This window comes from Myotis daubentonii, chromosome 11 (genome assembly GCF_963259705.1).
Source record: "Myotis daubentonii chromosome 11, mMyoDau2.1, whole genome shotgun sequence".
Lineage (NCBI taxonomy): Eukaryota > Metazoa > Chordata > Mammalia > Chiroptera > Vespertilionidae > Myotis > Myotis daubentonii.
The window spans coordinates 39,835,752-39,957,647 of NC_081850.1; the positions used below are offsets into that span (position 1 = coordinate 39,835,752).

General features: G+C 41.1%; 1 protein-coding gene across 8 annotated transcripts; it reads right to left on the reverse strand.

Moving 5' to 3' along the window:
• Window positions 1-45,478: 45,478 nt before the first annotated feature.
• CEMIP2 (cell migration inducing hyaluronidase 2) lies at window positions 45,479-121,579 on the reverse strand. Of its 8 annotated transcripts, XM_059656894.1 has the most exons (25): window positions 116,150-116,199; window positions 114,202-114,304; window positions 104,011-104,353; window positions 101,026-101,166; window positions 99,891-100,452; window positions 95,551-95,720; window positions 91,451-91,639; window positions 89,763-89,932; window positions 88,488-88,700; window positions 87,951-88,156; window positions 87,742-87,811; window positions 83,059-83,187; window positions 80,542-80,630; window positions 74,903-75,034; window positions 73,599-73,634; window positions 72,901-73,056; window positions 70,541-70,718; window positions 68,926-69,141; window positions 62,543-62,751; window positions 58,710-58,892; window positions 56,191-56,410; window positions 54,544-54,642; window positions 50,952-51,106; window positions 47,865-47,968; window positions 45,479-47,531 (listed from the first exon to the last, which is right to left on the reverse strand). In XM_059656894.1, the coding sequence occupies exons 3-25, from the start codon at window positions 104,339-104,341 to the stop codon at window positions 47,335-47,337; spliced, it is 4,155 nt and encodes a 1,384-aa protein (XP_059512877.1). In that variant the 5' UTR covers window positions 104,342-104,353; window positions 114,202-114,304; window positions 116,150-116,199; the 3' UTR covers window positions 45,479-47,334. The 8 variants fall into 8 exon arrangements, 7 of the variants coding, with proteins under 7 accessions (XP_059512877.1, XP_059512879.1, XP_059512876.1 ...); XM_059656896.1 differs by lacking the exons at window positions 114,202-114,304; window positions 116,150-116,199 and adding an exon at window positions 121,478-121,579; XM_059656893.1 differs by lacking the exons at window positions 114,202-114,304; window positions 116,150-116,199 and adding an exon at window positions 120,382-120,523.
• Between the last annotated feature and the right edge of the window lie 317 nt (window positions 121,580-121,896).

Sequence of the window (121,896 nt, forward strand, 5' to 3'; positions counted from 1 at the left end):
AACAAAACGTTAAATGACTGATGTCATACAGAGAACAATCTCTGGCCATAGTTGAATTAAACATTAAATCAACATCCAAAGTTAGCAAGAAAACGCTAAGTGTTTAGAAATTAAACAATATATTTCTAAATAACCTATGGGTCAGAGAGGAAATCACAATGGAAATTAGATATATTTTAACTGAATAATAAAAATATAACACACCAAAACTTGTGATCTGCTGCTGAAACAGTTCATATAGAGAATTGTAGCAACTTAAGTGCATAACTTAGAATAGAAGGCTAAAAATCGATGACCTAAAAATACATCTCTACAAGTTAGAAAAAAGAAGAGCAAATTACACCAAAGAGAAAAGAATTAAGAAAATGACAAAGTTACAAAAAATAATGAAGAGGATAATAAATTATTCAGCAGAAAAAAATTAACAAAGCTAAAATAAGCTTAAACTACAGATTTTTAAAAAGGTTTTTAGTTAAAGATTCAATTTTTAAAATAGACATAGGACTATAAGAAATCTGAATAGTCCTATGTCTATTTTAAAAATTGAACCTTTAACTAAAAACCTTTTTTAAAAATCTGTAGTTTAAGCTGGTTTCATTAGTGACCCTACAAATATTTAAGGAATAAATAACATTGTTTAATATTCTTTATTTCCAGAGAATAAAAATCAAAGCATTCTTCTACCTCATTTGATAAAGCCAGTATAATTTTATCCCAAAATCTGACAAGTATGTTATAAGAAAGAAAATTATAGGCTAAAGTTTCTTATAAAGAGATCCACATCATTTTAAAATTTCAGAAAATCAAGTCCATAATACATAAAGCTTAATCAAACAGTGTTTATTTCAGGAATGCGGAGATGATTCAACATTCTAAAATCAGACCAAGAAATTATATTAACAAGGGGGAAATCATTAAAATCTCAATATAAAATATCATTTAATAACATTAAAAACTCATTTATGATTTAAAACAAAAAGCTGTTAGCAAAATGGAAGCTTCCTTAAGCTTATAAAAAGTATTGACAGCCTGGCCAGCGTGGCTCAGTGGTTGAGAGTCAACCTCTAAATCAGGAGATCACAGTTCCATTCCTGGTCAGTGCACATGCCTGGGTTGCAGACTCGATCCCCAGTGTAGGGCATGCATGAGGCAGCCAATCAATGATTCTCTGTCATCGTCGATGTTTCTATCTCTCTCTCCCTCTCCCTTCCTCTCTGAAATCAATAAAAATATATTTTTAAAGGTATTGACATAAAAGCTACAAAGCAAACATTTAAAGGATCAGTCTAAAATGTCAATATCTGAATACTAGGAGTCCTAAGGAAGAAATTAGCAAAGGAATAATAAATGTGCAGTCAACAAAGAGAAACTACTTTAAAAATTTCAAACAGATAGGTCTCTTCTGTCCACTGATTGGAAGAAAAATTTACCTTGAAGAAAAGACTATCTGAAATCTTCTAGCTCACATCTGCAGGGAGCAGGGAGTCTAGAACAGAAACTTAAAAGAAATGTCATTTGCAATAAATAAAATTTCCATTTCACATTAATCCTTGATCTCCAAGGAAATGGAAGCAAACACCTCAGCTTTCAGATATTAAAGTGAGTTTTTGCAGCCATGCCCACCTACTTACCCCTTTTTATAAGAACCCCCATTAGGAACAGAACAAAGTCTTTAATCACTGACACAATAAAACCATAACCACACATTATCTCAGGAGGCACTCCTTAACCATAAATAATGAGGTTAGTAATACGAAGAAAAAAAAACACTTTATGAAACTGACAAAAATACAGAGAAATTATCACAAAAGTAAAATATATTAACTTCCCCCGCCTAACACACACACACACACACACACACACACACCCCTCATATTAAGAGATGGATGTGTTTGGCCTGAACAGTATTTTTATGAAATTTTATGATTTTCTCTTGATAGCATTGGGTTTTTCTTGAAACATTTGAAAATCTAGCAATATTTGCCTGCATTTTTACAAGGCAACAATTGTCTGGTGGTGAGAAGCAGTTGCCCCTTTAAAACATTCACTTCCTAATTTGCCACAGCTGCAACCCCTCCCTGCTGTCTGACACAGGCTCACAGTAGGACTTGGCTGGCACCTCTGGGCATATGCCTGTGACCTATGTCCTGTATCAATGCCTACGAAAATGTAGGCCACAGACCAGCAGAACCTGTATGGAATAAATGCAAATTCTCAGGCCCTCCTACAGACCACTGAATCAGAACCTCTGAGGGTGGAGCCCAGGAATATGGGTCGTATGCACGTTTATGTCCCATATGAAAGCCTATGTTAACAATTCCTTGTAGAATTTACTATTAGGAAGAGCTGTTTCCCATGAAGAATTAGTATATTGTTTTTACCAAAATATTGGAGACCTTTCCTAGGGTTACTGTGTGGTCCATGCATCTGTGTTCTATTCCCCCTTACAACTGCCCCCTTGGGTTTTATCTCCTATTGAAATTAATATGAAACAAGTGCATCAATAGACAAACAATGGTTTTGAAGTCTGAGTGCCTTGGTTTAAATCTTTTTTTTTTAATTAAATCTTTATTGTTCAGATTATTACATTTGTTCCTCTTTTTTCCCCCCCCCATAACTCCCCTCCTCCCAGCTCCCGCCCCACCCTCCGCCCTCACTCCCCACCCACTGTCCTCATCCATAGGTGCACGATTTTTGTCCAGTCTCTTTCCGCATCTCCCACACCCCTTTCCCCCCCAAGAATAGTCAGTCCATTCCCTTTCTATGTCCCTGATTCTATTATGATCACCAGATTATTTATTCACTTCTTAGATTCACTTGTTGATAGATGCATATTTGTTGTTCATAATTTGTATCTTTACCTTTTTTTTCTTCTTCCTCTTCTTAAAGGATACCTTTCAGCATTTCATATAATCCTGGTTTGGTGGTGATGAACTCCTTTAGCTTTTCCTTATCTGTGAAGCTCTTTATCTGACCTTCAATTCTGAATGATAGCTTTGCTGGATAAAGTAATCTTGGTTGTAGGTTCTTGGTATTCATCACTTTGAATATTTCTTGCCATTCCCTTCTGGCCTGCAAAGTTTCTGTTGAGAAATCAGCTGACAGTCGTATGGGTATTCCCTTGTAGGTAACTGGGTTTCTTTCTCTTGCTGCTTTTAAGAGTCTCTCTTTGTCTTTTGCTCTTGGCGTTTTAATTATGATGTGTCTTGGTGTGGTCCTCTTTGGATTCCTTTTGTTTGGGGTTCTCTGCGCTTCCTGGACCTGTAGGTCTATTTCTTTCACCAGGTGGGGGAAGTTTTCTGTCATTATTTCTTTAAATAGGTTTTCAATATCTTGCTCTCTCTCATCTTCTGGCACCCCTATAATTCTGATGTTGGTGCGCTTGAAGCTGTCCCAGAGGCTCCTTACACTATCTTCGTATTTTCGGATTCTTTTTTCATTTTGCTTTTCCAGTTGGGTGTTTTTTGCTTCTTCGCATTTCGAATCTTTGACTTGATTCTTGCGCTCCTCTGGTCTGCTGTTGGGTGTCTGTATAATATTCTTTATTTCAGTCAGTGTATGCTTAATTTCTAGTTGGTTCTTTATCACAACATCAAGGGTCTCATTAGATTTCTTGAGGATCTCACTACATTTATCGGCGGTCTCACCAGTCTTTTCAAGGGCCTTACTAAGTTTATCAGCAGCTTCTAGACAGTTCTTAAGAGACCTTAAAAGTGTGGTTCTGAACTCAATATCCTCCATTGACAGTTTTGTCCTGTTTCTTTGTCTCCGCATTTTTTATGCTTTCTTGGTACACCCCCTAGTGGTCTTTGTGTGCAGTCTTGTTGCCTTTAAGCCTTGATTGATGTCGGCAATACATAGCCGGGCTAACTGGCTATGAGAGTCCGCTGTGTCTGCAGTGGGAGAGCTTCTGTGCTGGATCTCTAGGACAGTGCTAATCTAGCGTTTGCCTGAGGCTATCCGGCAAATGGCTCTGCGAAGGGCTTGGGCGGGGCGGGTCCCCGGGGACCTACAGGGCGGGCGGAGCGAGCAGTTATGGCTGCTCTCAGTTCCGTCCTTAGGGGCTCTACCTCTCAGAGTCCCAGCAATGGCTGCAAACTTCAGAGAGAAAGCTGCCTTCGAGTTCCGACCGAAGCCAGACAGTCCCGCTTCTCCCGTTTGAGTCTTGGTCCCCAGAGACTCGCCTGGATCTGGAGCTCAGAGTCTGAAACTCCCTCCCGATTGAAAACAACAACCGCGCCCTCCGCCGCCAGCCTGCTCCAGGCCCGCACTCCACACCTGAGTATTTCACTTCAGTACTGCGCCTCCTCTGAGTCTGGGTATGATATTCTCTTTCCTCCTAGTTGTAGAATTTCCACTCAGCCAGCCTTCCTGTGGTTCTGGATGATGTCCGTTCTGTCCTTTAGTTATATCTCTGAAGTGGTTGTTCGAGGGCAGCAATCTCCGGCGTTAACCTATGCCGCCATCTTGGTTTCTCCCCCTTGGTTTAAATCTTTGCTCTTCCACGTGTTGGCTATGTGACCATACACAAGTCACTTAATGATTCTGAGCTTTCCTAATCTTTTACATAACCACTGGCTATAAAATTTGTACTTCATAAGATAGGAATGTTGTGAAGGTTAAATCAGAGAATTCGTGGAAAACAAAGAGCATGCTGCCAGCAAATAGAAAGGACCATCAGTTAGGGATTCATTTCAGCTGCATACAACAGAAACTCTACTTCGGGAATTACCAAATAAGAAGTTATTATTTCTCAAAACTCTTCATGTCCAAGGCAGAACTGCACAGTGTCATTGGTCGGCCCAACTTCCTTCCTTCTCTCTTCTCTGTCAGTCTCATGAGTGGCCTTCTCATGGTCTCCTTGTGTCCTAAAAGGGGAACTCCATCCTCATCTCAACTTTCCAATCAAAAAGGACAGGGAAGAGACGAGAAGGAAGAGGAGGTAGCACTGTTAGGAATGGAATTTTTTCCAGAAATCATACACAGACTTCTGCTGTCTTTTCCTTTGTCAGAACAGCATCACATAACCCCTTGTAGCTGCAAGGATGCTAGTGTTTTGTTTTTATAATCGTGGCACATTAGAGCTTTCTTAGGAAAATGAGAAAAGAGATATTATACAACCAGCATAATCTGTCATATAAAGATTCAATATATGCTAATTATTTTTATTTATAAACAAACAAAACTAAGAGATCAGTTAAAGATACCTGAAAAAAGTTTATATATTTTTACTATTTTACACATTTATATATAAATATTTTGTCCTAAAGCTCGCTTGTTCAATGTTCCCTGCAATCTTACATTGTTCAGGATGCTTATAAAATCAGTAGCAATATTAATAACCACTGGCTATATCCAGGTACTAAAATATTTTATATATTATTACATTTAATCCTCACAATATTCCTATAGACAGCTATTAATAATTATACCCATTATACTGATGTGGAAAGTTATATTTCAAAGACATAATAACTTGCCCAAAGTTACATACATAGTAAGTTGAATAGTTAGAATTTGGATTGAAGTATGACCCACTGCAAAAACCTGTTGTAAAATTCCTCTGAAAAACCATTGCTTTCTTTTTCAAAAAGAACACATTTACTATTTCTTAACAAAGTAAGCCAGACCATCTTTACTGCCTTAGCAGTTTTTTGCCTAAATATTTCTCTCTCAGGCAGAATACATTTCTCATTAAAGAAGATTTCTCATTTCTCCTCAGTGTCTGAACAAGGTTCCTGAGTGGATGTTCTTTTCTCTACAAAAAAAAATTTTAAAAATAAATAAAGTCTGTCAGGCATCAAAACATCCAGTTTCCCCTTAGCTCTTGCTCCTGTCCAAAGGCACACTGCTCCTATTAAAGAGTTCTCAGAGATGCACTTTAATAGTATTGTTGTAGAAATATTGTAGATCTGTTTTCAACACTCAGGCCTAAGAATGTGAGAAAATGCATGTGGGAGAGTGAGAGTCCCTGTAGTTTATTACTTGAGAAGACAAATTGCTTTTTCATAGATGAAAGATTACCAGAAAAAAAGCATTCATTGCTAAACACAGTTCATTGTTTGGATGGTAAAAAGGAAGTGGCATGCCATTGGAAAAATAAAATCCAGGAGGACCACAGAGGGAGACAGTGGGCTATAATCTGTCAACCTCCTCCTTGTGAAAGCAACAACAAAGCCCTGAACTATGCAGCTAGATCTTGGAGGACTGAGGAATGTACACAGGCTGAACTCAAATGGGAAGTAATGCCTGAACAAGAAAAAACAGCGGGGGGGGGGGGGGGGGGGGGTTTCAACCTAGTTTTTCTCCCCCATGACTAGTTTTCCCTAAAGCATCCTTACGAAGAATGGCTTATCCTTTCAGTCAGGAAATGAGGCATCCAGTTCCAATAACAGTTCTAATGGGCAGCTCATTAAAATAGAAGGATGATATTTGCTTGTGTCTCCCATAGACTGGAGTTAGAATAATGGGTTGTTTCTCAACAGAGACCCAATTAATATCTATGGACTATATTCCTAAAACGGTGGGTCTTTTTGAATATTAAAACTAGATAACAAGCCCTAACTGGTTTAGCTTGGTGGATAGAGCATTGACCTGTGGACTGAAGGGTCCCAGGTTCGATTCCAGTCAAGGGCATGTACCTTGGTTGCCAGCACCTCCCCAGTGGGAGATGTGTAGGAGGCAGTTGATCAATGATGTTTCTCTCCCATCGATGTTTCTAACTCTCTATCCTTCTCCCTTCCTCTCTGTAAAAAAAAATCAATAAAATATATTTTTAAAAATTTTTTTAAAAAAACTAGATAACAAAAGACCAGACTGCCAATCCTCTGTATTTATTAGTATGTCCTCAAAATTATATTTCTCATTAGACTCCATGGAAGTTACAATAAATACTACAGATTGGTTCAATCAACAAGTTCGGACTCTTTGTAGTATCTGCCTTCATATACTAAAAAGTCAGTATCTACCTTACCCATATTCTCTTGTAGAAATACCCTTTAGAGCAGTGGTTCTCAACCTTCCTAATGCCGCGACCCTTTATTAGCACCACGCTCTAACCAACTGAGCTAACCGGCCGCCCTTCGCCTCGACCCTTTAATACAGTTCCTCATGTTGTGGTGACCCCCAACCATAAAATTATTTTCGTTGCTACTTCATAACTGTAATTTTGCTACTGTTATGAATCGTAATATAAATATCTGATATGCAGGATGTATTTTTATTGTTACAAATTGAACATAATTAAAGCATAGTGATTAATCACAAAAACAATCCGTAATTATATATGTGTTTTCCGATGGTCTTAGGCGAGCCCTGTGAAAGGGTCGTTCGACCCCCAAAGGGGTCACGACCCACAGGTTGAGAACCGCTGCTTTAGAGAGTTGTAATGCGTAACCAAACAATGGGCAGTGGCAGCCACAAAGATAGATCAGAACTTCTGGCGAGGAGAAGAGTCATTTGGATCTCCTGGGGCAAGTGTGATTGAGGTTCAACGCTCAGCCCACTAATATCACAGATGCCAAGTAGCATGCAGCAGCAACAGGAACGTTTCCATTAAAAAACATGTCAAAGTAGTTTAGAGTTTCTCTCCACTATGTTGTTCCTGATTGTATAATATCCAAACTTAGTTCCCTGGCCATCCCAGAATTATGGAATGCTACTTAATGCTCTGAAATCAATCACTTTTGTTTAGACTACCTAGAGTAGATCCTGTGGTCTGCAACTAAAAATACTGGCTCACGTAGAAATTTGCACCAGAAACACTTGCCAAAAATGAGCCCTTTAAGAAATGGAAATTTAATGTTGGTTACTGGATTAGTCTGTTCAGACTGCCATAATAAAATAACAAAGGCTGGGTGTTTAAACAACAGAAATTTATTTTCTCGTCGTTATAGAAGGTTCAAGATCTAGGTGCCTGCCCATTTGGTTCCTTGAAGAGGGTCCTTTTCATGACTTACATATGGTTTCCTTCTCACTGTCCGCACATGGCATAAAAAAAAGAAACAGTGAGAGAGAAAGGGAGAGAGGGAGGGAGGGAGGGAGGGAGGGAGGGAGGGAGGGAGGGAGGGAGGGAGAGAAAGAGAGAGAGAGAGAGAGAGAGGAGAGAGAACTGGTCTCTCTTTCTTATAAGGACAGCTAATCCCATCATAGGGGCACCACGCTCATGACCTCATCTAAACCTAATTATGTCCCAAAAGACTCCACTTCCAAATACATTCATGTTGGGTTAGTGTTTCAACATACATTTAGTCCATAATACCTATCTCTTCTGATTAGGTGTGAAGTTGGTCAGTGCTGGTTAGTATTTTTTTAAAATATATTTTATTGATTCTTTACAGAGAGGAAGGGAGAGGGATAGAGAGTTAGAAACATCAGTGAGAGAGAAACATCGATCAGCTGCCTCCTGCACACCCGCAACTGAGGATGTTCCTGCAACCAAAGTACATGCCCTTGACCGGAATCGAACCTGGGACCTTTCAGTCCTCAGGTCAATGCTCTATCCACTGAGCCAAACCACAGTGCTGGTTAGTATTACAGGTTGGGAAACCAGTTGGCTAATGGGTTTCTATGGAATTCAATGTCAAATTGTCACTGTGATCACCTTGAATGAAAGAGCTACTAGAGGGCTTTGGTTGGACAAAGTTAACACTATGAAAATCTATTTTGAAGAACATGAGGCATACAATGGTAATGGTGGAAGTGGGCTAGATATTTATAACTGTGCTGCAGAGTTTTAATAAAGAAATGACATTCTTCGGTTTTTTAATTCTTGGGCAAAGGCACAGTCAGAGAACTGCAACTTATAGTGGACACTAGAGGTCGGGCGCACAAAATTCTGCATCAGGGGGAGGGGGGTCCCTCAGCCGGCCTGTGCCCTCTTGCAATCCCGACCCCTCAGGTAGGGTCCCTAGGCCTGGCCAGCAATCAGGGCCTATCAGGGCTTTCCTTTCCCAGCTTGCCATCTGTGCAGTGCTGTCCCCCTACCCCCACCACCGGTCACCTCCCTCTGTAGGCAACTGTCATAGGGTGCGATCACTTGGCTGACCTGGGCCACCCTCTGAGGGACGATAGCTGGCATGCCCCACACTCCCATCACAGCATCACTGGCTGGTGGCCTGGGCTTCCCTCTATGAAGCGATCGTGGATTCCCTCTCCCTCCCCGCCTTCGATGGCCTGCCAGCCAGTGGCCTGGGCCTCCCTCTGCGGAGTGATGGTGGGGCGATGGCAGGGCCCCCCCGACCAATCACATCGCACCCACCTTGGCTGTCCTGGTGCCAGTGCGTGTCATAGCTTGGTCATCCGGAAGGTGGTCCAGATGGTTGTTCTGCTGTCCGATCTTTCGGTTGATTTGCATATTATACTTTTATTATTATAGATTATTGTAATCAATAGTGATCCTAAAGGATAGCAGGAGGAAAATCTTTAGGGAAGAAATTACTGGAGACTCAAATCTACAATAATTCACAGAAGGCAGTAGCTAGTGCTTTCTCTAGATGGTCATTGACTTGGATTTATGAAAGGTATCAGGAAAGAAGTATATGTATAATCTTTCAGAATGAACCTACTATGAATACATTTGTAAACCAATAGTCATCTAAAGACCCCTCCTGATTGTGTTTAACAATAATCATGTAGATAAGACTGGCATCTTACCCAGATAGTTCTCAATGGGTTCATCTATCAAGTAAAAACAGTGGCAGGAATGGAGGTGATGCACTCATATAATGGCAACAAGGTTCATTTGGCTAATAGCATTAATGATTGCACAAACTTCCAACCACAGAAACCAACTGCCAGCATCACACCTCTGAGAGATCAGTCAGCACCCGATGGAGTGGAAAAAGTAATTTGTCTTCTCTGGAACAGACATTTATCTTGGACATGAATGTGCCTTCCCTGCCAGCCATGCTTATGCCAACATCACAACCCTTGAACTCTCTATTAAAGTAGATCACAAAACATTGCTTCTGACTAATCAATTCAATCTTATAGCGAAAGAACTAAAGCAATGGGTACCATTCACAGGAGTCACTGATCTTATGATGTTCTCCACTGACTTTATTGAAAGTGAAATTAACTAACTGAAGAATCATAACATTAGCTGGGAATTTGGGTTGCTCGTCTAAAGTTTGTTCTAAACAACTGAATAATATATGGCATTTTTTTCTCTCATATCCATCATATATGGGCCCAGAACTGTGTTTGCTTGCTTGGGCTGCCATCATGAAGTACCACAGACTTCATGGCTTAAAAAAACAAAAAATTATTTTCTCACAGTTCTGGAGGCTAAAAGTCTGAGGATCCTGGTGTCAGCAAGGTTGGTTCCTTCTGAGGGCCATGAGAAGAGGATCTGTTCTAGGCTTCTCTCATTGGCTTGTAGATGGACATCTTTCCCTCTGTCTTCATATTGGGGTTTTTTTCCTATTTGTGTCTGTGTCCAACTTTCCTCTTCTTAGGTCCCACCTTAATGACTTCCTTTTAACTTGATTTCCTTTTTAAATATCCTATTTCCAAATATGGCCATGTTCTGAGGTACCAGGGGTTAAGACTTGAACAGATACATTTTTGAGGGGGACACAAATCAGCTTATAACAAGACCAATTTATAAGGCAGGAAGAACACCTTTAGCTGACAAAATAATAAATCCATTGATCTAGAACAATGATTTTCAACTGGTGAGCCACAAAAATTTTAAAACATGCAATACTGACTATTTAGTCAGGGACACTGGCCTCTTTTCCTTTCGAGTGTCGAATTAAAAAAAAAAAGATGACAACCACCAACATAACAATAGCCATCCAGTGTGAATGAATCAAACTTATACCTATTTTTTATCAGATATATTTTTTTTGGTGTGCTGCAGAATTTTGGTAATTAGTTTATGTGTGCCATGAGATGAAAAAGGTTGAAAATTGCTTATCTAAAAGGTAAGAATGCCACCTAATCATTTTGAGCTCCTCAACCCCTGAAAGTGTTAGGGGAATACTTCATTGGTTGAAGCTACAGATCCTAATAATCAAAAGGAAAGAAAGGTTGCTACTCCGTAATGTAAGCAGAGAAGCACATGTCTAGAAGCCAATGACTTCTCTGAATTTTCTCCTGTGTTTAATGGTATTAGTCAATGGACAACAATAGCAACCATGTAAAGATAAGACCACCAGGCTCAGACCTGCAGAAATAAACCTGGGGTTATCCTGCCATGGGTATTACAACTTCACTGCGGGTACAAGAAACAGAATGGAGAGTGAGGAAAGGAAATTGCTAATATGTTGTAGAAATGATGATCATAGTATATACTCATATTTTCTTCCTTGCTCAAATACATTAATATTTTCTAAAAATATTTTTCTTTTCCCCTATTATTTCATATATGGTGCATTTGTGGTGATTATCTTAACAATTTAGTTATGGGTTCTCAAGACAGGATTATAATTATCTATAATAGGGGACAGCAAACTTTTTCTATAAAGGGTCTAATAGTAAATATTTTAGGCTTTGCAAGTCATACTGTGCGTGCAGCAATTACTCAACTCTGCCATCGGAGCACAAAATCATCCATAGACAATACACACACACATACACACACAAAATGATCATGGCTGGGTTCCAATAAAACTTTATTTACAAAAAGAATATTAGTGGTGGACTGGATTTAACTTGAAAGCTATTGTTTGCCAAATCCTAAACTAAAGGATAAGTGCGCATCAGGATATTTAGAGTAACTAGTGAGGCTTTGATTCTCCCCCTCTGAGGAGATGGTATGCAATAGTTTCATTGTGTTTTATGGGAAAAGATTTTTGTTGCCATTGTCATTTTGATGTTTGATTATAGATCTTTGTGGACCCAGCTATAGAGGTGAACTGCGGAAGGAATAAACTTGCTTACTCAATTCCTAATCCCCAACCCTTTCTATCATGCTTTTCAGTACAAGAGAGAGTGAAAGCCAACACTTCATTTCTAAGAATCCCCTTCAGCTGGGGCTTTTCATGTGACCTGAGTGCCACCAAGAAAAGACATTCATTCAATGTAACACCTGAGAGCCGGAAAGAGTAAAGGAAGTACAGCACCGGAAGGAGATCAGGTATTCAGAGAAGCAAGGTCTGACTCCCTTAGTGCTGATATGGTGAAGTTTTTCAAATGAAGAAACTGAAAAGTGGAAGTTAACATTATTTATGCTTTTCTGCACCCTGCTTTTCCGCTTCACCTTCTCATGGAAATCCTTTCAAGTTGACTGGGATTGCTCTAATTCATCATTTTAAAATAACTACGTAGAATTCCATGATCCACATGTATTGTGCAATTTATTCAGCCCTGCTCCTCTGGATAGGAAATGTTTTTTCCCTATGGGCCACTAGAGAGCACCCTTGGAGCAGAGTCAGGGTCAGCAGAGTCTAGTTTGGGGTGAAGATTTCAAGACATCTTTGTTATTAAATTTGCCTCTTCATCTTCACTGTCCTGATCAAGGTTTTGTTGACTCTCAGCTAATGGAGAAAACTCAGAATTCTCTAGCTTTCTTAAGCATAATCTTACCATTCCAGCCCCTGTGGGATGATAACAGACTCGCCACAATTCACATTCCAGAAGGAAAAGACTCTGCAGAAATATTGTCATTGGCATAACTAACAAGAACAGCCACTCTCACTGCTGTCACTGTGATTACTGCAACTGATGGACAACTAAGTCTAACTGATCACGCTAAGACCTTGACATGTGTTATCTCACTCTATAGTCACCACAATCCTATAAGTAAGCACGACTATTATCCCACTGTACAGATCAAGTGTGTGGTACAGAGATAACGCACACACAGATTCAGGCCCTTCGGCGATCCCAGGGATTTTCCCTTGTCTGTGTATTAAGTCTGTCACTGGGTGGCCCCTCCCGGATCTCTATCTTCAACTCCTGGCACCACCTGTCTCCATCCAAATCCGATCCAAATTCCCTGCAGTTTACCAAAGACTGCAGAGTTCCTATCACTGGGTATTTGCTATTGGTGCTTTCCATACAGCCTTCCTCCACTTCCCGGGAGCCTTACCCTGACCCCAGTCAACCTTTTATCTGCGAGACAAACTCCTCCTTCTTCAAGGAGTCAGGTTGCATTTTGCCCTGACTGTGGAACTTCCCCGAGTAAACTTAAATACTCTTTATATATCAAAATAATGGAAGAAGTTACTTATCTAATTTCCCTATTTAAAAGACAGTTCTAAAGTCAAGTCTTAATGTTCATTGTATCCCTGTACCTGGCACAGTGCTTTGGCACATAGCAGGTGTTATATATACATATACACATTATACATATACATATGCATATACATATGTTCATAAATAAGTAAATAATTGAATGAATAAACTGTAGGGCTCTCTCAAAAAATTAGAGTTGAACCCAATTCTTAGCAGCATAAAGTAAATAATAGAAGCCAATAGACTTGGGTAACTTCCTTTCAGAGAGGATTTCTGTGACCAAGCCCATCAGTAGCCAATCAAGAGCCCCTGGTTTTTGTTCTACAGCTGACCCCGCAGTGCAAACTTTGCCTGTGGATCTGGACAGCTAAAATGGAAGAAAGAGAGAGTGTGTTGGGCTATTCATATCTGCCTAGGGTCTGCTGTCGGTTGCTGCTGAGAGGTAAGGTGAAATTTTTATTAGAGCCAAAGTACTTCAGGCTCCAGAAGTACAAAGCCGTTGTGGAGGGGGAAAAGAGAAAGAAAATTCACCTTTCATCAGAAAAAAATTATGGTAAAAGTGGATTTTACTTTTCTCTGTAAGAAAATATGAAAAAAACTGTTTGGCTTGCTTGGTCTTACTTATTATTTCCTCCTGCAAAAGGCTTATCAGTCCTCTTTGGAAAAGAAAGGAAGGCCCAGCAACATGAAAGTCGCTAGGGCCACAATTAGCAATGTTCTTTTTCATGTGGTGTTTTCTTTTCTGTAAACTCCCAATGCTACTAATGAGAACGGCCAGTTATTACATCTATTAACCAAGAGCAGTGCTCTTTGCTGCCCAATTATACAACATTTTCTGGCAGTTCATTCTAATGAGAAACTGGGTTATTGCAAGACTCTCTGCCCAGGAATACAGTTGAGAACTTACAGTTTAAGTTGCATTTGCAGCCACAAATGCATATATTCAGGGGCACTGTGAGAAGATCTCGGAAGATTTTTTTCCCTCTACTTTTTTGCATGTTTCAAGTCTAATCAATTAGAAATACATGTATTTTTTCTCCTCGTGCCCCCAAAGTTTAAGTGCATTTTCAAGATCACAGAATCAGAGATTTGGATGGGATCTCTACCTGTTACCTGCCCCACACAAGACAGGAATCTACCTAACTAATCCCTGAAAGCAAACCACCCACCCTTTTCTCAGAAATATCTCGAAGGGACATCCTACGCCAGCGCATCCTGCTATCTCTTGGCACAATTTGCTTCCTTGAGGCTTAAACACCATTGTCTTCATTTCCTGTACTGCTCAGGCAGGAGTTCAGCTTTTCCATTGCTTTCATTTCCTCTGCTGCCCAAGTAGGAGCTTAGTTTTTTCCATTGTCTCCAGAGGCACTGTGGGCTTTCAGACTGTGAAGAGATCCGTCTGTAGACAGTTCCCGGCATGCTTTGTGCTCTTTTGTGCCTCCGTGTCTTTGCACATCCTGTGCCCTCTGCCTGGGGATCTTCTCTTTACCTATGATTCACCCTCTCCCCCATTAGGAATTCCTGTTGAATCTCCAACACCGAGTGCTTTGGGAAGAGCCTCCTCATCTCCACGTCCTGTCACTTCTCAACCTTGCATATTTATTGCTAGTGTCTCGGTGCTACCAGCAGGCATTCGAAACTGTGCTATTGAAAATGCAGTCCTTAGACCAGCAACAGCATCAGTTGGGAAATTATTCAAACTGAGCATTCGTGTATCTGGGAGTGGGGCCTGGGAATCCGGATCTTAACAAGCTTGCTTAATTTTAAGAAGCACTATTCTACAATAATTTAATTTCAGATAATCTTTGGCAACTGTGGATTTAACAATTCTCTTGAAAAAGAGAAGGTTCATGACTTGGAGTTATCATTTCACTGAGCAAACTTGGAGCAGATTCCTGTGGAGGTCATTTACTGAAGAAGAATATATAACAGACTCTACAGCTCACGGAAATTGCTGCTCTCCACTCTTGATTACAGATATATTTGGAGGGAGGAATTACATGGCAAATTTGGGAAGCCACAGATACCTTTCTGGAGAATACCAAGGGTCAACATTTTTGCCCTTTTAACATTACCTTGAACTTATTCCTTTGCATGTTGGTCTCATATTAGCCATAAAGTCTAGATCCATCTCTTTCATTTAGGAATGGATGAGCACAGGCCCTGACACATACTGAGCATTTAAGCTATGTGGAGGTGGGCAAAGGGGGTGGGGAGGATGGCACATCTGTAATAGTGCCAACAATAAAAATAAAGTTCAAAAAATAAGACTAAACATTAGTCTTGGGTTTTTTTTTTACAAGATAAAAAAAGATATTAACTGAAACAATGAATGAATGAATGAATGAATGAATGTCCATACAGAGCATTTCTTTCTGAAAGCTTACTGCCTATTTTAGATAGTACAGCCACCAAATTTAGCTGAGGTTTGGTCTCTGCAAATAGTTTCGGCTTATTCTGTTGTTTTTCAAACTGTGGTCCCTAGACAGACCAACTGCATTAGCATTATCTGGAATGTATATGCTGTACAGATTCCTAGACCCATCAAAATGTTGTATTTGAATCTCCAGTGTGTGATATCCAAAATTCCAGGTGATTTTTATGCAGACAAAGTTAGAGAACTTTGTGGTTTATGTGGTTACCCCAATTTGCAGCACTCTAAAATTGGTCATTAACCATAGACTAGGGGGAGGGGAAATCCCTAACCAGGAAGCTCATTATTTAAATTCAGTGTAGGAGGAGTCTTGATGAGGTAGGAAAGAATGAAAGAAGCCCATGGAGAAATGTCATGCAAAGATCCAGAGAGTCCCATGAGCTGCACTGCATGTTTGGATTGAAGTCCGTACCTTCGGCAATAGTTGCCTTGGGAAGTGGGAAGAGTTTGAGTTTCTTTTGCTGAAGCCACCCCTTATGTAAGAGACCGGCGGGGTATACTCCCAGGAATTCAAATCAACGAAAGGAAAACAAAAAGAGAAAGCAAGGGGATTGTTTTTTTAAAAAAAGGAAAAGAGCCAAACATAGAGTAATATATTCTTCCCAAACTTCTTCTCTCAAAAGAGAGATACAAAGGCCCAGCAGATACCAATTGACAGAGTCCCTAGAGATGGGTCCTGCTCCACAATTTGAGACAATACCTAAAATATGAATACCCTGAGGAAAAAGAACACATTGGCTTAAATTCAAAATACAATATGGGAACATAGTAGCAAGACTGTGTACGGTAGTTTTTTAAATCTTTCTAAGTCACCCCATAAAGACAGACAGAGCCAAACCAAAAGGCCACAGACAATAACTATAACATTAGTAAGTTATTCTCATGAACCTCAGAATAGCAGTAAGTAGGGACAAGTCACCAAGACCCATGTAGCATCAGCATCTATACGGGAAGAAGCCAAGGAAAGTAAGGGGTCATCCAACAGATCTGAGAACAAGATAACTCCAAAACTGCCAACATATATTGACTGGCAAAAAAAAAATGGGCAGCCTATTTGAGGACTGCAACTGAATTTGAAGGGTTATTTGCAAGTGATTACAATGGCATGGCACCAAGGTTTTAAAAGGCTGGATTAATCTGGGATTTACAAACTGTGGAAACTAATTTGCCCAAGTGCTCTCCCAGGACAAAGCTCCACACCGAGGAGAAACTGCTGGGAATAGAGCCTAAATGGAACAAGAGAAGGGGAAAAAGAGAAGGTCCAAAGAAAGTGGGGATGGAGAACAAAACCAGGAGATCTCTAAAACCATACTTTTGAACAAAAACAATAAAACAGAAAGACAAAATTCCACAGCAATGGAGCTAGAAAAATTTTTTAAAGCCACAGAAACCATTTTCTGAAACAAAAACGAAAAGAAAGACAAATCTGTACAGCAATCTGATCCATCCCTTTCTTTTTAAAGTTTAAAAAAATAATCTCATGTAAAAATGGGTAACAAAAGAATCATAGTTGAATTCTATACAACATTTTTATAACAAAATAGAAAATTAGGCACAGGGCAACATTTTTATAGATAATGAAAGCACTCCAGAAAAATGGCCAAAGAACAGATAAAAACTAATATTTTGCAAATGAACTAATGGAAATTTTTAAATGATAAATTATATGAAAGAACAACATAAATCAGAATTAGAAAAACTCAGAAGTGAGGTGAAAGGACTAAGGACAAAATAATAAATTTTTTTCAATTATTTCAAAATATGAAAATCCGAATCACATCACAAAAGAAGACATCCAAATGGCCAATAATACTGTGAACAAATGCCCAGTGTCACTAGTAATCAGAAATTCATATTTAAACCACAACAAGATATTAAACACCCATTAGAATGGCTAAAATTGAAAAGACTGATAACACCAAGTGCTTGCAAGGATGTGGAACTACCGCAATTCTTATACACTGCTGGTGGAAATATAAAATTGTACAGCTGTTTTAGAAACTGTCAGCTTTTAATACAGGTAAAAATACATCTGTGCTACTAGCCAACATTTTGGTTCCTAGATATTTCCCAAGACCAATAAATACATATGTCCTGACAAAGATTTATAAACAAATATTCATCACAGCTATAATTCATAATAGCCACAAGTCTAAAATCAACACGAATGTCCATCAACCAAAGAAAGAATAAAATGTGGTATTTACATAAACTACTGATATACAATATAATGGATATTATATTGGTATTTGGGATATAGTGGGTATTGTATCAGATACCTTTTTATGAATCTCAAAAAACATTATATTGACTGAAAGAAGTCAGACACAAGAGTACATACTGTTATAATTCCATTGATTTGAAATTCAAGAACAGGCAAAAACAATCTATGGCAATAAAAGTCAGAATAATGACTACCTATTTTTAGAAGTGAGGGTTTTTACTGGAAAGAAGCATGAGGGAACTTTCTGGAATGATGGAAATGTTCGATATCTTGATCTGTTTGATAGTTACACAGATATATCCATATGTGAGCCAGGAGACCACAAGACCACTTCCAAATTCAATGAGAAGGACACACAGAACTCAGCATATGGTCATACTATAATTTATTACATTAAAAACTATGCAAAGTAAAATCAGCAAAGAGAAAAGGCAAAGTTTAGAGTAACCAGGAGCAAGCTTCCAAGAGACAAGTCCCAGTGAAGTCGCATAAGACAATTCCTGCAGCAACAAATTGTGACATGTGTGAAGTGTTGTCTCCCAGAAAAACCCATTAGAGACCCAGTGCCAGGAGTTTTATTGGCAGCAGTCACATAGGGAGCTTCTGCCCAGCATGTATGAAATTTCAGACTCTCAGAAGGAAAGCATGTGTTTAGCATAAATCACAGTGTCTTCATAAACACATAATGAGCCATTCTTACCAGAAAAACAACACAAACCTTCCTGAAATTCAAGTTTCTAGATGCCAGCAAAGGGCCAACCTTACCAGTAGGTTTTTTTAAAAGACAGTAATAAAGCCTAGTGTGTTAATTCTTCTCTATAAAATATATTAAAAAACAAAACAAAACAAAAAAACAATAACTTCGCCAAGTGTGCATTTAAGATTTTGCTGTTTAGCATGAATGGACCAAGAGAGCATTATGCTAAATGAAATAAGCCAGGCAGAGCAAGATAATAAGTATCATATGATTCCACTCATATGTGGAATCTAATGAACAAAATAAACTAACAAACAAAATTAAAACAGACTCATAGATACAGAGAAGAGACTGACAGCTGTCAGAGGGGAGGGGTTGGAGAGCTGGGTGTAAAAGGTGAATGAATTAAGCAAAAAACAAAAAATTAATAGACACAGAAAACAGCATGGTGATTACCAGAGGGGAAGCGGGGCTGGGGGCGCGGGGGGCAGGGGGCGATGTGTGGGGATAAATGGTGATGGAAGGAGACTTGACTTGGGGTGGTGAACACACAATACCATATACATATGATCTGTTATAGAATTGTACCTGAAACCTATATAATTTTATTAACCAATGTCACCTCGATGCTTTCAATAAAAAAAAACATAAAGCAAACAATAAATAAAAAATATTTTATTGCATGTAAATTATATATCCATTTTTGAAATTTAAAAATATAGATAATATGAGTGACAGGTCCACAGATTCTCTTCTGTGAGCAGGTTGTCATCAAACAAGAAAACCATAATGAGTTTCAAGGCCTATAAACAGGGCAAAGTGAAGGGGCTCTACCTCCCCTAATTTGCTAAGGATCAACACTCCGAGGAGCCTATTGGAATATGACATAATACAAAGAACATGGACTTTGGCATTAGGCCAAACTGGCTTTAAAATCTGACTCCATCATTTGCTAGCTGGGCGAGAACAGTCAAGAGGTTTCATTTATCTTAGCTTCAGTCTCTTCACCAGCAAGATGAGGATATACTATCTACAACTGAAAAGTTGTAAGGATTAAATGAAATAACATATGCAGTGGACACACAATAAATATCAAGTTCATTACTAAAGGAGCAAAAACTCTAGCAGAAAAGACAAATATACATATGAAAAATCATAAGACAGGGAGAGAACTTAGTAAGTGCCATGAGGCTTGTTCAGAGGTTGGACTTGTAGGAGGCCAGACGGAGGGGTTCTTGGGGCCTGGAACAGAATCTGATGAAAGAAGTAGCAGTTGAGGTGGTGATTGAATGTTTCATAGGATTTTGAGATTCAGAGATGAAGAGGGGGCGTATTTTAGGACCAGGGAAGGGTATATGCAAATTAGCAACCTGGATTTGTGTTGGGCTTTTGCCAGCCCAAATTTCGCTGAGAGTACGAGCAGTTATTGACCTACATGATTTGCCATATCAGGCCTTTATGGGCATCAAACATAAAGTCATGCGAATGGAGTGACACAGCGGACTCTTCCAGTCTGGATCGAAGGCAGATGCCATTTTTGCCTTTTGACATACAGCAACATGGAGCACGGCATGATCTCAACCAGCAACACTATTGAATCCACAGGGCAAAGTGGTGGCTTCTGGAGAAACGTCAAATACATGCACAGTCTTGCCTTTGTATGTTAGTCTGGTCAGACTCTGCCTCTTTTTTCCCCCCATTTGTTAAATAGATATTTATTGAGTGGGTAGTCTGTGCCAGGCATTGTGCTACACCCCGGGGATGAAATATATGAGCTCACAGGCTCATCAGAAAGTCTACATGTAAATGCATGGATTACACAGAGAACAGTAGGGGCTTTAGCGCGGAGAACAACGAAGGACTTCCGCATCACACAGGTCAGGGTGCATCTGGTTTCTACTTTGACGTATGCTCACTACTGATTGTTAAACTGAAGGATGGATGTGATAAGCTAGCTACTTCCCAAAACTGGTCAAATGAAAAAACACTGGGCTCTCGGTAAGGTCGGAGTGCCCTCTACTGAAATAAGAAGCTGGAATTCGAAGACAAATTAGAAAGACAAGTACCATATGATTTCACTCATATGTGGAATCTAGTGAACAAAATAAAATAACAAACAAAATAGAAGCAGGCTCATAGATAGAAAACAGACAGAATAGCTGTCAGAGGGGAGCGGGCTTGCAGGGCTGGATGAAAAAGGTGAAGGGAGTCAGCTAAATAAATAAATAAATAAATAAATAAACAAACAAATAAAACAACTCATAGACACAGACAGCAGTATGGTGATTACCAGAGGGAAAGGGGAGTGGGAGGAGGTAGTTGAGGGTAAAGGGGGAATAAATGGTGATGGAAGGAGACTTGATTTGGGATGATGAACACACAATACAATATACAGATAATGTATTATAAAATTGTACACCTGAAACCTATATAATTTTATTAACCAATGCCACCCCAGTAAGTTTAATTTAAAAAAGAAGGAACTGCCGAAACCGGTTTGGCTCAGTGGATGGAGCGTCAGCCTGCGGACTCAAGGGCCCCAGGTTCGATTCTGGTCAAGGGCATGTACCTGGGTTATGGGCACATCCCCAGTAGGAGATGTGCAGGAGGCAGCTGATCAATGTTTCTCTCTCATCGATGTTTCTAACTCTCTATCACTCTCCCTTCCTCTCTGTAAAAAATCAATAAAGTATATTAAAAAAAAAAAAAAGGAAGTAACAGCGATCAGACTATCAATCCCCAGAGGGAAAGTAGGGGAGGGTTGGGGTGAGGGGAAGAGATCAACCAAAGGACTTGTATGCATGCATATAAGCCAAACCAATGGACATGGACAACAGGGGGATGAGAACAGGAGTGGGGGGGTAGGGGGTTGGGGGTTAATGGGGATGAGGACACATTTGTAATACCTTAACCAATAAAGAAATTTGTAAAAAAAGAAAAAAAGAAACAATGACTGACAGTGGCTCAAGTGATGTTACTCATCATGATCAAAATCAAATATGATGACACAGGAAACATAAAACATGTAAAGACATTACTCTGCTCCCATTAAACCTGATGTCATGGTCTTGATTTCAGCAACAAATGGTCAGTCACATTAGTTTGATGTTGCTAATTTGGATTTTATTGGTTTTGTGGTTATGTTTGTATTAGAAGATGTGTTTTGGTATTATGGTTGGTTTATAGAGCTGTGACAGGACTTCATGCTTAATTTTAGGTTTATATCTATTTCAGTAACAATAAAATAAAAATAATTTAAGTCAAAAAAAAGAAGGAAGCAATTCTTTTTATCCAAATAAAAACACACTCTACATCCTTTTATTTGTAGACATTAATAAAGACTCTTCTTTTCCTAATAATACTCGATTTTTGAATTCTTATGTTCATTGGCAGGCAATAGGAGCACCAAAGAACATCAATCAAATAGATATGAACATCCTAACGGCAAAAGAGACTTAGGCTAGCAAGAATATAAAAGCTTACCAGGTTGACTGGTGGGCCATCAAAATCCAAGGTGTATTATTAGCCTGGACCTTTTCATAGGATGACAATAACATTGGAGTCCCAACTTCTAACAATCTACCATGTATTTTTATTCTCCTCAACCCAATGTGGATAAAAAAAAAAATCTTTACATGGATAAAAAAGAAGTTCAGCCAAGAAAGATATAGAGGAAACTTTACTTATTAAATTTAAAAAGCCAATCTGAGAAGGCTACATACTGTATGATTCCAACTGGATGTCATTTTTAAAAAGGTAAAAGCACAGAGACAGTAAAAGACCAGTGGTCGCCAGGGGTTGAATAGAACTCAGAGATTTTTTAGGCCAGTGAAACTACTCTACATGATACTATCATGGTGGGTACATGTCATTATACATTTTTCCAAGCCCATAGAATGTACACTACCAGGATCTGACCCTAATGTACATTGTAGACGTTGTGTGATAACAGTCTGTCAATGTAGGTGCATCGATTGTTAACAAATGTACCAGGGGGTGTTGATAGTCAGAGAGGAGGTTGCCTGGTGCGGGGGCAGGGAATATATATGGGAACTCTGTACATTCTGCTCAATTTTGTAGTGAGCCTAATACTGGTCTCAAAAATAAAGTGTATTTAATAAGGAAAAAGTTAATTCAAGCTAAATTTATCATAAGGGCAGGTCTCAGAAGACAAAAGCTCATTAAAAGGTCATTTGTCCTAACATCTACAAAGGCTATAGATAGGAAGAGAAGATGTGTGGGTGATGGGCCATGTGATAGTGTGAGCTTCAAAGGAAGCCACCTTATTTCTTTCCTCTTTTCTAATCTCCCTACCAACCAGCAACCCTTAGAGACAGTGACCATCATTACATGTGGTTTAAATTCTGATTAGTAGAAATGGAAGCATTCACTCCAAAGTAGCAACGATTATAGTCTTAACTCTTATTTTTAATATACATCCTGAACTGTGGAACTCAAAAGGACATTCAGACTAAATTATGACACCAAAAGGAGAAGTGACTTACTTAAGGACCCGCCTCCAATGTCCTGGGAGCACCTGGCCTGGGAGCGCCTGGCCCCGATGATTGGCAACGTGCTAAGGACATGATGTTTATCTCCACGAAATAGACAAGACAGAAGCAATTGTGTGGCTTGTAAAAGTGGAAGATCTACAATAAGTGACTCTTCAGCAAATGTGTTACCTTATAGCAGACATCAAGGCTGCTAAATGTCAATAACTTTCCTTTGGGTTGAATTATTTGATCTGAAGCTCTTCCACCCTAAATTAGCTTCCCAAAATGAATCCCCTCTTTTGAAACAGTGTGATAAAGAAGTCTTCAAAAACTGTCCCAGGAGGAACAATAGTCATTTACTTAACTGGCATTTAGAGTAACATAATTAATACTTTTAGAAAATTTTCTAGCCTCTTTAATTATGGAGTGAAGCTAAATATTTGATCACCCCTCCACGATTAACCTGCTAGTACACATGAAAGGTAAGGGGGAGGTCTCTCTGGACAGGTGCTGAGTAACATCCCCAGCCACCACAAGTTGGGACATCTGGTAGAGATTTTTAGCAACGAACATCTGGGATTTAAATTGGTTCATGTAGTAGATACTCCTTTCATTTAAAAAAAAAATCTATCTTCTTTATTCAAAGTAATTTGCAGTCTGTCATAATCTACCCCTCACTCAGCCCCTTGGAAAAAAATCGTCGCAATGCCTATTGTGAGGACCCTTGGAATTTCTTGGCTTTGCAAAATGGTAACTTAATGCCAATCAAGCAAGGTTATTTCCGTTTCTTCTTTCTCTGTTCAATCCATTGGTGATCTCGGGCTTTATAATTAAAGTAACCCCTCTGGGTACTTCAGCTTAATTAGTCAATGCTGTCATCTATTCCATGGCTTGTGGATTGAACAGTATGTGTGAAGGGGTAGTATGGGGTCAGGAAGAAGAGGCAGCAGGAGGTTCACTTGTGTTCATTTTCCTGTGGAAATGGGTTTTTGTGACTGTTCTTTTCAGAGTTCAGTAGATTGCTTGTTCCCACTGCAAATAGCTGCTATCAATAAACACTCTTAGGCTCATTTGTGAGACCCAACCATCATTTCCTGGAGATAAAGATGGCTTAGATTTCAGCACAATGTAAAAAATATTCCAAGACATTTCTTGAATGGAGAGTCAGCATATTTAAAGAAAACCCAACAGGCAGACCTTAGATAAGATGGCTTTTGCTCTTATATATTTTGCCATCCTCAAATTCAGGTTCCACGGACCTCCAGAAATCAAGAAGAAGCCATTAGATAATGTCAGCCCCTTTTTCAGGGTCAAGGGTGGCAGGTTGCTCCTCAAAATGTAAGGCTAGAAGCTGACATTTAGATCCTGAGTGTCTTTCCCAATCCTTTCTAAACTTGGCCTATGGGCCGTTTCTTGTGCAATCTAAGCCAAGAAGTACTTCTCAGAATGATTTCCTCTTCCATTAAATCAGATCTTAAAAGGAAACGTTGACTCCTACTCCTCCCTCAATTACTCATATTCAGCATTTCCTACCATCACTAACACCCGTCTCATTAAATTAAGTGTCCTCAAACAGTTACGACTGTCACAAAAAAGTGTTCCTTTCTTTCATCTATTTCTCCTCATAGCAAGTTTTCCCTTTGGATCTAATATAGCCGATTCAGTCTTCTAAATACTTACTATTTTTCTAATAAGTAAAATGTGAATTTATTGCCTGTGAAAACCGTGTTTGGTCCAGAAAACCACATCCCTGTCGCTGAGACCTTTTTTGAAACGGGAAAGTTACATGTGGGAAATATACAACAAGAAAACAGTTGAAATGGGTTTCTCTGCGTCAGCACCAGATGATCTTCCAGGAGTCTATAGCTTTAAGATGAAATGAAACCTAAAGTTGGTTCAGCAAAGGAGAACTTGTGGTGACGTTGTGTGTGTCTATAAATTAGATTGGGGACATATGTTTTTTAAGGAAAAGAAGCTTGACACGGTTCAAACTTGTGACACAACAAAGGAAGGAAATTGATCTGAGTGTCTATCTGTCATGTGCCATTTGCTGTGATCATCTCATCCCACCCTGCTCTCTGGTGTCCCTGTTTATATTGGAGCCATTTCCTGCATGATAGCATGTTCCTGTTGGACGCGCCATGCCTGGGAAAAGGCAGTATCGTTTACCCCGCCCGGCAGACACAGCTGTAGGACGTCATCAGAACCCGTTCTGTTTCCGTTGCTGGGTGTTGGCCATTCTGCAGGATTTGCATCTTTCTCTATTTACTTCCTGCTCAGTTAAGGGAAAACTATGGAAATGTCCAAAGGCTTGGTTTCAAGATGAATGGACAAAGTTCAGAAATGAAAGACAAGAAGGAAGTGGAAATATATTTCAAGGTCCAAGATCAGAATTTGAAACCTGTAGAATGTATCTGTTCCTGCTACTCAGAGTGTGATCCATGGACCGGTGGCCCTGGAACCACAGGGTTGCTTATGACAAATGCAAAACCTCAGACGCCACTCAGGACCTACTAAATCTGCATTTCAACAAGATACTCAATGAATTTGTGTGCACTTTAGAGTTTGAGATATGTTGACTAGTTCAACCCTTCTATGTACAGATAAAGAAACTGATCTCAAGTAAGTAGCTGGTGCCAACCCACAAAGCTATGTACATCAAAGCCATATGAATGCTCCAGTCAATCTACTTTCACTGAGTATGAAAGGAAGGCCTACAGCTCAAATGCCACAGGAACATTTCTTCAAGCTCGTCATCATCTTTCAACTCACAGGCCAAACCAGTTTCTTCTTACCCATCAGAGTGTCCTCACTTCTCTCCTCACCCACCTTGGCTCCATGACAATTCTCCTGCAAATTCCTCAACCACCCATTTTCTCCACACCTGCATCCAAAGAGCTGACCAAAGCTGGAGAAAAATCACTCAACTGAATAAATTGCATCACTTTACATTTATAATCAGTAACCTCCACTGAGCCATTGACAGTGCCCATTAATCTTACTATTTTTCTTTAGTAGAAACTTTTCCATTTTATACCTTTGCCAATTTCCTCAAACTTCCCACACCCATGCTCAACTAATGACTTGTCCCCAAATTCAGTGAGGTAATAAAAGTAATGAGCTATCAAACCCCTTTCCACTCCTGATTCTCAATAAACACACCCTTCTTCACCTACCTGTACCCATCTTCTCTCCCCTCCCCTTTTACAATAGATAAATCACCCCCTTTTAACAAAGGATAGTTCATAATGGGCTCAGTGAGACTCATTCACACTCATCTTCTCTAGAAAAGACCTTACTCTATAGCTCTATAGATCATCTTTCTTCTCTAAACATGCCACATACACACATCCTTGCACCTGAACCATTTAATCTGTATTCCAATATATTCTATCACCTCCCTTCTTAAACAAGAAGCAAGCTAACAAAGTTTTAGATGAAACCCCGCTAGTCTGATCCCTATATCAAGTCTCTCCTTCACAGTTAGCTTCTTGGGAGAGTGTGTTCTCTACACATGCAGTCTTTACTTTTTCATCACCCATTTACTATTTTCCAGAATGACTTCATGAATGCATAATCTTTTATTTAAATTTAGGTAATAGGAAAAGGATGAAAGAAAGCACAAAAAAATAAATACAAAATTACCAGAACTCCCACAACCCAAAAATAATCATCTCTTTTCTCTTTGCAACATTTCTTTTCTATTAATAGATACCAACAAGAGAATGGATAGGTAGGAGATAAAAATGTAAAATGGGATGATATTCTGTATGCTATCTTTTTAAAATAAGATTTAATTGTTCTTGAAGTTAACAGAAGAAACATTTAGAAAATGAAGTTAAAAGACTCCTTACTTTGAACAATTTCCTTCATATGCTTAGTTTTATGTTATATTGTTATTTTAACTTTGTCAAGATATTTAATACTTAAATCCTGTTTTGTAATTTTAATCCTCCTAGGATTGAGCCCTAGTTCTCTATTTAAATCTATCTCATCCTGAACGCCAATAATTTTTATTGTAGGTTTTCTATGCCTGAGTATACTCAATAAATATATTTGGGGCATCTATGCACTGGGGAGATGAGAGTGAGAAACAGAGGTAAGATCCTTTCACTCTGCTGAAACTGGTTTGGCTCAGTGGATAGAGCGTCGGCCTGCGGACTGAGGGGTCCCGGGTTCGATTCCGGTAGGGGGCATGTACCTGGGTTGCGGGCATATCCCCAGTAGGAGATGTGCAGGAGGCGGCTGATTGATGTTTCTCTCTCATCGATGTTTCTAACTCTCTATCTCTCTCCCTTCCTCTCTGTAAAAAATCAATAAAATATATATTTAAAAAAAAAAAAAAAGATCCTTTCACTCAAGGAACTTACATTCTAATGGGGGAGAGAGAAAATATACCAAACAAAACAAGAACCTGTTCAAATTTTGTATAAGGGCTAGGTACATCAGGATACATAGTAAATAAATGGGGGAAAGGTTATTTTAGCCAAGAAAGATCTCTCTTTAGATGTGACATGCACATTGAGTCCTGAATGATTCAAAAGAATCAATCAAGAAAAAGGTCTCAAAGGGAAAACATTCTACAAGGAAGGAACAAAAAATGCCCAAGACAAAAATAAGTGTGACTTGTCTGAGTACCAGAAAGAAGGCCAATGTAGCTAGAGCTTAGTAGGAGAGGCGAATTCGTGACTGAAGAGGTCGCCAGGAGTCTCCAGGTTGATGGAGACTCAGATACAGTGCCCCCTGCAAGTTCTGTGCAGGGAGGGCTCAGCAAAGGAACAATGGCCTCTGTCAGCACTTTTGACTGAGAGAAAGCTGCTCCTCCAACCCTCATCCTGAAGCCAGACAATTCAGTTTCTCCCCATAATGTCCCTGGTGCCTTTCCAGCTACTGCCCCAGCACTGGAGCTCAGAGGGAGGCAGTCCAAGTAAGTCCTTGTGAGTCAAGTAAGGCCCTTGAAAAGGAGTGCCAGCAACTCCAGCCACCCTCTGCCTCACTCAGCCACAATCCCCACTGGTTTTTACAGCCAGAAGTTATGGGAACTTCTCTCAACCCTGGGCTGGGGGCCTGGTATGGGGATAGGCCTGCTCACTCCTCAAGGGGAAACTTTCATAGCTGAGATATTCCTCCCAATTTTTATCCACCCCAAAGGGGTATGGGATCAACCCCTCTGTGTCTTCACCTCTTCTGCCAGTCTCCATGTGGCTTCTTCTTTATATCCTTGGTTATAAAACTTCTGTTCAGCTAGATTCCAGGCAGTTCTGAATGACGGTTGTTCTGTAGTTTGGTTTTAATTTTGATGTGATTGTGGGAGGATGCGAGTACCACATTGATCTATGCTGCCATCTTGACTGGAAGCCCAAGGAATGTGTTTTGAAGTAAATCTAAGCTGGGTACAGAAGGAGTGAGGATAGAAAGCTTGATGATAATGCAAAGTGGTCAGATCAATGGACTGGGATCCCAGTGAAGTGGAAGAATGATAGGGTGCGAACATGAGAGTGAGCCAGAGCACCAATGGTGGTGACACTCTTTGTTCTAAGTGCTTCCAACTCTTGCATTTTTTCCTCTTTGTTCACTATGATTATCTTCAGGAGGGTTTTTTCTGTGTAAATAATTTGATGTTCAGCTGTGTGTACTCTTTGTTGTTGCTGCTAATTTACGTAAAAGTTTTATAATGACGTTGTTTTGGTTCTTAATTTGTTCCCTTGGCCTTAAAGTTGCCTTATGCATTTCATGCTGTTGTTTACAATTCCATCCTTGCATTCTTATTTTTATGTTCCTGTTCTTAATAAGGAATTCCTGCTCATAATTATTTTATGACCCAAAGCATCCATGGAAATGTGGACTGATCTACTCATCTGTGTTTTGCCCAGTATTTCCTTCTTTCTTCCCTCCTTCATCCTCAACTTTTCTGCCTTCCTTCCTTCTTCCCTCCCTCCCTCTCTCCCTCCCTCCCTCCCTCACTCCCTCCCTCCCTCTCTCCCTCCCTCCCTCCCTTCCTTCCTTCCTCTTCTATCCTTAATCTATCTAGCACCACGCCTTTTCCCCCCTTACACAAGCTTAAGGTGGACAAGTCTAACAAAACTTCTTTTTTGCTCTGATAAAATACAAGTCAGTGTTCACTGACACCCTTTGCAGCTCCTCTGAGACTGCAGCTCTGTAAACTGACTCTCAGCAGCTGGAGGGAGGGGAGCCCTGATGTGTCGGGCTTGCACATTTCTGTGGTACACATACTTACACCACACCATTGCCAACTACTAAGGTTTTAGAAACCAGCTTGAAAAGTCCTGAATATTTAACAATGGGCTCTTGTGAGCAATATCGAGATAGCAAAAGATAAGCCTTTCAGCCTATGACCATGCAGGTTTCTGCTCTGGAACCCACACTCCAGTCCTTATTTTTGGAGTGGCCTTGAAAAAGTTATTTAACTTCTTGTAGTCTCCCTATTTTCATCTTTATAAGACACCTAATGCCATCTAACCGATGAAAATTTGTGAAGGTTAAATCAGATAATGATTAGTCGGTGAAATCTTCCTAATTCATGAAGAACACACACAGGGGGCGCCTATTGTGAGCTGAGCTCTGAACCAGAGACTTGGAGGGGCCTCAAAGTACTGCAGCCAGGTTTCTGCGCTCGGTCTCTGTGTCACTCAGTTTTGAGACTGCATTTCCTTTTCTCGGGGCCTCTTTCTCATACCCACACACATTCACTTTAAGCCGTCTGAATGTCCATGGTGACAACTCAGCCTCCTGCTGTCGTCCTGACTTCCTTGGGGACTTCTGACAAGTTATTCTGGCTCTCAGCCCTACCACTTCCTCATTTGGAAGAGGAAGCTTATAATCAGCACTCAAACCCACAGACCTCACAGGGAAACTGTGAGGGTGGTGGGATTAAGTAAAAATATTTACCTTCCTCCATAGCCTCTAGTCCTTAGATGTGACTTTGGGAAACTCTCTCCTTAAAGGCTTGCAAATGGAGACATCTGCAAAAGGCAATAATGAGAACACAATGGCAATGTGTCTTGGCTGGGGTGGACCCTGCCTGTGCATTACCTGGAGAGCCAAGTTCTGCTTCCCGAGGAAAATCCCCCTTATGTGAAGGCAGAAAACACTAGGTTTGGAACCAGCTGACGTAAGTTATACAAAGGCCTCGGTTTTCTCATCAGTAACCTGTACACAATAATCATGCCTACTTCATAGTGAGCATACATAGATACTTCTTAATTACACATACTTCTTCATTGAGATCTCATGTGGAAAGTACTGAGTATAGTGCCTGGTACATAGAATATTCTCATAAATGTTAGCTAAAATTATTATTGAGTCTATCTGCTTATTAATTAAGAACATCTTTTTGGTCTTTGAGAAGTCTCACCTAAGACTTTCTTGAAACAGTGCCCTTAAGTCAAACTCACAAACAGTGACTTAGTTCACTGTTTTGTTACTTCTTAATTTATTCAAAAGATCTTTTGTGATTCTCTATGCCAGTTTGCCTGATAGGAATGTTTTGTGGGTGTTTTTCCTTTACATGTCCGTTTCGATGGTTTTTAAAACCTTATTCAAGATTCATTTGTTCAACATGTATTTGCCTTTTGTGAGAAATTGTTTATCTTTTTCTATTCCCTTTCTTTCTTTATTTTTATGATGTGGGCTGAGAAGAAACCAGTGCCAGTGCGATGCCGTGGGGAGAGTTCTCAGGGCAGGCTGGATCCACTTGTTCACTCCGCACACATCTGTTGAACACATGACGTGGGCCGATGTGCCAGGCACTGTTCTAGGACCTGAGGTCCCAGGAAACAAAAACACAGCCCTGGCCTCAAGGACCCCAGAGAATAAGTAGAAGATATAGACAGGTCAACTGAGAGTATCAGTTACAAAGGCACGGAATGACTAACAGCTTATTTCTTAAGTAAAAAACAATTCTCTATTACAAATATTTTACCAAATGTACTTTCTGAAAACAAACAGACATTGTCTCAAATTTGCAAATCAATAGTCTTTGGACAATAGCTATTAAACAAACTTTTGCATATTATAGGAAAGTTCTTTGTTCTTCTTAAGTGAATAGACTTGCATAGAGACAATTTTATGATAACAAAATCCAAACAAAGCATAGATTAATTTAAAAATTGTGGTTCCTGGAATGTAAATATTCTCCTATCTTCTGTGTTATCTTTCTAATCTAAACAAAGAATAATGGCTATCCCAGTGTTTTGGATTCTCAAAAGAACTTATGCCAATAACTTCACTGAAGTGTCTTATTTAACACGGTATCATGTGGTTTACAGTTTCAACTATACTTTTCACTGAGGTGGATTCAAAATTTAGTGTTAGTTATTTAGTGTTAATAATGTTGCGCATTATAGAATATTAAAGGATTTATAAGTAGAATCTAAATCCACATAGCATCAACGTATTTTTATTCTTTGCAGTATTCCATTTTATGAAGATGCCACATATTTATCCACTCTCTAGTGAAAGAATTAGGTTATTTCCAGTTTTTCATGATCACAAGCAATGCTGCAAGAACATACATGTACACAACTGCATTTACACATGCAAGAGTCTCTGTAGGTTTCTCATAAGCAGAACTGTTGGGTGGCAGAGAATGTGCCTCTTTACTTTTACATGACATAAGGATCAGCTCCTTGCCAGATATTGTCAAATTGTTGCCGAAGGAGTTATATCAGCGCATCCTCTCACCACCTGTGTGTGAGACATCTGTCTAGTTTCTCCACATCCTCACTCACAGTTAGAATTGTCAGACTTTTAAGGTTTCACCAATCTGTTGGGTATGAATCCACGTCTCAATTTGCATTTCCCTGGTTACTGCTGAGACTAAACATTTTTCATATGCTTACTGGCCATGCCAGTTTCTCATTTTGTGAATTTGCCTAATTTTATCCTTTGCAAATTTTCTGAAGGTTTTGTCTGTTCTTTAAAGCTTGGTAAGGTTTTTAATATATTCTAGTTACAATTTTTTTTTTTTAGTTTTATGTGTTGCAAAAACTATCTTTCAGTCTGTGGGGATTTAGTTCTACCATCTTAATTTGTGTGTACCCTTCTCCTCCTCCTCCTCATTCTCTTGTTTTCTTCTTTCTTGCCTTCTATTGTACTAGTACTTATTATTATATGCATTTTTTTTCCTCGGTGGTTTTAAAGCTATACATAGTGTCAATTATTTTAATGGTCACCCTAAATTTTTAACCTAGAAAGTTAGCTACAACATTTTTCCTTTTTTGAAAATATATTTTATTAATATCAGAGAAGAAGGGAGAGAGAAAGAAACATCAATGATAAGAGAGAATCATTGATCGGCTGCCTCCTGCATGCCCCCCATTGGGGATCAAGCCCGCAACCCGAGCATGTGCCCTTGGCTGGAATTGAACCTGGGTCCCTTTAGTCTGTAGGCTGACGCTCTATCCACTGAGCAAACTGGCTAGGGCGACAACATTTTTCTTATATAGTCTGGAGCAGTGATTCTCAAAATATGGACCTGGGCCACCACCAGCAGCAGCAGCAGCAGCAGCAGCAGCAGCAGCAGCAGCAGCCACTTGACAGTGTTAAAAACGCACATTTTCAGGTTCCACCACAGACCTAATGTCTACATGTGCATTTATTTCTATTTATCCTTTTCATTATTCTCTGCGCTCTGTAAAATGTGAGGATTTATGAGTCTCTGTGACTCTGAACAGTCCTCAGTCACTCTCTTTGGATATTCATGTTCTCTTTCTATACTGCTTTATATTTACAGAAGCATACAGGGAGAAGGTAGAGAAGTTTGGGGGTAGAGTAGAGGGTGGCAAAAGTTCTCTGTAAAAGGCCAGATAGTAAACATTTGGGGTTTTGCAGGTCAAATGGGCTCTGTCCCAACTACTCACCTTTGCTGTGGTAGCCAAAACAGAAACCATAGTCAACACTGGGTGTAGCTGTGTCCCAACAAAACGTTACTTAGGAAAAGAAGCCTGTGGGCTACAGGTTGCCAACCCCTGCTGTAGAGGCTAATGATTATGCTTTGCCACAAAACATTCTTTCTTTCAAAAAATACTAATTGAGTGCCTGCTAAGTGTGTTCTGACTCTGCAAATAGTGTGGGATGCATGAATAGGTAAATAAATGTTGGGGGATGGCAGGGGGGGCGGGGGGAGGAGAAGAGGGGAGAAGACCATAGTGTTTAGGGAATAGACACTCTACAAGGTTTTGGAATCTTCACAGTCTACATTTACATAGTCTTTCACTTGACATTTTTTTTGAAATCGGTATCTTTACCATCACCATTGCATAGAGGAGGCCACTAAGCTAGAACTTCCCTTGGTGGCCACGCAGAGATGGCAGCTAGGAATGGCAGACGCCTGGGCCCACGCTCAGTATGCATTTCTAAGTCACTATACTTCCCGTGTCAACTGGACATTGTTCCCAAATTACCGTGAGCCCTACAAACACTGATCCACAATAAAAAAAATAAAACAGGAAAAATTCATTAATTAGCTTTTGCTGAAGCAATGGAAATAAATCCAACCCTGGATTGGAAACAAATCCAATTGCATAACCACTTCTCTGAGTCGGAATAAAACAAAAGGCAAAGCCGGCCCATGTCAGAGGACGCATATGGCAACTTCAAGGAGCCTCTGTTTCCAGCCCCCGGACAAAGCTGCTCAGGCAGGTGCCCCCGTGCTCGCAAGAGCGGTTGTGACATGGTCTAGGATGGGAGAGACTCTTGAGTTGTTCAAACAAGCTGATTGCATCTTTTTCAACATCCAACTCTATAGGCTTCTCGCTGAACTCAAAACCTGGCCAGCAGCACGGAAAGTTCGAGGCCCCCTCTGTTTTGTTCAATGCTTTCTTTTGAAATCGCCACGGAAAAGCGTTATTTATCTCTGGCGAGCCAGCAAAACTTTCCAAACAAAAGATTCACAGCTTGGGATTTTTCCAGGTTCTGTTGATTCCTGTAAATCAAGTTAACCCCAGACACATTTGGGCTTTGTCCATATCACCCGCAGCCTCCACCTCCACGCCCGTTTCCCATGGCCGTTGTTTACGGGGCAGCATTCAGCTGCAGCCCCAGTTACAGTGTCCTTCCCGAGGAAAGGGCACCCCAAGAAGACTAACGCATTTAGCATCTGACGGCGGCGGCAGAAGCAGGGAGGAGGAAGCAATTTCCACTGAAAGGGGAGACTGATGCCCACGATTGCTTTCTGCAGCTCTGTCCTGCTACCCTTTCCCAGGGTAACCTTTTTTGAATAAGCACTAGGAGTTAGCCTGTTTCTGGCCAAAGACACCATTGAAATCCCCCTTTAATACAGTTCCTCATGTTGTGGTGACCCCCAATTTCATTGTTACAAATTGAACATAATTAAAGCATAGTGATTAATCACAAAAACAATATGTAATTATATATGTGTTTTCCGATGGTCTTAGGCGACCCCTGTGAACGGGTCGTTCGACCCCCAAAGGGGTCGCTACCCACAGGTTGAGAACCGCTGCCTTAGTACAATATACCACCAAGTTGCTGATGTGAAACAATTAGCATTGTGGCCAGGCACAGGGCTCCCATTTTTAAAAGTGCTTGTTCCTTGGAATTCCTTAGGCTTGGCCGCCCTGCTGACCACAGACCAGGCCACTGGAATGTTGCACAGAGCAAATGCTGCTCTCTGCCTAAGCCACATTTTTCTCTTTCTAGAATTCCGATGGAAATGTTCCTATGGAACAGATTCAAGAGTCAGGGTGAACAAAGAGCTTCCTTTGGAACAACTGTCTTCCACTCCCCCTACACTCAGCCACACCAGATGAAAGCCAGGTTCTCAGATTGCACGAGCCAACTTGGGGCCTCGTGAGGGCTTATAGGAGCTTGAAAGCGTGGGGCCCATTCTTCAATGGGTTCAAATGTCTGATCTACATACAAACAAATTCCTGGGATTCCCCATCAGCTGGCATCATTCAGTGCAACCAGCCCCCAAACAAAAGTCCTCCTACTTCATCTGCCAGAGGGGATTATCACCACGCACAAATGTCTGCAGATTTAACTCAGCCGAGAGCTTCAGAGAGTGTGAAACCCGGCATTTGTTCTTTCTGCAGAACAAACAACCCTTTCGACCCAATAAGGGACAAAAACAAAGCAAAGCAAAATCAAACCACAAGAGACAGGTGTGACTGGCCGAAGGCAGAATATAGAGACGGGAGACCTGTGTGCTCTCGGGAATGTATAATAGCGGGTGAAGAACACCTGGCCCACATTTAGAACCACGCCCTCTGTTAAACTGAACAAGGAGGCAGTGAAACCGATGGGGCCCTCATTCTGTGGCGGCCTGCATAAGCAACCTAATAGCTAAGCTTATACCGTATGTGCCTCAAAGTTACAAAATCAAAGCACTAAGGTCAACCCATCCTAAGCAGCCACCGGGGCTTCAAGCTGTAGCCAATCCATCCTGTCCTGGTTCAGGTTCTGCCTCCTCTCTATCGATCCCCTAGTGAACGTCTGCCCGTTTGGCGCTGTCTGGCTTGAATAGACTTTTGCTCAAATGAACTCTTAACATTTGTAATATGCCTCGGTTACCTTTTAGCAGCTCTGGTGTCAGAAGAAGAGACTGATGGAGACCCCTTCCCCCTCCCCTGAGGGTGTCTAGGAGCAACAAGCCAGGAGGCCACGGTCCATACCTGTTGAGCCGCTGCAGCTCTCTGCTTTCTCGCTGCCCCTGGCGGTGGTGGGCAAGTTCCTGCCCTACCCTAGCTCCACAGCTTTTGCGTTACGAGCATTTCTTTCTCCAGGCTGGGTCTCAAACTGGCTCTAGGGACAGACCAAGCCGACTGAGACGCTGAACTGGATCCGCGGTGGAAGTGGGTCCAATTTAAACTGAACCGGCTCCACTGTGAGACCCCAGGTGAATAACATTACATACGCAGGATAACCTTACCGAAGATCATCTGGAATTACAGTGGCCACAGTGGGGAACGTTTAAGCTAGGCAGCTTGTCCATTTACAAGGTGCTCTAGAAGAAAAAGGAGGCTCAGCCAAGCACTCGCCATCCAGGGGAGAGAGAAAATGACTTCTCCTCTAGTTTCTGGTGATGAGGAAGGAGCCTTCTGGGACCCCCACTTTCTCCAGATCCTGCAGGCAGGGTCTTGGGAACATGAGAACAAGCTGGAGCTGTTTCCTCACTGTCTTTCTCAGTGGTACATACAACCTAATAGCACGTAAAATAGTGGTGAGCCTTGCAGTCAGTGGGATCTTAGAGCTGATGAAATATCTCTTCTTCATCATGACTGAGGACCACGTAAACCTTGAGAAGAGTCTGAGGTAATGTACTTCTGTTTATATGTCTTTAACGGATATATCTCACCTACAGATTAAAATTTACATTCCTTAGGGTGGTATTCCAGACTTTCTATAGTAATCTCAATTTGATTTTCAGTTTCATTTCTCCCTCCATTACCACATATGCTCCTGCTACACTACGTTTGCCTGCTCCAAATCCCTGCCCTGCCAGGCTCTCACTGGCCTCAGGGAATGTGTTCACACTGTTCCCTTTACCTGGAGCAACCTTTGTCTTTTTTCATTTTCCAAGTGTTTTTCTCAAAGGTCCCCTCCTCTTTGAAGCCATCTCCTTAAGTAAAATTAATCCCTCCATCTGTGACCTTATTTATTTATTTATTTATTTTTGTAGATCTCATTCCTTCACTGATTTATTTACTCAAGAAGCAAATCATGTGCCAGGCACAATGCTGCAGTAAAGAGCATAGCCCACGTCCTCGAATGCCTATGTGCACTGGGGGAGAAAGAAGTAACAGGCAATTTACAATACAGAAATACACCTGCCACTGTGGGAGCAGTATGAGGGGCTATGGGAGCCCCTGGCACAGTGGCAGTTTCCCAGAGGATATGACAGTTAAACTGGGGGGAGGTGGGGGGAAGGCGTGTATTCACCAAGGAAAGGAGTGGGGGTGGGGGGGGAGAAATAGCCAGGCAGAGAGAAAAGCATGTGTGAATCCCACAGATGAGAGAGCATGTGGTAAGTTTGGAGAACTGAAAATCTGTCTTAAGAAATACAGGGGAAATATGTGTCATCCATTGTAAAACAATGAAGGACTGAAACCTAGATCTTAAATTGGAGAACAAGAGTGCCTGTTTCCTACTTTCACAATCATCGGGGTCACTGATTCCTTAATTTGGCCTCCTTGATCTATCAATTTCTGAAGGGATAGTCCTCTTTGTCTCTTAATGCTACTTCCTGTCATTGCCTGTTGTCCCCTTTCCCAATGCATTTTCTTGCTTAATATTCTATTAGTATTCTATGGATAATATTCCATCAATAGTCAATATTAATATTGTTATATCAACTTAAGGGGTTAGTATATAAATTTCTCTCCTTTTCTGGCATTTTTAATCATTCCATATTATTTTGTTAAGGTATATCTATAAATAACTTACAATTATGTTTTATAAATTGAGGAATAATTGACCAATAAGACTAGTTAACACCCATCACCAAACATACTTACAAAAATTTCTCTTGTCACAAGAACTTTTAAGATCTACTCTTATATATTTTATTTTTTAATCCAGACTGAGAGATTTTTGTATCCAATATTAAAAAAGTGAGTGTGGCTCTGGCCAGTATCGCTCAATTGTTTGAATGTCATCCAGTGCACTGAAATGTCACCACCAGTTTGATTCCTGGTCCAGCACATGCCCAGGTTGCAGGCACAATTAAGGTTGTAGTGATGATTCAATACATCACACTGGTTTCCTTTATGCTTCATATTAATCATTTGTCTGTTATAAGCAGATAAAATAAAGGACCAAAAAAATTAAATCAAATGTTATCTCAATCAAATATATAGCAGGAATATAGGAATTAAATTTATAATTCAGACGCTGACTATTCAAAATATCTAATAATTATACTTGTCAATAATTTTTGAACCCAATTATTTTAAATATTAAATTAAAAATTTATAACTGAAATCAACAAATTAACTAATTTCAAGGAATTGGAAACAAGTGCCAGAAAATACAGCGTGGAGCAAAAGTAGGTTTACAGTTTTGAGTACTCAAAAAATGCAGTCTCTTCTTGTACTATTATTTATTAATTATTGTATGGTTTTCCATAGGAACTGTAAACCGACTTTTGCCCCATCCTGCATAGATCATCAATAAAATCACTCCTTCACACACACACACACACACACACACACACACACACACACACACACACTAATTGTGTTTGTAATTGACCTTCTTCCTCTGGATAACACTGCACAGGAAGCCCCTAATCCTTGTGATTCCTAATCTTGTTTATATATCATCTATCCACTCGGATCCTTACTTAGCCTGGCTGGCATATGTTTTCAATATAAAGCTACTACAAAGGAAAGCTATAATTACCAAATCTCTTCCTTTCAGCTATTAAAAAAGGTGATTTACAGAAATGCAAGACACTACAAACAAAGGGGATTCTCCAGTGCTCACAGAGCACAGCTTCAGGAAGACGTTGGAATAAGTGTGCTTTCTTGTGGCCAAGACCCTGGGTCTGGAATCCAAACGGATTATATGTTTCAGAGCCAAGTTGGGGTTTTTATCCAGTCTCGGTGTTCAGGAGGAAAATTGCAGTTTTATCTATAGCCTTTCTGAGGATGATCAGGAGGGACTCCATTCAAATACAAGTGCTCGCATCCTATGGTACTGACTCAATTACCCAGTGACTGCTTATCCGTTTGGTGGGTTTTCCAAATCTGTAACTTCCTCTATGGATGGCATCAGCCTCATGTAGGTGGAGTATGCCGGAGGGCAAATTGCTTTAAAAACAAACCAACCAGCCCTAGCCGGTTTGGCTCAGTGGATAGAGGGTCGGCCTGCAGACTGAAGGGTCCTGGTTTCGATTCTGGTCAAGGGCATGTACCTCGGTTGCAGGCTTGATCTCCAGTGGGGAGCATACAGGAGGCAGCTGATCGATGTTTCTTTCTCATCAATGTTTCTAACTCTCTATCCCTCTCCCTTCCTCTCTGTAAAAATCAATAAAATATATCTAAATAAAGAAAAATAACAACAACAACCAAATTAGTTAAGTAAAACTTCCAGGAGCACGTTACTTTTAACATTATAGACCAGTGGTTCTCAACCTTCCTAATGCTGCGACCCTTTAATACAGTTCCTCATGTTGTGGTGACCCAACCATAAAATTATTTTCGTTGCTACTTCATAACTGTAATTTTGCTACTGTTATGAATCGTAATGTAGATATCTGATATGCAGGATGTATTTTCATTGTTACAAATTGAACACAATTAAAGCATAGTGATTAATCACAAAAGCAATATGTAATTATATGTGTTTTCTGATGGTCTTAGGCGACCCCTGTGAAAGGGTTGTTCGGCCCCCAAATGGGTCGCGATCCACAGGTTGGGAACCGCTGTTATAGACACTGTGGGCAGATATTAAAATAGCATTGTTACCTAAGAGGGAATTTGTTTCAGACACAAGGACCAACCTGATTTTGAATGAGTTTAGCAACAACTAAGGATCCTGAAGGCAGTGATGGGGAGTGAAAGGTACAGAGAGGTCTGAGAATGTGGTCTTCATCAGTGAAATAAGGCTTTAGCAGTGGACCCTGGGCAGTAAAGAGGGGTGGAGGCGTGAGTAGGAAAAAACGGGGTGCAGAAACCTGGGAAGGCTTGCTGCCCAAGACGCTCCTTTTCCAAGTGCTCAGCTTCAGCTTGTCATATAAATCAGCTCGGAACCATTGCAGCATGTTAACATTTCCCTACTTGGTAGGAAAGAGTGAAAACGTACTAAGAGAGAGATCATTACAAATGAGATGTTTTCATTCTGTGTTGGTTTACGGTAAAAGCGATTAGGAGAGAGAAACCATTAGCTGAACTGAGGTTTCTCCTCATGAGAAAAAAGAGCAGGAAACCGCACACACCAGCGGCAGAAGAGGGTGCAGCAACATTTCCATTCTAGAGTGGTCTTTCCACGTTTCACAGCTCCGGTCCATACACAGCTGGTCTACTGAGGGCATAAAAGCAAACTTTATGGGGATTCTCAAACCAGTTCACTAAAACTAGGGCTGCCTGGCCTGAGGGCCTGCTGTCTAGACCAGTGATGGCGGACCTTTTGAGCTCGGCGTGTCAGCATTTTGAAAATCCCTAACTTAACTCTGGTGCCGTGTCACATATAGAAATTTTTTGATATTTGCAACCATAGTAAAACAAAGACTTATATTTTTTATATTTATTTTATATACAGTGGGGCCTTGACTTATGAGTGTCCCAACTAACAAGTTTTTCGAGATACGAGCCGTCTCTTGGCCGATTTTTTGCTTTGAGTTGCGGGTTACGAGCCAGCTTCAGATACCCCACAGCTAGTTGGCGCAGCGAATGTCACAGTGAATGCCACAACATCAGCCCAGCATCACGTGTCTCACTCGTTCACTTTAATGATTTGACATACGAGTAATTTGAGTTATGAGCTCCGTCTTGGAACGAATTAAACTCGTAAGTCAAGGCCCCACTGTATTTAAATGCCATTTAACAAAGAAAAATCAACCAAAAAGATGAGTGTCATAGGTTCGCCATCACTGGTCTAGATACACACTGAGTAAGGGAAGTGCATAAAAATAGGGCAAGGGCTTTCATAGGGTGTTCTCAGCGGTTCCTAAATCTGGCATTATCTCAGAAGTTTGTTTTGAAAAATGCATATTTCCTAGTCCTTAGCCCTTGAAAAACTACTAAATTAGAATTCATAGATGTCTGAAAATCTGATACATTTTTTTTAGACAAACCACCTGTGTATTGTTGATGACAAGCTGTGTCTGTGAACCATGGCTATCCTATATAATAAAAGGCTAATATGCAAATCGAATGAACAGCGAAACAACCAGTTGCTATGATGTGCACTGACCCCAGGGGCAGGTGCTCAACACAGGAGCTGTCCCCTGGTGGTCAGTGCGCTCCCACAGGGGAAGCGCTGCTCAGCCAGAAGCCAGGCTCACGGCTGGCGAGCCCAGCGGTGGTGGTGGCAGCCTCTCCCACCTCCGCAGCAGCACTAAGGATGTCTGACAGCCGGGGAGTGGGCCTAAGCCATCAGTCGGACATCCCCCAAGGGCTCCCAGACTATGAGAGGGTGCAGGCTGGGCTGAGGGACCACCCCCCCCCCGCCCCAGTGCACAAATTTTATGCACTGGGCCTCTAGTTCTCATATAATCCCCTTTGTAACTTTATAAAGTATTAGCAGCTCCATTTTATTGATGAGAAAGCTGAGGATCAGCAGGAGGAAACCGCTCAAAGCAACACCACTGGTAAAGAGCCTTAGCTGGCATCAAACCAAGTTTGGTGACCAAAGTATCCACCATACATAACCCAGAGCAACAGACTGTAACAGGCACTTACCACACCATCTCAAGTCCACTAACTACTCACATGCACATTTTGGAAATAGGCGACAAGTTTTGGCGTGGTCTCTCCTCTGTCAGACTCCTGTCTTCATGGAGAGCTCGTGATGCTCCTGGCCTCCTGAGATTTGTAAATCCTAGTCTCCCCCATCAGAAACCTATCTGACCTAAGCCTTCCTCCTTCTGGGTATTGTCTGGCCGGCGTGGCTCAGTGGTTGAGTGTTGACCCATGAACCAAGAAGTCACGGATTCCCAGTCAAGGCGCATGCTTGGGTTGTGGGCTCGATCCCCCCTAAGGGGTGTGCAGGAGGCAGCCGGTCAATGATTCTCTCTCATCATTGATGTTTCTATCTCTCCCTCTTCCTTCCTCTATGAAATCAATAAAAGGATATTCAAAAAAATGGGTGTTTATGACCCATATAAGCTGGTGGGAGAAAGTAAACTTGTTATGCCTTCCCAGATAGTGTTCCACCCTCTTTCTTGGCAAAGACCAATTTTATTATCCCCCAAGACCAGTGGTCAGCAAACTGCGGCTCAAGAGCCACATGTGGCTCTTTGGCCCCGAGTGTAGCTCTTCCACAAAATACCACATGCAGGCGTGCACGTACAGTGCGATTGAAACTTCGTGGCCCATGAGCAGAAGTCGGTTTTCAGAAAGGAGATAGAAGAAACAAGTATACAAGACGTGTGTGGATGGGAGAGTTGGAAGAGGTCGACCTCGGTGAACGTACCTCAATCAGATGGAGGACGTTTTTAGCAAAGGCCAGCTTAGGAGTACCCTAATTAAGTTAATAACAATGTACCTACCTATATAGTTTAAGTTTAAAAATTGTGGCTCTCAAAAGAAATTTCAATCGTTGTACTGTTGATATTTGGCTCTGTTGACTAATGAGTTTGCCGACCACTGCCCAAGACCAACCAACAACCTCCCACCACTGCCATGAAATTCATGTATTCAAAGACTTTTGCTTCTAAAGCAAACTGCTTGTATGAAATAAATCATCCTACCTTAAAAAAAGATCTGTAATTACCAATCAGGGGTTTGATATATGGGAAATAATTAAAGTGGACACAAGTCCGTTCAAACGCAAAGAAACTTGTTTTTGTTAGTCTGCACAGCCGGATTGGGGCTATATGTACATTTCCCTTTAAACTCCCTAAAATATTAAAATGAACTTGCAGAAAACAAAGGATGGCTGGGATTTTATTGTAGGGATAACTGTAACTAATGGAATCATTCTAACAGTGACAATTTCACACTCAATGGAGAGAGGACTTTACTACGGGCTCCAAGCCTTTGCCCCAGCAACAGCCACATACTGTGCTGTGCACCAGACCTGCCCTGCATTAGTCACAAAGAGTTCTGGGGAAGACGGTGTAGAATTGAGCCATCGGGGTTAAAAACCCAACATTCAGATGTACTCAGGTGCACTCTCTATTTACAGAAAAGAGGGAAAGAAATAACGGGGGCTCCCCTCTATGGGGTTCTCAAAATATAGTGTTCCTGAGACCCACGTAAGGAGCTCGTTGTAAAATCATATTGCCAGCGTCAGCTCCCAGAGATGCCAATTCTCCAGGGCTTGGGATTCTGCATTTTCAATAAACACCTCAGGAGATGCTGATGCAAGTTTTTTTCCCTAAACCTCCTATTTAAAAAAATTCTCAAACCTTAGGAAAGTCCCAAGAGCAGTACAATGAACACCAGTATATCCTTCAGGGAGATCAAGGGTCAGCCAACTTTTTCAGTAACGGAACACATAGGAAATATTTTTGGCTTTGCAGGCCATACATATAGTCTCTGTGGCAACGGCTCAAATCTGCCATTAAGTATGTAGGTCGGTCAACATGTGAGCAAATGAGGGTGGCTCCCTTCCAGTGCGACTTCATTCATGGACATAATTTTCACATCATAAATTACTCCTCTTTTGACTTTTCCCAACATGTTGTAGTTAAAGATGTAAAAACTGTTCTTAGTTCAGAATTGGTACAAAACCAGTCAGGGGGACAGGTCTGGCCCACATGGGTAAGTTTGGCAAACCCTGAGAGTCAAATGTTGTCATCAGGTCTGAACCTTCCTGAAGATGAACCTTAAATTTGTTAGTGTTTTTCATAGCCGGAGTAGTCACACTATCCATCTGAGGAATGAAAAAAAAAAAAGCAAATCTATGAAGTTGTTTTCTGACCTCTTTGTTGGATTTTCAGATATAACATTGTTATTGATTGCTTTGGCTGATGTTTTTGGATGCCCTGTGGGGCACAGTTCCTCATTTATAAATCTCCACAGTTTGGTCATTCTCTAATTTTATCACATAAAAAAAGTGTGAGTGCCCTTCCGCACAACCCCAGGGCCTAATTAGCATCCTTTTTTCAGCTTCTCTCTCCTATTGAAGACAAATTAGGGTAAAAAACCTCTACCTTCCCATGGACTCCAGAGATCCAGCAAGATGTGAGCATTGTGTTATTTGTGAACAAGGGACTCGGGGTGCCTGTCCTTGATTTTTTCTTCTCCCTGACCTTACGTTGAAAATTTGTTCCAGCCCAGCGTGTCGGCTCACATTTCTAGCAGCCTGGGCTATTACCAAGTAAGACTAACAGTAATGATGCAAATCTGTTACCCAATTATCCCCACTCAGTCTTCACCTCTAGGGGAATTTTTCCTTATTAAACATGGCTCCGTAAGTATCTGAAACCCAAACAAGGATTCTGGAGGATAAACTCCCAACTCTGCATCATGAAAACTACAAACATTGTCTCGATGGAATCTAAGTACTTAACTACTTAGGATCAACCAGGGGGGAGAAAGAACACTTGCATTAACTAAGAGCATTCCTGCTTACTGAACAGCCTTTCAACTGGACTTATCCAAACATTACCTCATCTCTTAAGGAATAAACACCTAGTTATCTGAAACATTCAAGCCTCTATCCATCACCTCCTTGCCCACCCCTCCTCAAACAATCTAAATCTAATCCATTTAATGGCTGGAGGATGTGTTCTCTCCTGATGGGGCCGGAGAACAGAAGAGTCAGAAATAACCCCTCCCCTCCCCTCCCTGTCTAAACATCAGCTTAGTGGTTGCTTTGGAGTCATCTTCTATGAGACTGCGTCTGCCTTTCATCTTCTCACAAGCACTCTTCCAGCCTCTGCCGGTAACAAGCAGCGCGCTGGTTCCGGTGGCAGGGCAGGAACCTCACAGCAAAGACATAAAACCTGAGTCGCTGACTTATGAGGAGGCCCTGTGTTTCCCATCAGCGGGCTGATGGGTACATGGCCACATTTCTGGAGCTCAACCAATTGCCTCACCTGATGGAAAATGCTTATGAACTTATAAATTACCTTTGAATATACTTTCTCAGTAGAAATAAAACAGATTGCTTAGCTCCCAATGGCCTAAATGTGTATATAACTTTAGATGACCAATTTAACCATTTGAGATAATTAAGGACTAAAAACTGCATTGAAAAGTTCTATTAAAAGAAGGTCAAGGGGGGAAAAAAGGAGACAAATGTACTACTCATTGTAAGCAATAAAAAAAAGTTAAAAAAAAAGAAGAGAACAGTAAAATGCTTTGTTTAGGACGATGAGTTCTGTAACATAGGAATTGCAAATAAAAATAACAGATAAATGGAATTTTGTTTTGTCACAAAAAATTGCAGACTGGAGTTAAACAGTGGGCCTATTATATCAGTGCAGTGGTTCCTAAACCTGGCTGCATGCTAGAATCACTCCGGGAGCTTTAAAAAAAATTCCAACGTCCAGGCTGCACCCCACACCGATCAAATCTAAACGTAGGGGTTGGGGAGGGGGTGAGACCCTGGGCTCCATATTTTTCAAAGCCCCCAAGGGATTCTAATGTGCAGCCAAGGTTGAGGACCTCTGCATTGGAGAATAACCCCTTCCCTTCTGAAGCTTAGCCTTGCAATATCTACTTAGTGGACAGTTTCCCCTTTCTCATTTCTGCCAGTAACTTCTTTACAGCTGAAATGTGGAATTTAAAAATGACAGATTGGTTGACTGGTTGCTAGATACATAGCCACACACACACACACACACACAAAAGAAATACATGCACACATATTTTTATTTATTTAACTTAGGGCTGATAATTAGCATATAAATCAGAAAAAAACTGAGTGCCTTAGAACTATATTACATATTCTCTCCAAATCTTTAAAGAGCCAAACTCTAAAAGACACACACACACAAATATTTACGTCATAAAACACACAGACACGCACACACAATCACACACACTCAAGCCAATCCCCTTCAGGAACCACGATCCAATAATATACTTAATAGGTAAGATCTCATTCATCACTGTACCAAACGAACCAAACAAACAACCCCCCCACACACACACTTTGATTAAGACGTGTGCCCTCGGGACGAGCACTTGCAGTTAGAAAGGTTTATCGGTAGCACTTTGAGGTAGCATGTGTCATAAAGTAACAGAAGTCGCAGAGCTGCTCTGCAGCCGCTCCTGGACACGGGGATGGGCCATCAGCCGAGGCTCTTGGAAGAGGAACGTGAGTTTGTCTGTACTCGTGGCCACAGTCAGCCTGCACACGCTTCCTACGATCTCGCTGTGGCCATTCCTCCACTACGCGTCATGCATTGTGGGATTAGGAGAAGGTAAAGGCGTTTTGATGCTTCTTTACTCTTGGCGTGGTGGTGTCCCGGGCCAGGAGCCCATCTCCTTTTGCCTCATGCAATCCTCATGGGCAGGAGATGCATGCAGCCAGCGGAAGGCAAAGAGGGCGCCCTGGCACCTTCTTAAAATCGGCTCTAACAATTAAATTCAGATGACTGACGATGACGGCGTTCATTTCGGAATGTCCCCTCTGTGATCTGACCCTTAAAAGGCTCTCCCCTTTTTCTGCCCCCTGAGTACAATATTTTGGGGTATCATTAAGCTTTCTGCCGTTTTCTTGGCAGGATGGTGAGCAGAAAAGCTTTAAAAAGAATCTACACACAAAAACAAAAACAAAAAAAAACCTGGGTGCAGGAGCAACTCTAAGAACAGACTTCCTTTGTGCAAGTTGAAATGACTTGAGTTTACAGTTCAGGAGAACAGCCTGCTTCTTCTTTTTCAAAAAAAAAAAAGAGTAAGTAAATATTCAGCTCAGGTCTGCATTTTTAAACACAAATATACAGTCCAAACAGTTAAAGGATTAAAGCTGCAAAAATGGTCCCAACAGACCTTGGTGTAGGTCAAAGTTCTGCCCAATGGTCACAGATTAAAGGGATGTCTAATCCCTACAAGCCCTTTGTCCCAATGCACTACTTCCTGTTGGAAAGGTGAACCCTTAGAAGGAATTGATATACAAATGAATAAAAATAGCACATGTCCAGGCAAAAAATGGGCATGAGCTGGGCCTGAGTTGCCACTTAAAATTCTATCATTCAGGATCATATAAAATCCTCAAAGGCTGCCCAGAACCAGGGCCCAAGGCATCACTAAACATGCCAGCCACCCAAGTCAGCTGCTGACCCAAAGTCAATGACACAACTGAGCATTAGACTTCAAGTATCCAAGGTGCTACAAGAGCCGGTCCTCTCAGGGACTCAGGCTGATTCTCAGAAGCCCTCACCGCACCCCACCCCACGACATCCCATACTACGAAAGGGGAAGCACTGCTTGTGGTCACTACAAAACACAGGGGTGGAAGGTGAGGAGTAAGAGAACTGCTCTCTAAGTATACCAGCCTAACAGATACAAATAAATTCTTAACATTCTGTACAACTACAAGGTGCATGAGCTGGTATTCAAGCAGTCACTTTAAACTCTTTCTTTTCTCCCCTCTCTGTATCAAACAGGAAAATGGTTCCGTTGGGTTAACAGTGTCATTTTAAAATGCCATAAATTAAATAAGTTAGTTCACATTTTTCCCCCAGCACTTAAGTTACAGTTAGTCTCTAATGTGCTTTTGAAGTTTGCTTTAACAGCTCCAGGTCTCTCCTGCGGACAGCGCCAATTCTGGGACAACCATATTCCTCCAGCTGCAAAGGTATGAATTGTTCCAGCAGCCCAAGGCCCTGTCCAGCAGGACTGGTAAATAGCTTAGTCCATGATGGTTTAGAGTTTCCGCTGAATCCCAAAAATATGGTGCTCCCTAAAAAAACAAAAAAAAACAGAAAAGTTCAATTTGTACAACTCCTAGTTCTAGGTAAGATACTGTCAGAGGTGAGCAAAACAAAGACGGCTATAAAACAAAACAACTACACCTCCTTACACAGCAAATGAACTCTTACCACCCACCTCGTGTCCCAAATAACAAACCACATCCCAACACACTTCCTCCAACACAGTCTCCTCATTTAGAAAGCATCTTTGTGATACGTGAGCAAAATAAGCTCCTGAAAACAGTCTGGTAGCTGCTTTTCACCATAAAAATGTGGCTGTTGCTGGCCTCCTAGGAACTTTGTAGAAGAATACAAACACAAACCTTTGTTAGAAAGATGAGCTGGTTTGGCTAATCCCAGAGGTATTAATGAATCTGAAATGTTCAACTGCTTTATTTCTCCTCTTGTGCTCAACAGAACAACAGACCTGTACGTAAAAGTTAGGAAAATCAGAACAAATTTCAATAATTTCACATGTATTTGCTGGGTTCCGTTATGAGGTATATACAGTAGAGCAGTGATTCCCAACCTTTTCACCTCATGGCACACATAAACTAATGACTGAAATTCTGTGAAACACCAAAAAATATATCTTTTGCTGATCTGACCAAAAAAAAAAAAAAAGTATAATTTTGATCATTCACACAGGACGGCTATTGTTCTGTTGGCTGTTGTCATTTTTGCATTGGACAGGTCATGTCCCTGACTCAATAGTCAGGTGAAACATGCTTTAAAAATTCTTTCGGCACCCCGGTTGAAAATCGGTGCAGTAGAGAATAGAAATACTAGATAAAAGCAGAACTCAAAACAAAACCAAACAGAAAGAACCCAGGTGTTTTTTTCATTCCTGCTATTACAAGTTCCCTGCCTCACCTAGCACCTATGTTGCTATTACAAGAGGCCTCTAAATGTAGGGGAAACAAGTTATTTTAGGTCAGCTGACCTAGTGGATGCTTGGGACACAGACCTTTTATGGAATAAACTATTGTAACAGGGGAAGTTAGTTTTGTTTGTTTCAGATGCTCTTTTTATCTATTTATTAAGTAAATAAATGAACACCAATTCTAAAAAGAAACAAAATAAAATCTGTTCCCCATGGTTTGGTTTAAATTTTTGTCTTTATTATGCAGTATATCAACACAAATATTCAAATGTGTTTGTGGATTCTCTCTTCTCCTGACCTCTCCTCTGCCAATACCGCACTAGCTTAATCACTATGACTTCATGGTTTATTTTAATATCAAATAAGCCCCTTGTATTAACATAATTTGTTTAAAATTTGTATTTTATTACTCTCCCACACTGATTCTTCCAGATGAACCGCACTGTCATATGTGAAATTCAATGGAAAAGTGACCAGCTGGGACTCTAATGGAAATGTGTTAAATCTCTAATTTAGTTAGAATGAATCCAGACAGTATTAACTTTTCCACCCAGAAAAAGGGAATGTTTCTCCTTCTATCCAACTCTTCTATATCCTTTAGTAAAGCATTTATTTTCTTAATGTGGGTCTTGACATTTCTTATTAAGATTCTTAAGTTTTACATTGGTGTGGGGTTTTGTTAAAGCCTTTCTAACAGCAGTAGTGACTAAACCCAGAATCGGGCCAGGGCTCTGACCATAGCAACCCTGAGGCCTGACCTTCTTCTATGGTCACAGTGACTCAGGCTGGTCCCATGATATCACCTACAGGTCCTCTCACCCACCTGCACCCCATTCATACCCAGTGTCTCTAGAAGTCACTGCCAGTTGCACCGTAACTTCCTAACATTTTGTTAAGATACAACATACACACAGAATAGTATTCCTAAGTGTGCAGCACATTCAACTTTTGCAAACTACACATACTTGTGTAACCAGCAGATCAAGAAACAGCACTACAAGTAGCTCAAAAGCCTTCCTAATAACAACCTAGTGACATTTTAATGAGTTGGCTGTAACTCATAAATCTGTAGGGTGACTTACAGGACCTACTGCTTTGTCCTAAATATTTGTGGTGAGATTTATGTACTAGATTGTTTTAGGTGGAATAAGTGCATGTCATTTCAACATTAGGAAAAATCTTTAAATCCTTAAAGAAAACCAAGGCCTTGGAAAGGGATTCCCTACAAGTGTCTTAAACCAGATAGAGCTATATAGACACATTGCAAATGGCACTCAAATAATCCAGTGACTTATGGGACTTACTGAGATCTGGATCTGTGATGTGTGAAGAGCGCAGGTGATTAGATCAACTGAGGATGAGCCTAAGGTTGGATGGGCCTTTAATCCCTGGGAAGCGAATGTTCTCCCCTTTAGTGGCTTCACTAAATGAAGGCTCGTGAGTAAATCAGCGTCTGCAGAGAAGCCCAGGGAGCAGGGAGGAGCCTGAACTCATCTCCCGGCCGCCAGGCAGCGTCTGACAAAACGCAGAAAAAGAAAGGTTTCTCTCCTGGGCACCTTTCTTCAGAAATTAAACGAAGAGAAACTAGGGCTCTTAAAAGAGAGACCACATACTCATCTACTTAAAAATCAAAGTGCTCCTTTCTAGTCACTTCCAAGTGATGAGTTCATCAGCCACAGTCATAGTATGTTGCTGCCTGAGGTTCCATCAGAGGCTCAGAGTAAAACTGACTATAAAAATTGTTTTAAGCCCTGGCCAGGTGCTCAGTGGTTAGAGCACCGGCCCTTGGACACAAGGGTCGAGGGTTCGATTCCTGGTCAAGGGCACCTACTTTGGTTGCAGGTTCGATCCCTGGCCCCAGTTGGGGTGCGTGGGGGAGGCAACCAATCAATGTGTCCTTCTCACATCAATGCCTCTCTCTTTTTCTCTCTGCCTCCTCCCTCCCTTTCACCCTGTCTAAAAATCAATAGAAAAAATATCCCCGGGTGAGGATAAAAAAAAAAAAAATGTTTTAAAATGATAATGACTTTTCTGAATGAGTCAGATGCAATATAGATAAATTTATTACTAAAACACAGACAGTAATGGTCTGAATATTGAGCTTTTCTCCTTATAAGAATCTTCCCACCATCTGCAAACTCTTCTAACATCCAGGCTCCCATTATATTTTGTTTTTTATTTCAGAGAGGAAGGAAGAAGAGAGAGATAGAAACATCAATGATGAGAGATCCTCACACTGGGGATTGAGCCTGCCACCCAGGCATGTGCCCTGACCAGGAATCGAGCCGTGACCTCCTGGGTCAACGCTCAACCACTGAGCCACCCCAGGCGGGCTAAGTCCCGCTATGGAGAAGCCGAGGTTTACAATGACAAGCAGCTCAGACCACACAGGCATCCGTCTGAGATGAGAAAGGAATAAAGCCCCAAATGCCCACAGTTATAAGGGCAGGTAAACAAACCAAAGCTCAGGGTGAAGCAGGTGTCACCGAGCAGGTGGCTGTCCCGCTGTGGAGCAAGTCTCACTTACCTTGGAGGGATGCCTGTCTTTAAATACTCTCCCACGAGGCTGACATCAGCAAGAGAGAAAAACGTTTTTTCCGTCAGCCGGAAGGGGACGCTGCAGGCATCCACGATGAGGAGAAAGACACCCGCACTTCGGAAGGGAAAGTCGGTGCCGTTGACCTGAGGATACAGAAACATCGTCTGCTGTCGTCACCATTTCAATATCTCTGGAAGGACTCCTCTCCAGCCCATCCCTCTGTCTTCTAAACCCGCAAATCAAATTACACCAGGATTCAGATGCCAGGTGCCGTTTACTCTTTCTCTGCTGAGTTTGGAAATGGTGCTATGTGCTCATTGACTTTGCCTTGGCTGGACTTTACAGACTGGATAAGAGGCTCTGAGCAGAGCGTGGCAGCCCGCACTCGGCTGAGCAGGGGGACTCTCTCTGCAGGTTCAAGGTCTTCATTCTTTTTCTTTTTTTAATATATATTTATTGATTTCAGAGAGGAAGGGGGAGGGAGAGAGAGAAAAACATCAACGGTGAGGGAAAATCATTGATCAACTGCCTCCTACATACCCACTACTGGGGATCAAGCCTGCAACCCGGGCATGTGCCCTAATCGGGCATGGGCCAATACCTTCATTCTTACACACATACTCTCTCATTGGGGTCACAGCTTTCTAACTCAGCAATCAGGTGGCAGCCTCTATACCAGCGGTCCTCAAACTACGGCCCACGGGCCACATGCAAATACAAATATTGTATTTGTTCCCGTTTTGTTTTTTTACTTCAAAATAAGATATGTGCAGTGTGCAGAGAAATTTGTTCATAGTTTTTTTTTAAACTATAGTCTGGCCCTCCAACGGTCTGAGGGACAGTGAACTGGCCCCCTGTTTAAAAAGTTTGAGGACCCCTGCTCTATACTGTAGCTCAGCTCACTTACTGTCACACTGATTCAGAAAAAAATCTACACTCCCCCTCCGCCCCCCCCTCCGCCCCCCGCAATGGAGTTCAGGTTTAGAACATCAGAGGAGCTAGACTGCCTCATCTCCATTGTTTCATCTCCTTTGAAATCAAAGTGGAAATATGGTAATTTTACCAGTTTTTAAGCCAGGAGTATATTACTATACTGTATAATTTCCAGTCCTCCCCTTTAAATGAACGGTTTCATACCTTTTCCAAAAAAAAATATACTCTAAACACATCCAAAGTCATTCATTCCTCAGCCAGAAAGGAATAAAAAGAACTTACTAGACTGAAAAATGATTCAATACTGAATTAAGCACACTGTTTCTGTTTAAAATTTATAAAATTATTAACTATGCTAAAAGCTAATAAAGGAGAAATACAGTCACCACTATCCTTTATCCTCGCTGGGAGAAATTATATTTAAATTTCATTTCTAATCACTATTGATCTGCCAGGAAGCAAAATGGCCTTTTAGCTGTGTTTAAATTTATCTAATCCAGAGGATGGTTCTGGAAATGCTTGAGGTAAATTAAGTACCACTTTAGATTTGGAAAGACTGGGAGTGATTCTCTTATTTTTAAAAATCTGACATGGACAACAGTGTGGTGATTGTGTGTGTGTGGTGGTGGGGGGAGGGGGGTAGAGGTGGAAGAGGGCATGGAGGGTATAAATGGTGATGGGAAATTTTAAATTAAATTTTAAAAAATGAAATAAGAGGCATTTCTTATTTATTTCATAAAAATAAAAATCTGAATACTTAAAATTGAGATACATTTTGGGGAAAAATATAAAATGACCTTCAACACACTCAAACTGTCCCTCCCCCAAAACCTAATGCTTAAAGGAAATATAACACTTTCCATAAAAAAACAAATAAAGCAATGCCATGTCCTAGCAAAGGCTCTTCAGGAAACATATGTGGAAAGTACTACTGGTAAATATGACAAAAAACCATGTCCTGTGACTTTTCTAGGGTCCCAGGCACCTAATGTGTGCAGCAATAGAGTGAAACAGTGTCTTCAGAGCCTGTGGCATAGCCTGTATGAGGTTTTTTGGGCAAAACAATATATTCTTTTCTTTTTTTTTTTAATATATTTTATTGATTTTTTACAGAGAGGAAGGGAGAGAGATAGAGAGTTAGAAACATCAATGAGAGAGAAACATCAATCAGCCACCTCCTGCACATCTCCTACTGGGGATGTGCCCACAACCCAGGTACATGCCCTTGACAGGAATCGAACCTAGGACCTTTCAGTCCGCAGGCCGACACTCTATCCACTGAGCCAAACCGGTTTCGGCAACAATATATTCTTTAATTATCTAGTGAGTATATAGCACAGGGAATATAGTCAATAATATATTGTTCAGTGACATGATTACTAGATATATCGTAGTGATCACATCATAAGGTATATAAATGTAGAATCACTATGCTGTATACCTGAAACTAACATAATGTTGTACGTCAACTATACTGTAATTTCAAAATTTTTATCTGGTGATCTAGTATTGCACCCAGCTCTTGCTTCCTTTATACAACTGAGTCCCTCCAGACACCAAGCTGGAACTCGAGCGCCTAAACATCTTCCTCAACTGAAACTTTATTGCCTGTTGATTAAAAAATACTCCCCATTTCACCCTCCCCTCCGGTGGGAATATTATATTCTTAACTCAGAGTTGTCAAAAAGTCAAATTTATGTTCTGGAGATGGAGAGTAGTGATGGTTGCACAATATGAATATATTTCATACCACTGAACTGCACACTTAACAAAGATGAAGATGGTGAATTTTACGTTACATGTATATATTAACGCAATGAAAAACTGAGAACGAAATAAAGAGTAAGGTTGAATTTTTTCCACATTTATGTGGATTTGTGAATGTGTTGTCCACCACTTTAAAAAAAAAAAAACAGGGCTCCTAAAAAGACCACGTGAGACCGGGCCCAGGCCCTGGCTGGAAATAGCTGGGTGGCTAGATACCTGCTCCCCAAAGAGCTCTTTATATGGTGGCACTCAAGTCAGCCGGATTTTGGACAGGCCACCTGCCAAGAGCCGGTTAGCACTGGCTGGCTAGGCTCTTCGCCCAAATTCTAATGCTGACACTGAGGCTCAGGCCTGTGCTTCTATTACCCCACTTAGGAAAGACAACCGACACTGCATCTTCACTTTCCTCATCGGAAAACTGGGAGCCAGGGAACCTCAAACTAAAAGGCCGAAGAAAAATTTTAAAACTCACTGCTCACATTTTAAACAAGCAACTTGAAAGTTCCTTTTACGTTTCAAAAACCAAGGTTAATCACTATTTTTCTACATTTTGATTGCCTGTGGCAATTATTTTTTAACCCAAGATGCCTTTTCGCTTATAAAAATGAAATCTGGGTCGCCTGTAACACTATTAATGAATAAAGAGTAATGTGAACAGTTTAACATTTACCTAAAAGTTATCGATAAACAAAGTTTTTAAAAATATATTTACCTAGAAACATAAATGTTTAAGAGATATTTATAACTCTATTGTATTGCTTGCCACCAATAATCAAAATGTGGTCACAAACAAGTGATTGTTGCCAAAAATAATTGATGTCACCGGGGTGAAACATAAAAGTGAGGAGCTGAAGTAGTGGACACGCCAGATGGTACTTACAGAGATGACAGACGGGTCTCCGCGCTGAGTCTCCACTTTACTGGGTGACTGGAATTGCACGGGGAGGTAGCTTTTATGAGGATCACTAGTAAACACCACCTAAACAGGGGAAAAGTGCCGTATTTTGTCAACTGCATCTGCCTTCAAAAGGATGCCGCAAAACAAACTCAATTACAACAAATTAGTTGTTTAGCTTTAAATGATTTTTATTGATTTTTAGAGAGAGAGAAAGGGAGAAGGAGAGAAATATCGATGTGAGTGACAGTATCAATCAGCTGACTCCTGTACACCCCGGGAATCGAGCCCACAACCCGGGCACATGCCCTGAGTGGAAATCCAACCAGCAACCTTTTGGGGTAGGGATGACACTCAAGCAACTGAGCCACACCAGCCAGGGCAAAGTAGTGTTTTCCTGAACTTTTATACCTTATTTCATAACCTAGAATTCTACCTTTTGATACTGCTTAATATGAGAAGATTTTGTTCCTCATTTTCTGGAACAACCACCGTTTCAAATAATTGTGATCTTGTTAATAAAGTCAATTCTACAAATGACTAAATAAAAGTATTTTGTATTTACATCTTTGTAAACATTTTATGCAAACACAGTCACAAGTCTGTTTAAAGATCCTTTTCAGACCAGTATTCTGAACTGGGACTTAGTCACCCCTGGACTGAGGAGAGTACAGATGAGAAGTTTGAAAACCTTTCGTGGCCTTGTGCATTATCAGGTCTAAGCGCAGTATGTATTTCTGTGGCAATTCTTGCTTTTAAAAACATTCTCTAGCCCAGTGAAATGTGGACACACATCAGAATCCCCTGCTGGGCTTGTTAACGCACAGACAGCCAGGTCCCGCTCCCAGAATTTCTGGTTGAGCAGGGCTGGAATTGGGCTCAGGAATTCCAATTTCTCACAAGTCCCCTGGTGCTGCTGTTGCTGCTGGTTAGGGGTCCACACTTTGAGAATCATTTCCCTTAACCCATATTTGTTTATATAAAGATTAAGTATTAATGCTACACCTCTTTTGTACTTGGAATTGATCTGACTTCCTTTGGAAGGAACACTGTGCCTGATTTTTGGGTTTCCTTCCATTGCAATGCTTTTTCAAGATCCAAAAGAAGAACAGCTAATTACAAATATTTCAGGAGAAGTATTTCATTTCTAACTAACTAAAGCCAGCTTATCCTTTTAATTACAGGCAAATAAATAGCATCTGCTTCCAAATGAAGTGGTGGGGGGGGGGGGGGTCGTGGAGAGAGGAGCTCTCCACCTTCAAAACAGAAAACAATTTCCAGGAGTTGCATTTTCAGAAGAGAAATTTCACACTGCCAATAAAACAAAGTATTTTCTACATCACTGACATGTAAACCCAGAAACAACAGTGCAGCAGAATCACATCTGAGAAAGAGAAGATGACAGCCAATAAATCCAGTCACCCAGGGTAAACTGCTGTATCAGAGAAGGAAGGTATCTTTATTATAATTTGGACAAGGTTGCTTCTTATGAGCATCACATTCTATAATGGGCCAAAGTTCAGGAGAAACCATGCAACACTGACAAATTGGCAATATGGATGTTTCCCCCCAAAATGCGCCTACTGCAAAGAACCTTCCGACCTCGTTTCAGGCCACAGCCCACTCGTTTACCTGGCGGGTCCCGCAGCCTTGACAGGGTTTCGTGAGCATGGCCGGCATCCGCTTGAGGGCTGACGGCTTCCTGTAATACTGGGGATATGCTTTGGCCATGCAGTTACTGGTCTCTTTTGAGTCTGTTGCCGCCTGGATCCTGACTCTTTCGCATCCCTGAGATGAACAGTAACTGTGGCCATCCCTGCGGCCTTGGGCTTTGAGATACAAGAACAGCAACCTGTACAAAACAGAACGCAACCCACTGGGTGTTAGACTGCCTCTCAAAAACTTACACAAACTCCTCAAATGAACTCATGGCCGAAAGGTATATATTCCTCTAATAAGGTAAATAGTCCCTAAAAGAAATCTACATTATGAAACTAATAAAGTTGTTTCTCTTTCCTTTCTATCCTCCTAGGCCCCTAAGTCAAATTCAATACTCCTTCAGAAAATATTTTGATAGCCTGATTCCATCGTTGTAGAAGATATGAAAGTTGATTTCTGGTTTGAATTAAGTTCAACAGGTGATTTGGGAGGATGGAATTTGGCTTGGCTCAAGGATCCCTTGGAAAACTTTATACTTGCATTGAGTTTAGAATTTGGTAAATCAGCATGTTTTTTTTCTTTTTCTTTTTTTTGGTTTATAAATCATTTTGGTTTATGGCACAAATTTGAACAAGAACAGCAACTGTGTTTCGTTTGGCTTAAAATCAATTCAAAAAGCAATGGTTTCAAATCAATTCCTGCGACGTTTACTAAGAGCAGATGGGCCTGAGGTCCTTCTGTCTGTACTTTGGCCAAAATCAAATGAAATGAGCAGTCCACCGACTCTGAATTATCCTCCTACTGCCAAGATGAATGGAAAAGTAAGTTCTAGGCAGCAGTCCAACATCTGTCAGCAAACCTAGTCCTTCTAAAGCAAAGGAAGTCAATGTTCTAAAGGTTTGATCAAATGTAATCAATTACTGGAGTCAAAAATTCTCATTTTAATATGAGGTCAAGTAGCAATTATGAGGTAAAAATCAGCCATTGTCCCAACATCCAGTAATTTTAGCCTATATATGTAAGGAATGATACAAGCCTGGTTAGCCTGGACCTTTTGACAATTAAAATCATCAAAATAAATGTAATTAAAAAAAATTAAAACCCCAAAGGCCGAGGGATTCTAGGCCCAGATGATGACACATTTCCCACCTTTTTACACATTTAATCATTAATGTGTGATCACCAGAATGTCCTTACAAATTCGGTTGTTCTGTTCATTTTTGTGAAAAGTCAACTGGGAATGTGGAAGTTCTGTCATGTAGAGAGTAAAGTCCAAGCAGGTTAAGTCTAATTAGAAACTGAAAATCAAAGATAACTATGATAAAAAAAAATAAAAAAGATTTAAGCTGACCACACTGACTGCTGGAGGGCAAACAAGTTGCATCTCATTCAAAGGCTAACAAGGCACTTGCCTGAACCCCCCACCTTGTTCCCCCAAATCAAACTTGCCACCCTCATCCCAGTTTGAACCTTTGTCTTCCCCCAAACATGCCATGCTACGTTCTTCCATGCCTCCATGCATCCATCCACACTGTCCTTCACCCATCTCTTTGTCCATCTCCTCCTGCTCATTCAGGAGTCTGTCCCAGAGTCACACTCTTGGGATGTCACTGGTTACCTTAGGCTGAACTTCTGGGTCACCTCAAAGGGCACACTGACTATCCCACCACAGGGCTTTTAGCACTTAAATTCTTCTCTCTCCAATGACCTGCTTTACATGTCCATATCTTCAATGGACTGTGCATTCACAGGAGAAATGCATCTTATTTACATTAGTGTCTTTACTCAGGTGCCTAGACAATGGCATAGGAGGAATATCAGCTTAAGGAATGGCTAGGGAGCATGCTAGTTGCTGGAAGAGTACAGGAGATCGAGCCTACCATCACCCAAAGGCTGAGAGACTGTAACTGGATAAGAGCAGACAAAGCCAACAGGACCCCAGGTGAACAGGATTAGAATTAAAAAGTGGAAAGATGCAGCCTAGAGAAAGTTGAAAGCAAACACGCCACGGTTATACAGTGATTTTTAAAAACTCAAGGTCAACTTGAGAGAAAGAGAGAGAGAGAGAGAGAGAGAGAGAGAGAGAGAGAGAGAGAGAGAGAGAGCTTTAAGGAAAAGAAAAATGAGCTTTCACTGAAATATGAACTATATCATATGCAAATAATCATCTTAAAGAGTTGTTATAGGAAAGAAATTAGCTTAAGTTTCTATTGGGCCTACTGGTTCTTTATTGACAAGGATAATTTCCCTTTCTAAATTGCCTTAATAGGTATACGACAAACATCTTCACTCAATTCCTACAGCCAACTATAATTATGAGTCATTCTAGTTCTCTAAGCCTCTAATAGCGATGAGCAGAGAATTACCCACATCAGCTGCTTGTCTAAAGAGCCATCACATCACAGTCTATTCTTAGTTAGGCTGAAGAACCAGTAATTTCTCCATTAAAGAAAAACAGCAATAATTCTCATTTGCTGGTCGCACTGAATTACCCCGTGCCGGAGTCAAAATAGAATTTCCTCTCAGACTGCTTCCTCTGCAATTCTTCCAGTGAGTTCACAGGCTCATAATCTTCCATTTTGGATAACGAGCCATTATGCCGCTGTAAAAAGCCAAAAGTAATCTGAAAAATTGTGTTTGATGGATAGCAGAGGCCAACTCGAATCCAGTCATTCCTACCAAGAAAAGAAAATTAAAACATGAATTCACATTTGAGCCAATATATTTGGGGCATTACAGCATATACTAGTATAAACACTAGCCATGATTTTCTCCTCTTGAAATGTTTGCTGTGCACTGAGCCACTAACGACAGAAGTCCTGAGCCCTGACATGCTAATAAATCATCCACCTTTAAATGTTTCCCCAGTTTCTCTTATCAATATTTTTACAACAATCACATGGCTTATAGAAACTTCTTGGTTTCAACAGGACTTCTAGGAATGTGAATATAAGTTGGATAAGATAGACTTTGACACTGTGAGTGGATAATTAAATTAAGTGAGATGGCTGGACATGTAATAAGGTGGATGAAACACCACTTAGCCTGACAGTAGAAGTACACACTAGTAAAATCTTTCCAAAGAATTTTTTGTCCATAAATACATTTTTATCTTTTATTACTACATTAGGTAGGATAAGTACTTAGTGATAAAATTTCTAAATATAAAAGTATGTGTATTTCTTTTCTTTTTTTAATCCTCACCCGAGGATATGTTTTTATTGACTTTAGAGAGAGAGGAAGAGAGAGGGAGAGAGAAAAAACAATCAGCTGCCTCCCACATGCATCCCAACCAGGGACTGAACCACATGCATGTGCCCTGACTGGAAATCAAACCCACAACCCTTTGGTTCACAGGATAATGTTCCAACCAACTGATCCACATCAGCCAGAGCAAAAGTATGTATATTTTTAAACCTTTGATGTATACGACCAATTTGCCACCATGTTTTTTTCTTACCTAAAAATCCTTAGACATAAAATTAATATTGTTTATCATTTTCTTTGGGGGTGGAGGGGGCATTTTCTAATTGTGGTAAAATATGCACCATATAAAATTTTCCATTTTAGCTATTTTTAAAAATATGTATTTTATTGATTTTTTTACAGAGAGGAAGGGAGAGGGATAGAGAGTTAGAAACATCGATCAGCTGCCTCCTGCACAGTCCCTACTGGGGATGTGCCCGCAACCAAGGTACATGCCCTTGACCGGAATCGAACCTGGGACCCTTGAGTCCGCAGGCCGACGCTCTACCCACTGAGCCAAACCTGTCAGGGCCATTTTAGCTATTTTTAACTCTACAGTTCAGAGGCATTAAGTATATTCAAAAGTTGTGCAACCATCACCACTACCCATTTCCAGAACTTTTCAATCATTTAAAAGAATTTTTAAACAATAAGTAACAGGGCCTTAAAATTATTCACAAAAGTTTCACCCACTAAAACCACTAAAGAATAATTAGAAATGCAGACCAAAATGCATTAAAGCAACATGTTCTCTGTGGTATATTTATAATAGTAAAGGGGGAGTGGGCAAGAGAAAAACAGCCTAAATATCTATGGGGAAAGGGAGTAGTTAAATAAATTTTGATTATCTCTATATGCTCAGAAAATACTTGAGGGCGGAGAGAGAACACTATAAATGTTTATAATGCCTCACCCTGTTTAAGAAAATTATAGGTTATTTCATTTTCTTTATGTTTTTCTGTATTTTCCATATTTTGTTTAATGAATAAGTCCAGCTTTTATAACCTTTAAAGTGACAAAATCTATGACCTCTCTATAATTATACTAAATTTGGAAAATAAGATTGTCCATATCTTCCTCTTGCCCATGATGTAATTTTTGCAAACTTTCAGCTAATTAAACAAGGAAAGTCTGACTGAACGCCAAGCCCATGTGGATTTTTGTAACTTCTGGGTTCAGTCTTTTTTTCACTTTATAATGTTTTTACTTGGTATTTATTTAAAAGTTACGCATGACACTGACCAGAACCCTACATAGCATTTGACTATAGTATCTCGCCTAAAATTCACAACCTGCCAGATATAAGTTTTTTCTATTTCTTGTAAGCCCTCTCCAAGCTCATTTGTTTCTTTGACTGCTCTGCAGCTCACTGATGGGAGTGATAACACCAGACTGGCTTTCAAAAACCTCACCCTGGGCACAATGTGGATTGGAGGTGGGGAGACCCAGCAGGACCCAGACAAGAGATGATAATGGCCTAAACTCAACCACAAACAGTGGAGGTAGAAAAAAGTGGAGAGCTATCAACAGCATTACAGACAGAACTGACAGGGTTTGGTCACTGCTGAGATGAAGAAATAAGGGAAAAGGAAGAGATAAGGATGAGTCCTTGGTTGACTCAATAGGTAGAGGTGCAACTCTCCAGCAAGGCATAGAGAAGCAGCAACAACTGTCACAGGAATACAGTAAGGGTTCCGTGTGGGACTGGTGCCAGAAACTTCACAGCTCAGAATAAGCATCCACCAGGTTCTCCAGTTCATGGAAGTGACCTACTTAGAACTGCATGTTCTATGTCCACCTCTTCGTTTCAGTTGTGTGTTTTAAGAGTGTTCAGAAAAGTTAGCACTTTATGACCAGTCAGGTGAATAAGCCATGTCAGTTTTCCAGGTATATATCTGAACAGTTTCATGGAGTCCCATTGGTTAACCACCACACATGTCTAGACTGATTTCACTCTGCCCTTCTAGGCCCATCACTCCTTCCTGGTTTCATCTCCTGTCATACCCTACACTCCCAGGGCACTGCATCCATCAGTCCCCAAACAGAGATAGCCCTTCCCCAATCTGTTGCTTGTGTAACAAGACAGATCATTTAGTATCGCTCTCTCAGCACAGCCTGGCCCTGCTCCTCAAGGCTAGAATTAGGTGCTCTATTATTTGCCCACTAAAAAACAGTATCAGTTTATTGATTTTCTTGAGTTTTTTTTCTACCTGTATACTGTGAGCTCCTGGAGGGCAAGTACTTTTCTCCCTCATCATTTTCTGGTACACAGTAAACGCTTGAATAAATTAATGTACAAATAGAGCCTTTGACTGTAAATAGTATTATTAGGACAGACAACTGGGAAACCAAGAAGTGATAGAAATCAGGCAGGAGTGGCAAATGCCTGGCATTCATGCCACTACTCTTCCACCTCTTACCCATAGCAGACATTACTAATCAACCACACCTCTTTCTTCTGTCAAATCTAACCTTGGCCTCAAAAACCTTTTTCTTTCCTAGGTAACCCAGTGCTCAGTTGAAGCAACACAGAACTTCTTCCCATCCCAACTAAGGGGAATTAAAGTATTCAGCAGACAATATGAGAACCTACTGTTAAATGGCTTTCAGCAGACAATACCCTGTCCGCAGAGAAACAGAAATGCTTTCAAAATGAAAGGATTCACCCTAGCCAGTTTGGCTCAGTGGATAGGGCATTGGCCTGTGGACTAAAGGGTCCCAGGTTCGATTCCGGACAAGGGCACATGCCCAGGTTGCGAGCTCGATCCCTCCCAGTAGGGGATGTGCAGGAGGCAGACAATCAATGATTCTCTCTCATCTTTGATGTTTCTATCTCTCTAGCTCTCTCCTTTCCTCTCTGAAATCAATAAAAAAAAATTAAAAAAAAGAAAAAAAAATGAAAGGATTCAATTTGTGTAATCTCCTGATTCTATCCACCTAAAATATACAGCCTCCCCACAGGATAAATGTAGCACAAGAAATCGGCATCCTTACTTGCTACAAAGGTGGTGTGTTACTATTTTTCTCCACTAGATTCCTACTTGCTCGGCTATGTGAAGTAACAGTAATGGGAACATACTTGTTGAAATTTATGAGGTATAGAAATACAGTCTTCGGCGCGGGCCCGTTCCAGTGGATGGTGTAGCCCTTCTCCAGCATGATCACCGGCTGGTACTGGGGAAAGGCAGCCTTCTGGTTGATGCCCCGAAGCACCATCGGGTAGTATGGGTACTCATCTCGTGTGATGGTCATTGTCAGATTCTGAGTGCTCCATGTCTGCACATAGACCTTCAAAAAATAAATTAAGAATCATGGGGAAGAGCATGAACACTTAGAGAGCCAAACAAACATTTCCAGCACAAAGCCAAGTGTCTCTAGTTTCGAGAGTGAGATTCTGTGATCTATGCCAGACTAAATGAGGGGTAGCCAACTTCATCTTAAGCCACACATACAATGAAGTTTGCTTAAACTGAAATGGCAAAAACAGACCATGTGTTCTGCTAGCCAAGACCGTCATCATCTCTTCCACCACAACAGGCCAGCTTATTCATCAGAATATAAAACCTTTGTGGCTTATGCAGCCTGTCCAAAAAAATCCCTCAATCTGAAGAATGCACATATAAGAAATTAGTCAATTAATGTGAAAATGGATACTCTCTACTCAAATCTGAGAGACTTTCCTCGAACGCAAGAGAGGGAAAATGTAAATACCTCAGAGTTTGGGCTTGCAATTTTCCATGACCTACATCAGCCCAAGAAGTCATTTTTCACCCCTTCAAAGGAAAAAGGGTTATAAAGCACTCTGCAAAAACTGGAAAAACATCTTAAACCGAGACAAATTTGAAAGTCCTGAATTTGTTCCAGTGTCATGAGCTCCTTGCCAAAACAAAGCCTTCCCTCAAAACAAATCTCCGAACAATTTCCTAAAACAAATGAGAATTGCTCTGGCCAGTGTGGCTCAGTTGATTGGGCATTGTCCTGTACACCAAGAGGTTGCCTGCTTAATCCCGGGTCAGGGCACACGTCCAGGTTTTGGTGTCGATTACCGGTAGGAGGCGTGCAGGAAGCAGCCGATAGATGTTCTATTTTCACATGATATCTCTCTCTCTCTCTCTCTCTCTCCCCCCTTATTCTCACTCTTAAAAAAAGAAACCAAAAAAACACACCAAAAAACAAATAAACGAGTATCCTATAACATCTGCAGAATATTGTATTTAATCCACAATACTGCTCTCTGTTTTTCTCTTTTGGTCATTGCTACAGTTTTGTCCATAACTGATTCCTCAATTATAAATCTTTTGGAGCAGAAAATCTTCTAAACTCTCATTCATGTTTGACTACTTCAATATATAGTCCTCTTCTCTACTAAAACCACTTAAAGGTTTAAATTATATATAACTAAAATGTTTATATTATATAGAATTAAATATAGTTTACATAGAATAGGTAGTGAAGAGCAGATATTCAATTAACATAAATTTACAAATAGCTAAATAAAGTTTGTTCTGCCTTGAGGTCCAGTTGCTTCTATCTTTTGCCTATAAACACAGAGTATTATCCATCAGCTCAGTAACAACAAATGGCTGCAGATCTGAGCTCCCAGACCCAATTCCAAATTCTCAGGAGAAAATTTCTAACCTGTAGTCCCATCATCCCAGAGCCCCCTGGGAAGTAGTAGATGACTTGTTTCTTTCTTCACCTTCAAATAAAATAGAATTACTACCCTGGTTTGTAAGATAGAAGAATCAGGTTCAAGTCTCAACTACATCATAAATCAAAGAGTTTATAGACCCATTTATAGTAATTTTGAAATACAAAGTTTTCATTAGTGAGCACACCCCATTTTCAGACAGACACCCAAATGCAACCTTACATACACATGGCTCGCAAGAAATTTCACACTGCAGCTACAAAAAGACTAAAATCTTTTTGTTTTATTTTAATTCTAGAATTTCTATCACTTCCTGGTTATTGATGAGTCAACTTAATTTTAGGGGGTGCTTATGATTAAAATGAATGGGAATAAGGAAGCCCACAACAATGAAGCTAATCGATTATTAAAATAAACCAGAAAAATCTCTCCAGTCTTTTTTATCCTTCTTAAATCCTTTGTCTTAGCTATAGATAAAAATCTTTGTAAAGTGTTTGTTTTTTAACTTAAGAACATAGCATTCTTCAGCAGTCATGATTCAAAATCAGAAGAGCAATGAAGAATTCTGCTCCAAGCAGCTCCCACTCAAGGTTTCAGTGGCAGAAACCACAGTAGCCTCAGAAGTTGAAATGCAGGAACCCATGAACACACCCTTGACAGGCAGAGTAGCCAGAGCTCGGGAAGGGCCCTCACCACTGGCTGGTCCTTCCCCGAGAAGAACCGTCCCTATAAATACGAGCATTTAGCAGCAAACCAACAAGGCAGGCTTCTTTCCTGCTTTGGGACTATCAGAGCCCAATGCCCCCTGGAAGGTCCCTCGCTCTTCCCTAATTCTCCTGTCTATGCTCTTAATTCCCCTTCTCCTTTATCTTTTATCTCCCTCGACTGTCTAGTGTTAAATTTTACCAATTAATTATATAAAATATGGAAATAAAACTGCTTCCTTCAAAATTCTGGGCAACTGACACCCCCATCTGCAACCTCTCTATCTATCCAAATATCACTATTAAAATAATTGTTGCAACTTAGAGCTCTGCTCCTCAAATAATACTAATTGCAGCAAACACTATACCATGTGCGACGCCACGGGCTAAATGCTTTACATATATCTGTGCATTCTGTCTTCTCACCAGCCTCGTATGAGAGGAACCAGCATTATCCTCATCGTGCCCAGGAACAGAGTGGTTATTAACTTGCTCAACTCATATTTAAGGAAAAATGAAGCCAGGATTCAAATCCAGGCAGTCTGGCTCAAGTATCTGTGCTCTGAACGTACTACCTCCCAAATTAATCCATCCTCTTCTGCTGGGGTCCAACCCCAGCAGGTCCAGGGGTCCCCAAAGGTGTAGACGGAGTCAGCGAAGAAGGAAGGACACGGAGACAGTGTTCAGTTGATCAGCAGCCTAGCCAGGATCTCCAGCCAGGATCTCCAGCCAAGTTCTGGTCTGGATCTCCAGAGAGGTTCTGCTTTGGATCTCCAGCGAGGTTCTGTAGCCATGTTCCCTCGCTAGGTTCTTCAGCCAGGTTCGGTCCAGGTTCTCCAGCCAGGTTCAGTCACCAGGTTCTAGTCAGGTTCTCTTGCCAATTTCTGTAGTCAGGTTCAGTCCAGGATCTTTTGCCATGTTCTCTCCAGCGAAGTTCTTCTGTCTGTAGGTTCTGTGTAGGTTCTGTCTTCTGAGTTCTTTTTTTTTTTTTTAATTAAATCTTTATTGTTCAGATTATTACATTTGTTCCTCTTTTTTCCCCCCCATAACTCCCCTCCTCCCAGTTCCCGCCCCACCCTCCGCCCTCACTCCCCACCCACTGTCCTTATCCATAGGTGCACGATTTTTGTCCAGTCTCTTCCCACATCTCCCACACCCCTTTCCCCCCCAAGAATAGTCAGTCCATTCCCTTTCTATGTCCCTGATTCTATTATAATCAACAGTTCATTCTGTTCATCAGATTATTTATTCACTTGATTCTTAGATTCACTTGTTGATAGATGCATATTTGTTGTTCATAATTTGTATCTTTACCTTTTTCTTCATCTTCCTCTTCTTAAAGGATACCTTTCAGCATTTCATATAATCCTGGTTTGGTGGTGATGAACTCCTTTAGCTTTTCCTTATCTGTGAAGCTCTTTATCTGACCTTCAATTCTGAATGATAGCTTTGCTGGATAAAGTAATCTTGGTTGTAGGTTCTTGGTATTCATCACTTTGAATATTTCTTGCCACTCCCTTCTGGCCTGCAAAGTTTCTGTTGAGAAATCAGCTGACAGTCGTATGGGTATTCCCTTGTAGGTAACTGAGTTTCTTTCTCTTGCTGTTTTTAAGATTCTCTCTTTATCTTTTGCTCTTGGCATTTTAATTATGATGTGTCTTGGTGTGGTCCTCTTTGGATTCCTTTTGTTTGGGGTTCTCCGTGCTTCTTGGACCTGTAAGTCCATTTCTTTCACCAGGTGGGGGAAGTTTTCTGTCATTATTTCTTCAAATAGGTTTTCAATATCTTGCTCTCTCTCATCTTCTGGCACCCCTATAATTTTGATGTTGGTACGCTTGAAGCTGTCCCAGAGGCTCCTTACACTATCCTCGCATTTTTGGATTCTTTTTTCATTTTGCTTTTCCCGTTGGGTGTTTTTTGCTTCCTCGCATTTCAAATCATTGACTTGATTCTTGCGCTCCTCTGGTCTGCTGTCGGGAGTCTGTATAATATTCGTTATTTCAGTCCGTGTATGCTTAATTTCTAGTTGGTTCCCCAATATAACATCGAGGGTCTCATTAGTTTTCTTGTAGATCTCATTAAGTTTATCGGCGGCTTCTAAACAGTTCGTGAGAGACCTTAAAAGTGTGGTTCTGAACTCTATATCTTCCATTGACAATTTTGTCCTGTTTCTTTGTCTCCGCATTTTGTTATGCTTCCTTGGTGCACCCCCTAGTGGTCTTTGTTCGCAGTCTTATAGTTAAACCTTGACTGTTGTAGCTAATACCAGAGAGGGTTTGACCTCCAGGCCAAGTGGCTATGAGAATCAGCTATGTCAGCAGTGAGAGAACTTCTGTCCTCTAGGGAGGTGCTAATCTAGCCTTTGCCTGAGGCTATCCGGCAAATGCCTCTGTGCAGGGCTTGGGCAGGGCGGGTCGCACAGGATCAACAGGGTGGGCCGGAGAGAGCAGTTATGGCGGCTCTCAGTCCTGTCCCCAGGGGCTCTGCCTCTCTGAGTCCCAGCACCCGCTGCAAAGCTCGGAGAGAAAGCTGCACTCGCTCTGACCGAAGCCAGACAGTCCCGCTTCTCCCGTTTGAGTCTGGGTCCCTAAAGACTCGCCTGTATCTGGAGCTCAGAGTTTGCGACTCCCTCCCGATTGAAAACACCAACCGCGCCCTCCACCGCCAGCCCAATCCGCGCACTCCACACCTCAGAATTTGACTTCAGCACTGCGCCTCCTCTGAGTGTCCGTATGCTTTTCTCTTTCCTCCTAGTTGTAGGACTTCCACTCAGCCAGTGTTCCTGTGGTTCTGGGTGATGTCCATTCCGTCTTTTAGTTTCACTTTTGAAGTAGTTGTTCAAAGCAGCAAACTCCGGCGTTAACCTATGCCGCCATCTTGGTTCTCCTCCCTTTTCTCTGTCTTCTGAGTTCTGACTTCTAAGTTGTGTGTCTTGCTGTCATGTTACATCTGTATTTATACCAGTTGATTCAATCCTATCAATCTCTATTACAAAGGTTAGGGCGTTTCTTATCTCCATTCCAGGGAGTAAAGATTATGTAGCTTAAGCATGATTGTTCATAGTTAAAGTGATTAATTACCCGCCTGGCACTTAGTTGAGGGGTTTTATTCCCTCCCTAACTTCAGGGGAAAATCCCTACCTGGGGATTCAACCTTTCTCGGAGAGGTGACCTTGGTTAAAACACAGCGCCAAGAAGGTGAGCAAACATATTAAGAACCGTATGCCATATATGCCAGGTCCCTTGAAACAGCAAGGATGGACCGGCTCCCGGCACTCTTCTACCGGGCACCCAGTTAATAAATGCACACTAGCTTAATGTTTCCAAAGAAGTGTTTCACGGTCTATATCATCCCTTTCATATTTTCATAAACATTATATTGTAATATAATTCGAAGAATTTCCTAAGAATTTCCTTGAATGTCTCCTTGTCCACTCATTTCCAATTCCTAGCTCTGTCTCTGGAAACATCTCACTTTCCATGCGATACTGATATTCTTGCCCCACAAGTCGGATTCCCGTATTTAGTAGAGATAATAACCCTGAAAGGAAATAAAGCTCCCTCAGGGGCAGAGCGGTAGCATGGCAAAAAGCCTGGCCTAGGACTCGGGAAAGAGAGGTTCTCACCCCAGCTACATCCCACCCATATTTAACCAAGGGCAAATCCCCTCGCCCCTCTTGGACTCGTATTTCCACGTTGGCTTGAAGTGGGGGAGGGGCCTTGAAATAAAATTCTATGAGCCCATGGTTCCTACTGAATTTTTTTCTTTCACTTTTTTAAAAAACGTATTGTTATTGATTTCGGAGAGGAAGGGAGAGGGAGAGAGAGACATATGATGAGAGAGAATCATTGGTCCTGCCCCCTGCGCGCCCCTTCTGGGGAGGAGCCGGCAGCCTGGGCGTGCACCTTGAATGGGAATGGAACCATGGCCTCCTGGTTCACAGGTTGACGCTCAACCACTGAGCCATGCCAGCTGGCTCTTTCGCTGTTTTTTTCTAGAGAAAATCATGCTTTGGAGAGTGTCAATCACGCTGAAGAGCACTCCTCACAGAAGCGGTGATGTCAGGAGCTGGCAAGGACACAGGCATCCTAACGCATCCTGGCCTACCTGGGCGTAGCTCCCACTGCAGATCACCGCGTTCCATTTGGTAACGTTCACACAGCTAGGGTGGCGGATCAGGTAGTTGTCAATTCTTCCCACGTAAGCGTCCTTGTATCCTGTCACAGAGCCATCAGTGTCGTGGAATATGGAGTTCTTGTCACCATCCAGCTCACAATCTTCAAACCAGGGGCCAGGCTTTCCAAAGAAGACATTCAGAGAGACCTGAGGGCAGTGAAAAACAAGGAATTCACCAAATGAGGACTCCTGCCGTCTTAGTCAGCACCCCCTGCAAGGATCCTCCTGCATATCCATTCCATCTGCTTGGAGATTAAAACAGCCCTGACAGTTCATAGTTGTCAATCAAGGCACCCAGTCAATCAAAGATTTCCATTAGTTATGACATGCCTGGGGGGAACATTTTTCCAAAGCCTTGTGGAGGTCAAGCAGCAAATGTGAAATTTCACCTTTGGTGGTTTCCCTTTCTTCCAGTTAAAACTATTACCTGCTCTCCAGACAAAACTAATCTGCAATAAGAGAAATTAGAACTGTGGGAAAGGGAATTAAGCAGTCATACACATTTGTTAAAAATTATAAACTTTAGGGGATGGAAAGAGATTAACCAAAGAACTTATATGCATATATACATTGCCCGTGAACACAGACAATAGAGTGGTAAGGGCCTGGGCTGGGGCAGGAAGCAGGTGGTGGGAGCAAAGGGGGGAGAGAAGGAATATCTGTAATACTGTCAGCAATAAATAAATTTTTTTTAAAATTATCAATGTTACATTTACAATCTGTTCATTTTTCTGTATGTAAATTATATCTTAATTAAATAAAAATCTATTATAAGTTCTAACTTCAACTAGTTAATCATTTTCTTTTTCTTCAAGTGATTTAGTTACTTGTTCATATGTCTTCTCCTACTTCCCAGTTAAAACACAGTCTAAGTATTTCCTTAGTGTGAATAATAAAGTATTTAGAACAGGGTCTGCTATGTCATAAGCATTTAATAAATGTAGCTATTAAAATTCCATGAAGTGTCTTTCCCAGTAGCTTCCGTGGTCTTACAGGAGTTCTACACGAAGCCTAGCAGAGAATGACGTTCAATATTTCCCAACAACAGGCACAGGGGAGAGGAGCCAAGCACAGGTCACCCTCTGCCAGAGGCTAGGAAAGCCTGTCAATAAAACAACTTGTTTCATACCACCCAGTATTCCTCCTCTTCTCCTGAAGTTCCCCAGAGTAGACCTAGACAAGTACAACTCCAGGCAGATCGCAAACCTCTTCTTGGATCATTACACTGCATTTCCCCAAACCTTGTCCTCTTGTTCTTAAGAGATGCTACAATCCCTGCCACCAATTTAGGTTATTTTCCTTTCCAAGGTATCACTTGAATGTTAAAAAATACCCCAGATCACCTGGGACTTCTATTCTCACCTTGAACTCAACGGGACAGAAAGAATAATAAATTTTAAGACTTTCTTTTGCAAATATTCCCCCCCCCCCCCCCAGTCATAAAGACTTGGTACGAATCCTTTGTTTCTGTCTTTGTCTTTGGGGATGTGCTACCCCTCCTCCTCCCACCACAGTAACTATATAGGAACCAAAAGGACATACTTACGTGTGGACCAAACTTCACAAGGGAGAGGTTATTTCTGGGGGTTATCTGCCAGGGATTCTTCATGAGGAAGCCAATAGCACTGGTATACCTATCTGGAGTTGGCACATATTTTTTGAAAGTGCACCTGGTGAGATGAATGGGCCCATCGTAAATCTGAAAGCCTCTAATTGGGAATGTCCTGTTGGAAAACAAGAGTTTGTTTAATGCACATGGACCCGTCCCCTTAGCAGCACTTCACTGACAGACTTGTTTTATAAAGACAGGTGACTATTCTGTACACACAAAACACAATTCTAGAATACCATGGTAACCAAGACAAGATGCCTGATCAAATGAAATGTACACTGTAGTGGGAAAGGCAAAAAGGAAAACAAAGGATAATTACAGATACGTGCTATGGAGACAACACATAGTAATACGTTAGGTTGGGTGGGAGAGAAGCTATCTTAGAGAGAATGGAGGCTTCTCTGAAGAGGCGACTTTTGCTTCCTTGAGTCCACCAGTTAAGACCTTTTATCTGGTAACTTATATACTTTAGTTTTGGTTCCAAAATCTCTAATGTGAGAACAAAAATGAATCTGTGCTTAAATAGAGGGAACCTCCTCTCAAGCCTCTAAATGACAGTAATAAGGTGAAATGATACGCTTAAAAGTATGAAAGTATAATTCCTGAAGGCTTTTGATGTCAAAAAGGCTAGCTAGATTGAGAAATTGGTTTTATTCATTGTCCTCCTTTCCGTTCAAACACAGACTCCTTAATCATATATTATTAACCATAATTAACGTACAAAATCCATAACATTCTGTATCCCTTAGTTTTCTCCACTTTTAAATTCTTTGATGGCACTGCAGAGGATTTCTACAGCAACGAATTAGATTACAACTTGGCAGTGTTTTACAATATATGCTAGCAACAAAATCCACGGGCCTTACTAAAGTCTATGCATCTGCATGTGTCTCTAAGGATATATCCCAAAATGGTTCTCTTCCCTAGAAAAGGTTGTGCACACACAGTAAAATAAAAACTGGATCCATTGACCAATGAGGAATGTGTTCTGGAGCATCTTCCTTAGCAAGGAAGCAACAAGCATTTTGAAATAAAACTGGAGGCCAGTGTAAAATAAAAAGAATGAAATTGACTTGGCTGCCATCATACTGCAGCCCATACCCCAACCAATACAGCTCTTCTTTTATCTGCACTTAAAAGAGGCAGCGATAGCCTAAATGTGAAAAGCACAGCATTGAAGCCCAAGGAACAGGGCTGAAATGCCACCTCAGCTACTTTTCTTCAGTTATTTATAAAGCGGGATGATAACACCCACCCCGTTGGGCTCTGTGAGGATTAAGTGAATAATAAAGTACCCAGAAGGGGGCCTGATACACCATACGCATGTAATGAATGTTAGCTATTGAAATTCCATGAAGTTCCTTTCCTAGTAGCTTCCATGGTCTTACTCACAGGAGTTCTACACAGAGCGTGGCATTAACTGAAGTATTTCTCCGACAGCAAGCACACGGAGAGGGGCCGAGCACAGGTCACCCTCTGCTGGTAAAGCCCTTCCCCCAGCCCCCCTTCCCCCCATGCCCCTGACCCACCCCAGCCCGATGTCCACACAGAATGTGTAACTAAGGGAGCGCAGGCTTCCCGAAGTCTGACCCTAGTTTTTCTCCAGCTCATTTTCTCACCAGTAAGATGAGGACAACTATAAACTGTGTCTCAGAACGGAGGATGGATTAATTAGTTAATAGTTCCCTAAAAGCCCTGAAGAATCTTTCTAGTGCTGAGTGCTTTTTTAATGACTCAGATTATTTTGACAGAAAGCATGCCAAAAGTCTACCCCCGCCTCCCCTTCGACATCTGAAACACTTAATTATGCAGCCGTGGTGAGGTTTGGAGTCAGCTTTGGCATCTATCAACCCTTATTTCCTAGGACTCTTTTCAATAGGTAATTTCCTTTTTCCAGTGGCTATTTCTGAAAACCAACATCACAATTTGAGGGAAAACTGACCTAATGTCATAGTTTACAGTTTGGCAATTTTCTGTGGCTCAAGAAAGAAAGGGGAAAAAAAATCACCAGCTTATATAAAGCCTTAACTAAGAAATGAAAAAAAAAAAAAAGATAGGTTTCTTCATCATAAAATTATTAATGAAATCCAGAATTATTATTAATGCTCCAGAATTTTAGAGTATAATACACAAATACTAAATGATAACAATAACAGTTATAATAATAATAAAATAAGGTGGGAAAAATATCAGAGTGGGAACCAATCATGTGGAATTATTACAGAAACTTCCATAAGGATTAGGTTTTCACTTATTATTTCAATTTAACTCTCCACTGCCAAAGCAATACTTACCTATTCCTGGGTAATGTCCGAGACTTCTGGTCTATTCCTCCCATGCCTACATACTTGTTCTGACCACCCTGAAAGCCGTAATTCCTGCTTTCTCCAACAAAGAGAGATTCAGATACCTCCTGGCTAGAACCTTCATCACTTGGAAAGCTTCCATCACTGTTAAAATGAAAATAACCGTCAACCACACAGTCCTAGAAATTTAATTTAGCAGCAACAACTGATTATTTTATTCTTAAGCAACAGTACTGTGAACAGAGAGAATAAACTTGCCCTGAATGCAACAATTAGAATCTAATGTTTAAGATTTAAGATGGCAGTGAGAGTAACTGACCTGGAGAATAATATTTAACACAAAAAGTCCAGTTCTTAAAGACCACTGAGAAATTTGACCAACTTCGAAGAAAGAAAATATTTAATGTGCTCCCAACTTTTACTCCCTTCCTTTTTATTCCCATAATTTTTAAGATCTTTAATCTAATGCTCAAGTGTTTTTCTTCCAAGCAAAAAACCATTAAGTCTACCCTTCTGTGGAATTCCAGCATTAAAAATGTATTTTTGTTATCCAAAAAAATTAAATAAGTTTTAAAAATCAAGGGTTACTTTACCTACAGCTTTAAAATAATCAGAAGTAATAAGTAAATGAATAAATAAATAATAAATAAAATAATCAGAGAAGTATTTTTAAAGTAATTACAAACCTGGCAAAGGTTAATCCTATTCCATTATCTGCAAATCTGTAAGAAAAAAAGAGATGACATAAGACTTTAACTTACCACATCATGTAAGAAGAGATTCCAATGTTTACTCTTCAAGACCACAAAAATAAGTTTCACTGCCCAATAACTAAAAGCACAGACTCCACAGTGAAGGCACCTGGTTCAAATCTCAGCTTTGCCAATGACTAACTGTGTGACTTTGGGCATATTACTCAACTGGACTCTCCCTCAGTTTTCTCAACTATATCTTAAAATAATAAGTTAGCAACCTGCCTCATAGGACACTTAAGAGAATTACACATACTAATTAATTTCAACCATTTAGGTATAGGGGTAGGAAACCTTTTTTCTCCCAAGGGCCATTTGGATATTTATAACATCGTTCACGGGCCATACAAAATTATCAACTTAAAAATGAGCCTGCTATATTTGGTCAAACATTTCATTAACTCACCCCTAATGCGTTGGCAGGGCCAAACCAAATGACTTCATGAGCCATCCCCCACCCCTGATAGAACAATGGCTGGCACATAGCAAGGAGCATATAAGTGTTAGCTGGAACTTGTTATTTTTATAATTTTACTTTTAAAAACAATTAGATCATGGTAGGCTCTTCTAAACTTTTCAACATTAATATTCAAGCTATTTCTACAGATTTAATATAATATCATCTTTTTGCACGAAAAAAGGCAAGATGATAAAATGCCAAGAAGCTAATGTCACTGCCAGCCAGAAAACAATGTTTTTCTAGACTCTTGAACACCAAATCTTAGCTCAATATACATCAGACTTCCAAAATTATACAGATGGGAAAAAAACGAGATGCTTACTGCCTCAAGTCATGTTAAGACATAAGTCAACACACCTACTACGGTGAAATTTACAACTTTTGTTTTGAATGGCAGTAAGAGAGCATCAAAAAACCTGGAGTGTCCAAGAGGAAGGAAAAAAAAGTCCAGCTGGTTTCAAAATCTTTATTTAGCTCTCTGACATAGACCCTGTTTGTTACATAAAGTTAAATTCCCGGTTTCTGTTCAATCTCATCAGAAAACGTTCATGTCACCAGACAAGTTCAGGTCCAAGAAAAGCAGCCGAATAAGACGATTCCAAACATTTGCAGTCTGTTAATGCTAGCAAACTTTCTCGGAGCTTGTCCTGTCTATTAGTAACAATAATATGAACCCACAAACTATCACTGTATTTTCAGTCTGCTGGGTTTTTCAAAATAGCCTTAAAAAATAAATACACCAGTGCCACCAGATAATAACTTTGTAGAGAATACCCACGCTGAATTCTGGACGACAATGTCTCCCCCTCGGACCCAGGCTCCATGGTCATTATTTTTAAAAGCAATGAGCCTGTCAATTAAAGCAGCAACGCGTGGCTTTTCAGGGTCACCATCCTGATGAGGCCGAAACCTTGGGATTGAAAAAAAATGACTTTTTAAAAAAGTAGTAAAAAGGTAATGGCTATCAACTATTTACAAATGTACACTTAAGTGTCAAAAAAGGTTTAAATTTGACCAAAACCAAAGAAGTAAAAAACAAACAAACAAACAAAAAACCCAAAAATCTCTTAAGATACAACTTAAATACTTGTATATTAAATATTGGGAAAAATAATTACATTTATTTATATAAGTTTATGTAAATAAGAATTGCTTTCATATCTTCTTACTTTTTAAAATCAACATATTATGGACTGGCTATTGCAGAACATTGTAAACACTAACAAACCTCAGACCAGGAAAACTGGCAAGTTTTCATGAATTCTTAAGATCTGTAATACTAATATAAACTTACTGAATAAATTATTCATATATTTTAACACACATATATTTGAACTGAAAACTATTATTTTAGTTGTATGTTGGTGATATGTCTTAGATATAAAGATAAAACTGGGTTTACTATCTTAAGAAGGCCTAAATTTAAAATACATTGTATTTAATTGACTTATTAATTACAAAAACTAAATTGTACCTTTGCTTTTTCTCCCTTCTAAAATACCTATCAGGACCTTAATGAAAAGGTCAAAAAAAAATGGTATCAAAACTATCCTATATAATAAAAGCCTAATATGCTAAGTGTCCAGTCGTCCAGTCATCTGTTCAACCAATCAAAGCATAATATACTAATGATATGCTAAGGATGCTCAACTGCTCACTATGACCTGCACTGACCACCAGGGAGCAGATGCTCTGACCAGTAGGTTAGCTTGCTGCTGGGGTCTGGCCGATCGGGATTGAGCGAGATGGGCCAGACATGCCCTGGAGCCTTCCCGCGGTCCCTCCCCGGCTGGCCAACCTCCTGTGTCCCACCCGGGCCCCAATCGTGCACTGGTGGGGTCCCTCGGCCTGGCCTGCACCCCCTCACAATCTGGGATCCCTCAGCGGATGTTGGAGAGCCAGTTTCAGCCCAATCCCGCAGGCCCGGCCAAGAGACCCCACTGGTACACAAATTCGTGCATCGGGCCTCTAGTCCTCCATAACAACTCAAATAAATAATACCATAAAGCCACCTATTTTTTAGAAAATCATTTCTAAGTTTTACAAAGCTGCAAGGAGAGGGGTGAGAGGGCAGACAGCAGAGCACTAAACAGCTTTTCAAAACCAATTTAGCAAGTTGAGCTTTTCATACAATCAAGAATCATCATTTGTACAAACGCTACTACCAGTTGCTGGCACACAGTAGGTGCTCACTAAATGTATATGATGGGAGAAGAGCAAGTACAAAAACCCTTAGGCACGAGTGAGCTTGGCATGCTTAGGGAACTATCATTTTGGCTAGAGAGTAAGAAGCAAAGTGGGAGAGGACATAAAGGTGGGCATGCACCAGGCAAGGATGCAGTTCTTTATTCTAAATGCAACTGGAAAAGCTGAGAGTAGAATGGTGGTTGCCAGAGACTGGGTAAGGAGGAAATAGGGAGGAGATGGTCAAAGGGTACAAAGTTTTAATTATGCAAAATAAATAAACTCTAGAGATTTGCCAAACAGAATAGTGCTTATAGCTAAAAATACTATATTGTATCCCGTAAAATTTGCTAAGAGAGTATACTAGTATCTTATGATAAGTATTGTGATTAGAAAAAATATTTTTAAATTAAAGAAATAATAATAACAGCCCTAGTTGGTTTGGCTCAATGGATAGAGTGTTGGCCTGAGGTCTGAAAGGTTCCTGTCAAGGGCACATGCCCGGTTTGCAGGCTCGACCCCCAGTAGGAGGCATGCAGGAGACAGCTGATCAATGATTCTCTCTCATCATTGATGTTTCTATCCCTCTCTCCCTCTCCCTTCCTCTCTGAAATCAACAAAAATATATTTTTTTTAAAAAAGGAAGTAATAATAATAAAAGAGTTAGGAAGAAATTTGGGGAGATAATAGAGAGGTTTATGGCCTTGATGGTGGTAATGATTTCATGGGAGTGTACTTATACCCAAACTCAGCAAGTTACATACATTAAATATGCACAACTTTGTCCATGTTAACCACACCTCAATAAAATGAATAGATAGAAACATATATAGGTAGATGTGATGAAAAGTGTCGTCAGAAACATGGAAACAGGAAGGTGATATGACCAGATTTCTTTCTTTTTTTTTAACTGGTCACTAGCTGCTACTTGGTGCAAGGATTGTAGAGAATGGACTATAGAAAGACCAGTCTGGAAAGCATTATATCCACCCTTAGATTGTGTATGACCCCTTACACTAAACAACTCTAATCTAAGGGGTAAAATATCTGATTCGGAGCCATCACCCACTCTTCTGGCATTGTAGTTGCTGCCAAACAGCTTTGTAGTCATTATATAATGTCAAGCAGATGGGAAAATTCTGGAAAGAAAACTACGCAATGTTCTAAAAAGAAAGCCAAAAAAAAAAAGTACCAATAAAACATCTGATTCTCTGCTGTAGCCATCTCATTTTTTCTGAAATTCCTATCTATATAAATCAATTGTTGACCATTTCCTTGGAAACCCTTTCTTTTCATCCTCTACACAACTTGGTGTGCAAAAAAGTCAACGTTCCCAATTTCTCATCATCCTCATTTATGAACTTTCAGCACCCTTCTCAACCTTCTCCCTTAATGGTCCTCTGCTTTAAATGTACTTGTTGGCTCTCATGCTATTTCACTTTTCGATGAAATTTCCCAATCTCAAAACCGAGAATTTTCTTGAGTTAAAATTTCCCATCTTTGGATTCCTGTAATTTCACATTTTGAAAACATACGGAAAGGCTCATCTGATTAACTATTGAGTCAACTTCCCCTGTGATGAACAGACTGAATATTTTCTGGATTCCATGGGCCCAACGTCTAATTCACTGGCTGGCTTATTACTCACTTGTATTAGAGTGTTATCATTTTTACTCATGTCTGGACTTCATGAATGCATTTGGACATATTCTTTACATTAGCTTAACCAAAATTAAATGTATACACCAGTTGCCAAATGCCTTGCTACACTCTTTTATAATCAATTCTTTTCAATAACAACTTTCAAATGGAGTCTAATTCCTTCCCAAGATGTATGCAAACCAATAGACACAGACAACAGTGTGGTAATAGCCAGAGGGAAGTGGGGACAGGGGCTGGGTGGAGGTGGGCAAAGGGACAGGGAGGAATGGGGACATCTATAATAGTGTCAACAATAAAGGAAAAAAATGTATGCATTTAAAAACTGGTAAGAGAACTAATAGACAACAGAGGAAAAAGTACCATTATCATAATATCATATACACATACCCTATAAAAAACGTCTTGGACTATTAAGAATAGATTGTTTTATTGTCAAGTCGAATTAAAATATCAATGGATTCTAAAATATATTTCCACATCCATCCATTCATCCCCATACACACATTTTTTAAGGCAGGGAAAGGAGTCAATTTTGTTGTGTTTAGGATTTTTCTATTAATACTAACTTAGCAATGAACACATACCAGTTATAATAAACTCTTTCAAACTAAAAAAGTAGCAGTGACCACCTAGCAAAGATTTCTTTGTTTTGTCAAATAATATTCCCTTCTTTTTTAAATATATTTTTATTTATTTCAGAGAGGGAGAGAGAGATAGGAACATTGATCGGCTGCCTCCTACACACCCCCTACTGGGGATCAAGCCCACAACCCAGGCCTGTGCTCTGATCAGGAATCAAACCTTGACCTCCTGGTTCATAGGTCAACACTCAACCACTGAGTCACACCGGCCAAGCAATATTCCCTTCTTGTTTCATAATTTGTCATCATCTCTTTGCTCCTTTTTCTTTTTTTAATATATGTTTATTGATTTCAGAGAGGAAGGGAGAGGGAGAGAAAGACAGTAACATCTATGATGAGAGAGAATCATTGATCGGCTGCTTCCTGCACACCCCACACTAGGGATCGAGCCTACAACCCAGGCATGTGCCCCAACTGGGAATCGAACCGGGAATCAAACAGTGACCTCCCAGTTCATAGGTGGACAGTCAACCACCCAGCTACACCAGCAGGGCTCCTTTTTCATCTTTAGTTTATTTCTTCTCGTTTTCACTTTCACATCTTGTTCAGCTATAAGGTATCAATCAGTACCTTATGTTTAATTTAATAATGCCCTCAGTTTTGCAGCTTCTCACATACTGTCTAATCATGGCTTTAAAATATGTCAGGCTCAACCTGACCTTTAAGAAATCCTGATGACTAATTTTTCTAAGTATACTTTCCCCAGGCTTCTCCCGACCTCACTCATGCCTTACCACTATGTCACAAGCATCCTGCCTCACACCTAAATTGCCTCATTGACCGCTGCCTCCCCTCTGACCTACAGTGTGGCTTCTAATAATAAGCCTGATGTCCTTTTGTTTAAATGTCTAGCAACAGACCCTAGCACCCTTTCAACATCTTAAGTTGGTCAATCACCTTGAAGTATAAAAAATAACATCGACACAGTTCCTACTGAATATGACTTTATGTTTCCATCTTTTCCAGAAAGATGGAAAGGGTATTTTTTATTTTTATGTTGACACTATTACAAATGTCCCTCCTTCTCCCCACACATGGTCCACCTCCACCCACCCCTGACACCCCTCCCCTGGCCTTCACCACTCTGCCATGTGTGTCCAGGGGCTAGGCATACATGTTCTTTGGCTACTCTCTTCCCTTTCTTTTATCCAGTCCCCTCTCACTCTCCCCTCTCACCTGTCGGTCTGCTCCATGTATCCATGCCTCTGGTTCTATTTTATTCATCAGTTTATTTTGTTCATTCAATTCCACATATAAATGAGATCATATGGTATTTGTCTTTCTCTGACAGGCTTATTTTGCTTAGCTTAATAATCTCCAGGTCAGAAAACCGTATTTCTATTGGAGACATTTTATTTATTTTGGCTCTCATATACAGCATGTAAAAGAACTTGGTTGAAAGGCTGATCCATATCCCAACCACGTTCTGTGGTTATAAAGGAGAATAACATAGAGCCCAGCTATGAGGTGAATCTGAGACTACAAATGACTAAACCAGAACTAGCTTGATCATCACGTTTAAGACCTTTCCCTTTGAAACAGATTCAATCAATGTTCCATTTTGACCACTGACCATAAATTCTGTATGCCTTGATTTTCAGGGATTACACTAAAATATTTAAGCTTAACTTGTATTTCAATGAATCATGTTCTACTTTAGGCCAAATTTGGACTCTTTTTCAACATCTCTCTCTTTTTCTTGCTCTTTCTGCAACTCTAACATAAACTTATAACTGTGAAAAGGGGATAACATTAAAAAGCCCTGCCACAGGACTTAGGACAACAGAATAAACATTTTTCCAAAACCCTCCTACAAATCTTGAGAGCTTCATTTTCAATGTGTTACTGGAGAAAAGAACACAATAGCTTAACTCAGAAAGTTTTGCTTTGGCAAAATAAGCTTGAGTGTGATTTAAAGTGACCACTCTACCTTGCATTGTTATCCAAACAGAGGTATTCCCGGGGGTCAGCAGCACTAGCAATGGTTGTTTTGACACCTTTGTCAATAAATAAGCCAGCCTGGAAAATATAATAATAGACCGAAATAAATATAAACCCCAAGTTATAGCTATGTATATAATGATTCATAAAAATAAGGTTTAGATTACTGCATCAATGACAAAAAAGAGCAGGAAGGAATAAACAGCAAAGCACAGGTTATCATGAAAACAGCTACTTTCATGGATATTTTAATAATTGAACTCATTCGGTCATTTGCAAATATTTATGTAGTGCCTACCTTGTGGTAGGCACCAAGCATTATATTACACATTAACTACAAAACTACCGACACAAACTAGCAGCAAGACATGCAGTTAAGAACAATTACAATCCAATATGAGAAGCACATGATAACACAAATGTTTGGCAGCACATACGAAAGGAAGTGGCGTCCTACAGCTGAACTTGAAGGATGGGGAGGAATTAACCACGCCAAAGGATAGGTTGGGGATGAAGAGCAGGGAGTGGGTGGGAAGCAGCTAAAGAACCCAGAGGAAAGTATCCAAGGGAGTAGTTTATACACAAAGTCTGAAGATGAGAGAGGGCATAGAACATCCAAGAGCAACAACAACAACAAAATCTTAGATGGGCTGACAGGAAATGTATGGAGGGAGGAAAGGTAAGGAAGAAGGAGAAAGACACAAATGCCAGATGATGCAGGGTTGATACACCAAAGAGTCAAGACAATGGGACTTTTAATAAAAGCAATATAATCAACTGCATTTTAAGAAAGAATACCTCAACTGCAAGACGGGTAAGATTGGAAAGAGCCAGAAAGGAGGTAAGAGATAAGGTGGAAGATGATGGCAGTAACCCAGTGACCCACAAGAGAAACAAAGATGACCTAGACTCGCAATAGTAACAGGGAACAATGGATAGAGTGAAAATTCTTTATGAAGTAGTATTGACACCATTTAGTAATGAATAAAATGTCTAAGAGGGAGGGGGAGGGATTAATTAAGGTTCATGTGTTTTTAGTCTGGGCAGTTAGGTAGGTGGCTAGTGGTTTCATTCACAGAAACACGAATGGGAATGGGTCTGCTGATAAAAGTAAGGACTTTAGTTTTGAACACATTTTATTTATGTGTCCCTGAAACACCCAAATCATACTCAGTACGCAGTCACACAGATGTGACTGACCTGGACTAGATTTGGGATAGTCAGTCCCAAATTTAACAAATTAAAACCTAATCATACACTCATTATTTAGATCTAATTATTTAGACCTAATTAATAAACTAGAAAACTATATGGCCTCATGATACATGATGTTAAAAAATTAATTGGAATGAGGTGATTTTTTATACCACCTATAATCAGAAAATTTTCTCAGACTTCCACCTTGAAATGCTACTTTCACCAAAAATTATCGTTCATCGAGTCAGCTCACAAAAATCATAATTCCGTGTAAAGTTTTTTTCCTCTCTCAAGTCTTCATCAAGTGATTCTAAGCTCTTCAAATTATAACACACTCAGGTTTTCAAAGGAACCTCTGTGGGTGGGAAGAGAGCAACCAATGAACTTGTGTGTGTGTGTGTGTGTGTGTGTGTGTGTGTGTGTGTGTGCATAACCCATGGACACAGACAATAGGGTGGTGAAGGCCTAGGGTGGAGGGTAGGAGTGGGCTAGAAGAGGTCAAGGGGGGAAAAAGGGAACATATGTAATACTTTCAACAATAAAGATTAAAAAAAAAAAAAAGGATCCTCGGAGTACCATAAAGGGAAAGTATCCACTGAACTGTGATGTGGGCTGCATTAGGATAAAGAATCTGGGCACCATATCATACAACGAAAATATCAAAGTGCCTGTGAGCACCAAATGAGCCAGATGTATTTATCAGCTGGTGATGAGGGATGAGTGCCAAATACCATGGAAACTGGAGCTCCTAAATGGCCTTTACTTGACCTGTATCATTTTAAATTAGGTCAAACATTCTTCAACAGTACTTCACTATTTACATAATTTGTATTAAATACCCACAGGACACTTCATCAGCACTGAGAGAGAAAATACGTTTTTTAATCCTTAGAAGCACATTATCTAAGCAGCAGTTGCCAACCTTTCAGACCACCGGTTGGCGACCACTGAATGTGTGCATCCCTAGACACATATAATGACATTAAAGCCTGGAAAGAAGGAGGGAGGAGGAGGACGAGGACTCATGAATCAAGTCCATTATTATAACTTCGGACTGCATGAGCATGTGTGTGTTAGCATATATTCCTGTGAGTTATTCAGACTGCATATGTATATGTTAGGGTATATTCCTGTGTGTATAAACAGAAAACTGTATAGACAGCCTTCATATGCAAGAGCTAGGAGTCTGCTTTTTTCATCTCTGATGACACGGTCTATCTAAAAACGGACATTTCTCAGTTGTAACCACAGTAGTCTATCCTTTACCCTGGAAATCATATGTACTAACTGTTAAAACTTGGGAACCTACCTTAAAGCTTGAATGGACCCTGTTGTTATAAAAAACACCCAACGGAGTAAGTTCTGGTTTCGTTAACAGCTGCAATCCACTGGATTCCCCAGTAGGTTCCTTGTGAAATAAATACCATATTCCAGCATCCTATAATTAAAAAGGTAAGATCATTAAACGCTCCTTTTATAAAGCCACTCTGTGAAAACCCTCATAAACTAAGCACTTCACAGGCAAGTTTAATCTTTTTTAACACTAACGATTCATTGTTTCAGGTTAGGAATTGACTATAAAAAAAAGGTGTACACTCACTCACCTAGCACCTTCAAAGCAGTGCTATCATGCTTTGAGAAAAAAAGCAAATTTAATTTTGCTTGCAGGTCTGGACAAAAGATAGAAATAATTGGCTGACAGCAAAATTTCTTTTCAAAATAAGTTTCCCACTATTATCTACTTTAAAAAGTTGTGCAGAATTAGAAGCGAACAAGCTTTCCTTCCTTCCATGTGACCAGGACAGCACAGCCTTTTAGAAATATGGGTTTTTCTGTTTACCTTCAAACCTGATCAATAGCTGAGTCATACCAATTAACAACTATCCGCCAACATGCAGGCTCACTGGCTTCTTTCAAACAACTCCAATGTCCTTCCTGTCCCGAGGCAAATTTTTGCCAAGAAAAAAAACCCCACACCACACGCATGAATCAGGATGCTGTCTCAGCCTGGACCCTGTCCATTCAATTTCAGCATTACTGACCTTACCGGGAGCACAACAGTTTGAAATATTCTGACACTCAAAGTGAAATATAAAAACTGAAATGAAAAGTTCCTAATTCCTGTGACAATTGAAAACCAGCCCAATGTGAAAGACGTCTTCATATGATGGAACTTTGATTAAACAGGTTGTGGAAACATAAACTTACAGCCCAAAAAGTATGGCACTGATTCAAATATAGCAAACATTTATTTAGTGCCCACTATATGCCAGGTGTACAATAAGACTATTCACAAAGAATTCACAGTTTAATGGGAAATACAGACGGAACTAAAATATATGTAATAAGTACTCTATTAGCTGTAATAAAAAGTCCTTTGGGAACATAGAGGAGAGATGAATTGTGAAAAGCCTATGTACCTATGCACCAAAATGAATGCAATAGTTAACATTTTCCCCCAAGTTTACAGATGGGTCTTAAAGCAAACTGTTCTATCCTAGCCGGGTGGCTGAGTTGATTGGAGCATTGTCCCGTATACCAAACGTGCGGGTTCAATCCCCGGGCAAGTGCATGCACAGGAGATAGGAGAGGCAATCAATCCATCAATGTTTCTTTCTCTCTCTCTCTCTCTCTCTCTCTCTCTCTCTCTCTCTCTCTCTCTCTCTCTTCCTTCCTAAACCACACACATATCCTCAGGTGAGGATTTTTTTAAAAAGGAAGAACTGTTTTTGGAAAATGTATTGACCACCTCTACTCCTTGGGGCACAAAACAGACACTGAAGAAGACATGCAGGGCTGTCTTCTTCAGACCACAGCCCTATAAACTGAGGCACAGCAAACTCTCTAGGGTACAATGGAGTTTGGGGGTTGGGGGTGGAGGAAAGAACAAGGAGGTAGTAGCTGTTTCCTGTTCAACACTGTGGTGTCAAAACAGGTAAAGGGAGCTTTGTAAAAGGCAGTGGAAAGGTACAGGTAGAAAGGGTTTGATTGACTTTGGGAGGAAAACCCTTGCCAAGACATGAGCTTCGCTGGAACAGATTTTCTAGAGGGAAAAGAAGGAACTCCCAAAATGAAAAGGAAGAAGAACAAACCTACGTGAAATGGGCCTTTGTTACTTTCTCAGCAATGAGCCTCAGTGAAGGTTTCTGGCAACCTCACTGGACACCTTTCATAGACTATCTGCGATGTTTTAATCTTCAACCCACAACTTCTGAAAACAGCTGGAAGGAATCTCTGCTCTGGCTATTCATTTGTAAAGATCCTGGGGTGAGACTGCTTATCAACATATTGGTCATCTTTACCCAAAATCTCATCTTCCAATGAGAAACTTTCCACGCAAACCCCATGTGGGACTTGACAAATATTTGATATAAAATGAATGAATGAAAGCCTGAAGTGATTAAATGTCCAGGCCTCTGGCCTGTCAAATAAGAATTTTATGTTTTATGTTTTTAGGGAAAATCACTGATGTGAATTCTACCATCACATAAAGATGCCTGTATTCTATTCATCTCAAAGAAATACTCCCTGAAAAGCAATGCTAGGCATTTCTTTCCTTTTAAAATCTTAATAGCCAATAAATATATGAATATTTAGATACTGCTGTAAAGCCCAGTTTTTTTGTACTGTAGGTTTCGGCACAGCTATAATTGTAATAGAATAATGTCCTAAAGATTCATTTTTATATTAGAAGTTAGCAGTTTTAATTCAGACTCAATTATAAATGTAAATTTCTCCAACCTTCCCCAGGAGACATTTCTGCCATCCAAAAATAGTTCATTTGTTCTTTTAAGTTATTCTTAAGTTTGTGAGACAATTCAAGGCACACAGTTCATTTAAGGCACACAGCTGAGTTTAGCTGCTTTACCAAGGAGGTGAAATCCCCAAGTGCATACAATTAACAAAAAGATGAGCCCCTTGACCAGAGAGACCACTGCCAGCCTTCTACAGAATAATCCTTTCCCATGGAGAAAAGCTAAAGCTTTCTTTCTGCATCAACACTAAAAACTGAAGTGATCCGGGCCACACCTAACTTAAATATAACCCAGAGCGACTATGTATCACATACTAAAATTACACTCTGGAGATGACATGATAAGCCTGGGGATTAGCCGACTGCTTCTCCTCCATTTGGCATCTGTCTTACTCAGAGATACTAACTGGCATAACTGATTTCTTTTTTTCCTTGACAAGATCATTTTATTGGGAGAGTTGCAAAACTCTTTATTTAATTTTTATTATGGCCATGTCTTTTTTTCACTTAACATTGACATATCGTTTCTGTCTATTATTCATTTGGTGGGCACCAGTTAAACAAGGTGAAAACCCAAAAATGGTAAGTTGAGCTAAATTTACATGACATGACTTGATAAAATTCATGATGTAGAAATTATCGAGCATTTCCAACTAACTTCAATTTTTTTATTACAAATATTCCAGTGAAATATAAAGTCTCTTTTAAATGCTTGATTGCTTCACTGATAAAAAATAAAATGAAGTCTGGCCAGTTTGGCTAAATGGTTGAGCGTCAACCCATGAACTAGGAAGTCACAGTTCACTTCCTGGTTGGGGCACATGCCTGGGTTGTGGGCTCGATCCCCAGTGTGGTGTGCAGCAGGCAGATGACCAATGGTTCTTGTCATCAATGATGTTTCTATCTCTCTCTCTCTCTCTTTCTCCCTCTCCCTTCCTCTCTGAAATCAATAAAAATATTTTTTAAAAAATATGTACTTTATTATGTATACTTTTAATTATGACTAGTAGCTATTGTGGGGGAGGAACAAACTTTTCTCTACCCTCAAGGTAAACATGAGACAGATTAGTGCCGGGAGCCGGTCCATGCTTGCTGTTTCAAGGGACCTGGCATATATGGCATACTGTTCTTGGCACTATGTGTTTTAACCAAGGTCTCTGAGAAAGGTGGTTTCCCCAGGTAGGGATTTTCCCCTGAAGTTAGGGAGGGAATAAAACCTCTTAACTAAGTGCCAGGCGGGTAATTAATCACTTTAACTATGAACAATCATGCTTAAGCTACATAATCTTTACTCCCTGGAATGGAGATAAGAAACGCCCTAACCTTTGTAATAGAGATTGATAGGATTGAATCAACTGGTATAAATACAGATGTAACAAGACAGCAAGAGACAGAACTTATAACACAGAGCTTAGAACAGAATTCAGAAGACAGAAAGACACAGAACTCAGAACACAGAACTTAGGAGACAGGACTAAGAAGAGAGCCAAGAAGACAGAACCTACACAGAACCTACAGACAGAAGAACTTTGCTGGAGAGAACATGGCAAAAGATCCTGGACTGAACCTGACTACAGAAATTGGCAAGAGAACCTGACTAGAACCTGGTGACTGAACCTGGCTGGAGATCTCAGACAGAACCTGGCTGGAGAACCTAGCGAGGGAACATGGCTACAGAACCTGGCTGGAGATCCTAAGCAGAACCTCTCTGGAGATCGAGACCAGAACTTGGCTGGAGATCCTGGCTAGGCTGCTGATCAACTGAACTCTGTCTCCGTGTCATTCCTTCTTCGCCGACTCCGTCCACACCTTTGGGGACCCCTGGACCCGCTGGGGTTGGACCCCAGCAGATTAGCAAGAAAAAATAACCAAATTTAATACATACGTATGGGAACCTGCATACAGGAGTGAGTCAAAGACCCCACGTGGAGGGGAGGCTCAAGGATGTTAAAGGAACTGAGGAATATAAGGCATCCTGAGCTAGTAGGGATGAGCTGAGATGATGTAGGGGCTTCAACGACTCATTGCAGGATGATACAAGCTGGCATAATTGATTTAGAAGAAATGGAAGAAGCATCTCCGTCACATCTGCTCTCAACTAGACAAGTAGTACCAGGAACCAATAAGATGCAGGAGAGAGACTGCCACACATGGAGTTATATCCATAACGTCACATCCATATTTAAGAATTTTGTAAACATGAACAGAAAAACCTGAAAGCACTTAGGTCTTATTTACCTGTGAGCCTGCAGCTGCGTTATTAATCAGATTGTTGTTGGGATGAGCAATCCAGAAAGTTGAAACAGCCCTGCAAGGCATTTTTTAAGGTGATGTAAATATTCATCATGAAATACTCTGCCCACTAAAAACTCCCCCCAAAGTTTCTTCCCCAACAGCCAAAGACCTTGACCATCACACATGAGTTCTTCTCTCTGCCAGTTACTCACATACAGTCAGTGGCGGGCACAGGGATGTAATTGCCAAACACTTTCTGTCGCATTGTGGTGCACATGGAGTTATTCCTGTCAGTGGGAAGGAGGGTGCCCGGCTTGGTGAGGAGTCCCAGATTGTGGAACAAAATATTTCTCTGTTCAACTCCATCTTCCAAGAAGAAACAATGACCCAGTGTGTCAAACCCAATGGTGTCCTTTATCTGCAGAAACGTAAGTGCATAATGTCATGGGTTGCAAGATAGATTGTGGTTTAAGTAACAAGTGCTATCCAGTGTAGCCTGCTGGGTACAAATGCAGAAAAGAACTTGTCATCTTATCTGAAGGGGCAAAGTCAGATGTCAGGTTTTATTGATCTCTTAAGGGAATAATCTGGGTAGCTAAAAAGGGAGGCCTCCTTCACACAGAAAAACAGAATTCTCCGTAAAAGCAAGATAGAGTAAGGCATGTGGTGCAGAGTTCACTTCCATAAAATTGAGAAGTCATGAGATTTAAGGAGAGGTACTGCTTCAATAATATGCACCCGCTGCTCACCAGCAAGCCGTCTGTCCCATGCACAGTGATGCACCGGGAGAAGCTGTGATGAATAGACAGTCCGTCCACAGATGTTCTGTGTCTGTAACCTCCCCTGTGGTCCACGTCCCCGCACAGGTGAAAATGCACGGGGTACCGTCCCAGCTGCTGCTGCTGGCCCATGTGTTTCAATTCCACATAAGAAAGATGCACTGAAGTAAAATTCTTCCTTATCTGGAAGACACAGTAACCAAAATCAGATGATCCATGTCATTACAGGAAAGTAGCAAAATATATTGTTTCATAGGAAATGTCGGAAGATTACATACATATTAAAACATTTACTGTCTTTCGCACACTATCTTACCGGGTCCCCAGTTAATAACTTAGCAAGTGCTCCTCCTCTGCATAAGTGATTGCTTTACTAGTAAAGGGCTCTGGACTAATAGCATCTTCTATTAACAATAAAAGGAAATGTAACCAGGAAAGCTGCAGAAATGATTTCTGTATGTGGTTTGATTTGTTCAAATATTTTGGTCAGTTCCAGTCTCATCTTGTTATTTTATTTCCATAACTTCCACAATAGTTTGAAAAAGGTATTTCTAAATTGGCCCTCAATATTTTTGTTGGCATATAATATTGTTTACTTCAGTTCTTTTAAAAAATTCCTGTGATCCACAATTAAGGCATTCGATATTTTTAAACACTGGATTTTCAATCATACTACTGAAAACAAAGAAATAACATTGACCAACACATTTCAGAAATTGGTGTAACAGAAATGCTGCTATTAAGTGGAGCCCACTTACTGCACAAACACTGATTTTAAAACACAGGTAGCCAAAATGCAGCCCAGAAGTCCAATAATTAGGATATAGAGCAATTTTACCACATAGAAAGCGCTCAATACTTTTACAGAAAATCTGCATATAAAAAATAGCTTTTCAGAAACATAGTTTGTATGTGTATATTGCTTAATCATGTTTTATAAAAAAACCAATTGATCCTTTCATACCAAGATTTATTTTTTGCCTCTGTATAATTCATTCTTCCCAATGTATTGATTTAATTCTTCATAAGGCAATTCTTAGACAGCTTAACCTCAGGTCCAGGTCAACTACATGAAGATATAAACTTTCTTTTAATTACCTAAAATCTGCTCTTTGTCATTCAATAGAGAAATAAAATACGATTTCTTCTTAATATCCTTATAGATCTCATTCCAAAACTTGAAAGTTTTTTCAAATATATTTAGCAACCAAGGTTTCAAAGAATGCATCAAATCCTTCTGCCTACCGTGACATGTCCCCCAAAGGTATCATAATCAAAGAACTGGCACTGGTTTTCACCATAGCACGAATCTTCCATTTCTCCTTGGATTACAACATTTCGGGTGAGAATTCCAACCTCAGCTCTCATGTCTACACCATCTATGATCTCACCCATGTGCAGGAACTGCGGGGTTTCTGGTTGATGTGGGCAAGGGAAAAATAATATTAGAACAAAGAAAACATGGAACTTATGTCAAAAAGACAGTCTTGTTATTCTGTAACCCCAAGACATTATCAAACGTTACTGTCCAATTCCATCCAAGTTTAATACCTCAGAACCACAGAATTCCAGGAAGTAAGGGTATTAGTGATTATCTGTTTGAATCACCCACCCAATTTGACCAACTGTCAAATCCACAGAGCTTGCTCCTCCCTGAAGTAGCTCAATCCTCCCTTAATCTGGAAACAATAATCTGGAATCTACTGAAGAATCCAGATTCTCTCTCCCTATCCATATGCTTTTGTCCCCCACCCCCCCCCCCCACCCCCCGGTGAGGACACATGAAAAACCAAATGTAGTCCACGGCCATACCACCCTGAACGGGGCCGATCGTGTCTGAAAAACCAAATGTATGGTGAGTCCAGAAAAACTCATGGTTTTATTGATGTTGATAACAGGGTGTGAGTTGTTTTTGTTTCTACTTCAAAGCTGAAGTAGCCTGCATTTGCACATTAATAGCACAAAAACTACCATCTTTTCTTTCCTGTGTCTTCCTATTTTAATATTACGCATTCTTTTAAGTTCCCACTTTGACTGGAAATTTAGAAACTCTTTAATAATGAGCTCCTCTCTGATGTTTTTATTATATAAACTCAAGGGAGAAAATAAAAGTAAATCGAGGAGTTGAGATCATGGAGATTCATTATCATGTAGACTTGTTAACAGCCGTGGGAATTTCCAAACAAAATCAATGCCAGATGGTATCGTAGTTTGCTGCGTTTTTCTGTTTTCTGCTTATGCCCTGTGTTATCAAGAAGGAAAAGTACAACACTGAAACACAGAGGAAAAGTGCCAAGCGAGCCAATCATCCTGCTTTATTTTAAAGCAAAAAAGTTTCCCTTAAACTCCAAAGCTCTAAATCACTCACTGAGTGAGTACTTATCAAATAGTCACTGTAAGCTCTTGAGTACAGAAGCAAGGAAAGCAATATAACGAGTGACATACACAATGAAGTCCATAACTGAGGCACGCACGAAGAAGCTTTGCCCATTCTTTCTAAACGGTTTACAGTGACAATCTCATTGGGCACTGCTCTCCCTCAAAAGATGTACAAGTGAAGATTCTGATAGGAAATGTAGTCTTCTTAAAATACCTTTTTGGTTCCATTTTAAATATTAATAAGATCTACTTTTTGCGAAGGAAGTAGGCACTCAAAAACCACAGATTTTTTTTTATTAAGAAGATAAATTTCCATTAAAAATGAATCTAGTCGAATGGCTGGGTTTACTATTACTGGACAGTTTAAAAAGAAGTTGGAAAGGACCTTAGAAAGCAATCGATCCACCACGTCTTCATCTTTTATTAAACAATGGAACAGGCATGAAACATGGTGATGGTGGTGATGATGGTGATTGGGGGGGAACATAACACTCCAGGAATCAAATCCCAAGAAAAGGGTGTTTCCCAAAAAAGCATTCTGCGCAGCCGGATACCTTTGACTTTGACCTGGAAACGGCTGCACTCGGGACAGGGGAGCAGCGTGAACTCCTCGGCCTGGTACATGGAGTAGTCTGTGCTTGCAACCACGATCTGGTCTCCGGGTTTCCAGCTACTGACGTCATCAAGCAGGTGAAGCTTCACGCCATCCACGACTTCCACCCGGAAACCTGAGAGAGAAACACCTAAACCAGAAAGAAAGAAAGCGATGCATTAGCGGAAGTTTTTTTTCTCCTAATGTGGACCCTCTCGCTGATGAACAAATCGACAGTCACGATAAACACAAGTCAGCACATTTTTACTAATGGTCACCATGTGGAAGTCACTCTGTAGATATTAATGAGTGAAAGATGCAAACACAGATCCCTGCCATGAGGAGAGAGCCCATCCACCCCTGACCAGAATGTAACATGCTGATCGGGTGCTCCTTTAAGACAGTGACGCTAACGCAGCGGTCGCCAACCTTTCGGACCTCACAGACCACCAGTGGTCCAGACCACCGGTTGGCGACTGCTGCTCTAAAGGACCACGATGGGAGTGAAAAAACACCTCTACTAAGTCGGGGGAATCAAAAGGATGGAAATTCAGACATGGCACGAGGAATAATCCAGTTCTCCTTATAGTCTTGAGCCATCTATCCTGATAAAACCTAATCTGAGCAAGTCTTAGATTCTGTTCCTTTAGACTGTGATCTACTCTGCTTTTCAGGGTCTACCAAGCACCAAAAAATAGATACCTTATAAATGTAAAGTGCATTTTTAATATGTTTATTGAGTCCAGATACTAAAGCCCATCATGGAATGTTGTCCAAATAATAACTAACAATAACAATAGCTAAAATGTTGGGGACTTCACAAACATAGTAACCTTTCGTGAAAGCAACTATGAGAGATAGGCACTGTTATATGTATGAGATGAAGAAACCAAAGGTCAGGGAGTTTGAGTAACAGCCAAAAAATGGTAGAGCCAATTTCTTAACCTCTATATGATTCTGCCTTCCCAAGAATCAAAATAGACAGGTAAAGAACAAAGGTAATAAAAAACTTCATGGCAGCAACAATCCTTACCCAAAATTCCATATTCTTACCCAAAAAAAATTATCTAAAAAAAGGCAACTAAATATTAACGTTTTTCATAAAAATTTTACGTAAATTTCAATAATGCTTTTAAAAGATGACAAGGATGATTTTAAGCAAAAATGCTTTTAAGAAAACTAGATTATCCTGGCCAGTGTGGCTCAGTTGGTTTGAGCGTCGTCCTGTATACCAAAAGGCAACAGGTTTAATTCCCAGTCAGGGCACACACCCAACTTGTGGGGTTCGACCCCGGGGGCGGGGGGGGGGGGCATGCACCGGAGGCATCGATTGATGTTTCTCTCTCACATCAATGTTTCTCTCTCTCTCTCTCTCTTTCTCTCTCTCTCTCTCTCTCTCTCTCTCTCTCTCTCTCTCTCTCCCTCTCTCCTTCTAAAAAAAAACCCAAATCAATAAATTTTTTTAAAAACTAGGTAAATAAGTTTTGACTTAAATGATCATTAGAATTTGTTTCCGTGTTTCTGTTTTTGTTTTTGAACCCAGAAGGCGGGTGGGGAAGATCTCTATTATCCCTCACTTTTTTTTCTGGCTTTAGGAGAAAAGCCTGTCTAAGATTATCTCCTATCAGCACTACGGAACTGGAGGCTGAAAGGAAGTAAGTGCCTCCCCCCTGCTTCCTGACGAGAACTGGCCCCTCTTCCAGAAAGCAGGAGTCATTGAGAACGTGGGACACAAACAACAACCTGCGACAGAAAGCTAGCACGTAGCCTCCTCCAGAAGTGAGCAGTCATCAGTAATGTGAAAATGAAAACAGTATTTCCCACAGAGGAAGTGTTGACCGAGGTTTGTCAGTAATTACCTTCTGCCTGGAATCTTACTGGAAGCAGTTGTACTGAACTTTTCACACAAATTCCTACTAAGAAATGCTTCTCAGCCACCTATGCTTCTGCTTTTTCTTGGAGGCAGAAAGCTGAGCTTGATTCCAGCTTCCTCGTCCATAATCATACCATCTCCTCACCCCAAACCCAGAAGGTTGCTTTGAGGCAATGAGTGAAACCCCGTTTCATAACACAAACTCTGTCTTAAAGCAAAAGACTCTCTTTAATGACCATACAAAATACACCATTATAACCCAGGTCATGTTTGCATCGTCATTAAAATAGGTAACACTGCCCTGGCTGGTGTGGCTCGGTTGGTTGGGTATTGTCCTGTGCACCAAAAGTTGCCAGTTCAATTGGCAGTCAGGGCACATGCCCAGATTTCGGGTTAGATCCCTGATCAGAGTGCGTGAAGGAGGCAGCCAACCAGTGTTTTTCTCTCACATAGATATTTCTCTTTCTCTCCCCGTCTCCCTCCCCCTCTCTTTCTCTTCCTCTCTCTAAAACCAATTTAAAAAACATTTAGAAAATGTTTAGGCATAAGGCCACCAAGGATGAAATATTTCATAGAAAAAAAATGGGTAACTTTTATTGAGTGCTTATTATACACGCTATGCTAAAGATAACGTCATATTCTTCACATTTGATACTCATAACAGCCCTATATGGCAGTCTCTATTATTATCCCCATTTTTCAGATGAGGAAACTGAGGGTTAGAAAGTCACATGCCCACCATCACAGAGTAAGTGAAAGGGCTGGGATATGAATCCGGGCATTCTATCTCCAGAAAGTCATTTTAGTAAAAACGTTTGTTACGCTGCTTCTAAAAACAGAGACATGAGCCCAGTCTAAATTAAGCCTTTCTGGATAATTAGAGGTATAATGAAACACCTCTTACTCACTCATTTCACATTCGTTTGGGTATAATATTTGGTTGGGGAAAAAAGGTGATGGGCAAGCCCAGAGCTGCCAATGTATACCTAAAGCCAAAAATCTGGCAGCAACGTGGATAGTAAAAAAGTATATATACAGTGAACGTCACTAAGAGAAAAAAGTCAGAAGCACCCTGATTGTCAGTACTAGGTATTATTCAAATAAATTATAGCTCTTCTGAAAGATGTATTATCATTAAAAGTATATTGAAGAAAATATAAAGACATGAGGTACTTTTGCAGTATGTTATTTAAAGAGAGGAAAACAGGTTAAAACAAAATGAACACCAAGGGAGGGAACATACGTAAGATAAAAAATACTAGATTGCCGAAACCGGTTTGGCTCAGTGGATAGAGCGTCGGCCTGCGGACTGAAAGGTCCCAGGTTCGATTCCGGTCAAGGGCATGTACCTGGGTTGCGGGCACATCCCCAGTGGGGGATGTGCAGGAGGCGGCTGATCGATGTTTCTCTCTCATCGATGTTTCTGACTCTCTATCTCTCTCCCTTCCTCTCTGTAAAAAATCAATAAAAATATATATAAAAAAAAATACTAGATTATTTGCACCAAAATAATTATTTCTGAATCATGTGGCTAAAGATTAGTTTTTACTTCGTATAACATGTATTCAAAGGTAATTTTGCTGACATATGTACAGAAAGAGAAGACTCAAGGTAGAAGATCATGCTCACTGTCACCGAGCATAAACTAAGATAGCTCACCATATCACATCCAGGAAACAAAGCTATTTTCTTTTCTTTTTTTTAATATATTTTATTGATTTTTTCAGAGAGGAAGGGAGAGGGATAGAGAGTTAGAAACATCGATGAGAGAGAAACACCGATCAGCTGCTTCCTGCACACTCCCTACTGGGTATGTGCCCACAACCAAGGTACATGCCCCTGACCGGAATCGAACCTGGGAACCTTGAGTCCGCAGGCCAATGCTCTATCCACTGAGCCAAACCGGTTAGGGCAACAAATCTATTTTCACTAGTTAGTCACACTAAATCGGCTCGAGAACCACACACAAAGCCCAGTGGGTGGTGCCCAATCTAGAACAGATCGTTGTCTAGTCCAGAAAGAACCCTGGAGTCTAAAAGATCGAGTACAGTAGGGAAACTGTTGGTTTTACTCTCAACCAGTTGAGAAATCTAACTGGAATGTCATTTGAATACACTATCACTTTAACAAATAAAATGTGTCACAATACTTACCCATGTCTTACAAAAGTATGCACCGTGCTTGCCTACCTTCAATCCATTCACTATAAGCTGTCACCGCAAACTTCTGACCATCCACAGTATAAAATTCTCTCTGGGCAAGAGCCTTTCCTCCACTACTATGATTTTCATAGTTTCTCACAGATTCATTGCAAGAAGTACTTCCACCGTTGATGACACCAACCAAAGCCCAAGCTTGCCTGGAAGGAACAAGAGCGCGTGCATTTGATTATTTGTCGTGGGACTGACCCAAATCCCTGGCACAGATGTTAGATCAGGTGTCGTCTGAGTCTCCTAGTTCATTCTTTGCCAGTCCCTCCACCTTTTTCTCTACATGAGGTTGCAAGTCCAAACGCTGACTGTGAAGTAAATGGCGTCTCAGAAGGAAATGCACCTGAATTTTAAACCTTGTTTGTCCAGCTCTGTAACAGGTGCAACACTGGTGACTGACTTGAATTAATGACTGACTTCCATCTTCAATACACACCCATTTCATTCACCACCCTTCTGGCCAAGAATCCATTTATTTTTCCTTCTTTTAAAACCTGCTCTTTTCGCCCTAGCCGGGTGCTCAGTGGGTAGAGCATTAGCCTGTGGACGGAAGGGTCCCAGGTTTAATTTCAGTCAAGGACACATGCCCAGGTTGCAGGCTCGATCCCCAATTAAGGAGAGTGCAGGAGGCAGCCAATGGATGATTCTCTCTCATCATTAATGTTTCTCTCTCTCCCTCTCTCTTCCTCTCTGAAATAAATAAAAATAAATACATAAATAAATAAAACCTGCTCTTTTCGACTCTCCTCTCTGCAATGTTCTCCAGTCTAGCTGCATAACAGAATCACATGGGGAGCTTTCAGAACACCTCTCTGCTCAGACCCAGCACAGACCAATGCAGTCAGCATCTCTACAGACGGGGCCAACATTAAATTGTCAACGTTTCCCAGGTGATTTGAAAGTGCAGAACACACTGGAGAACCACTGAGTTACAGCGCTGGTCCTCTGGCATCAGCAGACCCCAAAATGACTTGGAAGGCTTGTTAAATCAGATTGCTTGGGTACACCCCCTGTTTGAAATGGAGCCTGAGAACTTGCATTTCTAACAAGTTCCCGGGTGACGCTGAGGCTTCTGGTCCAGGAACCACACTGAGAACCCATGAGCTGGAGGTCAGAGCACAGAGCAGTAGTTATCAACCCCAACTGCACATCAGTTGCCTGGAGTCCTAACCTCCGCAGGTCCCGAAGTAAGTGACCAAGGAGGGGCCTGGGCATCGGGAAATTTAAATCTCAGGTGTACAAGTAAGGCGGAGAACCACTGGGTTAAATGTTTCTTAGCTTTCTTAAAGCTGTGGAATTACTATCCAACACTGTACATACTACGTGTCTATTTGTTAAAAGCAATGTGTTCTTGAAAACACCATTTTATTTCTGTGATATTGGGATAAACTTACTCCCAGGGACTTGCTTAAGCTTGTTGCCAAAAATCAATCAAAAAAATATATATATACAGAGTAAAAAATTTGCCTTAAGTCTCCTGGTTTAAAACATGAAAAGAAAAATGTCAACTTCCTTCTCTAGGAAAAACAAAACACACCAAATGTAATCTATGCCAGACAGATGGCCGGATAGTCACAGATAAAAGTTAACCGAAGTATGCCTACATCCTTATAAATTCCACACCCACCCCTGCCTGGATTTAGCTCCTCTTTGGCTGACAACGCTTTATAGCTCTATTTATATTCCTTGACGCAGCAGAAAGAATCAAATGAAGGCTGTCTCAATGTATTATCTCCTGTGTGAGAGGGGAGGAGAGGAAAAATAGCAGAGGCTTCCTTTATTTACCAGGACTGCCTCAGCAACTATAAAACAATGTTGGATTCTATTGACACTATCTCCAAAACACTCCTACTTCCCGCCTCCACTTGAGGAAAATGTCAGTGCACCAGAACATTATCTTCAAAGGGGCATGTTTATGTACACTGGAGATAATGTCAGAGCAGGGAACATTGGCAAAGGATCACAACACTGATTCCTCCGCCAAATCAGCAGCTATATTTTAAAGGGAATTTAGAAACCAGTAGAGAGAATAAATAAATAAATAACATCAAACAAAATATTCATGGCTAATGATCACACTGATCTAGAACAATAATGGCATGAAGAAACAAAGGTTGTAACCCCTGGCATTACTGGATAAGGAAACAAAGGAGGGGCTCTAACTGAAAAAGTGCTCCTCTCCTAGGTTTAAGAACTATAGAAATAGGTGCACATGTGCATCAAGAGGTGGGTAAAGACCATTCAGTGAAGCGCCTGTGGTAACAGAGGTCCAAACTGGAAAGCCACCCAGAGAGCCAGCTGTGAATACCTCGTGGCATAAACATACAACAGAAGATAAACAGCCGTGACAATGAGCCAGCATTACATGCAACAACACAGATGACCCTCAATAACAGAGCTGAGCAAAGCAGCCAGACACAAAATATGATATATTATTTGCCCTCATTTACATGAAGTTCAAACACTTTAGTATTCTCCACAAAAGCAGGGCCGGCGGTTGTTTCCCTCTGGCGAGTAGAGGGAGTGATCAATGAACTGGATGGGCCACTGGCAGTGTTCTATTTCTCGAACTGGGTGGTAGCGACCCAGATATCACATTGTGCCAAGTCATTACACTCTACATTCTCATTTAGAGCACTTTTCTGTATGTATATTATATTTAATAAAAGCTTTTTAAAAACACTTCTGACGTTTTGCACGTTGTTCTCCCTGTCTGGAAAGACCTCCATTCCACCGCGTAGACAGCACACTCCTAAACATCCTCGCCTTGGAGAGCCTCCACCGACTAACCCAGGCCAATTTTGGATTCCTCCTCCTACACTCCCATTGCAGCCTGTAGAGGCAGCAAGTGTCTTACTGTTCGATCCTCACCTACTCAGGTCTCTGTCCATCCACTAGACCAGTGGTTGGCAAACTGTGGCTCGCGAGCCACATGTGGCTCTCTGGCCCCTTGAGTGTGGCCACGAAGTTTCAATCGCACTGGACGTGCGTGCCCGCACGTGGTATTTTGTGGAAGAGCCACTCTTAAGGGGCCGCAGTTTGCCAACCACTGCACTAGATTAAACAAAGGCTCTGAGAGGGTGTCGTTTCATCAAAGATCTACGGGTACCTAGCTCTTAGCAGCTTTTACATATTCTCTGGGTGAACAAAAAGCATTTTTAAAACATTACAGACCCCTTTTCTTTACTCACTTTGTTTTAACTTTCTCCAGAATTTCTGTAGATTGTATTTCATTCCAACAACCAGATTTCCAAGGAAAAAAATAACTAGATCAACCAACCATCAACAAAATAACTAGATTGTTTTAATATGTGAGTTTTGAAATCCTCTTACTTTTCACTGCAGATATTCCTTGACGTTACTAAGAACAGTAAGCAGAATTGAAACTTCTGTTTTTTGAGTGAAATGTTGAGCCAGCTCAGGGATGCGTTAGGAAATCACGGTCAACGAGAATATGGCACAAGAACCACAAATAGTACAAATGATCCCTACTCTCTGGGTGAACTTCCTGGCCCTCCAGCTTGTTCCTTCCTCACGTGTGTGCCAGGCCTCCCTGGACCTGCGCCAAGCCAATCCGTAGATCCAAATGACCACCAAAGGTTCCAAAGGGAAAACTGTGCATGTTCCACCCCACGCAGACTTTTAAGACAACTTTTACTTAGCACGAAACTGGGCCCTAACCTTTCAACTCCTAAGGTGCCTTAATCAGCCTGAGTCTAATAGGACACACTTCAGAAGATAATGAAAGAGAAGAGTAAATTGTCCTTACACTGCATGATTTTTTCTTTTAGTACCATATTGCTGATATATATACATATATATATATATATATATATATATATATATATATATATATATATATATATATATTTTAAATTGGTTTCAGAGAGGAAAGGAGAGATAGAAACACGAATGAGAGAGAACCACTGATTGGCTGCCTCCTGCATGCCCCACACTAGCCCACAACCCAGGCATGTGCCCTGACCAGGAATCGAACCCTGACCTCTGGGTTCATAGGTTAACGCTCAATCACTGAGCCATGATGGGAAGGCCACATTTCTCTTATTTTCGAAAGCCTGATGCTACAGTGCACAAAGTGCTTCACAAGCCAAAGCCAAGAAGAGAGCGTTTGTAACCAGTATCCTGTCCTCCAGGCCCATGTTTCAAAGCAAGAGGCAACCAGTCCTCCAGATGGCAGTGGCCATTCTGACCTGGAGTCAGGCCCTGGTGTGCTGTGTATCTGTCCACCCTTGCTCTCCTGTCACATAGATGTAGACTCTCACACGGACCTGGAGAAGAAAGCACAAAGGTATGCCCACCTGTAGCCCAGTCCTTGGATCAGCTTGCTTCCCAACCGGTCCTGGATCATTTGTATGGTTCCCTGTAAGAGGCTCTTGGCTGCTGAATCTCCAACAGCTATAGCAACAATCCGTCCCGGATCCTGGACCCTCAGAAATTCCTGAAGTCGCCTGCTCTCGTTGTGGTATTCGTGGGTGTCAAACCTCTCGCTTTCCAAAATCTTGGCTGTGTCTTGGTCAATGACCCTCACATTGAGGCCCCTGGAAAAGTTCTTCTCAAAGGCATAGGCACCATAGGTCAGGCCTGAGGCGTGCAGAGTTCTCGCCAGCAACGTCCACGACGCCTTCTGTGCCCCGTGTAACTCCAGTGTCCCGCCGGCTTCCACACCAATAAATTTTTTGCCAAATGTTGGCATACTTTCACCTTCATCGGACTTGCCATACAAGGCAATTGTCGCTTTGGATGCATAGCGGCATTTTTCTGCTCCAATATGAAGCGCCCCACCATCCTTGATCAGGATGTAACGAGTCCTCAAAGTAATATTTCTGGATCCATCTTTATGGTCCCCAAATACAAGCAGCCCTGCAGAGAACAACACTGGTGTCAGCCCACTTCGGAAACATCTTTCTGACATACAGAGAAATAGATTTCACTTTTGGGTGTGTGTGTATGTGGGGCGGGGCGGGGAGGACACTTCCATAATTAAGTTGAGTTTAAAAAGAATACACTAAGTCTCATCAGAAATGAAGAGCTCATATCTCAGCACACTAAAAATGAATTTCACCCCACTCCCTTTAGAGGTAAATCTCTTCCAGAATAGTAGTATCGAAGAGCCTTCAAATCTGAATCTCATTTTTCCACGTAAACCCATGTTAATTTTCTCATCACTCTCCACAGCTGTAACAAAGATTTGGCTATGAGAATTCACCTTCTGGAGCTGTTTCGGTTTCTATAAATCAAGGGTGTTGACTTGAGTGATTTCTAAGGCCCTTCGAGCTCTTGAGTTCTATGGTTCTACCTCAGGAACTTTGCATGTCTCCGTGGTTAGAGTAACACCACATCCTAAAGGCTACAAACAGTTTTCTATGGAAAGAACATCAAATGTGCCCCGTAGTAAACAGCAAGCTGTTCCCAGAGACAGGAACCATTACTCACCTCCATCCTGAATGACTATAGAATTCACTGTGGCATCTGAGGTCAGACGGAACATATCTCCCTGCTTGATAACAACTTGTTTTGCAGAATCTTGTCCTGGATCCCAGTTCCTGAGACGAGGGTTTTGATCTGGGCAATTCTCTGTAAGACAAAGCAACATCAATATCCCATCAACCCAACAAAATGGAAGGATACCTTTAGCTAAACCCAAGCACTACCATCATGTATTGCAATCTGAAATTAATGGACACTGCTAAGCAATATGTATATTAGGTCTTCCCAAGTTCTTTCCTGTGCACAGTGAGTCATTAGTAGGTGATAATAGCACCTCTTCCACTCCCAAGGCAGTAGCTGAAGAGTATCCCTATCTTTAGAGTGTACCACCCTTTCCCAACAAAGCTGCAAGAGGCAAATGGCCAAAGGCATGACTTCTCATTTTCAGAGGGGAGAAAACCACAGATTAGAGAAGCCAAACCCAAGATTACTCAGCACGTTGAGTGATAGGAAAGTTCCCCTTTAAGAAATGAGGTTTACTTTACTTCCTGTAACCCTTTACTAAATGAGAACTTGCCTCTTGAATAGGTGATTATGAAAACATAAAAGTATTCTGTAATGCCGCAGGTATTTAATGAATGAGACCTTTATTTTCTGCTATAATTAGTTTGGATTAACTAATGACTGTATTTATTGAGGATCCATTTGTCCACTCTATACTAGACACTGTAAAATTTATATGTAGACACACACACACACACACACACACACACACACACACACACAGCAATGAGCCTACAGCCCTCCAAGCTATTATTTGTCCCACTAGTTAAGACCTTGACAATTATTTCATGGAATTAATTTTTCTCATAGCAGTTTCATAATCACTGATATTTAATTCTGGTAAATCAGTGATCATCACTACTATACTAAGAATAATCCTTAAACTTTCCTTCCCATGGAGGAAACAAGAAATTTCTTGAATGTGTTCTAACTTAATATTGAAGATCCCTTAAACTTTTCTTCTACCTCCCTCTCTTGCCATAAAACATCTAGCTGGAATTCTCCAAAATGTCATATCAGAAGCGAATGTATGTCCCATGTGACAACACTGTACCCCGCCATGGAGAAGGAAATCCAGTCTTTTGATATCTAGAGGCTACTACAATAGTTACATAATTCTCCTTAGTTGTTTATAATTATTCCCCAGGAGAGCACGCTTCACTGGAACCATCAACAAAAACTCCAGGCTGTTTCCTTCCAGTAACATTTATTTAATGAGAAAGTGTGTGGTCTGCAGAAAGCCCTGAAAAATAGCTTGGCCTGCCCTATTTTCCCGGCTACCCACTTGTTGAGCAGTGGGTGCATTATCAAACTTACGTAAGAGCAATAACCACCGTGAGCCTGACCCTGAAATACTTCAGCATACCAGATCTTTCCACTGATATTCTGCCAAAATATGAAACTAAAGAATGTTGATTCAAGGAACCACATCAGCCATTCACTGTTTGAAATGGAATATGAAAACATCAGTAAAAGCCACAGGTTTCGGCTCTGATTTTCCACTAACCTAGCATCCCTTTATTGCAAATCACTTGGAAAGAATAAGTCAACAGCAGTGAGCTTGGTTATTCTGCTGGAGAAAAGGGAAGGAAAGTCAATGCTATGTGCAATGAAAAGCAACATTACAAGTTCATAATGTGGTCAGTCTAAGGGCGTGGTCAACAAAGATGTTGATATGAACATCTCTTACTCAGGTCTACTTAGAAGTATTGACATACCTCTCCCCAGGACCTTAAAGTCTATAAACCTCTAAATCACCCATGGAAACTAAATAAAATAATATTTGTAAGTCTTTTAAATGGTAAAATGCTTCTCAAATGTTATATACATTTAAGGAGACATCTAATGTGACAAAAATATGTTGTAGACTAAAAAATGCAGATAACTATGGTGCCCAGTCCAGGCTGCTACGTCTGCTTCTTCTATTTTCACACGGATGGATGGGACTCTGTTATGAAGCTGTTCTTTGTTGGTATAGTATTTAGGCTGACTGACAATGAACTTTTTCAAAATCACCCAAAATATTCATATATTACCAACTTGGAAAGCAAAGGCCTTTAAGAAATTAAAACCTCCCTACATGATCTTTAACTATGAAGTAATGAGTGATTTTTTAGACAAATATTTCAGAAATCACGCTCCTAATGGATGTTTTCCTTTTAGGACAGACATTGTTCCTCAAAAATGTTTAAGGCTTCTCTTTTGGAATAGTCCCCCAGCCAGCTGCAAACCGCAGAACACAAACTTAATTATTTTCACATATATGTATGTATATTTTTAATTTTTACTTATTCATTTTAGAAAACAAGAGAGAGGAAGGAAGAGAAAGAGAGAGAAACATTGATTTGCTGTTCCACTTATTTATGTGTTCAATGGTTGATTCTTGTATGCGCCCTGATCAGGGATCAAACTCTCAACCTTGGCCCATCGAGATGATGCTCCAACCCATTGAGCTACCTGGCCAGGGCCTTCACTTATATTAAAAAAAAAAAAAAATCAAACGTAGTTTATCACTCCAGTTAGTGATCTTCATCACTAAAAACTTTTGGCAAATGAAAGGCCTATCTCCCACAAAGGATGAACTTCCCACAAGAACTCAGTAAAGACTCTTAAAATTAGCATTTCAAAAAGAAATACTCAAGAATGTCTTGAGCACTGGGACACAGTGACAAAATGGGAAGGCAGAGCCATCCTTTAATTTTATCATTTCCAATGGATTCCTTTGACAATTGCTTTCATTCAGGTTACACCTTGTATTAACTAATTACATATTAGTTAGCTAGAGCCAACTTAAGATAACAGAGCATTTTAATCTTATTCCCGTTTCCTTCTTCTTTCTTCTTCTAGGGTATGTTCTATAAGCACACGTGTGCGCGCGCGCACACACACACACACACACACACACACACACACACACACCACACTTACCGTCTGGAGCGTATTTTGAGGATATTCCTAAAATGACTGCAAGTGCAACAAAAAATGAGAAGCTAGTGATAGCAAAGCAAATGAAAGTATTTTTGTGCCTCTTCTGCTTCTGGGTTCCTCCCTGGGCTTGCTGCTCTTCAGGTGAGAAAGCAAAGCTGGCCCGGGCTTCCTGTCTGATGGGGGGACATTTGGCTGAAGCTTGGCTCTTTGGAGGAGGAGGGGGACGCAGTGGGACAACCTTCCCTGGAACATAGCCGGACGAGCGATGGCCATTTCCATTCTGAGGTTGCAGGAAAGCAGGGGAGCGTCCCCTGGAATTAGTGGCATGCATGATACGCTGTCACTGCAAAAAGAAAGGGAAAAGGAATAAGAAATGTGAGAATTAGAACGGCTTTTATTAAAAGTATATTTTATTGCAGTAAAATATACACATCATTAAACTTACCATTTATACCATTTTAAAGTGTATAGTTCGGTTGCATCAAGGATATTCAGAATGTGCACAACCATCATAACCATCCATTTCCAGAACTCTGTCCAAACACACTCTATAGCCTTTAAGCAACAATTCCCCATTTCTACCTTCTCCCCGGGCCCTGGTAAACACTGGAATGACTGAAAACACCGAGTCCACTTACATCCCTGTGTGGCAGAAAAAGGGGATCTATGAAAAGTAACCTTACAGGGTGACCTGATCATAAATTCCTAACCAGGCAGGTCGGGCATATAAACCTCTTTAAGCCATCCTTGTCCATTGTTTCTGTGCATCTAGGTTAACACCCCTTTGAAACAGCCCTTTTCAGACCCTTCAGGCAAAACCACCCTCAAGTGAGCACATAATCTTTAACTATCCTGTACTCTAATCCCTGCCTTTCGTCCTCCCACCTTCTTGTAATCTTCTTTAAATTCCCTGCATAAAAGAAGCTGCAAACTACTATAATAGGAAGCATTTTTAATATTTTTGTCTGTGGTGATCTTGCTTCCAGGTGTATCCTGTTTGGTTCAAATATATATTTATAAAAATTCTCTACAGCCGAAACCGGTTTGGCTCAGTGGATAGAGCGTCGGCCTGCGGACTGAAAGGTCCCAGGTTCGATTCCGGTCAAGGGCATGTACCTTGGTTGCGGGCGCATCCCCGGTGGGGAGTGTGCAGGAGGCAGCTGGTCGATGTTTCTCTCTCATCGATGTTTCTAACTCTCTATCTCTCTCCCTTCCTCTCTGTAAAAACTCAATAAAATATATTTTAAAAAAAAATTCTCTACAGGTTTGGACATTCTTATGCCAACACCTACCATATGTGGACAATCACCTTCACGAATCACCTTCTAATATCACTGCTTCTCAATCTGGCTGCACATTATAACCACCCCCTAATATCAATGTCCAACCACTGTTATCTCTTAAATTTGCCCCTCCCCGTGTTTCTAATGAGCATCTAGGTTGAGAGTGACTGTGCTATGGCAAATGTTCTCAATTTTCATTGTGTGCTTAAGAATCACCAGGGAAGCTTGTTAAAAATGAAGATTCCTAGACTCTCCCCCAGTGATTCTGGCTCAGTTGGTGCAAAGAGAGCCCTGGATTTTACATTTTTATAACAATACCCTGGTGACACAGAAGCAGGTGGTCATACTTTGAGTATCATTATTCTAAGTCCTTCAAACTGAATTTTGAAGTTCATGTCATGAGGGCCACAAGGAGGCCCTTACAAGTTCCCAATAGACAAGCACTGGTGTTAGTGTTCCATTTCCCCCACTATATTCACCTTATGGTGAAGCAACTTACGTATTTTTACTTGTATTATCTCTTTTTTTAAAAAATATAATTTTAGGAAGGGAGAGGAAAAGAGAGATAGAAACATCAATGATGAGAGAGAATCATTGATCAGCTGCCTCCTGCATGCCCCACACTGGAGATCAAGCCAGCAACCTGGGCATGTGCCTTGACTGGGAATCGAACTGTGACCTGCTGGTTCATAGGTGGACGCTCAACCACTGAGCCATGCTGGCTGGGCTGCTTGTATTATCTCTTAACTAGACACTGTAAATTCATTTAGGAAGGAAGTCTAAATATATTATCTCTTTAAATCCTCAAATTTTGGTTTAAAGTAGTAGTCATTCAAATATTATGGTTAATTAAGATATATATATACACACACACACATATGTATATATATAATGGTTAAGATGATTTAAAAAATAGCTAACGCTCATAGGGCACTTACTGCCAGGTCTTGTTCCAAACACCTTCTGTGTATTAACTCATCTAATCTAATACATGTAATACAACAAATATATAGGTGGATGCCATTATCCCCATGTTACACACGAGAAACTGAGACCTAGAATGTTTATTAGCTAGTGTACAGGAGAACCAGGTCTCAAGCCCAAGTATTTTTACTCTGGAGTTCAGGCTCTGAAGAGTTAACACTAATGTGTCTTCCAAAGCAATCGAGAGGCAGTAATTTCAAAGAATCCATTTTGTAAGGATGTAGCTAGAACTGTGCTGAAAGGGCATAGTACTATTTCAGAAATTCTTCACGCAAAAGTTCAATAGACTATACGTGTTTCTTTCCTATCTAAGAGACACTGGCATGCAAAAGACAGTCCTTTTCATCTTTTATAGTCTTTATTGTAATACGTTTTTGAATGAAAGAGAACGTTTTAAATAAAACTTTACTGTTTCTTTGCTGAGAGAGAGAGAGAGAGAGAGAGAGAGAGAGAGAGAGAGAGGAGGGGAGAGAGGGGGGAGGGAGAGAGAAGAGGGAAGGAAAGAAAGAGGTGCTATGCCACATACTGTTCTTATTGCAGTGGCTGTAGATAATTAAAACATGCCCAATGGCTTCAGAAACGTGACATTCAACCTCTTCCATTACTTCCCTTCCTCAGCAACTAGAGTGTCTCAGAGTCACCTGACTTCATTCAATTCCCTTATAATTAATCCTCCTCTATTTCTGCCAAAGCAATGAGTAAGATCCTAGTCCTGAGGGTACCTCCAAATGGCTCTAAACTCCAGCAAATCCATTAACACAAAATGTGGTCATTAGAGAAGCCACAAACAAGCGTTCCCAGGACCCAAATGACCTGGAAACGAATGGGGACAGAAAGGAAATCTAATCAGGAATTGCTGCTGATTTTACACCGGGCAAAGGGCATTCTCAGAGTCAGCGTGCCTGTCAAAAACACTCGGTGTGTGCGGTGAGATTTCTGAACAAAAGCAATTATGTATGAAGCTTAAGCTCCATGACAAAGGGAAAGCAATGGGATTTAAGGTGCTATTGAAGAAACGACTGCTTGTGCCAAGGAACAGAATGAACTAAAGGATACATCCTGCTGGAACAAATGAGAGAGGATGAAGAAAGTCCCCTTTATGATGGTCTATTGACAAAGAAAAGACTAAACCAGAAATTCTAGAGGACCAGCCTCGCCAGGGTGGGAGGGAATCAGGGCTGTAATGTGCTCTAAAGCGAGTGGAAATCTTTTGTTTGAGGCTGCAATCATCTGATACTTCATTGTTTCAGGGTGAGAAAGGGTGCTACTTAAAAGGCTGGAGTGGCCTTTTGTGGGAGATAATGTGTCACCAGATGTACCCGAAATTCAATAAAAGGCAGAGAGGCAAAATGAAGCCACCTTCCTTCTGGGAATAATTTCTGTCTTTACACAAACAAAAGGGTATCTTATCATGAAAATTCAATGGTGTCCACCCCCAAATTAAAATGGTCAAGAAATCAAAAATAATCACGGTTGGGTTTTCCCCATAACCCTTCTGGGAAACTATGTTTTCCTACACGTGTTCTAAACCCATTAGCTCTATTTTACTGAAAACCATATAAATGCGTAAGCAGCAAAGTCATTCTTTTTCTAAGAATACGTATCTTATTATCAAAAAAGTCATATGTATGCTAATTTACTCAATTTATCATTTCTAAAGATATAAAATACACATACAGTGCTTTAGAATTTCACTTTACATTTATGAGTTTACATTAGGAATAGTATGAATCGATTACTTTAAAATATATTGATTGCTAGTTACAAATTTTAATTATTCATGGTGGGGGGGATGACATTTCCCTCATTCAATAAGCAACATGAGATTTTGTGGTCATTAGAGGATTGTGGTAGAAACTGGGGAAGATAAATAAAAGATTTACAGCATCCCCAAGAAGTGCAATTCCTAAATGCAATTTGAAATCACTTGATTGAAGGCAGAGTGAAACTGACCAAGGAAATACTGTGAAAATGGTGTGGTCGGGATCCCAGACTTTCTCAACAAGGACTGTCCAATCCATAAGGCTCTTAATACTTGCAGCACTTGCTTGAGTTTGAGAACCAAACAAGAACCTAATAGAGGAAAGAGGATGAAGTGTTTCCTCTGGCTTTCAAGACTTCACGGAGAGTACTATTAGGTGTCATTTTAAAATTTTTGTTACAGGCCAATGTTTTTACTTAACACACTGTAAATGTGTTTACATTGCCCGTCATTTCTAGTGGAAAGCACATACCATATAGAAGGAACACGTCCATATTTAATGACATATTTTAGGAGCTATTACAGCCAGTGCTAAATCCCTAAACCCAATCCAAAATGGGAGATAACCCAAGTCATTCATATTGAATTTGGAAATAAATTCCACACAGGTTTTAAAGCATAATTTTTGGTATTTAGATGTTCCTTGAAAGAGTTATCTTGTACTTATTTACCCTGGATGGTAAAAAGTGGTAGCCCAAAAGGCTTGGTAATACAGTAATTAATTAAAAAAATTAAATCATGGAATTAAAACTTTTCACGGGGAATTTAAGCAAAAAATTAAAGTAGATAATGAAAGAACTAAGAGTATGAAAGCATCATACCAACTTACAAGGTATAAATGCAAATGCTGAAAAAGGGGAAGCATTCAAAACCTAGTACTTTTGTCTAATTCTCAGTTTTCCTCACAAAAAACACCTTAAAAACTTGCTGTAATTTTAAATAAAATTATTCTCTTGGATAAAGAGTGTATAACCTGAAATAGTAACTCAGGGTGAGAGGGACTTATACAGTTGGCAGGAGCATTCAATTAATTTATTTGGTAATACATTATAATAAGTAATCACTGAAAGTATTTTTAAATTTCAAAAACAGTAAAGGAGATCATGATTGATTGGGCGGGGGTGAACTATAAAAAGGAAGTGATTTTAAGAAAATTGAGATATTCTCATTTAAAATTTTCAAACATGGTGCTATCTCATCCATGAAGCCTTCTCAGGATTTCACAAATTCCCTGCTTGTATTTCCCTGTCCTCTGTTTAAAACTTATTAGATCATCTTGTTTCTGCCTTATGTTTCAATTATGCATGTACCTGTCAGTCTCCTACATTGGACTGTAAGCTTCTTAAGAGCAGGAATGTCTTACTTATCTTAGTCTTCTCACAGGGCCTTCCACATAGTAGGTACTCAATAAATGCTTGTTGAACTTAGATCTCTATCTCTCTTACACACACACACACACACACACACACACACACACACACACACTCTTTCTCTCTCTCTCATTGGAATTTCCCATCTAATCCTTCTTCAACATTTCTTAGAGGCTCTAAGAAATGTGTCTAACCTCTCTATATCAGTTGCTCCAACTTGGGAAAAATTTACTACTTCAAGCAAAAAGTCAACGGATTAATTTTTACAAAATCCAATCCTAGTTTACAATCTAGTGGGTAAAAGGCATTAACAACCCCAGATAGGATTTCTAAAGATAAAGAACAGCAAGCTATCAAGACAAGCTCAACCTTTCACAATATTTTGTAAAAATTTAACACCATGAAATGCAGTAGGCACACAGGCAGAAGAAAGTGTTCCATTCCACTTTATCGTGACGCTGACATCCAATAAATGCTATCATCAAAGGGAAAGTCTGGAAAGTCTTCTCGATAAGAGATAGCAGCAGTAACTCAACACTAATAAAGGTGCTTTAAAGAGCTAAGTTTTCATGTTCTTTCTAACTGCTGAGCTGCTAAAATAGAAGGCAAATTCACTTCCATGCATGCTTAGCACTTACACAGTGGGCGAGGGCATCTGCCCTGTAGGCAATGATACGCTCCGTCGCCCAAATCATCCAGCTCCTCCAACCCAACACACAGAGAGTCCCACTGCTCAGTGCTGTGCCATGCACACTGGCCCCACCATACTGAACACCTGACGAAAAGGCAATGATTCTGACAGTAACCTGTAGAATTACAGTTTGGATACTGTTTTAAGAATTATGTCCTTAAACAACAAGAAAGCCCACTGCATGGGAGACCGTATTTGTCAATGATATTTCAGATAAGGGTTTAATCTCCAAAATTTACAGAGAATTCATACAACTTAACAAAAGGAAGATAAACAATCCAATCAAAAAATGGGCAAAGGACCTCAATAGACACTTTTCGAAAGAGGACATTCAGAAAGCCAAGAGACATATAAAAACATGCTCAAAGTCACTAATCATCCTAGAGATGCAAATCAAAACGACAATGAGGTACCATCTCACACCTGTCAGAATGGCTGTCATCAACAAATCAACAAACAACAGGTGCTGGCAAGGATGCGGAGAAAAAGGAACCCTGGTGCACTGCTGGTGGGAATGCAGACTGGTGCAGCCACTGTGGAAGACAGGCGTTTCCTCAAAAAGGTAAAAATGGAACTGCCATTTGACGCAGTGATCCCACTTCGAGGACTATATCCCAAGAAACCAGAAACACCAGTCAGAAAGGATATATGCACCCCTATGTTCATAGCAGCACAATTCACCATAGCTAAGATTTGGAAACAGCCTAAGTGCCCATCAGCAGATGAGTGGATTAAAAAACTGTGGTACATCTACACAATGGAATACTACACCGCTATAAAAAAAATTTTAAAAAAGGAACTTTTTACCATTTGCAACAGCATGGATGGAACTGGAGAACATTATGCTAAGCAAAATAAGCCAGTCGGAGAAAGATAAATACCACATGATCTCACTCATATGTGGGATATAATGATCAACATAATTTGATGAACAAGAATAGATTCAGAGACAAATGGCGGGGAGGGGGGGGAGGAGTTAGACAGCAACCAAAGGACTTGTATGCATGCATATTAGCATAACCAATGGACACAGACGCTGGGACAGTGGGGGCTTGCCAGGGGTGGGAATAACTGGGTGGGGGGTAGGTGGGTCAATCAGGGGGAAAGGAGATATATTTAAAACTTTAGACAATAAATAATTCAATTTTTTTTAAAAGGGAAAAAAATAATAATGTCCTTGATCAAAGAAGAAGAAAAAAACTTGAGAGTATCAGCATCCTGACTATTATTACCAGCCTGGCTATTTTCATTCAAAAATATGTTCTCATAACAAGTGTAGGCAAGATTTAAAAAGAGCTTACATCAGTCAAATCATTGCCTGCACAGGAATTCAGCATAAATGGCAGGTCTAAACCTATAGCTATTTGTGAGAAAATAGACAGATGGGGGGGTGGGGGGAGATTAAGTTTACTTTCATTCAGAGATGTGCTTGGTTTTGTGTAAGCACAGTCCGAAATCTCTAGATAGGACAGTGCCTTCACACTGTTGCACAAGACACATTCTCCATTATTACCATGCATTCGTATTTATCTTAGCCCTGTTGTCTTTTTCTTTCAACTCTTAAAAATCAAGATGAGTCACTATCACCTGCAACTAACTATCTGGCATGTCCCCAAGAAATAAGACACTCTGCACAGTTAGTTTACTTACTTTGATCCTGGCTCACTGTTACTAAGCTGGTCATACCCAGGCCAGTGCTTCGAGCTAGAAGAGGAATGCACCAACCTTTCATGATAAGCCTCTCTCAATGAAGTGAAAGGATAAGGGGCTGAGAAATTTTTAATTCCATTCCCTTACCTTCTTTCTCCACTTGGGGAATTTATACATTTTTGATAAATGATATTCCCCAAAATTAAACTACTATTATATACAAACACCAATATACTCCAGACTTCTAGCTTGGTACCATGTATTGTTTACATTATCTCCTCCTTCAAAAGGAAATTTTCCTAATGTATACTAACTCTATTAGAATGTAATAGAGAGAGATCATGAGGAATATTTCAAACATAGAGTCCTAAAAACCCTACACTTACTAAAAAAATAAAAATAAAAATCGGGGGCCATTAAGCCTTTGAGCTGGAATAAGTATGTGAGTTGGAATAAGTATTATTTAAAATCAGAAGATACTAGTTGTCTCCTGCTTAGAAATTCACTTTTCAGTTAAGCTATATTGTACTCTTTGCTAGAAAACTATTGTCAAGATACAGTAAATCCCTGGAAAACAAAAGTTAACTAAAAATACTAAGAGTTTGCTTATGTTGAAAACAACAAATGCTAATGGATCTGTATTTAAGGAATTCAGATTAGCAAATGAGTTAATCACAAAAGTAAATATATCCTCAGCAAATTATGTTGAAATCTGTTAAAATATGGATACCTCAAAACAAAGTGTTTATTTATAATATCTAATGCCCAAAGTAAACCAAGCAAACACTTTCCTGTTTTTAAAGTTAAATACTTTAAGTGAACTTTAAGAAATACTTTTAATCCATTTATTTCTCATTTATCCAAGGTACATGAGGCAGATGTCTGATTTTTCTGCCACCAAATAACTCATTAATCCTGTCTCTTTTTTTCAGATCTGCTAAGTATATCCATGCAAAGCTATCTTGACCCTAAAGCCAAAATGGCTGATAGAGCAAAAAGGCAGGAGAGCATTATCATGGGCAACAAAAGAGAAGCAGGAAGGATAAATACAGATCGACAGACCAACAGGGTGACAATGTACAGAGAGGATGACCATGTAGAATATCTGACATTCTTTGCCCATTCAAAAAAAAAAATTAAAGTATGTAGGCATCTGGGTAAAATAATTAAAGGATAAAAAAACCTGGAGGAAGACTTTTTGTCAACTTGAAAAATTGGAGAAAGAAAAGGGTCCTGTTACCTACCTGTCTTTGTTTTTCACTTGGTTTACATTTTTCCCATGATTATTCCTCAGGTTCCTTTTTCTCCCTAATTCTTTCCTTTGGAAAGCTTTTGTTTCCTCTTCTCCCTCCCAATGCTCCTTAGACCATCCCCCCATGGGCCTTGCCCCCCACCGGCGGGAGGAACTGCTGACAGTGACGGATGGCTGTGCAGAGGCACACACACAATGGCAGGGGCGGGCAAGCCAGCAGCCTTGCAGCTGGTCTTCCAAAGAAAGAACCCAAACCCAAGTCTGACCTGAGGGAGGCTGATTTAATTAAGGTCACAGCAAAGGGCAGAGCTGCCTGAGTGCTGAATTCTCTGCCAAGCGCCAGGGACAAAGCTTTAAAATACTTCTCAAGGAGAAAGATCCAAGACAAGTTATGTTGGTAGAATGTTAAAAGGTAAGGAGGCGGGGGGGGGGGGGGGGGGTAGACACAGAGATGTGTCTGATAATTAGGTACAGACGTACCAAAAGTTCATGATCCACTGAGACACAAACATCAAAATGCAGTGACAATCGGAAACTTTAATGAGTATGTTTTGACATGCCTTCCAGACTAAGAAATATTCCAGATGAATAACGAGATGTGCAGACTGAAGGGATCCAGAGCTACTCAATCCAGGATCAAAGCAAAGTTTCTATTCGTGGCAGGGCCAGGATCAGAACTTGAGGGTACTATTTCTCATATCTACGACACACCGCCTATTTTAAATATAACATTAACCACCAACGGTAAAGTCTTGCCAAAGGGAGAACACATTCAGGCTTGAGCACCTCCTATGAGACAAGGACTCTGCTAGATGATGGGGAGGCCCTAATGGTGCAAAAAAAATGTGCATGATCTCTCCCTTCAAGGAGCTGGAAGGCCAGTGTTGATGGGGCAGGAGATGACCCGAGCAAATAATTGCTATGCATGTTGGGGCAAAGGCACTGGGCTAGTGAGTCTAGAGGTAATCACCAGCGTTTATTAAATCCCTACAAATGGAAGAGAGTTTAAAGTTTTAAGAGCCCTGGCAAACTTACCCAAATGTATATAATCAGACTGCTGCTGCTAATAGCTTCCTTACTTTGTGCGTGTGAACTGAAATCTACCACTGAACCCTGCCACTAAAATGACACCAGACTGTCCAGCGATGACCAATGTGGGGGAAAACAACAGCCTCATGAAGGCTGGCAGGCAGACTCACCTGCAAATGAGCTCCAGGCCAAAATACAAAACAGTCCGTCAGAGTCCCTGTCCTTCTAAGGCATGTGATTCTCACACTAAAGTGGTGGCTGGACTTTCCATGGCTGAACAGGAAGAGAATATGGTCAGCAGAACAGGCAAAGAGGGGCTGCGTGATGAGCTGAAATGCCACAAGCACAAACAGGGAGCAAGAAGTGCTTTAAGGTTAAAGCCACGCTCAGACATGGGAACGAGGCAGATGGAAAAAGTTACCCATCAGCTAACCATACACTGTGAAGCCAGCCACATGGTAAGAACAGGGGTGTCTAAATCAGTGCAGGCACTTGGAAAAGCAGCAATGACATTAATCAGAAGAGGTCATTAACCAGGCTGAGAAGACGATTCCTCTCTCATTCGACCTTTTCAGCTAGCCCTTCATACACACCCAACTTCCTACCAGATTCTGTCTGTGAGCATGCCACGGATGGCTGGGAATGGCTATCATGAAACACCTATTAAACAATTAAAGCATCTGCCCAGTTTTGCTCAGTGATTAAGCATCAGCCTGCAGACCAAGGGGTCACGGGTTCGATTCCTGGTCAAGGGCACATTCCTCGGTTGCAGGTTCCCCAGCACCGCTGATTGGAGCATGTGTGGGAGGTAACCAATCGATGTATTTCTCACAGTGATGGTTCTCTCTCTCTCTCTCTCTCTCTCTCTCTCTCTCTCTCTCTCTCATTCTCTCCCCCCCCCCCTCCTTCCTCCCTCTCCCCCAACCTCCTCCCTTCCTTCCACTCTCTCTAGAAATCAATGGAAAAAAATATCCTCAGGTGAGGATTTTTAAAAAACACAATTAAAGCCACATCTTTTACATTAACGAAGTGCAGTATTTTTTAAATCCTCATAAAATTTATTTTTTATAGTGGTGGCACTGATGGTATTTAAAAACAATGTCCTGTGGTTGTGTTTTTTCAACCACAATAAGAAAACCAAACAATGACTCATTTTTCTCATTCCTTCTGAAACAGAAATCAGGCATTTATCTTTGTGCTAAACTTAATCTTCACAATCCCTAAAAGGTTAATGATTCATTCCCAACCTCATTGAACATAAAGAAACTGGCTATTCACTCTTCAGGAGAGTGAGTCACTATTAGTAGAGTCCATTGTGACAACAGAAAGTCTATAGTCTCCAAGAACAACCCAATAATTAGGCAAGAGCCCCCAAATCAGTCGCAATTTCACTCTTTGGAGAAACTTGGTAATCGAACATGACCAGGACATCTCGTTTGTGGTGGATGTTCATATGTTTTAAGATACACATCAAACTCATTCAACAAGGCCAATTCTTTTCTCAGTGGATCAATATGGATTGTCTTAAATTGCAACCCTTTCAGAAAACAATGTTCCAATTGCAGCATTAAAGCCATTTATTAAAAACATATTAAAGCTAAGACCATCACAGCTCTCCGAGGCAAACTTTTCATAATATAAAATTCCATCAAATGTTGCCCAATTTTTACTTCTTATCCAAACTAAGAGAGAGCCCCGATAAAATAAATGTAAAATGTTTATCCACTTGTTTTTATGTTTTAAAAACAAATGTCTTGTTAAAAATCTGGTTAAAAGGCTAGTCTAATAATAACAATTTCAAAGCAGACTTGCCTATTAGATCAAAGAACTGATTCGTTGGGAGGCAGCAATTCTGTTTTAAGTCTTTACATAGCTTCCGAGACTGTTTCACATTTTTTAAAGAGACGTTTTAATAAAGATTCTATGCCTCGTTCATCTTTGTATTGCTCACAGCAACCAGTACACTGCCTTGCACGCCTTAGGAATGCAATAAAATATTTGCTAAATATAGTTCGTGACAACCAACATTAAAGGCTTCCCAAAGCAAATATAAGGAAAAAAGAAAAGCACATGCAAACATATTGTTTATGCTTTTACACTATGATTCATAACACAAACCTGAATAAAAGTTCATGATCCACTGAGACACAGTTTCCAGGAACTTGTTTCTTTTTTTAAAAAAAAAAAAAAAAAAAAGTGCACTTCTACAATATTTGAAATGTCTTTACTATTTACAGAATATGCAAGTAAAGCTAACATTATTTTTACGCCTAGTTTCTTGTTTGACAGAAATGTATTACAAGTAACAACACCCCATCACATGCACCATATCATCTGTAAACTCTCCCAAACGAAAAAGAAGTTATAGTATCTGCCTTAAACTTGGGTGCAATGGGTTTCTAAGCTCAAATGCAAATTATTTCACCATTAAAATCACTAAACTGCTAACAAAACCTAACAGTAACAAGTTAGAGTATACTGGGGCGGGGGGGGGGGGGGGGCGGTGTATGCTGACTAGAAATAGGGACAAAGGGGTTCTTGTCCCTGCTCAGCCATTAATTTACTATGTGACCTTACCTAATTAGTGAGCCTCTCTGGGTCTCAACTTCCTCGTTTTAGTATGACTTTTAGGGCCCTTTAAAACTACATGCTAAGATTCAGCATGTGTAGCACTGATCTGAAAACTGATTTACATTCATACTGCCCTCCCCGCACCCCCCCCCAAAAAGTCACATTTCACATGACAGTTTTAAATGTCTGAGCATGGGTTTCTCTCAATGGCCATTTATTAAAATGTCAGATGAGCTTCAGTTCACATCAAGACAAGAATCAAGGCAAGTATACTAACGCAAGTAGTGCTGAAATATTCAAGTTTCACCGACAGCAGCTGCTGCTGAGAACAGCCTTTCTTTAACTGTGTAGTTGAAAATTATATCTCTTTACAGATAGAGAAAACTATGGTGATTTTTAAAACTTATGTTTCAATTACAGTTGACATGCAATATCATATTGATTTCAGGTGTACAACACAGCGAGTAGATATTTACATACCTTATGAAATGATCACCCCGGTAAGTCTACTACCCAGCTGGCAGGGGTGATTTTTATGGTCTCAACCATGCAAATGCATAGCTTTCTCTTCCTTTTATTCATTTACTTAGGATAGAGGAAAGCAGAAGGGCTAGCTTGCTTTGAGAGGCGGGGTGAAGACAGAACAGACCCAGACAAGACCCTCTCAATCGATGTACTATACCAGACAGCCCATCCTTCCAATTAGTGCTCACAACCCAAACGCCATGGAAAGATCTCCAGTGTCTGGGATGCCTGAACAAGTGAGGAATGCCATGGAACAATAGCTAACCTCAAGTCTGAAGAATTGCACTATTCAGAACAAAACAGGAATCAGTGACTCAGATCCATTAGACTAAATTACAACTTTTTATATGTATAGCTTAAAAAAGAACATATAAAGTACCTATTAATACCAAAAGACACTAGCTTGCATACACAGCATATTAAATCTAAGTTAAACCTCGAAGAATTCCACCGAGTATTTTAAACTCATTTTACAGATGAAGAAGCAAAGTGTGAAGAATTAGGGGATTTGCCCAATAGCAAAGGATTAGCAATTGTCAGAGCCTTGCTTTAAACTCAGTTCTGGTTTTAAGTCCTCCAATCTTTACATTTCAAAATGGTACTTTTTTAAAAAATATATTTTATTGACTTTTTACAGAGAGGAAGGGAGAGAGATAGAGAGTTAGAAACATCGATGGGAGAGAGAAACATCGACCAGCTGCCTCCTGCACACTCCCCACTGGGGATGTGCCCGCAACCAAGGTACATGCCCTTGACCGGAATCGAACCCAGGACCCTTGAGTCCACAGGCCGACGCTCTATCCACTGAGCCAAACCGGTTAGGGCAAAATGGTACTTTCGATAGAGTTTTCAGTCTCTACTATTTTGTCTGATTTAGGACATGTTATATTTCACTAAATTGCTATGCCCTCCCCCGCAAAAAACCTCTGGTCCTCCTTTGGGTTCTCACAGCATCCTGTGCATAAACACATGCTTACTGGGCCTTCTCATTGTTCATTTCCTTTTCTCCTTGGCTAGACTCATTTCTTCAACAGCAGAGACTGTCTTATCTTCCTTTATAGATAAGCCACTGTGGTCGCTCCCTGTGACCTCCCACGCTTCAGCCACTCCATCTAAGGCCCCCTCCCAAACAACAAGAACACTCCACAGAGCTGGTGGGCATTCAGTTTGCTTCCACAGGGCCTGACACACAATAGGTGATGAATAATTGTTAGTCAAATGGATGGTGGGTGGGAGGGTGGATGATGCACTACTCTATGTCACAGCACTTTACAAGGTACACATTTACATACAGCATCCCAGGTGAGTCTTACACGGTGAATTTCATAGTGATCATTTAAAAATCCTCTTTAGTGTAGGTCATCACATCATCATTCTCAATTTCAGAAACTTGCCCGGAGGTGCACAGCTAGTAAGTAACAGCCTTTCCATTTCAGCGTGGCCCCCAACTACTTTACCCCCTTGCTTCTGCCTTCTATTTCCAAAGCAGCTGCTAGAGAACAGGCTGGACTTGGTCAGTTGCAACAAGAAAGAGGAGTTGTCCCATTCTGGTTTCCAGTTGTGAAACCTGAGACTCCTGAAAATCTGTGGGTTACAGGCTAGATCAAGAAGGGAGAGTCACTCCATTAGTTGTCACAAAGGAAATCATGTAAGAAGTCACTGATTCCACTTCCTGTCCATACACACAGTGACCCATCCTCAGCTTGCTGCTCAGGCACAGGCTGTTCCAGTAGAGCAGGTGATGACTCAGAATTCACTTCTCACCTCAATTTTCTGAGGCTATAAACACACATTCATCAGATAAAAAAAATTGGGGTGGGGGGGGGCTGACTTGAAAGCCAGAAGACAGACTTCCTGGTTCCACTCCCACACACTCTGACCTATCCTTTTGTGCAGATTCACAGAAAGCAGAGGGGACTGATTTTCACATCAAGCCCCAAAAGGTGCTACCCAATGTTTGCCAAGCAGAGGAAGTGCTGCACTTTCTTCAGTTTGCCCAGAAATGCAAACTCGAAAGAGCCCTTTGAATAGCCAATCAAAGGCACCCAACCGGAGTGCGATGCCCAGAACTTGGAAAAGTGCAAGCTCCCTTCAAGGGTCAAGCAAACAGTAACAGCTCCTTTCTAGCCAACCAAAGAACCTTAGGGCTCAGTATCTGAAATGTGTGTGTTTCTAACACAGCCATTTCCAACAGGCATGCCTGGCTGCCCTAAGGATTCAGGCCTCCCTCAGCTCAGGTGAAACCTTCCTCTCTATCCCTTCCTCACATTCTCTCCACTTTGTTCTCCGGGAAAAGCTCAGGAAGACAACGTCCCCACAAGCTCAGCACGTGCAATGATCAAAATGCATTGTCACACGGAAGCAAGGCGAGTGAACACGGGCCGGTGAGTGGCTCCTATACGGAATGAAAGGTCTTCAAGTTTTAGGCATTCTTTCTCCTACTGCTCATGAAAGAGACATACAGCAAAGTCTGTTTTCCTAACCTCACGTGGAGAATTTAAGTGAAGGGTTTCTGCTCCACAGCGAGGGCTAGTGACACACTTCAACCCCCAGCAGAGAGCATCCAGGGATGTCGGGCCCTACGCCGTACTGCAAGGGATGCAGCAACCAGCATTAACTGCAGCATTTTGGGGTCCTCACGATTCCCCCTCATTTGCCAGGACCTCACAACTCGCCGTTGGAAAGCCAGGATTGGAGTCCTGCGCTGAGCTACACGGATTTTAAAACCGCGCCTTACTTTCACTAACAGAAAGCGAGGTGGGGGCGGGGGCCCACCAACCGCGGGGAATAGTAAAGAGACAAAGATCACCCCAAAGGCAGACGCGCGCGCCCTGAAGCCGAGACTCTGCAACACGCATTCCATCCACCTTTCACTGTGGGGTTTCCTGTGGGGTTTATTCCCCCGGCCCAGACCTCTCCAGAAAGTTTGAGGTTGTTCACGCAGACTTTCAAAGGTCCATTGTTTCCTTCCCCGTGAGACGTAATGAAAAGAGAGAGGCAGCGAACGAAATCACAGACCAAAGGTTCCCAAAGACCCTTTCTTTCGGGGAGGATTTGGAGGCGCGCGGGGACAGTGAGGAAAGGGTGCTGGGGGGAGGGGGAGGGGGGTGTTTTCCATCTCAGCAGAAATGCCCACATGCCAAACCGCCGGGAGCAGGGAAGGTGCGGGGGACCGCAGTCCGCGCTCTCACAGTGGCCCCCAGGGGGCAGCAAGGGAGGCGGGGCGGGGGACCGGGGACCCCCTCTCCTCTTACCTTTCCCTCCCCCGCTTAGCGTCGGCTAATTCAGGTGCCTACACGGAGGTCCAAAGAGACGGGGCCGAGTTCTGGGCGTCCCCGGGTCCGGCTCTCCTCTCCATGGCCAGGGAGCCCCCGAGCCCCAGCGCCTTCCGCCGCCGCCGCCGCCGCCGCCGCGTTTGGGCAACTGGCAGCCACGGCCTCAGCGGAGGTGCAACTCTCCTCCCGGGAGTGACGCGCTCTCCCTCCGCCTCCGCCGCCGCCGCCTCCAGCCCCGAGCCGCGGGCAGGGGGCCTCGGCTCGCTCTCTCCCGGAGCAGGCGCTCGACTTTCCGGGAGGAAGAGGAGGAGAATCGCGGCCGGGGCGGCGCGGGCCGGAGCGTCCCCGCGACAATGGAGAGGAGGCGGCCGCCGGGGGCAGAGCGGGTTCCCGGGAGTCGCGCTTGTCCCTGGTCGGCGGGCGCCGCGGCTCGCTAGGGTCGCGCTCTGCCTCCGCCGGCCAGACAAGCGGCCCGGCTCTCCAGGGCCCAGGGCTGCGGATTGGGCGGGCGGGCTGCGAGACGAGGGAGGTGGGGGGAGAGGAGGAGCCTGCGGCCGGAGGAGGCGGTGGCTGCGCAGGGCTCCTCCCGCCACACCGGCTCCGCGCGAGCCGGGGACGCGGGCACTTAGAGCCCGTCTCTGCGGCGCCGCGAACCGCTCCCCCGGGCACGGCGGCCGGGAAGGCTCCCCAACCCGCGCTCCGGCTGCAGCTGCGAGCTCCTACCCGGCCGCGCCGCGCGCACCCGCCGGGCTGAATCTGACCCTACGCCCCCTTCACCTCTCGGCTGAGCCTGGCTCTGCACCCCATCACCTGCAGCCGCGCCTGGCTCTGCACCCCATCACCTGCAGCCGAGCCTGGCTCTGCACCCCATCACCTGCAGCCGAGCCTGGCTCTGCACCCCATCACCTGCAGCCGAGGCTGACACTGCGTCCCCACCACCCCATGGCTGAGCTGGACACCGCACCTTCACCGCTCCCGGCTGAACCGAACTCTGCGCCCCATCATCCCCAAAAGAACTCCCACAATCCCCGCAAATGTTCTGTTCGTCCTGCCACCGCACCACTGCCGCCCCCACCTGGCCAACCACCGACGCTGGGTTCTTAGTCCTTTTCCGAAGACCCAGCCAGCTCTCGGGTCAGGACAGCCTTCTGGCAGCTCTGAACGGCCCCAGCTCCCCGTCCTAAAGGCAGAATAAATACACCTCCGGCTCCCCACGCCCCCTGCCCGCGCCTCTCTGGAATGGCTGCCGCTCGCAGGGGTGGCGCTGAAAGCCACTCCCCGGCCCACCCCAGTGTCTGAGTGCCCCTGTATGGCCGCCCCCACCCGGACTGGGGTAGCCCAGCCACCACCACCACGCCCCTCGCTGGAGCTGCTGTCACGGAGGAAAAGCCTTGGGCGCGGCCGGGGCTGGATGTCAGACCCACGAGGTTCCGAGCAAGTGACAGCAGCAGAATTGCCAAATCCGGACCGTCGTCATTCCCTGTTTAATTCGGA

Excerpts from the sequence above, each read along its gene's own strand:
- CEMIP2 (XM_059656896.1), bottom strand. The coding sequence starts at position 104,341 with ATGCATGCCACTAATTCCAGGGGACGCTCCCCTGCTTTCCTGCAACCT. Across the intron at positions 69,142-70,540 it reads TTGTGAAGTTTGGTCCACAC|GTCTCTCTGAATGTCTTCTT; the intron begins GTAAGTATGTCC and ends CACTGCCCTCAG. Across the intron at positions 56,411-58,709 it reads TATTTTGACTCCGGCACGGG|GTTGCTGTTCTTGTATCTCA; the intron begins GTAATTCAGTGC and ends TGTTTTGTACAG.